The sequence below is a fragment of the Xiphophorus hellerii genome, chromosome 12 (assembly GCF_003331165.1).
Source record: "Xiphophorus hellerii strain 12219 chromosome 12, Xiphophorus_hellerii-4.1, whole genome shotgun sequence".
In the NCBI taxonomy this organism is placed as follows: domain Eukaryota; kingdom Metazoa; phylum Chordata; class Actinopteri; order Cyprinodontiformes; family Poeciliidae; genus Xiphophorus; species Xiphophorus hellerii.
This window is the reverse complement of record NC_045683.1, coordinates 22,225,850-22,343,309: the sequence shown is the minus strand read 5'-3', so window position 1 is coordinate 22,343,309 and position 117,460 is coordinate 22,225,850. Positions and strand designations below refer to the sequence as shown.

The window sequence follows — 117,460 nt, the reverse complement described above, 5'->3', positions numbered from 1 at the left end:
TACCTGAAAAGCCAATTTAAAAATAAAACACAACTGCAAGACAACAATACTTTTCCCACTGAGCCCAGTTAATCCAAAAACCATATAACTTTGAAGGAGCTACAGAGATCCACAGCTCAGGTGAAATAATTTGTAAACATTACACATATTCATCTGAATTCCTGGTGGCAAGAAGAGCAATGATTCAGAGTTCCTGTTTGCAGTGTGCCCAAAGCAATACTGGGCACACACTGCAAACATGGAAGAAAGTGCTCTGCTCAGATGAGACCAAGAATGAACATTTACAGAACTCAAAGATGGTGGTGACAGAATCATGCTGTGAGGATATTTCTTTTTCAGCAGGGACAGGAAGCTGATAACTTGATGTGATCATGAATTGAGCTCAATACAAGGGAATCCAGGAAGACTACCGAATGATCAGATAAGGAAGTAAATAAACTTAGCAGTTGTTGACAACTGGGGAGGAGTTTGAGGCTAATCAGTGGAATGTTGTGCCACTGAATGAGAAACTGAATGGAAGAGCTGCAGGAAAATGATAAACAAACAGAGACATTAACACAGAGAAAAAAGGATTTTACCAAGCCAAGAGTTAGACTAACACTAAAACAATATCCAAATAAGTACTACTAACTGTGTATTGGAAAAACCGGGAGTGAACAACAAAATGATCCTATACCCAAAAATGATCTCCAACAAATGCACAACTTAAGTGAAATACAAAGAACAAGAGCTCACCACCGACCCTAAACATGCAGACTGAGAAAGGGTTTAAAACATGGCACAGTCCTCACTTTTGGTGTTGGTCTGTCAAAAAATATCTAATCAAAATACATTGAAGCTTGTGGTTGTAATGTGACCGAATGTTAAAAAGTGCAAGACATAGAAATACTTTTACTAGGTGTTGTATTAGACAGCCTACATGATTATTGCTTCCATGGTAACAAGGTTAAGATAAGACCTTTGGTCAAAGACTGAAAGGATCTAAGCTCCTTAAATGTCTATATATTGATATCTGTGGGATTATTGGCATACTGAGGAATTAAGAGAACTCCCCTTTCCTGATAAAACTGAGACATTGGTTAGAGAGCAGCATTGGTGGTCTGTGGTCCAAACAGGTTGTGGTGTGTGGAAGAAAGGACATAGCTGTTGCATTTTGTTAAATTTGGTTCGCAAATGTTAAAAGAAACACAAATATTTGAATTAAGTCCAGATCCAGACATGCTACATGTACATCCTCCTTTTGTATATTTGCCCTTCCTTGCTCAGCAGAGCACAACCTGGATAAGGAACAGGATTCAGACTAAACGGACACTGGTGAATTTCCACCTAACATATCCAGAAAAAACATTTTAAGATAATTCAGGTTTCTGCTGACTGAAGCTGCCTCACATCAAAAGTTTATTTGATAAAGACAAATCTTACATATTATGTACTTTCATTCCACCAAGAAGTTTTTTTTTTCTCATACTAAATGAAGCAGGCATTTCTCAAAATAGTTTCAAGAATAGATTTGATCAACTTGTACATTTTAATGAAATAGAATGTTGAAGATTATTTATACTCTTCTAAATAATTAGTGGGAAATCCTTTCCATTCACTTCTTCCAAGCCTTTCTAGCAATTGCTAAACAGCTGCTTGCAAGTTTCCACTGTTATTTTTATAGAAACAATAATCTTACCTCCAGTCAGAGTAAACATGTTGGTCAAATAAAAGATCACTTTCAATCTAAATAGGAGAGAAGGATTAAAGCTATAGGTGATGATGTGTCGTGTCATTAGAGGCATTGCTGAAGTTTAAAGGTGTTGAGTCTGCACGTACAGTTTGTCAGTCTGAGGAAGGGACCAGGAACCTGAAACATTATTTTATTAACCCCTTAACTGTCACCCCAAAAACATTTAAAAGCAAGTCAATGGGACACTGGTGTCCTCATTGAAAGTGTAATGCAGGAGCTTCAATTAGTGTGGAAATCTACTTTCATGCTCTTTATGCACTCACTTTCTGTAAAGACGCAGTTTAACTCAAAATGCGAATAAATAAATAAAACAAACTTTGATCAGAATTTTTTATTCCGTCTGATAAAACGTGTAAAATCAAAATTATTACTTCAAAATTCTAATGAGAACCCTAAGGTAATATTTTTTACTACTACTACTACTATTACAACTATTACTACTACTATTACTACTACTGCTACTACTGCTACTACTACTACTACTACTACTACTAATAACAACAATAATAATAATAATAATACAGGAGGTATATTCAATTCATTGATCACTTCTCATGTTTTACTCCAAAATCCATCAAAATTTGGCACTACTGCGATCATGTGGCTGAAAAGTGACATGGCGCAGACTGACCTCAAAACGAAGAGGCTGTGTCAATATTTGACTCCATCAACAGATGGCAGTATTGATACATGCTGCCCATTTCAAAACTACCAACAGTTCAGCAGATCACACAACTCTTGCTAATTGAAAAGGTTTCCCAGCAAGTGCAGCTATATTCTTTGCGAGGCTAGTGTTTTTTTTTTTATTATTATTATTCTCAGAAATAAAATAATACTCATTGATCCCTTCGCCTCTCCCTGTGATACCTGTAACAGTGCTGCGCCTGAACATGTGCAGTGGCTTTAGAGAGGAGATAATGATCTAAATGTTAATTGGAGGTGTTTTACATCTCAGCTGGGTGCGGGGGACCTGTGGGTTGTTGTAATGAATATGTTTTAATTGTGGCAGGCTAGTTGACATTTGAAAAGTCCAATGATCCCTCTCATTCTTGACACCCATTTGCATTTCCATCTTTAAGGTCAAACGGGTATGAATAATACATTAAGGAGAGTCTTAAGCTCACAGCGAGCCATACCTGTCGTCACAAAGGCACCACCTGAGTCTTGCTAAGCTCGGTGAATGCTACAGAAACAATCAATTAATATCACTTTAGGAAACCGCATGTGACGCCAGCACCGCATCCTGTTATTAGTGGGACTATAAGGTCATGTAGTCGATAGCAGAATCGAGTCTTTCTGATTACACTTGTGGTTGCTGATCTGAACAGAGGCCTGCATTAATACAGCGCGACTTTCTATGAGCAGCTTCAGGACGTGTGAAATGAAATGGTTAGCCTGGAATAAATCCGAGATCAAAGCAAAACCTGGGGAAAAAAAAGAAGCAGTCCTGGCAAGAGATTGCAGGACTCTAATGAGCAAAAATTAACATGAATTAAATCTGACCTCGTGCTTACATGGCAGATGTTGAGAGGAGCGGCATCCAGACACATAAAAAAAAGATCAGCGCAAACCCTGCAGCTGATTTGAATCATCAAATCAAATCGATCATCATTTAGATGTTACAGGTTCCTTTTCGACATAGAGATCAGATACACGAAGAGGTCCTGCACATGGTGCCTCGCAGGGGTACTTATTACATTTTCAAACGTTGCAACCACAAACTTTAATGTATTTTACTGGATTTTTTTATGGGATATACCAACAACAAACTGGTGCATAATTGTGACATTGATGCAAGGATTTTTTTTAATCACAGCATCCATTTATATTCAGTTCCTTCTATTATGACACCATTAAATTAAATCACCTTTCAGATGTCTACAGTAAAAGGAGTCCATTTGTGTGTAATTCATTTTTTTTTTGTACAAATCCAGCTGATCTGCGAAGACCCAGCTGGATTGAAAGAGAACATTAAGGAACAAACAGCATCACAAAGACCAGCGAGCGCAGCAGACAGGCCTGGGTGGAAGTTATGGAGAAATTTAAAACATGGTAAGATTATGAAATGATATCCCCGGGTATGAAGTTTTCATGTTGAGTGAGTATGAGACGCTTACTAACTCATGGTTGTCCACCTGAACCAAGAGGGCAAGAAGATCATTAATCACAGAAAACAAACAAAAGGCTTGTGGAAACTCTGGAGGAGCTGCAGAGATGCACAACTCAGAGAGAAGGACAATTAAACAGAAAATCTAACAAAATAAACTTTTATGGAAAAGTGTCAAGAAGACATTCTAAGCAAAGAAGTTTTCCACCACATGGTTGGTCAGATGAAACCATTCTGAGTTTTTTTTTGTTTTTTTCACCACGATGTAATGTTGACTACAACAAGCTGTGAAAACTAACATTTCACAACACTCTGAGCACTTCATCCCCACAGTGAAACGTGGCATCATGCTGTACGGATCCAGCAGGGACTGGGAAGCTGGTCAGAGTTTCTAAGAGCATGAACAGAGCATGAACAGAGCATGAACAGAGAGGGCAATCCTGTAAGAAAAGCTGATACTGTGTGAGGGACCAAACATAGATAAAGACAAAAGGTGTTCAAAAACAAACAAGCCCCACACCCCCTCCAAATCAATAAAGTAAAAACATACGTAGTTAACAAGTGGTCAAACTCCAAAGCAAAACAAATCAAATGATAAATAACCCACATTTGGTCAGTTGGTGTTCAGGTTTTTCCCCATTTTTGAAGCCATTTTGTCCAACTCTGTGTGTGGTTCCTCACAGATTGCAAAAGCCTTAAAACTGTGGTGGAGGTTTTATTTTTCCACAACTGTGAACATACAGAAAAAACTTCAGAAAAAGTTTAGGTTAATGCAACTGTTAGAATGATCTAGTCAAACACCAGATCCATATCTAATTAAGAATTTGCCACATAACTTGAAATTTCTGTCTACAGACATTCTTCAGTCTGATAGTTCAAATAAAAATGTTCACCAATTATTTTAACTGTTTTTTTAATTTATTTTTTACAGGTTTTTTTATGCGTGGCCAGCTGTTAACAATATAACCCAAACAACGTCCCGCTGTGACTACACTAAAGGTGGTTCTGCAAAGACGAGGGGCGCCGGACAGAACGCAACACTTTTCAAACTTTCCCTTCACAGGTACGTTTTTCATCGTACATAACAACAGTGCACTATTTTGAGTCTGACCGTCGTCTAAAAGTCTGCAACGTGACAAATGATGAAAAGTCAAAAGGAAGCGTTACGTAAATAATTTCATGTATGTTTACATAAATACTCAATCCCTATGTAAAGTGTATATATGGAGTAAGAGTTGAAAAAACTAAAGGAACAATCCTGGATGTATGAGGCGGCAGATTTGCTGGCTTTTTTGACACCTTATTACCTGTAATCTTATTGATGGACTGGTGAAGTGGCTCACAGCAGGCAGCCATGATTTGGGGCTGGAATGATGTAAGGCAGAACGGGGAAAACAAGTAAAGACTTATTATAGCTAATGATTGTTTAAAGCAGAGCAGGACACGGCTGACAGTTTGGTGTCACCATAGGGGGCTCTAAAGCAGCAACACATCCTCAGTCTGCCAGTCAACTGGGTGTTTCAGGAGGAGAAGGAGTTAAAATTGTGACGGAGACCACTCTGCTGCAAAAAAACATAAATTCTTTTTGTAGCCATAAGTAACTTCTGTCATATTTTATATTCTTTCCTGAATATAAAATATTCAGCATTGTAAATGCTGCTTATCAATTACTGCATAGCATCAGACATTTATTTCGAAAACAAATGTAAAATCAAATTTCATCCAATGAAATGACTTTGGTCAGTCCAGTCATTTCTTTGTTTACTCTTATCTTTTACTCCCATGCCTTTGTAAATTACCTTCTTCAGCTTCATCTTTCTTGTGGAGTTTGTCCGTGAGCCAGTGACTGCTGGACAACTTTAATGTCAGCAGTCTTTCCCCATGACTGTGTAGGTCATTTCTGTTTTAATATTTCTTTAATGACCTAGTGCAATATTAAAATTTTGAAGAGAAACTGGATTCGGGGGTTTATTTAACTGTTCAAATGATCAAAATTAACATAAATAAACCCTCAAAGTAATTCACTGTGAAGTAGATCTGTGCATGAGTTAAATTTTTTGAACTGGATTATTGAAATAAGATCATTTTTAAATGGTGTTATTTTGGATTGAAATGCATCTACATATGAAAAGTAATCTTCTGTTTAACAAAAGTACAAAACTGAGTGTTAAAATTGATATTTAGCACATTTTTGATATCTTTCTGTGGACTACATCTTGATTTAACTTTCAGTGAAGTGGGCGGTGGTAGTTGTCAGTGGGCTCGTCTGGGCCAGCTCCCCTTCTGCTCACACATAATTGGTCCAACCCTGGCACCAATCATCATCTCCAAAGCCACCAAAAACTGTAACCTACCTTGTGTATTTTTCACTAATTGAAATGCCTAATGAGGTCCCAGGAGTTCCATCCCATTACCTCCGAGTTAATTAAAGCCTCCGCAACGTGCCAAACGGTGAATAAAGATGTTGTAAAAGTGCAGGAAAGGGATCGAGAACCCGAGCAGGGTCTGCAGAGCCGGGGATGGGGCTGACCTGCTTTTTTGTCATTGTTATGGGATCTTATGCTCTAAGACGGAGCAGATGTCTATAATTCTTTTATTTGTATTTATTCTGGGCCTGAGATGTTAGTCACTCTGGGTTCTGGCTCTCATTTTCCAGTGCGGTTAGCCTAATTTTGCTTTATTAAACATTAAAACTCCTTGCCATCCTCGGCAAGGTTTTTATAAGGGAGGTTCTGTTTAGGAGCAAAATGACAGGTGTGAGTGCTTGTGGAGATTTTTCAACTTACGGCTGTGATAAAATCTAACTGCTCATTAACGCTGCAACTACAGTTTTTAGTTCATTATTATTAACGTTGGTCAATAATATGGCAAAATAAATGCAAGCTGCATTCCCAAGTTTAAGAAACCTTCTTAAAAATAAATGTTTCAGGCTGAGGCGGACTAAGATTTTATATGTTTCTGGGAAAAACTGTATTTTATTCCCCATTTTTAAAGAAAAACATTGGATTTTTTTTTTTTAAGCAAGGTTTAAATATTTAATCTATGTCAGCAACAGTGTCCTTACTTGTCAATCTATTTTTTATAAAAGTGAACAGAATAAGTGTTGAAAGGCTTACAGCTACTTCCATTTTAGATGATTTTAGCAATTTAGGACTCAAACTTAAAATGTTTTTACCTGTTAAAATGTTTTTAACAGATATTTACGAGAAGTTTCATCTGTATCCAGCCACCTCAACAACTATCAGTCCGCTTTGAGTACGGCAAGAGTGGAGTAGGTTTCTGGATTTTCTGACAGGCGGCATCAAAACCGCTTTCCTTGTAGACTTTCAGGTCTCAGAGTTTGGAAAAAGTGAGACTGAACAACGCGGAGTCAGGAACAACACGGACGTTGTTCAACTGAGATTTATTGTAAAGTGTCTATAAAAAACTATAAATGTTTAATGTAGAATTGTGCCCTACTAATATAAACACTTTCAGTTTGAATTGCTTTAAATTACAATAAAGCTGGAATGTGCCTGACTACCTGTTAGCCTTTCGCCAAACCTTTCTACAAACTCCCTGCCGAATCACATCTTTTGGCTTCAGGTAAGGAAACTTTTACTAATAATAACTCAACAACTCAAAATAAATCAGTCTAGTCCATTCTTTAATTCATTTCCATTCTAAATAAAATAAATGTTTATAGACTCTCAATTAATTTGGGAAACTTGAACACGGGATCTCAACCTGTGATTATGGTTCCTGCCTTTGGGACAAATTTTCCAAAAAACTGAGTAAGGATGAGTTTGGACACTTAATCTAATTAATTTCTTTTACGTTAGTTGGTTTAGGCATCTCTCTCTTTGTCTTCTTTAGCTGTTGATGTGATGGTGACCTGAATTTCAACAGTGCATCACTGCATTGTCCTTTATGTAGTTTTTTTCCAAAAATCATTAAACGTTTTGATCTGTTTTTGCTGATGTGAGATAAAAATTCAATTATACTTCCAATTTTATCTGTGCATTTATTTAACTTAACCTATAAATTTAGACTTTTCTTATATTTGATGGATTAAATTGTTATTTTTTTACTCTTAATATGTGATTTATCTTATTGTAGTTAACATCATCTCATCTATGAGGAGTAACGTGCTCTTGGGGGCCCCCTACTGGCTGTGGATCCTGCACAGCAGCTCACTTTGCTTGTGCCTTGGGCTAGCTGTGGTAAAAAGGCAAACAGAGACATTTTCTTTAAGAAACCATTTCAAATGTTTATTTAACATGTCAAAGAAGGGGAACACACTCGTAAATTGAAAAAAAAAAGGGCTTGCAATTATTGGCCAGGACTAAAACTGAAAACTTCATACTAACATTAATTAGGTTTTGGCTAAAAAGAAAATGTTTTTGTCTCCTTTTTGCTTTTATAAAGAAACTTTATGTACATTGGTTCTTTTATACAAGAGGTTCATTGGATAAATGCATCAAAGAAAACAAAACAAAACAAACAAACAAACAAACAAACAAAAAAAAGAACCCAGTTCTGCAGTAAACTTTACAAAAAATACATTTTGTTTTCATTGAGAGATGTAGAAAAGGAGGCGGTCAAATATTGACCAATAATATTTCTTCCTTTTCGTCATTTAGAAAAAAAGTTGTTCTAATACCTATTCTTAAAGGAAAGCAATATACAGCACAAGTAATTAAAAGAAAAGAAAACACATTTTGCAAATTCATTCGGTTGGTTTGGTGACCAGGGAGAGCGGCTGCGACTGGAACAGGGAATGATGGGAGTGAAGGGCCGCCTGATGGAAGGGGGACGGCGGGGAGAGCATGGAGGGGTGCAGGGAGGTGAAGGGGATTGGCCGGGTGAGGATGGGTGTGCTCGACTGGCTTCCCAAAGTACCAACGGGGATGGCGATGGAAGGCTGGGAGGAGGAGGAGGAAGAGGAGGAAGAAGAGGAGGACGAGGAGGATGCAGAGCCAGAGGCCTTCCCGGGTACAGAGAAGTGGTGGTGGTGCATTCGTCCCTCCGGTTTGGTGGTGAGCGACAGCGGCTGAGCCTGTTCGGAGTGAGTGGGAGCCGGGGCAGCGGGGGAGGCGAGGGCGGCGGAGGGCGTGGCCGGCGAGTCCAGCATGCTCCCGTGAGACGACGCCGGGCTGTCGCACATCTTTTCTGAGGGCAAGTACTGCACGCACTGTTTCTTGCTCCTTATTGAGAAGTCTGCGATGCGAGGAAACAAAGCAGATTAAGAGAGAGCCAAATTATCAACCCGCTCATTTCGCGTGCCACAAGGCCGCGGCCGACTGAAGCAAATGAGTAATTGTTTTAAAAAGCAAAAACAAAAACACAAACAAGATGTGAAAGTTTTGAAACGTGACATTTCTCAAATCAACCGGTCACCACATCACAACGAGGCGAGCAAAAGAGGATGTTACGGCTCATTCAGATGATATGCTTGTATGATTTAAAAAAAGGAACATGACACAAAATGTAAGGGGAAAAAAATGTGCACTGAGGGGTGGAGGACTTATGCGTGTTATTTCTGGCCATTTACTGTTGCTGTGCTATAAAACATACCTGCCACTATTAGCACTGAACCTCATAAGCTGCTTGTCAAAGCATAAAAGCAGGAAAGACATTAGTAAGTGCAACGAAATAAACGAACATAATCGAAGAGATGTTCCGTTTCGGGTCAAACGTAAAGGTTGCTGCATTACAAATAAAGAACCAGATCCCCTCTCAATTGTTTGACAAGAAAAGAAAGAAAACAAACACAGGCAGTCAGGAAGAAGAAAGGCCTCTTACCCTCTGGTTTTGAGTCTGGCTTGTTCTCTCTCTTCCTCTTTTTCCGCTTTCCCTGCGCAGATACAACAATGCTGTTAAAAACTGTTTCTCACAGCGGAAGTAAAACCACCTCAACAACTCTGGTTCACGAGATCAAAAGTGCACACACTAAAATTAACCAATACAGTCATACCGGCCTGAAACCGGCAGGGCTTGCACTCATTTTGATACCTTCTCCTACTCAAGCGAGATCAGATGTGGGGAAATGCGTTACTCACGTAGTTGTCTCGTGCCGACCAGCCAGGATAGAGCTGAGAGTGCAGTTGCCTTTCCTTCCTGGCCAGCTCGTAGTATTTGGCCTGCTCCTCTCTGGACAGCGAGTGCCACTGCAGACACACACCCACACTTTCATAAGTAAGGTGGCGGGAGCGGGAGGAGGGGAAGGATCGAACGCATTGAGCGTTTTTATCGCAAAGTACTTCTAATTGGCCGTTTATAGACAAATTAGTACATTAGTTAAATTATGCGTAATAATTGATACAGGTGGCAACTATTGAATACGTAACGAAAAAGGAGCAAAAAAAAAGGCAAGAAATCCACAATAATTATAGTGAACCAAACTGGTGGCCTATTCAAAGGGTTTCTTATTGTCAATACATGACCATATGTAAAAGACTCTCAAGACTTCCTCAACCGTACTGTTAGAATACATGCTAAATCATTATATAGATAGAGATGAATCATTAACTTTCTGAGTGCCCTGGTGAACACTGTTTGCAGGATAATGTGGAAAGAATACATGCGAGACAGATACTTCTCACAATGTTTCTGATAGTTTATTTAAAAAATTTAAGAATTGTCCAAAAGCCAAGCAGAAGTCAAGGAAAGCTTCAGAACATCTGGAATAACCAGAAATATAGTAGGTCAAAAGAAAACACTCGTGGTTTTGGCCTCTATGTATGACCAGTGCACAAGACTCCACTGCTGAAGGTAAAACATTTTTTTAATAAGTAACTTTATTGGAAACTAACATAAGGTAATATAGTTACTATCTTCTAGCTAAATATATATGAAAAGCAATTTAAATACAGGTTAACTAGATGAGAAGGAGGAAAGAAAATTACAGAAAAGTCTAAATTTAACACCTCGTTAGCACATTAATTTCTTAACACTTTTCCTCCTCGGTCCTGACCCAACAAATTTAGAGGTTCAAACGGGGAGATCCCGCAGTTCAATTAATTATGAAAAGATGCTGAAGCTTGTGTAAAAGAACATTTGTACAACAAAATGTAGCACTGTAATTTATTTAATTAAATATAGCTGGAAAAGTCAAGTTTGGGGAAGAAAAGGCACAGCAGATAAACCTAAAAACGAGCGGTGTGACCGTCATGGTGTGACCGTCATGGTGTGGGCCTACTGTTCGACATGTGGTCCTGACAGACATTTTATGGATTTACTAGATCTAATCTATTCAGAAATGTGGATTACTTAGTTACTGTTTCAGGTGGGCGTTTCATGTAATTAGCCAACATTGAAACATATTTAGGGTGAAAAAAGTCAACAAGTTAGATGTGTTTTTCCCCACACTAGCCTCAAATCAACATTCATGTCGATGTCGGTGCTTCTTACCCGTCTCCCAAGGATCTGGTTAATCGCAGCGCTCTCTTTCAGAGTGCACTCTGCGACTACCTTGGCCCTCATTTCCTTCATGTACAGCATGAAAGCGTTGAGCGGCTTTTTGATGTGAGGCTTCTTGTCCTCCTCTTTCTTGGAAGGAACGGGAGACTTCCTGCTGGTCGAAAACAATACAAAGATTCTGTCGGTGATGTCTGAATGCCGGGGCGGTACTGCTTGCGATCAACGTTTATTTGCTCTTACGCATGCATGGAGGGGCTGATGTTGTCGCCGCTGGGTTCCTGCTTGATGGCTGGAGAGACGATGGCAGGATGGGGGATGCCGGTCTGGTGGAGCCCGTGCGGAGGAGGGGTCACCATGTGAGGGGAGAAACGGCTGGACACCAAGCTGGGAAGGCGAAAAGAGGCAACGTTTTAACAGCCGGGCTTTAACAGGGAGCCTCTGTCGACTTGACGAGAAAAGGTTCGGCTCGTTTGGCAGATTACAGCGCTGTCTTGCCCTCTGGGTAAATTTACGGAGCCCGCTGCCTCTGTCTAGACTAAATTCACACACACAAAGAGTACCTTACTTTCTCTCTCTTTCTCGTTTTTTTTTTTTTTTGTTCAAATAAAGACTTCTTCAAAAGCCCTTTTATTCACCAACGGCTGAAGGAAAGTGGAGTGTGGTGTTACCATAGTGACGGCATGGCCGTGACACCTGAAACCTTTCTCCTCACCACCTTCCAGACCACGGAGAGTGTTCAGAAAGCCTTCTGCACACAACTCCTTTACAAAGTGGCCCTCTCCATTTCCAGTTGTTAGTGCAAAGGAGCATTGCGTTTGAGAAAGGGCAACATTCAGCTCCATGAGCCTGGATCATAGCCACACAAATTTAAGTAGACGTCTTGATGCCATTTAGTGAGTCAATGGGGTGAGCAACAAATAAGCTCCTCCTCCAATTTAATTAGAACAAGACTGATTTTTATTTGTTTGTTCCAATGGCGAAGAAAATATGTCGTGACATTGAAAGGTCAACACCGTGGCTAGATCTGTTAAAAAAAAAAAAGAGATGAACCGAGAAATCGGAGCATTTTCTGCTTGCGCAGTGTCAGCTTCACCAACTAAAAACCATGACAAAATATTCTGTCAACTTTCTATTTTCACGTTGAAAAACTAGTTAATTGGGGGAATATTATATCAGTGTCAATAAAAAAAAAATCACGGAAAAATGACTCAACAAAAATGTAGATAGTCAAAATGACTGAAATGACTTCAGATGACTAAAATGCGATTAAAAGTAGCTAATATTATAACCAAAAAATCAAAATGTGCTGTCATACTGAGTATGACAAGTCAAAAAAATGACCAGTCAGTCAGAAAATTAAAGTGCAATTAGTGAGTAAATTATACCTATTCTAACAGGTTAGGCTAACATCATTTGCTATTCAGTGTGGAAGAAAGCTGAGTATAGAAAACTCGGAGCAAGGTATCATCAGTATCAGTGGTGTGTGTAAAAATAAAATCAGATGAAACAGAAAAAAATAGGCTATTTAAAAGGAAACAGAGAAGCTGAGCATAAAATGGCTCTTTTTTTACTCTCTTGAGCTTTCTAACCTCTTTTCATGAAAATGACGGATTTGAATATGTTAGTCTTGTGGAAATCCCAGAGTTAAGGGACGGAAACGTTCTCAAACAAAACAGCCGTTTTTAGTCACAAAAGCTAAACAAATTGACCACTAAAAAAATCTGTAAAAGAGCTTAAAATGACTGAAGCAAAGCAGTAGTGAGTTCATTTATGGTTTCTGCTCCTAAAATCTATAGTAAATGATGGTTCACAGCAAAAAAGGCTTGAAAAAAAATGTTCTGAAATGAGAAAACATGAAAGTTGACTGAATCTGCTGAAATCTCTATCAGCACATTGAAGCCTTTTAAAACTGGAGGTACGGAAACCTGCCACAAAAGAGTGATCAATGCACCTCGAGGAAAAATCGAAGAAGAAGCCAAGAGCATTTATCGATACATCAGCCTGTCTGGTGTCTCTTGTTGCTGACACAAAAGGAAGTTCGCTGGTAGAAAGAAGTGAAAGCTTCAGGTTAGTCGAGTCAAACGCCAGATATAAGGCCTGCTGAGCTGCATTTTAAGAGGGATTTGATGCAGAAACACTCCCTACCAAACAAATTAGGGAATCACAAAAGAACAATGAAGATTGGTTTGTTGACGTCACTGTGTTTCAGGGCTGATGCAGCTGGATGCAAGTCAGTGATTTGAAACTAAACATTACGTACTTAGTTAGCATATTTTTATTTGAATGTGTCAGAAGAGCTTCAATTGGTTCATTGTTCAAATGAACAATCTGGGTTGGGTGACTAAAAAAAACGTATAAATGCTAATTTTTTATGTCATGATCATCTTATGTCAAACTTAAATGAGTAGAACTGAAAGAAAATTGGTGCTTTATTTATACTAAATAATGCTCCATTTTATACTTAAGTATCAAAGAACAAACCCAATCAATTGTTAAATCAGCAGAGAAAAGTTGCGTTTTTTTTATTCTAGCAATATAAACTGTATCAACAAGCGGGTGTTGACCTCCTTGTGAGAATGGACCCATCAAATCATACTAAAGTTTGTAAAGCCCCTTTTAGATTTCAAAGCCACTACCAATTTCTTCTTTCCCCACTACAACTTCTCTATGACCTGCTGCTCCAGCAGTTTAAAGTCATTTTAATGAGTTGCCAGAGAACGTCCATGCATTGCCTCAACCGGCTGCTGCACACTGCCAGACAGCTGGCTGTAAAAAGGCCTGCAAGGCATGCACGTATCTTATTTCTCCATAACTTACGACAGAGGCAAATTTGGCTGCTTGAAAATATTTCTGGTCACGTAAAACCTGGATGGCGGAAACTATAGCAACGCCACCCATCTCTCTTTCTGAGAGATGGTGTTTTAAGACGGGGGAAGACAGATATTTGAAGCAGAGATGCTGTCTGTAGAAGAGAAGGAAGTCTGACCTATTACCCAGCTAACACAGGCTGTTTGTAACTTTTACTCTACAAAGATCAGAGGGGCGAAACGGCACAATGTTCTGCGGAATAGGCACTTTTACTCGTAAACTATTACCATTTCTCAGTTAAGTGTGTGCATCCAAATTAAAGGAACCACAAATAGCAGCAGCAATGATGTCTTTTTTTTTTCTTTTTTAGATAACAGCAAGACCTCCTCATACAGTTTTTGGAGGAATACTGCGATACGTTGGCTTTTTTACACCAGATTTCAGTTAGAATTTTTACAAATATATTCCGAAACATCTTTGAAATACTATACAAATAAAAAAAATTATAAAACAATAGGAACCTGTTTTCCTAATAAAATTCATAAATAAATAAATTCCGACAACTTTTCACGACATTTAATTTATTTCCAAGTTTTAGCTATGCTACATCGATGTGTGAGGCAGCAGTAGAAAAGGTAAACCTAAAGCATTTGTCACTCTCATGACATGTCGTGAATGTTGTGAGTATATATCTGGATAGAGATGCACAAGCTATTGATCACAGAGAGCCCACTGAATATTTCATCTCATACTAACACCGGAAGCCTCGTAACAAATCTTTCCAATTTTGACAGAGAGCCTGAGAGTTTAGTCTGATGGGACATGTGGGTTCAGATAAGCTTTGATTTGTCCTAATCGATTCCCAGCCCTTTCATCTCTGCTTTACTAGTGTGTATGTGGGGCTGCGCAGGAGTGTGTGTGAGTGTGTGTGAAGTGGCTCAGAACACCGGCCTGACCACAGAAGTTTAGCTCAGAAAAAGAAGACAGGAGAGGAGCGCTGAATGCCAATAATGTGCTCACTCTGTTTAAGAAGCTGAGCCTGACTCTCAGAGTTATAGCTCTCATCCCTCTGTGGACCCGACACCCGAGCCTGCTCCTGATCTGACGTCTTATCCAAGTAGAAGAATGTTATTTAGTGTTGCTTTAGATCCCAAATGTATGCGGCTAACAGTCATCGAGTCGCTTCTCTTCTAAATAGCACGTTCTCCAACAATCTTGCGGCGTGAACAGTGCGACTTTAGGACTACACTCCAGTCGTTTCTTTTGTTACAGTCTGGCAAAGAGAGCATGGGGAAATGTGATTACAGCACGTCACAGAAGCAGCACGTATTAAATGTCCCCCGCCCCTCGGGAAGGTGGTCGTGTTGCCGAACATGATCCACTCACCTGGACATGGACGCATTCATGGCCAACGCCGGATAAGGGTGACGGAATCCCCCTGGAGGGATGGAGTACATGGGCTGGCCCTGCCTGCAAGACAAGAATCAGGGAGAGAGTGAGTGAAAAATAAAAAAGCTCCGGTATGAGGTGGATCAAACACAGCTGACAGCTAACCCAGCAGCACTAATCCTGCTCTCATCAACTCAAATCCCCTGCTCGCGGAGCGGGACCGTTGCAATCGATTAGCAGAACCGTAGAAAAACCCGTAAATGTCGAGAGATTCCGCCAGATATTTTCATTATCATATAGTGCAACTGGACTTGAGCGATGTCACATTAAATTTGGCTGCACAGCACTGATTGAACTGTTGCAAGTTATGAAGCAGTGCACAGTTATAAAGAAAATTCCAAAAAAGAGACACAATACTTTGTCAAAATGTTTCATGCTAGTATAATTTTTAAGTAGCCTGATAAACAAAATGTTTAGAAGGTCTTCTAATGAAAAAAACGAGAAACATCGAGGCAGAGCAGATGACTGAAATTGGTCAGTTTACAGCTTGATTCCCCTAAACGACTGGAACCTCAAAAATATAACAAAGTGCTACCAGGTCACCATGGGAACAACATCCTTTGGTGTGGACACTTTTACTGAGTGAGAAAAATTCAAAGCCACTTATTTCCAGCCAAAGCGATGTGTTTAAATAAAATCAGAGGAAGCACACAAAGGCAAGAAGCTATTTAAAAGGATAAATTATGTAGGTTGCAAGAGAGAACAAGGATAACAGGAAGGCTCCACAATGTCCAAGAAATGTGCTCTTTTATACGTCTGATCATCCAACCTCTCTGTCATGAAATATTCTGTATTTCAAAATATTTACAGCCTTTTGGAAATGTATATTCTCAGAAAAAAACACAATAGTGCTATTCATGCTAATTGCTAATATCGCTCAACTCCATGGCAAAGATGGTTTGAATTATAATCACTTTATCTTTGGTTTGATAGGACTGCTCTCTCACACACGTGTCATAATGTCATCTCTGCAAATACAGATGTTTACTGGCTACTCAGGACATGAAGGTATCAAAGCAGATCTTAAAGAGAAGTAGAGGATCAGCCAAATCTGCATCTTTGTGTTTCTAGTATGCATCCAAATATATGTGTTATATTTTATAATATAGGACACTCACTGTTGCATGAACCAGCTGAGAGGATGTGCAATCGAGCCGACAGCACCAGGAGACAGAGGGTAGTACGGAGAGAGTTCTGATGGATGAGGTGTTCGAGGAATACCTGCAGGGACAAAATAAAAAAAGAAATTATTTTAAAAAACAGAGCACATGTACCTATTTCTATTTTGGTAATATCTGACATTTCATATTCAGTCAATACATCTGCTATATCACATAAAGTTCACAGATATGTTCGCAGCACAAATATATGCTGCTTTTAGTCAATAAAAGTTTAACACAATGGTTATATTTTCATGTTCAGCACATGAAAATATGCTGAACATGTGCATATGTTGCACATGTCTGCTGTGCAGACCGTCAGCAGACACTACTGACGAGTCTGCAAATATAGAAGACTTTTATAATATTGTCCACAAGAGGTGAATGAAGTGAGTTTCATTCATGTTCTTGTTTTCAAGATGGTGCACAGGCTGAGTGATAAGTCCCACCCGAGTCAAGTCCGCATACATTGTGGTTTTCCCACAGCTTTGGAAGGGTGTTTTTCTAATTTACCCATATCCACCCAGCACTGTTTCCCATCCTTACCAAACCTGTGGGAACAAACCCTAAACAAGCAACCGTGTTCTTAAAGAAAAAGATGTCCTGAGTCGTTAATAAATGGACCTAAAAAAACTCTGCATTGTGAAGCTGCACAGTGAGTAGGCAGATGCAGTGGAAACTCTGAGAGGATATAATAGTGGGATTAAGATGTATACATGTCTAAATAATGGGAATAAGATCAGCCCACTCAACAGCGCCTAATTCGATCATTGCTTACTCTGATTATCCAACCTTATTTCATGCTCAAAATGGCAGAACCTTCATTGGGTTAATACTGGAATATCGCTGTAACTGTAGCAAGTATCTGCTTCTAAAACCACGACAACATGAAGCTTTACTGAACGGCTCAGTAAAGACATCCGTTCAATAAACACAACATTACAGCTTTGATTGGCATTTTTACTTAAGCAGGAACTTAAAAATCTGGGATTTTTTATTTAAGGTTCTGGTGAAAAGTTACAAATAGTTGAGATACTACCAGCAGTGGATAACTCTCATAGTAGATACGTCTCTAATCTTAATGTAAATGAAGGTACTTGGTGCTGGAGGTTAAAGATAAGGGCTAATCTAAATGAAACCAAAACAAAAATGGACTTGTATTATCGTAAAAGAAAACATTTGATCTTGTGAGAACTGTCATAACACTTATTGCAAACACTTTTTATGAACCTTTAAACCCATGGAGAATTATTTTCACTAAAACCAATGCTTATTTATACAGGAAATTGAGGTAGGAGGTGGTGCACCAACAATGACCTTCCTGTCTGAAACACGTACTGCTAATGGAACACAGTAAAAGTTTTGGGTCAGAGTTGCACTCAGATTAGCCATTAGCTTCAGCTTCAGCTTCCAGCACCACTTATACTCAGTTTATATACGAAATGATAACGCTATAAATGTTACGTAAAGCAGGTTACATCATGAGCAGTTCTCCTGGCGCATAACTTTGAAAACAAAGCTCCCTTTAAAATACATGAACTTGAAGTCTAGAGCACGAGGCGATTATCTTACCTGTCTTTGGATCGAGGATCTCAGGTGAGAGGTGTGATGGAGGCGTGCCGGGAGAGAAGTGTTCATTGCTGTAGGTGATGAGGGGCGTCAGCGGGTGGACGTGGTGGGCATGCTGTACCACGGGAACTTTATTGGACTGAAACAGGAGACGCAAAGAAAGAAAAGTAAGCAACAAACATCTCACCAGGCAAAAGCCAGTACCCAAGGTATGCTAAAGTTTTGAAAGAAAAGTTCCTTCCTATTATTTCTATGGCTTGAAATGCTTTCAAGGAGATGCCAGGAAAGACACAGGAGGTTTCTTTGACTGCATGGAGCACATAAGTGTAGAAAAGCCCTTTAATGCCTGTCTCCAACTGTTGCATTTCAGCTGGCTTAAAAACAGCTACAACACTTTTTCCCTTAATTCTTCCTCAGGGAAAATAGATTGAAACATTTTCAGTTCCAGAAACATTTTATTTAATTTGTGGGACAATATTCAGAAGCGCCTTTGATCGCTTTTATTAAGCTACTGTTTTAAAACTGCGAGCAGCGGTGCACACCGGCCACCTGGGCAAGCAGCACAATTAATTTACCGGTTAATATGAACATGCCATGCTTGAACTGTTTTCTTAAAAAGCAAGAAAGATAAAAGGGTTTTATATTCTGTATAGCTGAGTGGAGCATAGAGCAACAAAGTGCTGCCCTTCCCCCACCTGTTGCTGTACACTGCATACTAGCTGGCTGAAGAAAACTCCAACATGGCAAACAGAAGCGGGTTAAAACTTGTGTTACTAAAGAAGTGTATGAAAGGCTGTTTAATATTGTTTTTGTTGTTTAATATTACTGTGCAATATTAAACACCTGAAACTAACCTACACTTTTGCTTTAATCCAGTGCTTCTCAATTCCAGTCCTCAGGCTCCCCTGCTCTGCATGTTTTAGATGTGCCTCTATTCCAGAGCAGCTGATTCAAATGATTGCATGACCATCAAGTGCTGCAGAAACCTGTTGACCACCCATGGATTCAATCCAGGTGTGTAGCAGAAGGGAAACACCTAAAACATGCAGGGCAGGGAGGCCTGAGGACCAGAATTGAGAAACGCTGCTTTAAACTATGTTACAAAATCAAAATAATATTCAATTCAAATGCATTTCCATAACAATATTAAAACACAAAAGTAACTCAAAGAAGATAAAAAGCATCATATAAAATATTCCAATTAAAAATATTAGATAAGCTATGAGTAAATAACATAAAACATTTGTTACACAGTTGATAGGGCAGAAGTTGTTAATCAAAGATAATTAGATCATGTAATACAATTTTGATTGAGTTACTTATAACCATGATACTGTGAAGCTGGGGCATTTCAACTTAACAATGTCAGACCATAAGGATCTCATGGCTGCTTCTCACATGCAACATTCAGGTGCAACCTTCGCACAGAAAGACACATTTGACTTTAATTTGAGCCCCCTTTTGTTTTGCTGTTTTATATGTGAAAAAAGGATAGCATGCCTGTAACTGTAACAAACAAAAGAAATGCGCAGATTGAATGGGACATCGCTTTTAAATGCCTCCCTTGGTAAACATCACAGTTTATGCGTGTGACTGGCCCTGTGATGCAATCTGGCCCGGCACCAAGGAGCATTAAAAAGCCTCGCAGACACATGCCAGGATCATTACGATCATTTAGTTGAGGAGAGAACTGTTTGTTCAGTCCAAAAAGGAAAAACAACAGTGCCACCGAGTCAGAAAAGTTGCGCCAGCCAACCACAAACAAACACAATCACGATAAGGTAAACTGGATCCCTATAAACATTGCCGAGACATCATCTCCCGCAGTGTCTGAATGCAATCCGCTACCAGGAGGGGGTTATAAACGTTACTAATGGTGGAAATCCACTTAAAATTCTGTATAGCCTCAGATATTTGCTGAGGTTTAATGATGAAACCTGCTTTTGCTTGCAGCGAGTGTCTTTTCGAAGGAAGTACAGCTCCCCGCCGAGATCTGATCGGCATTACGGCTACGACGGGAACGATGAAGACAATAATAATAACAAGCGTCTCTGCTTTCATTAGGCAGAGCTCGGCCCAGCAGCCATTTCCCCTGGCTGCCCGGCTGAATAGACCACTTGTTGGCTCAACTTGTCACATGGGAGGGTCAAGGGGTGGGAGGGGAGAAAGGAGTCTTGTTCCTCCAGGCTAACCTTTCTTCAATATCCTTCCCCACCCCCTTCTCAACCTCTGTCTCTCCCCAACGTGGTCTGCTGGGGAACAAGGTTTGCATTGAGGCTTCTGTACTCTCTTTTACTTCATGCTGCTCAGGATTGTTCCAAATCTTTAATTTTATATTATTGCATTCTTTGGAGGTCCAACTTTTTGCTCCTGTTAGATCTTTTTTAAAGTTGGATTGTTGGAAACATTTGCTGCTGTTTAAACATGGCTGTGAATAAGTACATTTTCTGTTTTTGCTGTTTTGATGACAGACCATCAAACTCTTTTCAATATCAAACATTGCCTTACTTGAATCAGAAATGATCTCTGAACCTCATTTGTTGGTTATGCGCAAGAAATGGGCTTGAAAATCCTCAAAAGATAATGCATGACACCCTGATCTAAAAAATTAAGAATGCCAAAGGAGAATGGACAGGGTCACATTAGCACCCAGAGCAACAACTAAAGCTCTCCAAGCCTCGCTTGTCTTTGGTGGGACATTGTAGAAAGAATGCGGCACATTTCCTATAAACTTACACATTATTTCAGAAAAAGTACCTGTAACATGGTGGTAGTGTGATACTGCGGATGACCTGACCAAATATTCTGCTCTCTAGCAGGATATCCTGAAGACGAATATATCCGACCCTCAGTCCATGACCTTGAGCTCACACTCACCTGGGCTATGCAGCAGGACAATGCAGCAAGTCAATCTCTGAATGGCTCAAAAAAACAATGTTGCGGTTCTGGAGAGGTCTAGTTAAAGTTTGAACTTAAATCCTATCAGATTCTTTTGGAGTGAGCCTAAACAAAAACCGTTCAAGACCCCAAAATTTGTGTGACTGAAGTGAAATGATACTGTGAAGACGATGGGGTCAAAGTTATTAACAGAGAAAATGCAAAAGATTCACAAGACTTTGGGCTTAAGGGGCAATTACCTTTCCACATTGGTGTGGATTGTTTGTTTTGTTTTTTTTTTCACTTAATAAATTAAATCAGTGTTCGAAAACTGCACTTTGCATTCACGCAGGTTATATAAAGTTTGTTTCAAAGTCTGAAAATGTGACAAAAAACTTTAAGAAGAAGGAATTTGAGGACAAAACAGCTTTTAATGGCACTTACAGTATATTAAGATGACTTGGATCTGGAATTTTATGGACTTTGTGGACTTTAAGGCTATAAAATAAAAATAACTTGCTCAGGGCACATTTGATAAGAAGATCAGAGACAGACTTGATAAAAGTCAATTTCAGAAAATGCAGCTAACTTACTGGGTTAAAATCCCCGCTCCCACACGTCATGTATATTTAAGTTGTGCTTTGTTGTTCCACTTCATGTACAATACGCCTGGATTTTCCCTGTGTTGCAAAGGGTTGTCTGAGACCTCCAGACCTAGGTGCCAACACATTTTGGGAAGCAGTTCAGTGAGAATTTCAAATGATCCCCATTAATAATTCATATCCTGGAATACATGATTCGTTGCGCTCTAAACACAAGTTTTCAAGGCACCAGTTTCAACTCGGTGCTGACTTTTGGTTCAGCAGTCCCAGGCAACCTGTTCGAAGGCTTACCCCCGACTGACGATTTCTCAATAAAGGTGGCATCTAAACCCTTCATGAGAAGAATTTGATGTAAATCAATCAATGTTGACTAATTAAGCTAATTAAACTAATTAAGCTTTCTAACACTCTCAAATCATGAATTATGGCTCGCTGCTATTGAAAAACTGTCCTAATTATTCAAACTGAAATGCATCAATGCCTTCTTTGACTCAGTGCAAGTACCGAGGTTATATTCCTTTAGCCCATGACAGATTCATATGTCTGGTTTCACAATCCTCATGGAAAGCGTAATCTAAAAACCACAAGGAACATAAACTATGTTTTAAACGTAAACATCGACATGATAGAGCGGATACTAGACAGTATCAGCACTGGCAGATGGAAATCACGCTCTTTACACAGGCGTGCTTGTTGAAGGACATAAATCTCAAGTTAGAGACGCAGAAACACTCAGACCAGCTCTTAGGGAGTGACCTCACATAGACACAGGAAGGTTTAAAGGGGAAAAACACAGCAGATAGCAGCTGAAGAAGTGTATGGAGAGACGCTTGTCTCTTCTGAGGGCTTAAAGCTAAAAAAGGCAGAGGTGGCAGTACCTTGCCTGGCTGTCCAACTTGGACCAGAGCTAAGAAAAGCACAGTCCTTGGTCAAAAGTGGGTGGAGGGGTGGATTTCATTCAAGCAAACATGTTTTTGGATCCTGAACATCTGAATTGAATTACTAGGCAAACAGCCGACGGGGGAAGAGAGCTTAGAACAAACTGAATAACCCCGCAGCTTTGTGTGTCTTTATGCTCGGCGATTCTGGGTGGGAGGCTCAGAGGCCTTTCAAAACTCCAGGAAAGACAGGGTGAAAAGAATGCCTGGCATGCTGAGAAATCCAAGCCCTGTTTGTCAACGCCAACAGGAAGCGGACGTGAGGGGAGACTGACCGTGTCATATGTCTTTAAAATCAACCACTCCAAAAAACTCTGCTATTCAACACGGGCGATGTGCGCTTTACGCGCCGGTCATCGCCTCTGAAAAGGTCAGCGGCATTATAATTCTAGGTTAGAATAATACAGCACAAAGCAGCGTCAGGTTACTGGAGTGAAAATCCCCAAGAGGTTATGAAATAATTTAGAAAAGGCACCAAAAGTGAGACCGTTATTATGTGGAGGAAAAAAACGCAGAGGGATTGTAAATATTTGAAAATAGTAGGTATATAATGAGATTATGTTTCATTGACGCACCAAGGGGTCTGTATGTGATTCTCAAGCATGATAATCCTGAGTAAGAAATACCACGGCATCAGTGTATTATGGTATTTATATAAACATTTTAAAGCATGATGTATAAGATGATTTACACTTACATTTCTTTTGAATTATTCTAACTGTAAATAAAACAATATATTGCAATATATTGCCTTTATTGCATAAAAAATTTTGCCAAATGGAGTTGTTATTTTCTTTATCTTTAGAGACTGTTAAAAATCTCTCTCTCTCCCTCTGTATATATATATATATATATATATATATATATATATATATATATATATATATATATATATATACATATATAATTCAATGAATTCTCATTGAATTCAATGAGAAAGTATGTCCAAACTTTTGGTCTGTACTGTATATATATATATATATATATATATATATATATATATATATATATATATATATATATATATATATATATATATATATATATATATATATATATATATATATATACCCTATATATACATATATATATGTATATATATATATACATATATATATACATATATATATATATATATTTTTTTTTGCGAACCATATAATTTCTTGCTGCATAATATTTTGGTCTATAAGCTCAGGACGATCCTGCAGTGGCCTTCACAACAAACGTGCCACTTGCCATTTTTAGTATTTCGTGACAGGAGGTGTTCCAAAATATCCCAAACATGTTTTCTTGCGAGTGAAATGTGCATTAATCCTCAAAATATGACCTCTACGTCTACGTTATAACTGTAAACCCCAGATATTTAAATGAGATATTCAAGGGATTGTATCCTGTTGTTTCTTTGCTTGATACTCTTATTTTGAAGACAGAGAGGAAGTAGTTAAGAAGTTGTCCTCTGGAGTTGACAGAAATAGCTGATAAGTTATGGAAACATTCAAGAAGCCACCATCATCTTTTAATTTTTAGATTCCAGACAGAAAAGAAAGGTACAGTAAGAGAGTGATGGATGAGATACAAATGATTTGTGAAGTCTTGTATTTCTGCGACTGGTTCACTGTTACTCAACCAAACATTGGCTGCTAAAGTAAAGATGCTAACAGTTAACGCCCGGTGTTTTCGATAAAGTTCTACTGAATTTGATTGTCTACATTTTGAATAATGAAACGAGGCAAAAAAGAAAGACGTTTTAAATGGACAGAATTAGAAAAGCATAAAAATAACAAAATATGGACAAGTTTGTCCTGGACAGGAATAATGTCCATACTGATTACAGATTCTGTGAAATACACTTAGTCTCCTTGTTAAACTAACAAAAAACAAAATCTAATTTTGTCTAGTTCTGGTGAAACCAATATCTACAAAACCAATATTTCCCATCAAGCTAATCCTACAATGTAAAATGCCTCCATCGAGTTTTAAGCTGTATGTTGCGTAGAGTAACACAGTGCTGACCCTCCCCCACGTGTTGTTGAATACTGGCAGTCAGCTGGCTGAAAGGAGAGAACTATGCTCTTCTGCTGGTTACAAGACGAAATAATTTGGCTGTTTGGAGACATTTCCAGTAGCAAAAAAACTGCAGTCATGTTTGGAAACTAATGGAGCACCACCCGCTATTATTATTAAGCTGTTGCTCTCTTAAAAGGGAATCAGTGTGGCTGTTCTTTACAAAAAAAAATAAATGTGACAGTGAGAGAGATAGTAGGTTATTTGATTTAAATTTTTATCAAATATAGTGATACTGTATGCTGCAATATTTCCAGAATCTCACCATACGTTGGTATTTTCTTGTAAACCCACCTCTTATAAAAAAAGTATCTTGTATAATCTGAGTCTGCTGCCCCAGTGAAACTGACAGGAATCAAAGCGCCTGTTCCCTAACACACTTCTGCAGAGGATCTTGTCTCTGCAGCAGCCCAGCAGGACCGCAGACCTCAGATCAGTATTCAGTTCAGCCCTCCTGAAGTCTTTGATTTCATGATGGATCCCGGGTGTTCACTGGCTAATGCAAAATAAGAAATATTCTCACTGGACCCCCCTCTTCCCAAGTCAAAGGTTCTGTTAGGGCAAAAATTGGGTTGAAAGTGAGCACATTTTCATTATTTAATTTAATCTGGCTCGGCTAATTCTAAGGGATTAAATAAAAGCTTTATTTGAAATCTCTGCTTAAAAATGTCACTCGGTCCCGAGAGCCTGAGACTGAGGAGAGGCACACACACACACACAAAAAAGAAAGTATCTCTGGAATGCTGCTCTGAACCTTGGCTCCTGAGTTCATTTAAACATTTCTGCGACTAAGTGACACGGTGCGCTGACAGGACGCGGCTCCTCCGCGCCCCGATGGCTCCAGACGCTGGGACAATATTAAAAAAGCAAAGAGGGGGATTCTTCTGCCCCTGTCAGGTGTCGATCAGACCTTATCCGAGCAGCATGTCAGACACTCTGGTCTTCTATCTCATTAGAGACTCACAGCTTCCTTTAATCCACAATAACAGCATAAGGCGGTGTAGTCCATAATGAGACACGGAGTAGATCTTGCGGACAAATTGGCAGCGAGTGACCTCAGAAAGCAAAGTATGCGGCCCTGACATCGTCATCGCCACTGCTGTGATAATGACTGGAGCTGTACTTTAAGGAAGATGAGTATTACACTACATCTTCACCTCTTTTTTTCACTCTATCTTTACTCCTCAGTCCAGCATGGTCACTACTGGTGGGCTGACAAGTTCTCCCCTCCACCCCATACACACACACACGCACAAAATTCATTCTGCATCACCTGGCCCTGGAGCGGCTTTGATAGATTATTCATGGAAACACACCGGACCCGGCAGAAGATACGGGTCTAGGTCCTGGGTGTCTGTGCGAATACGAGGACAAAACAAGTTCCCGTATGCATGGCAGGACGAGGCGCGCTCACGGAAAAGCTCATTCCTGTCCTCCCAGTCCTACCAGCTCACCTTCACCACTGGCAAAAGCAATACCAACTGCATGCTAAACAAACCTGTCTGTTGAATAATTGAAGAACTCGGGCCGGGCTCAGGCTCGGATTAGCATACAGGCCTTATGGGCCCAATCTGCACAGCGACAAGGCGGCGTGGCGTGGCGTGGCGTGTCCGTGGACGTTTTGTGTCCGCTGAGTGTTTAGTTCTTTTTCTCACAGCGTTTCTTTTTTTTTAACCCATTTATTAATCTAATTAACTTCCTGTATCACTCTGCCATTTAAAAATAAAAACAACCCACATGGGTAGCCTGCTATAAGAATGGCTGACATGTCGATAGGCAGTGAGATACGCTCACTCCTGCATGCAGGTCTCTGCAGATAAACCAAACCTCGCCCGGCCACTGTGACATAAAAAAAAATAATAATTCAACAATAGTAGATTTTACACACGCTCGACTGCAGGGGAGCAGGTCAGATTCAGGAGTCCCTGCTCCCTTCTCCGTGGCTCCTCCTGGCCCTGGGCATTAATCCCTGGCCCCCTGTGTGTACCCATCCATTCCCCCTGCTCTCATTAGTGCAGTGTTGGGGGCCTGGGGAGTCTGCAGGCCTGGGGAGGCAGCCTGCTGCTCTCCTCCCATCCCCCCCGTCTCTCCCTCTTTCCCTCTCTATCTCTTCCTCTCTGTGGCTGGAGTAATGAGCACATAATCATCCTGGCTCCCTGACAGCAGCAGCACACCAGCGGGGCATGTGGGCACCTAGCCCAGAGATGGAAGGCGGGGTAAAGGACACTGGGGGTGTCATACTCTCCAATCTCTGTGGCCAGTGTACACTACAACCAGAATTAGAGCTTTTTATCCCGCATTAGACGAAGTCTCCCAATCACCGGTCACTGAACACTGCAGAGAAATTTTCTATTTTAATTCACCAGATTAAAACGGTTAGCTTCCCTACTTTTTTAACGCCTCGGTATGAGAAAAGTGTCACATGACAACTGAGACGATTGTGTTATCTCACAGTCCTCTGCACATTTGCATGACAAGACTTTATCTCCACTTCAACAAGTTCTACTTTTCCAGAAGACTCTTCCATTAATTTCTGACTGGAAAACATTCATCTAGTTAAGTAATAGGCTGCACAGTGGCGCAGTTGGTAGCACTGTTGCCTTGCAGCAAGAAGGTCCTGGGTTTGATTCCCGGCCCGAGGTCTTTCTGCATGGAGTTTGCATGTTCTCCCTGTGCATGCGTGGGTTCTCTCCAGGTACTCCGGCTTCCTCCCACGGTCCAAAAACATGACTGTTAGGTTAATTGGTCTCTCTAAATTCTCCCTAGGTGTGAGTGTGTGTGTGCATGGTTGTTTGTCCTGTCTCTCCTGCCCTGCGACAGACTGGCGACCTGTCCAGGGTGACCCCGTCTCTCACCCGGAACGTTAGCTGGAGATAGGCACCAGCACCCCTCCTGACCCCACTAGGGACAAGGGTGCTAGAAAATGGATGGATGGGATGGATAGTTAAGTAATATATTTATAACATCAACACTGTGATATTTTGTCATTAGCTAAAATAACAGTGAAGCCCCGTTTTACAGTAAATGCTCTAACACACAGCAGAGTGACATCATACTTTTTTATGCCATTCTGAAATCTTTTTATATTACCGTTCTCAAAGGAAATGGATATGAGCTAAATTCAATTTCGACCAGTCGACAAGTGAATTGGCCACACAATTCAGATTGTGCCAACTCTAATTATAATAAATATTATACTTTTTTCTTTTTTTCTTTTACTTTTCTAAAAGTAAACCCCAGACTTTCTTAGAGTTTTTCAGGACTGGATGGAGCCCATGTGTTCCCGAGCGGTTTGGATAAAAAAAGATACTTTTGAGTTGCAACTTACTTCCACAAAATTCCCCACTGGTGATGAAATGGCTAAAGAGCAAAATGCCTCTTCAAATGGCATGCAGAATCCTGACAGCTTTGGAAAAACATTCCTACAATAAAACAGTTTGGTTCCTTTCATTCTCGTTCTTCTACACTGCTGCCCTTCTGTACTGAATTTTCTGGTTAGAAGACACCGAGGATATTAAAGTAGCAGCGAGGGATTTAAAAAGAAGTAAGCTGTAGCTGAGATTTAAACCAGTTTATGTTTTGGATTCTGATCTAATTGTTGTTTTTCAATCATTTTTTCTGTTCTGTTTTGTTTTCCTATAACTTGGATGTACATATTTCATTATATGTCGACTAAATGCTCAAAAAAATCAAAAAATAAAACAAAGACCATGCAACAATTACAACAGGGTCACCACCAGGTCAGTGTTTATTCCAATAAAATATCCTAATTGGTTTGCATTGAGATATAAATCATTGCTGGGTTCCCATGTCCCACTCACAATTTCCCATTGACGGGTCTCAATGAAGACTTTGTAATATTCATCTCTGCAATCAAGAGAATAAACCGCAAACTCAGCAAGCACAAGTAGTGAGAACATGGAGGGCTAAAGGGCTGACTCACAGTCGCTCTCTCTCTCTCTCTCCTTCTTTCTCTTTTTTTATGAAAGAGACATAGAGTGAATTTGCATTAAAATAACTTCCCGGAGTAGAAAAGCAGCCTGATATAATCGCACAGGTGAGATGTCAGCTAGATGTTCTCTAGGCTCAATGTTATCGCGCATTTCCAATCCAAAAACACACGTCCCTCAGCGAACGCCACAAACCAAACAGGTCTGCTGAGGCCCCGCATTGTCTAACTGGAGCGAGACAGCGTGATGACTCGCTCACACCTGTGTGGGAAAGTTCAAGAATGGCAAGGCGCATCAGGCTCTGGAGATTTATGGGGGAGGCTGAGTTATTGCGGTGAAGACAGACAGTCTTCCCAGCAGCTGGCCTGCGGGCGCAGTAACGGGCGGCGCTGGGAAGCTCGGAAGAATTGGGGAACACTGGGCCATAACTTCATTACTGTACATAACCATATTACGGTTATAGTTTGATTAAAGCATTTTGTATCCCCCCCCCCTCTCCACAGTAAACGGATTTCCCCAATAAGTTTACATGATTTGTTCGATAATTGGGTTAATGTTCTGAGCAGTGTTGGCTGCAGGAAGAGTCTTGTCAGAGCCGTAAATATGAGAAGCTGAATGGTGGCAGAAGTTAGCTGGTGTATGAAGTTCCACCATGCTGCTGCTGCTGCTTTATTTTTTTTATCCTCTATGATGCCAAATTACAACTCATTTCAGAACCAAACCCTTGGAGAATGTATTTGTGCCTGAGGTGCACGTTGAAGTCTTCATGAGTAACTCAAAATGTTTTGTTAATGTTTTGGGTTTGTTTTCCTTTTCGGTTTCCTGTTTGGATTAGTCGTACTTGTTAAAGTCTGTACTTACTAAATGCCCTGGTGTCGGAGAACGAGAATCTTTTATTCCTGCAGAGCCGGGAACGTCCAAGAGAGGCCATTTCATCTGCAGGTACTGTCGGGAAGAGAAAGGAGGTCGAATTTAACAGAAAAGCCATAAACGCATTAATTGAATTACATCCACAACTATAAAATCGTTAAAAAAAACTAATAAAAAACCTGGCTAAACAGATTCAAATAAAGGCAGGAAGCAGAGACTTCAAGTGGATACTCATTCACTAACAATGTATTTATTTGGAATTTTAAGAGATAGAAAACACAAAGTAGTGGATAACAGGGAAGTGGAAAGACAACGGTTTCTGAAATCTCACAAAAAAAAGTTGACTTTATAGTATTTTCAGCATTCATTCAGACCGTCCAAGATTCCTTGTCTCCACTGAAGAAAATAATCATCAAAACATTATGCTGCCATGCTTGATGGCATTGTTAGTTTTCCTCAACAGATAGCATTTTGCATGTAGACCAAACAGTTGTATATGACTTGTGGCGAACTAGACTTCTTCTATCCTTCTGTCAACAGTAGCTTTCTTCCTGCCAATCTTCCATTAAGGACGTATTTAAGGAGGGGACAACTAATGGTTGTCCTGTCAACAGATTGTCCCATCTGAGCTGAGGATCTCCACAGATCCTCCAGAATTACCAAGGGCCTTATGGCTGCTCCCTGATTAATGCTCTCTTTGTCTGTCTTGTTAGTTTAGGTGGACCACCACAGATCAGCGCCCCCTGAGATGTTCAGCACCTGGGATATTGTTTTACCACCTAACTTTTGCTCTAACGTTCTCTATTCCAGTCCTGCCTGCTGAGTTCTTGGACTTTATGATGCTGATTGTTCACTAATGTTCTCCACCAAACCTTTAAGGTCTTCACAGAAGGATTTAACCAACAGATTGCATTATATTTATTTAGGGGTATCAGAGCAAAGGATAGATGGAGGGCTAAATGTAAATGTATGCCACACGTTCGTGATTTTACTAAAAAATTTTCTAAATCTTTCTAAAAAATTATTAAAATATGCATTGTTTTCCTTCAACTTCACAATAACGCGCTATTGTGTCCGAATCTGTCACCTAAAACCAAAACAGAAAACACAAACTACATCAAGAGGAATGAATAGTTATGGAAGGCTATGTGATTCTGAGTCAAAATGTCTCTAAAAATTGCTCATCTACGAATTTGTGCCTCATCTCCTCCATGAGAAATGACAAGAATGGTGTCAAACCCCCAGAGGCCTCCGGCAAACACCTGTACAAGACCAACATGGCTGCTGGAGTCAAGACAGAGAGTTTCTGGCACGGGGGAGAGCAGGAAGACTGATGTGAACGCGGCGGACTGGTGAACGACTGTGAAATTGCAGTTTGTCAAGGAAAAACAAGAGGCCAGCTGTGGGCGCCCATTGCTGCCGGGGTGGGAAGAGACAGCTGGAAGGAAGCCCCATCTACAGATCTACGAGACGCTGAGCTGTTCGCTCCCCGACTGTCCGGCTGTCCGATTCATTTGGCCCTTTGACCCGAACGCAGCCCCTCCTCCTTCCCCCATTATCGTCATAATTCACACATGTGTGAAAGCCATCATAAAGAGCTGTCTGTCTGCTGCTTCTCCCTCATTTTGTCACTTGTCACAAAAAGTTTTACAACTGCCGGTCCAATCAGGAGAGTTGGGCCTTAAAGTCCGTAGTCGCTGTGCGACCAAGGTAAAACTCTGAACGAGAAAGAAAATGTTTTTTTGTTGTTTTTATTGCTTTGTGGAACAAGTTGAGCTTTGTTCGCTTTCATCTGTTGTGTCCTTTAGCAGTGACGATAGCCTGAATCCATAACTCCAAAAGCACAGCAAACATCTGGTTTATGAATCAGTTCACACACCGGATAGAGCAGATTGTAGGCATGCGGATTCTCTCTCTGGTACAATTTCAAATTAATTAAAAAACGATATTTGACATGACGTGTTAGTATAATACTGGGAAAGAAGGAAGAAAGAAAAGAAAAGAAAACAATGAGAGAAGTAGAGAACGAAGGAAGGAAAGAGAGAGATATGGGTTAATTGATGAAAACAGGGTCCATCTTTTTAAATAAAAGATGGATGCACATCTTTTATATCAAATAATTATGAATTGCTGTCTTATTGGAGCAACTTTACAAATGCAGATATTTACCAGGTGGACAATTAGATGGCGTCTTCAGAGGAAAAAAACATTTTAAAATCATATTTTTTTGTTTCTATACTTGTCAAGATCTGATAAATATTTTTATGCATTTCAAGCATGTAGGAAACCTCATTATGGAGTCTTGTCGTTGCAGTTTATGCAGGATTGTACATGTGAATTCCTCTGCATAGACAGTTTGACCCCCACCCTTTGCGAACATCTGATAAATGATAACAGAAAATACACAGCATTCGACTCTTGGAAGAAAAAAAAATTGAAAGGCAAATCTCGCTTAAGAATCTATGTGTAGCTTTGTCTTCTTTTCACAGGCGTGAAGGATAAATGACGACAAACAAGCAAACTGGAGGAGTCGTGCATTCAGGTTTTGATTTTCAGAACTCCATTCGTCACTCCGGGTTTGTAAAGAGGAAGGAAGGTTGGGTGACTGCGGGTTAAAAATGGAAAAGACATTATAGTAAGCGGGGGAAAACGGAGAGGAGAGGGGAGGGAAGACAGAGAAAAAAAACATTTTCAGGAATGAGTTTGTCGGAGCAGGCAGAGGGTATTGTTTCCTGACAGCTGGGGTCCAACAGAGCACCAAAGCAGGGGGAAGGGGCTCCCTTTTTCCCCTTCGAAAAAGGAGGGGAATTCTTGGAGTTGACATCAGCCCTCTTCATTTTCACTATACTGCTCAAGGCTGAATCGTGGGCTCCAACTAATGGGCCCGAGTCCATACAACTGTCAGGAGGCAGTCGCTTTTAAAGGCTGCTAGCTCCCCATTGAAACTTTGCTCTGCTCTGTGCATGGCGCCTAATGAATGCAACTCTCTGGAGAGAGAAATTCAAAACAATGCCGTTTTCACTGTCTAATCTATGTCAATCACAAACCCTTCCACGAACGAAACAAGCGCCACTGCAAGCGTTTCGGGTTTGGACCGCCCGTGCCCACCCCGGCTCTCCCACCCGATCCCATCCCTTTTTTGACAGCTTCTGCCAGGGCTGAGGAACATGCCCCTGGGCGCTTTTTTTTCCCTGAGCACCTACTTTTGCTTCTAATTGCCAGTGTGCCCCCGTGCAGCGACTGTTCACACACACAGCTCCCTGAAACATCCTGCAAGGTAGCAACCAGACGCACACTGTCACATTAGCTGCTGTCCGGACTCCACTCGCTGGGACATGAGAGGCAGAGAGGGACGGGGAGGGTGCTTGAGTTGTTTCAGGAAACAAAGGGCGAGGAATTGTGGGCTATACCACGCAAAAAAAAAAAACTTTCTCAGCATTTTAGTGGCGAAAAGTGTCAGAAAAAAGTTAGAACAATAAAAACTGGATTTTTCAAATGGCTATGCCAAGGCTCGAGTGATATTAGATGTTTGCGAAAGATTGAAACTTAGATAAAGTAATATCAGCCCAACTGCGGGGCATTCAGTTAATGCTTTACACATGGCCTTGTTTTATTAGAAGTAAATACAGACATATGGTGAGGGCCCATAGCTATGCTTGTTGCAGCATGGGACCTGGAAACTCTTGTAAATGCGCTCGGATGGAGAACTGAAAGAAAGCAGTGTCTGAAGAGAAGTTTTAGCTGGTCCATTTTCATCGCTCTCTAATTGTCTTCCAGCTTTCCCTGCTGCCTCCATCGCTCAGAATAGACATCAGTAGAATGTGCTAGTTTTATAAGAGGCCCAGATGCGACAAAGGTGGCAGTGATGCCATCGAAACTTTTCCAACGAGCCACACTGGAGCCCTTTTTGGTTTTTTGAACAGAGAGAATGCAACATATGCTCTGGGGCATGTGGCCTGCCAGAGATGGGTTCTAATTGTTACATTGCTCTCACAGAGCGGGAGGGAAAAAACACGGCCAAGTGTCTTTGTCATCTCTGAAGTGTTTGCGGTGCCATACTGCGGGCCGACATCAGAGCACGGAGAGGAGACAGATGTCCTGGACATTTGCTGTCAAACTAAGTCAGACGCTCTGCCAAGGAGACAGAAAGAGGATCCCAAACTTTGCTAGAAACTATCTGTCGACTTAAGGGGCCACGCTGAGAATGTGATGAAAAGTTTGGTGGCAAGAAAAGAAAAGTTTTTAGTACATAAATATGATAAGAGTTTAGTAAAAAGCAGATAGAGTGAACACTTTTTGAGAGGTAAACACTCAGATTTCCAATTTCTGAGATTCTAAGTCCTTCTACCCTATTTGTAAAGTATAAATGGATGGATGGATGGATGGATGGATGGACAGACGGACGGACGGATCTGCAAAACACTTTTTGTCACTTTTCCAGAGTGCAAAGAAACCCTGCTATTATTATCCCAGTTCGTTTGCATGATTGACCAAAATGGATTAAGTCAATCAATTAGGAGCAAGAAAGCAAATAAAGGGAGTAAATAAAAAAACCAAAGCGTCTGCCCAGAGCCAACATTACACTTGTGAAATGCCTTTGCCCAGCTCATGGTAAACAGCAGAGCTGCAGGAATGCCTGCGGGGATCGCTCCAGCAGATAATGTCACTCACCTACTGTGTGAAGAGCCCCTCCCCATTGTTTTCTTTTACCCCCCAACAGAAAACAAATGAGGCCACACAGCTTGCTGTTTGGCTGAGGTGTTAATTACCGTCCCCTGCAACTTCAGACAATAACCCTGTCGGGCACCCTGCGCCGCCGGCTCCTCCCAGGTTTGCTCTGCTGAGATCACCTGCTCTCGCCGGGGCCATTGACACTTCGACCTGATGTATGCGCGGAAACACAATTAAAAGATTACAGCACAAACACAATGTGATAAGTAGAGGCCCCGCCTCGTCTCAGGGCTCGCATTGAGACCCATTGTTTGCCAACGTTAGAAGCAATTACACTAACAATTCTTAAGCAAACTTTGGCAGTCTTTGTGCTAATTAGTGTGTAATCGATGGGGAGATGACAAGCAGCTCAGCTGGTCAGATCAGGACTGAACAACAGGGCCGCTGGAAACTTCTCAGATAAGGTACATCTACCAGCCAGAGGGGGGAAGTTATTGATTAAAACTAGATTAAAGCAAAAGTTTAAACCCTAAGTTACACTTTAGAGGAAGAGTGGACGTATTGTTGTCTACAACCGAAAATACGACATGGATTTTCTTCCGTTTAATGAAATCAGCGCAGATGACTTTCATCTGACTGAGTTTATCTGTGGTCTAATCAATCACTCATGAAAAACATACGATTAACCACCCCCCTCTGTGTCTGCTTATCACTCAAATTTCATTTAAAGCCTCTTCTCTCGGTCTTACATCGTATTAACCCGTGATGCCGCGGTGGAAATTTAGCACGCCGCTTATGGCGAAGCACGTCTGAAGTGTCCATTAGCCCGTAGAGAAATGAAGTTAAGTGACTATGACAGGAGCACTCCCTCGTTCTGTCAGGGCCTCCATTGTGACCCGTTTGGTTTGTCCCCGCGCTCTTATTCACGGGCTGCAGAAAAAACTGGGTCAAAGGTCAGACATCCAGAGTGCTGTGGTTTCTATGGCGACGTGGCCCTATTAAGGCCAGGCTCATTGGCCTCTTAACATGCTCTTGTACACAAAAGAACTATTAGCGCAAAGAGGGACAGAGGGCAGCGGAGAGGGGCGGCAGCGCAGGGGAGGTCCGAACAAGACGGCAGCGAGGCTTCCTGCTAGTTTTCTAGGATGCCTTAACACGTCCGCATTTCAGGACAGGAGTTTATCTAAAAAAATGCAATAATGTAGGGCAGGGATTCTAAAATGTCACGTTGAAGGTCCGAAATCGATTTCAAAATAACCCCGGACAACTAGAAATGAGCAAAGCTCGTTTAATAAATTTACTTTGTGTCTGCAACTGCTTGTTTAGGCGCTAAAGAGCGGTAAAACCTCCAAATCTGTAAGATTTGGACCTGCTCTACTTCATTACTCTTTCTTTCTCCACAAACAAAGAGCCTTTACACTTTAAAATCAAAACAGCGGGAGTAAAACTTAGGCCTAGAAATAGTTATAACACACATCACTTCAGAGTAGAAAAACTGCACGTATTGTCTGCCTTCAATCGGTCGCCTGAACCTAAGGTCCGACTGGAATCCGTTTCATTTGTTTTTCCATATTCAAATTCACATATTTCTGTTTTTTTCCCCTCAAAATTATGTTATTTTACTTTTTTCAAACACAATTAGATGATACATTGAAGCCATAAAAGAGACTACCTATAAAATAAAACGAAATGATAAAAATACTTCAAAAGTCATCAAAATGTCCTTTTATGGAGTAACCATGTTCACTGACCTAGAATCATAATATCTAAAACTTCAGCAGTAAAATAATCCTACAACTAATTGGGAATAATTTAAAAATCAACCTGTCAGCTAACTTTAAAGTATTCAAAAATTACCACATACTTTACACTACTTAAAGTGTCTCTTTGTAAAATCACAGCTGTCTTGATGTGAATTTGTCGTTCACAATGCATTTCATAAAGTATCATTCTGAAATTACAAGGTCTTACAATGCTGCGAGGGAGGCTGATCAAACAGCGCATTGCTGTCGCCGTCCCTCTCCGTTTTGATATGCCTTGTTGGTGATTCAGCTCAGAACACGTTTTATTTGTGGCTCCAACTAAACTTGTGCGGACAGAAAATACAAAACGCTTTTCTTTAAAGGCTAAATAATTTAGTGACTGGTGTTACGGCAGCTTATTAAAAACTTGGCTGAGCGAGGCCTAAATGCAGTTCAGTCCAGACCGAGATCGGAGTTTGAAAATCACTATATAAACTGCACAACGTGAAAACGTGTGTATTCAGCGCAAGGCAAAACTACGCAGCAGCCCAGGTTTATTTGAAAAGTCCTTGCCCTAAATTTAGTGCTGTTTCAGTAATAAAACCACATCACCAGAACACAAGGCCGTGATAAACTCTCCTCGTAGAACTTCTTTAACATCCTAACCTGGTGAGCGAGCGGCGGCTTCAGCAGGCGTTGACATTTCTGCAACTCGAGCAATTTTTTTGTTTTGTTTCAGAGTTTATTTTATTTTTCCTCAAAAAAAAAAAAAAAGTTATAGGTTCTCTCCACAGTTTATACCCACTCTGTCTCCTTGACTCTCAGGTAATTTCAATCAAACGGTTAAAGGAGGCCAAGGCTACAGTTAGGAATAAGTGAGTAATTTCGTAAAGCAGAGCACAACAGCAGGTCACATAAAAAACTCGCTGCATAATTAGACGCAGGAGAAAATAATTATACATCTGGTAAGAGTAGGGCTATCTCATAAAGACAGAGAGGAAAGCAAGAAGCTATTCCAGTCAATTAGGTAAAGTCAGTAATGTGGTTTTCCATACCTGCCTCCCTCCCACCCCCGCTGCCAATAATGTCACTGCGATCTGGTGTCAGGATGAGCTACACCTCTGAATGTCAAAGACATTGTCCCCTATCCCATGTCCTGTGGTATTGTTTAGCCCGTCGCGCAGGAACACAACTTCTCCTTTTATTGTTAAGGGAGTAGCCTCATTTTATTGAAACTCCCAGCTGTAAACGTCTGTATAATTGACTCCAGAGCTGGAGGTGGTTACCAGCACTCGGCGGGATGTTTACAGTAAAGCTCAACTTAGAAATCAAATGCGTGTGTCAAAGACTGCGCCAGTGACACACGGGTGAGACCTGGACTTTTCATTTATGGCCGAACACAAAACTGGCCGAAGACGGCGCGAGTTGCCAGCATAAGAGACAGCGCCTTCCTGCCAAGGTGTGTGAAGTGGGCGTAATGAGTCGGGAACGCCGAACGGAGGGCTCGGTCACCCCAAATGTGCAGCGAAAATATAAAAACAGCTCTTGTCGTTTTTTTTTTTTTCTAAAAGTACCACACAAATATTTACCTCCACCCTCAAAGAGTAGACTTAAGTAGGGTTGCTGTCTTTTTTTTCTGACTGGGCACAGAAGGCGATTGTTTCTTTTCCTCTTTTTGGCTCCTATAAAAAACATATATATATATATATATATATATATATGTATATATATATATACATATATATATATATATGTAAAAAAAAAAAAACTTCTAAAAGGCAGGAGAGGTAATGAAGCAACTTGGAGGAGAGAAGTCAGTTTTGAAAAACTGAGGTGGGCATAAGTGGGTGTAGCAGAGAAGGCAAGTAAAAAAAAAAAGAAAAGAAAAAAAAAGGAGCCTAAATTAAACACATTTGTTTCTGCTCTCACATACCACAAGTCTTATGAAAACAGAGGGCTGATTGTGTTCACTCTGCAAGTCCAATCTTCCCCACCACCACCTCCTCCACCCCCTGCCCTCCCCTCTGTCTCTCTCTCTGCAACACCACCCAGCTCCGCTGCCCTCAACCCCCCGTCCCAAGCAGCAGCAACAGCAGCAGCAGCCCCCCAACACACACACACACACACACAGCTGGCTGCAGATGCCTCCTGTGTTTGCTCTCTGAGTGCAAAGGCACAAATCTCCAGGCCCCTCAGACTCCTGGGCCCTGCCTCATCTCAGTTTTTACTACCTGACATTGCTATCACCCCATTGCTAACCTCATTCCCTCCACCCTCCATCTCCTCCACCTCTGCTCTATGCAAACATACACACAGAACTGCCACAGGTATGGTAGGTTCATTGGTCGGCCCTGTCACACAGGCACCTAGAGAGATCGGTAGAAATAGTAGACCGGAAGCGAGAAATAGCTGGAATTTGACTTCTTTTTTTTTTACACTTTGAATGGCTCTTAAAGGTGACCAAGAGTTAAGGAACATAATAAATATAACTTTATACGCACATTTACTTCTATATTTAAAGAAATTCAGGTCTTTAGGCTTTAGATTATGACTGGAGATGCATGGAAAATTTTATAAGGCTGGAAACTCACAAATTTGATATTTCTTCAATCAGTGAAAGCTCCAAAAGAAAGCTTTCGCAGGTCACGCAAAGAAAAAAAAGAGACTAATGATTAACTATTTTTAATATAAATGAAGGGAGAAAAAATTCTACAAACGGTGCTCTAAAAGGTGCTACTATCTCAAGAAATACGGATTTTCTAGAGAAATCCAAACATGTCTATAATTCATTTAGGCTGAGAAACAGTGAGAGAGAGCAATACTTTGAGCAAATAACAGGAAGGTCCAACAAACGTACAATGCCATTTGGCAATCCCAGAATCAGGGAAATATCTACATTTGCTAGAAAATGAACTTGGAGCACACTGTTGCTAGTCATATTAGACATAATGGAAGATGCTAAAGTCGTCTTAAAATGTGAACCCTGAAATTAATTTATCTTCGAAAGTAATTGTAAAATCTTGTTTTACAACTGATCCCCCTCACTCCCATTGGGACGTCGCCTCGTCCTGTGAATGATTTGTGATCGCTGACAGGAAAAAGGTTAGAAATAAACATTTGGAACTGTCTCCAGTGTTGGCAGATCAAAACGATACAGTTCTGATTGGTGCATAGAACCAACATGCATAATACACACGCGGGTCGAGAGACTTTCAAGCGTTCTCGACATAACGGCAAAACAAAACTTAGCAAAAGGTGAGCCATTCCTGGATTACCCGAAGACAACACTAGCCACAAAATTGTTTATTTAAAAGTTTAGGAACAAAACAAATTCCCAGTTTGCATGTGATTAGAACATATTTTTTAAAGCACTTTAAGCCTTCCACAATGTGTGACACAGCACAAAATCACCATGACATTCCCCGGGATTAGTTATGCGTATTGTCAGTCCACTGCAGGGAGGTCTGGAAGGTTGCCAGCACATTTTTCTTTTCTTTCTTTTTTTTTTTTTACCTGAAACCTTCATAAAAGTCATTTCCTCACAGTCTACAGACTTCGTTTTCCTTAAGCTGCACACATGCACACGCGCACGCACACACAACTCTCAGATACTCGCTTCTAAATCACGACCTGGTGATGCACTCGGCTATAAATTCATTGCATGTTCACATGCAGTGCTCCCCTTTAAGTGTCTGAAATTCTGTAAAGAATAAATCTTTCTGACAAAACAAAGGTCTTGAGGCTGGGAGGCCAAGTTGGGATGAGGTTAGCTCGGAGCTTCTGAGGGCTTCAGAAAGCAAAACAGTCGTTTAGAAACAAAAGCAAGACGCGGAAACTTGATCGAAATCATACTGTTCTGCACAATCTGATATATGAAAAGTGTTTTAAAGACCTCATTTTGATTTATTTGGAATTACCTAAGAAAGAAGGAAAAAGAAAAAGTGTCCATGACATTCACCAGGCCGCTGGGACCTCAAGAGTGAACATAAGAATGGATACAGCTGCTGCTATCTTTCATTCTCAATACAATCTAATGAGAACGGTGAGGTGATTACAATCAGGGGCTGCTGTAAATATCAGATTCCCAGGGACAGAGTTGAGGAGAGGCCCCTCTCAATTACACAGTATTCAGGAATGCCGAGCATGAACCACAGGAACACGGAGCTGAAGACATTACGCTCCCATCCTATTTTGCAAAACTTTACTCACACCATGTGGCAGAAAAATAGTTTTAGGACACCGTTCAAAAGTTAGCGTTTAACTTAACATGAAAAAAAAAAATAATAAGAAACTGCTGCTGCTGCAATCTCAGGTTGTACCCCCACAAAGCAACGAACTTCTGCTCACTCCAAACTGCACACACTTCTGCAAACAATTAAATGTTAACCCAAGGACTGTAAGCTGCTCAGAGAGAAGGAGAGACAGAGCACGGTGGTGGAGGGGGGTTGGGGGGTTAGTGACGGGAGAAAGAGAGGGGGAGAGAGAGGGGTGCTTGTGCACAATTACAGCAGGGATTTATGGCCTGAGAAACAATTTATAAATCACAGCGCCTGAGCTAATGTGCTCCAGATTGTTCTCCATGCAGCTGCAATTTTGGTCTGCGTGAAACGGCATAATAAACCTGGCTGGAGGACATGTTTGGGTGGTGGCTGTGGGGCGGAGAGAGAAGTTGGGAATTTTTTTGGGGGGTGGAGGAGGGTGGGGGGTTAAAGGTTTTAGGTGTTCTGCCATTTTTTTGTTTGATTTTAGCAGAGGACATGACATTTGAGTTAACAAAAATGTTCGCGATATGAGGTCTCAAATTATGCAGATAATACAAATGAAAACACGTAGAGTCTTAGTAGGAGAGAGAGGAAGAAAACAATTAGACGTTTCAGCTTGGAATCAATTAAACTTCCAAACCGGTTTCATGGTTTTACTGTGAAAATCTGAACTTTCCCCTTACAATTACACTCTTGACATAAATCCAGAAAACTTTTCAGTTATGATAAGAAAAGACAAATGTTGCAAGCTGATCCCCTCATTGTGGCTGCTGGCCGGTGTGGACGAAGGGATCGGATGTGCAGAGGGGAAGCCTTAGCCTTTGTGGCCACTCAGCCAACTGGCCCTGAACCTTGGCCTCCGACCCTTCACCCGGGAAAAGGGAGGGAGGGGGTAAAACAAAGCTCTGAGTGACATCTGAAACCAGAAACTCTGTGGGGAGAGAGTGTCTGGACAGGACTCAAGTAACCCCATTAACTGCGCAGAAAAGATTTATGGCTATTTATTTTCCGCGTCCTACAAATTTCGAAAGCTGACTGATCCGTCAAAAATAATCAAGCGGTTGAGAGGTGCACGTCGAGCTTCATCTCCTTCACTTGCCAACATCTCAGCTGGACAAAGGTTCTCCATTATTAACAACTCTGAGAGAAGTGCCAAGAGCTCATCTACAGCAAAATAACTTCTGCTTAATATGAACAACATGAGCCTGTCTCCAGAGTGGTTTAAGAGACTCGCTGATGCATATTGACCAGCCCCACTGATGGGTTTTGTACAATGGGGTTACGTAAAGGAGCGGGATTAGTTCACTGTAAACAATAACAGAGAAACGGTGGTCGATTGACGGTGAATGCGAGCCTCAGTCACCAGAATGCTGAAAGCCACTGTAGTATTTAAATCGGGCAAGGAGGGAGGAAGACTGGGCCAAGCATTCTGTAGCTCAGCTGTGAGGCTCTAAGCCGTTGCCCTAGGGTCTTTGTCCTGCCTTTCAGGGCAAGTCTGAGGTAGTCAAAGACCCTATTCATGACCGGCGCTCCCCCTGCCAACACACCCATACAGCCCCAGTCAAGTCAGCCGAGAGCTATAGAGCCTGCCCATTTCACACGAGAATCAGACCTGCCCCTAAAGCCTGCTTCAGGGATTTCCAATAGCCAGCCCCTCCAGCCCAGGCACAAACCAAACAAAAAGGACTCCTCGGCCTTCTCCATGCCGTATAGCCTTAATTAGACCTTTTTTCCCCCTTAATGTAGCTTTTCTACATTTAAAGAAAGTAAATCAGCAGATTTCCATTCCTTTACGGGCAAGATTGTACCTGTAAAGGTGCAACACTTTGAATATCTGACACAAAATTCACCTCAAGACTGTATCCTGAAAAGCTCAACCTGAGAGCATCACATGACAACATCTCAGAACAAAGAAACCTAATCATGCTGATTATCTGGGGGGCAGGCACCAGGGGAATCCCGCTATCACTGAAGACTGTCTTATGTCTGCCGAGCACAAGGCCCTCAATCACAGCCATTACTCATAACTAATTAAGAACATTACCTCATCATTTCAAATTAAGCAAATAAGGTCAGGAAAAGCGCGATATCCGAAAGAAAAACCTCAGTCCGTCACAGGCTTCTGCTGCTTCGGCTGCTTTGTCTAACAGGATCCACAAGTTGGTTCCGAAATAAGGAGCCTACACATTTTAGATGACTCACGCCTTTGCTCGGCTTTAATCGAATTTGATAGTCTGCAGAACATTGTGACTTCTTAACTCGTACAATTGGTTTATGAGGCTAATGGGACAGAGGAAGGGGCACCAGAAGATGGATTCTTTCACCATCATCAGGCCTGATTTCATGGGAAAACCTCATGTGTGTTTTAAACAAGCTTTTCTAGCACATATTGCAAGCACGAGATCTTGCAATATTAAAAACGTCACAACACCTATGTATTGCAAAGCTCTACTAAGATTCTGTCAGTAAGTCACTCTGTCTGATTAAGTAAGTGCAAACTAACGTGAGTGGAGATGCACCAATCAATAGACCAAAGATCCAAATCAGCCAACTTTCCCTTGATCTCCTCTGACTGGGGATCGACAGGTAAGATACTGAAAAATCTGTATTCCCCCCCTCCCCCCCCCAAGTTCATTAATTGCATCAAAACTAAGATCTCTGGGCATTTTTGTTCCAATAACACATTAATCAAGTACTTTCATGCAGTTCTTTGAGCTTACTAATAATCTGACAGAAGTAAAAACACCAGTTTTTCTTTACACATGCAAACATTTCAGTAAATAATTCCTTTTGTGTTTGTTTAAAACCTATCTCTGGTACTTTGTAATTTTATTTGAATGACTTGTTGAGCAGGGGACAGACAATTAGTTGACTAGATAGCTGTTAGCTGCTAATGACACTCATGCTGTCATCTCCTCCATATCTTCCTATCCGCACGAAGGTTACTTCACTTTATTTTAATGAGATGCATTTGATAACAATTAAAATGCTTATTGCTCTGTAAAAGTACCTTTACTGGTGAACTGTTTCAGGCTAATGGTGATAAAAATCTATCGGTAATGAAAACCGATGGATTCTTTTAAGCAGATTTCTAATGTTAGTCTATATTAGTCTGGACTTTTTCTGCTCACTTCCAACTTGCAGAATAATTCCTATATAACATGAGGCACAAAAATGTTGCAAGGCTACAATGACTGGCTAATCATTAGCCACTGATGACATAGCCTGTAAAGTTATCGGCGCTAAGCTATATGTAATCCGGTAAACATTTGATCTCTAATACGACTCCACAATATTGCGATGGCAATATTGTTGAATATTATTAAATTAATTTAAACTGCCAAAAACGTTTTCTTTATTTTTCTCTCTTTTATTTTAATTAACACAATAATCCTAACACTTTTCAAGATCTTTTGCATCACATAATGTGTGAGCAACAAGGGTAGCGAGGACGCAAATAAGAAAATCCATTCTAGCTCTGTAGAGTATTGTATCAAGAAAACCTAAAATATAAGAACCAAATAAATTTGTATCCAAATAGTTATGGTTTTTGCAAAAAATGCATTGATATTGTGGTGATTACTGCAATTCAATCCTTTGTGCAGCTTAATCTCTAATTAATAATCTAAAATAATGTATGTGGTCAAAACTGAATAAGATTATTCTTCAGTTGACATATTGTTCAAAACACATCTTAAGGTTTATTAAATATCCATTCCATCCTTTTAAACATTGAAAGCCTCGTATTTTCACATCTTTTTTGGCCTTAGGGCAACCCAAGAATTAAGAAGCCAGAAAATATTGATAAAATCATTTGTTGTCTTCACATGGTATTGTAAGCTAAGTGTCTTGCTAAATCTCAACTGATTAAGTTCATGACAAAATATTAATTTTGTTGACGAGCCAAAGCGGCACATTCAAAGCACCTGAATTATTTATAACCAATCAGTTATGTAGCATAGTTGATAAATCTTTTAAGCTCATCTTTCTCCAACTCGTACTTTTCTGTTATATTCAACACCAACTTCAACATCAAAGCAAGCACAGAGTAACATGTGTCCTACTTATATGAATGTATTAAACATGGAAAATTCCCCTTGGCTGCCTTCGAGATTTATGCAGTCAGACATAAGATCTGTTACATGCACTGCATGTGTTTTTAGACTCAGAGAATAGATATTGCAGATGGTGAGTGAGTCTCATCCGCTACTTGAAGTTCTAATAGTTGTGGAGCAAAAACACACAAAAAAAGAAAAAACAAATCCAGCAACTGAAAACATGTAAAAAATATATATATATATATAACCTGCTTAACCAAAGCCTAGCACAATTTAAGCATTCAAGAAAATATGTATTTTTTAAATCCATTTTGCATGTGGAGGTCTAATTGTCGTGACAGGCATGTAAGGGAGACAGGGGCCTCAAAAATGTTGTTCCATCACAAGAACAAATTGAGAGAAAAGTAACAAAGCTGATTTATAACTTCAACAAGAAGAACAGCTGCCCTGCTCGCTGTCAGCTAACCTCATCCTGGACAGATATCCATCCACTTCTTAATTTAGTATCTCCACTGCAGCCTCCCTGATACGACTCACGTACTGTTCTACATGGCCTTTAGCAGACCGCTTGCCCCAAGCGTGACCTGAAGAGGAGCCTGATGTAAATCTTAGAGGACTGCTGATGCTACATGGGCACGATCAGATATCCTGCTGCCATCTCTAGATTGGACTCTTACTGTAAGGGTGACGGCGAGGCATTGTGGTCTACAGAGGAGAAACTGTGCTCTGTGGGAGACAGAAATCCCTCTGATAAGTGAATGCCTCAAGGTCTGGAAGCAGGCCCACCTTGGGATAGCAAGGGGGAACGAATAGCAGCACCCGTATCTGCCCTAGTTTATGCTCCCACCACCACATCTCATCAACAATCTCTCCTCCTGCTTTCTCCTTTCTCGCTCTTTCTCTCTCTCTTCCTCTCCTGCTGCCTGCAGAGCTTAAACTGAAAACAGCTGGTTGGAATACCAGACTGATGAAACCCTGTTAAAGAGTTTTTCTGTGAGTTTTCTTCCCGAACATTTTAATAGAACGAAGCTTAAAAACCTATGGTACAATTATGGGAGAAAACATTTAATTCAGTGAGGTGTACATTATGGTTTACTGGTATGAATCAAGCGCACAGTCACTTTATAAAACAAATAACAAATCTAAGGAGGCACTTTGCATAAGAACTTTGTTCAAAATTTCTAAGACAGTTTTATTCAGATTAACGTCTTACTTTATCTCCGAAAGTGTCATCATTTTGTATAAATACATGTTAGTTGTTCTTCAATGATAAAGATAGTGTTTTTAAAATGATCAAAATTGCAAAATTTGACTTTACTATCAAATTCTTTCTAACCTGAAACGCTTTACATATTCTATTATCGGCATGTGGTGGACACAACTTTCATTTTCTCTGCAACTAATAAACCATCTAATATAAACAAGACAATGATTGAATAGCATTTCCATAAACTGGTAAGATATATTTGAGACCAGAAGGTTTTTTTAAGACAGTAAAAGTTTGCTTTGATTACACATTTGTCAAAATGAGGTCAGATTTTAGCTTTAGCCTTTGGGAGTAGGCTAGCTGTTAGTGTGCTCAGAGTTAGCTGTAACCTTAAGGTTATTTTTTACAAAATAAGAGACAACCAGAGAGTTACCCAAAGCAAGTAAGATGTTACCTACTGAGAAACGTTTTACACGAACGCTGCTTCAAAAGTTCTTAATTTTCCTTTTTTAACTTTATTGATGGAGCTAAACATAGAATTAAACTATGTTGTTTTGTTCTCTATCATTTCTTTTAAAAGGTCTTAACCTACTGACATGTTTTCTTCATACTGACTTTGTGAAGCGCTTTGGTCACCAACTCTGTGGTTGTGTAAAGCGTAACCGAAATAAATGACTGATTGATTGATTTATTATCTCTTGTTTCTACTTTATAACATTTTACAGCTCTCCAAACTCAACCTTTTACTGACTTTTTTCAGTTTACCTACATTGCAGTGAGACTTATTCGAATGTATGACATGAGCGTTAAAGACATTCAATTCAAAATAGGTTGTCATTTTTAAAATTATTCATCAATTTGTACATTTTGTGTTAAAGGAGTTTTCTGGGGTATTAGCTACAACTAGAAACCCTGGCTTTTTTTGAGTGTGGTTACACATCTGATTGAGTCTGACTATTCCAACCATTCCAGGGGCTCTGTCCTCACCATTTGCACCAGGACTCTGGGTTAATACCACAGCACAGACAGGACTATACTGGTATTCACAAAATGCGCCATACATGAATCCATCCCCAACCTCTTACAGCGATGAAACTCCCCATGAAAGTTTCTTTTTATAGATTGGCATCTGTCGAGCATAAGAGAGCAAGCTTTAGTTTCTATGAATTAATCCATTGGTGTCTTTAAGTGCAACCAAACCTGCAGTGATTGTTATCCTCTGCAGATTGTAAGTGCTGCGTAGCAGTCAGAACATGTGTGGGCATGACCAACAGTTTCCTCGATAAACAGCTACAAGTTCTGAGTTCACTGCAACACTCAGATCTTTAACTTTGCAACAGGAGTTTTTTGGGTTTTTTGTTGTTGTTGTTAGGCCGCAGAAACGAGGTCAATAACATATCTCGAATCTGTTTTGGGACTGTAAAACTTCAGACTCTGGAGTGAGTTCAGGTGCGTTGGAGGTGTTCACCTTCACCCGCCAAGTCTTTGAACTCAAACATAAGTTTGCCCGAGTGTTCGAGGGGAAAAGCAATGCACCAAAGCCAGCAGCAGCCCGGGCCAAACATAGCAAATCCGAAAAAACACATAAATTGATTTTTAAAAAAGAAGGGAAAAAAAAAAAACATTTGCACACATATATTCATCTTGGCACATCAAAGGGATTCATTGATGTCACTGAACATGGGGAGTCTGCGGCTAGAGAGGGGAGATGTTGGTTATCCTTTCCTCAAAGGGTGCAGAGATGCTCCTGATGGGCCCAGCGCTCGAGAAGCCAGAGAGCGCTATAAACAGAATTTCTAATGCCAAGCGGGCGAGTGGGTGGGTTAGGTAGCGAGCTAGCAGGCTATGGCGTAGCAGGGAGGAATTGACGCCAGCTAAAGCCTTCCACAGAGACCAGAGAGGGAAGGATGCAGACCAGGACTGACACCATTTCACACAGATCTGTGTAAGCGAGGTTAGGAAGTGAGCATGGGCATCTGTGATGAAAAGGAAATGCAAATGGGAGATGCATGTTCGCGTAACAGCCAAAATGAAAGGCTTGCAGGAGAGGCTAAAAGCAGCTTTGGTTTGTGTTCGCACTAATTACATCTGATCTCAATTGCCCACGAGCATATAAAAAGTGGTGGAGCTATGTAACTATTTAGACTGTAATCACCTGTTTCTCTTTACTTTCCAAGCCTGAGCATAAAAGATCATTATCGAAATTAATCACTGCAGGCCGAGACCTCTCGGCGTTTCTGCTTCTAATTGAACAGAGCCACCAGACTGCTGTGGAAGTGTTTGCCTTTGAAGGAAAACTCCTTTCAAAACTAAAAACCTAGTCAGAAACGCTAGCTCTGTTGACATAGCGCTTGGCTGAAAAAATATTTGAGATTCAGGAATACAACACAGACGGTTGTCAGAACGTGAGCGGCGCACACTGTCCCCTCTGTTGCAAAATGTCCACACAGCCTCACCTGAACGCACACCCCTCCTCCTCCTCCCTCATACTCCGGCACTTACAGACAAACATACAGCACGCATGGCTGCATGTTTGCTCATTCTTGAACTCACACACACACACACACATACACAGCAAGGTGAGTGAAATGCCAAGTGAGCCACCTGATGAAAAGACACCTCCACACAACCAGGCTTTGCTTATGCAAGGAGAGGCCCTTTTCTTCGGCTGGACAATGTCTGTGTTGACTTTTCTTTGTCTGCTCGTTTTAAGCACCAAAAGCAGCAGAAAGAATGGAAAGACGAAGGGAAAAAAAAGTCAAGAGAGGCATGCAATCGCAGCCACTGACAAGTTCAGACTTATACAAGCCTTTCCTATTCATATCCCCAATCTCAAACAGTTTCCTATTCAACAATCATGCTCGGGAGTTTGAGCGTCCCACCGCGTTATTTGATGAAGATATGTTTGAGCGGCGCGCCTCGCTCTTGCCCACTTGCCACCTCTCGCACACAAGAGGTATTTCGCTCTCGAGTGGCGGCGATGATGACGACAGCGTGGCCGGCGGAGTTATCGAAAAGTGACGCCGGAGGTGGCGAGAGGTGGCGTCCGACGGGGGTGCGAGTTCACCAATTAAATCTGGCACTAGCCCGTTTACTGCTGGAACAATGAGCTGGATTTATCGAGCTGAGTTTGTAGAAGGGGGGAAGGAGGGGAGGAGAAGAAGAAAAAAAAAAGCTGCACAGCAGGCAGGAGTCTGGTGGAACATCTCTGCAAACATAAAACCTCCTCCTCAGCTCTCGGTGGATTACAGCGGAATGTCAGCTCTGAGCAGGCTTTAAATCAGTTATGCTTGGCCCTCGGGGGAACTCTGTGCTGATCCCATGTAGGCCTTTCTCTCATTACTCGTGATGGGGTTGCCACATCCAGATTTTTTCATCAAGTTGGGGACTTTAAATCCTTTATCGTGTAGCGCATTCTTGAGTGAAATTACTGCGTGACGACTCTTGAGCAACAGCTCGAGTTTGTTGTGTTTGCTGCATGCATGGCATATATGCGACGATACCAGAAAACCCGTAAGAGAGGACGAGATGCGAGCACATACATGCAGAATATATATATGAAAACAAATGGAGTCATGCAATTCGACATTATTTACTCAAAGCTGTAAAAAAAAGTATCAGTCTCCACCTTGAATAAAAAAATTAGAAAAAAACTTGGGATTTTGCTCCCTGCTATAAATCATACAGTCTGGTTGACAGACGCAACTTTTAATGCATCTCACGCAGTACAAGTACAACCGCATACCACCCGAAGCCTATAAAACAAACCTCTCTGTCCCAGCAGGGTTTTCCAAGCCATGCAATACCATAAAGTGTTTGCCAAGCGCCAGGATTGTTTGCACCCATCTCTCCAGCTAATCTCCGCATTTTTCACAAACAAGAGTGGTGATGCGGCGATACGTTTAAGCGTGGAGCTCAGCAGGCTTAAGTGAGCCACCGGACGGACGTGCTGGTGCAGGACAACTTGTAAAATATCAGCAGCCGGATCGGACTGCGACGAAGACGACGGAGATCCGCAGGTCTGAACATCCCCCGGCGCCCAGAATGCGAGTCTAAAAAGGTTCCAACATGAGCCTCTCATCAATCACACTCACTGCATTGCATTCACACTAAGCCATGAGGGCAGGGCAATATGGAGACCTCAAGACGACCGCTAAGTATGCCAGCCATTGTCTGCCTGCTTGTTTTCTGCCACAGCGATGATTGACACAGTCAGCGCATTCTGTCCCATTGACCTCATTTTCTTTCTCTTTTTTTAAATATGGAGGATTATATGTCTAGAAAAGACTCTAATTATTCACTGCGTTGCCTGAAGCTACAAAGATGGCTGTTTTAATTTAAACTTTGCTTTAGCCAACGCAAACACGAGGAAGTGAGAGGCTTACACACACACACACACACACACACACACAAAAAAAAACAAAGAGATAGACTGAGATAAGGATAGATTAGTAACATTTCTCCATCAGTTTGTGATAGAGTTGTTTCTCCCTGTTTTAGACCCAAACACTGTAATCAAACAAGGTTTCCTTAGAAGCAATCCACAAAAAGAGCAAAATATTGTCGTGATGCTCATTTTGCCCCTTCCCTATTTCACACTTGTGTCGTTTCGGTCATTTTTATAACCAACTGTCTAACTGCGGGGTCAGGAAATGATTTATCACTTTTCTACGCTGTAAATATAGTTTATGACAAGAAAATGTGGCTATGTGCCTCCTATAAATACTGGATTTATGGAAGTTTGTTGAATGCAACTATTGTTGAAAAGTTTGCGCACTTTCATGAATTAAATGATTTTCAAAGAAACAACCCAGATAAGTTAACTTTAGAACTTAATTAAAAAGTAATATGTGATGTAAAGCAAGACCAAAAAATCCGGTTTCAGACACCAAACTTACAACAAATGCAACAAAGCAATCCCTTCATTGCATTTCTCAGTGAATAACAACATTGATGCAGTATGAAAAACCATGGAAGATGCAAGAAATAACTACAAATATAATACGCTCCTAAATGATCACTTGGAGGTATTTTGGAAAACCTAGCATATTAAGATACATTTTAAGGCCTAAAATTCGTCATGTTTATTGGAAAACCTGGTTCCGAAAGGATGAATGACTGCCTCGACCTTGCAAATTTGTCAAATAACACCAGATTTTCCGATGCTAACGTAGAAAAAAAAGTAAGACATTAATGCCTTACTGTATTTCTATCTAAATAATTATATACCATAAAAAGAAGTGACAGACGGACCTATAAATGATTAAAAGAACAAAATTTTGTTGTGTCATAAGACATTTTACAGAATATATTGCATATGTGAGACTTTCTAAGGCTTGAAATTGATACTTTTGGATGCAAGACTCGAGGGTTCGGCTGTCTACTAGGCTTTGTTGATTCGCCAAAGCAGAAAATAACACCCGATTTTCTCAAACATAAATAAATGCATGAACTGCATTTCTCGGCAAATAAATAAAAACATGTCATATTCACAATACGAGACTTTTTATGGCGCTTTAACACACTGCTGAGACCTTGTAAACAATATCCACCAAGAGCAGCTTTTGTTGACTTGATCAGAGGTTATAATATGTCAGATTCCACAGCAAATCTTCAGTCAAGAAATCAATAGAAACAGATGCTGGTGCGTGTCAACCCTTCATCATTTCATAGTTTTAGTCTTTTCAAACACGAGTAGAGGATGCTCGCCATGGAGATTTCATATCAATCATGTGTAAATTCATACTTTGACAACCATTCATTCATTTATTTTATATTCTATACAATCTGCTTTAGGGAAGCCTGGTTACATGTCTCCAATAAATATTAGCTCCCAGCACAAGACGGTTTATAGTTATTTTAATTTGACCAGGAGCTCTCAAGATGTTTTAAATCGTAAATCATCTCGTCCAAAAAGGAATAGGCCCCAAAATAAATGGAAATAAGGTGAGAAGTAAAGCTTTCAGAAAATAACACACAACAGATCTAGATTAAGAGTAAGATTTGAGCACTTATCTCTATAATTTATGATAACCACAGATCAAACCACAGCCATCATCACCATATTAAAGCCTGTAATACTGCAGCTGCAAAAAAAGAAAAAAACTGCTTGGCTGCAATATTTGAGAGCCTTTTATAATTCAGATGATGTGTATTGATGTTCTGTCTGAAAAAAATATATATCTGCCCACTTGGATGGATGGATTTTAGCTGCCCTACAAGATGTGATCCAGAGTTTAATGACCAAAAGGCTGAACTTCTCAAAAAAAAAAAAAAAAAAAAAAGGTGGTGGGAACATAGTACAGGGGGAGAAAAAAAATATTGTTCAGCTCTTAATCGGAGCTGTTTGCTGGTATTCCTCTAAAACTCTAAAACCAACAACACAGAGACAACTACGCGTCACATGGTCCGAGCAGAGGCAGCCATTTAGTTAATGAGCCCCAATGGAGACCTCCAATGAAGCCATCAAGGCCGCTCAGAATAACAATGGTCAACTAACGCCTTTCTAATTGAATGGAAGGTGAGGGGAGGCGATGTGAGTGGGCCTGAAACAGTGAAAAGGGAGACAGAGGGGTGGGGATGGGGCTGGCGGGGTGTCTCTTCAGTCAGATGCCTGCCAGGCTTTAACGAAAGTACTCGTTTTTTTTGGGGAGGGGATGTGACAAGGTTGGTGGAGGAACGAGGAGGGATTGGGGGGGGGGGAGTCGGACAAGCTCAGAGGAACACAGGGATTATCCCAAGGAAGTTTGCACAGCTCCAAGTTAGAATTTGTCTAATAAACCCCAAATGTTTGGAGGTAGCAGTCCTTCCAAACTTGCTGCATGTCCAGTCACTTAAAAAAAAAAAAAACTACACATCAAGCACAAATGCTGCAGACAAACTAATGCAATAATCGGTTTAAAACCTCTTCAAACAAACAGCGCGACACCATCATGCAACAAGTAAACGCAGCTCAGCAAACCCTGCGTCAATAACACTTTGCTCGAGACTCTCAGCCTTATCTGGACACCGAAAGTCTCTGGAAAACGTCTTGCACCGGGCGCTGCAGCCCGGGACTGCGAGATTTTATGCTGCTGCCACTGCAGGACACAGGTACAAGAACAACTGTTTTTACTTCTGTACAAAGGGCTTTTCTGAGTTGTCAAGGATTTCTGCAATAGAAATCGAAAGGAGATCATCTCTAATCTGAAATGTGAGAAAAAATTAAAACTTACATATTAAGGCAAGGCTGTTAGGAAAATAAATGGGTTTTTTTGGGGGGGGGATTTTTTTATTATTATTTTTTTCAAAATAAAAAAATAAAATAAATAAATCTGAGCTCCATACATAACAAGAAGTTCAAATGCAAGGCTTTGCAAAGAGTGGGTGGCAGGGAGAAATTTATACCCCCTAAAAGAACAAAGAGGTAGTTAGTACTGCTCCTTGAGAGGCCACTTGGAGGGAATATGGCGGTCTGGCAGTGCACAAGGAACTTTCACGCACGGCCAAAGTTGTTTTTCCTCTTTTTTTCTCTCTCTTTTTTTTTGTAGAGAATGACAGAATTGAGAGAATGCATGAGCACAGAGAGCACAATATCCCATGGGGGGAAACTTACCGTTCTTGCACTGGGAGACAGCGAACTATTGGACAGGTATGGATTGGTGAGGTCAGGAAACATAAGAAACTGGTAGCCCGGATAGTGAGGGCTCTTAAAAAAGCCACCATCTTGCTGTCTTCTTAGTGCTGCAGAGGAGAAGGAAAAAAACTTAAGGGTTTGCTGAGGCAAAAGCGACACATTTTCTCACTTTTTTCATAACTTAAAAAGACAAATAAAGGGAATCTTGAATGTTTTTTTTTTACCTTCACCGAAGTAATCTCTTGTTTTCTCATAACTTTCTGAGTCGGGTCTGGTTTGGGGGCGCCTCTCTGCCTGCTGCAGAAAGGGAGGACATGCATGCATATGGATTAAAACTCCCCCCATTCCTGTTGGCAAGCCACTTTCTTTTCAATTTTGCAAACGTTTTTTCTTCGTTGTTTACCTCCGAGTCTGACGAGCTGCTGTTGTTTTCCGACTCGTTCACTAAAGAGGACTTCACGTCATCCAGGTCCCTCTCCGCGGAGACGTTTTCGGAGATCTTCTCCTCCTGCTCCCCTTCGTCTTTGAACGAGATCATTTCATCGTTGGCCCCCAGATCGTCCCCGCCGCCTCCGTTCAGCTGTGGCATTTTGGCACCCGAGTGGAAAGGATCGAAAAGGAAGGAAGGAGAAAAACACACACACACTCACAAAAAGCAGTTTTTCTTGTCTCAGCGTACAGTCCAAAACGTGCCACTGGTGGAGTCAGCTAACTACAATAGTTCATGTTTCACAACTCCCATTTCATCCTCTGAACTTGGTTCCGTGATCCATGACCAGGCTTGTGATGATAATCCACAGTTAAAAAGAGAAAAAAAAAGTTGGAAAAAAAATATCGATAAATGTTTGGCTTCTGCGGCCGGATGCGCAGCAACTTGGCAAAGTTTCGCCTCTTTCGCAGCTTGCGGACAAACTTGTGGTCCCTGTACGTGTTTTTTTTTTTTTTTTTTAGCTCTTGTGCTCCTGAGGAATAGGAATATTGCTCTCCTCCTTACAGAGTTAGCAGTAACTACAACCCTACCGAAGAGAAAACAGCACGTCCGACTTTATCTCCTTAATATCCATGCGTGAGAAACAATGGCTCAAGTAAAAAAAAAAAACACACAGCAGGAAAAAAAAAAAAGAAAACACGCGTCGCAGAGCTGCTTTCCTTCCCTTTATTGAACAGTGTTGCGCTGTGTTCCCTCTCCACGACCAAAAATAAAATAAAAAAAAACAAAAAAAAACACGCAAAGTTCAAAACTAGAGGAGGGGGTGGGGGGGAAGAAAAAAAGGAGAACTCAAAAAGAAGTGGGAGTGGGGAAAAGAAAAACTGCTCAACTGTTCGCCCCTTCCCTCCACATTGCTGCCGGAGAGTGCGCTCCGAAAAACTACTTGGGTTGTTCGAGTGGAAGGAAAGCAGCAGCCCCGTCCGTAGAGGAGGAGTTTAGAGCGCTGAAAACCGACACTTCATTCAGCAGCATGCAGATCAGCTATTCTTAACCCTCAACCCACCTACTACCCCCACCCACTCCCGCCCCCTAACACACACACACACACTTGCAAAAGCACAGTGGCTACAACTACATAATAATAATGATGATAATAATAATAATGCTTATTTGGTGGTTCCTCTTATTATTCATTAACAGGGCGGCTCAAGATTTTAAAGGGGCCCTGAGAAGAATTTCATTTGCTCTTAAAGAGATATCTCATATTTTGTGAAGTGGTGTTCTTTAAAGTGACTGTCAGAAGTACCTGTAGGAAAAAAAAAATCTAAAGTCAAATGTGTGCACTACTATATACTAGTGTGTATATGTATATATATATATATATATATATATATGTATATATATATATATATATATATATATATATATATATATATATATATATATATATATATATATATATATATGTATACAGTACAGACCAAAAGTTTGGACACACCTTCTCATTGAATTCAATGAGAAAGTGTGTCCAAACTTTTGGTCCCACTTCATCCTCTGAACTTGGTTCTGTGATCCATGACCATATATATATATATATATATATATATATATATACTAACCTGTGAATTTGCAGAAAAGCTAATAAATTCTCAGATCCATGGAAGGCTAGCAGTTAGTCAGACTGGTGGCGACGTTTTAGCAGATTTTAGCTATTTAAAATCACAACATTTTCATGAGAGACTGCTCTTAAGTTGGTTTGTTTTCAAATGAACAACTTCCATGTTAAGTTAACTTTTTGCTGACAGCAAAAGGTTTTTTTTGCGATTATTGAGAAATTTCTTGAAAGCATGCCACCTTGTTGGGAACCTGTATGAGTAGGGCACCTAAACTGTCTCCAGCCCAGGGTTTAGCATCTCCCTAAATCCAGCCATGTGGAGCAAATATTTCTAATTGTAGCAGGCTATTATTTGTGCAAAGGCCTCAAATGTTCCTGTGATTTTTCACTTCACGTTGTTGTTTAAATATTTTTTGATTTAAACGTTTAGAATAGAATATGTGTTTGATTTTATAAACTGTAGCGTTTGAATATTGCACATTTAATAGTCTAGATTCATAGTTTATCGTACAATGTGTTTTTGCTTAAGCTCTGCATTATTCATTTTGCATTGCTTATTAGATTTTTAGCCGTAAATAGTGTTTTGCAACCATATTACATATGAACTCATACTGTGATAACCATAAGGAAAGTCCTGTGCACACTGACTCCCCATTGTCAGTCCTTTTCTAATGTTAAATCACTTAAAGGAATCAAAACTATTTATTTATATCATTTTTACTCACAACCTCTGCTTAACACTGCTACACTCCAACTTTATTGGTTAAATTCAGCTAAACACAGTTTGTTTCATCAGTGTTGGCCCGGGTTTTTAGTGATAAAACTCAAAATTACACACTACTGTGCAAATTGCATGTCTGTGTTGCATGGGGAAAGACACTATGCCCTAACACCTGGGTTAAGCCCTTCCCATTATGGCCCAGAGATAAAACAGGGAAGAAAATCACTGCAAACGTTGTGTGGGAGAAGATGCCTGACTCTGATCCAGTTTGAGCGAGTCTTTTATTGGGTCCAAAGCAGAATCTGAATTGGGCCCCAGAGCTATAACCTGACTAACAAGCCCTTTTTAAACTATTATAATTTTCCTCTGTACGTTTTTGTACGAATTGTACTTTATCAATTCTTTAATATCTTCAAAAATACAATTTTGAAGAATTAAAATGTTTTTTAAATACCTGTTAGTCATGAAAAGGCATGCACGCTTTGAGATTCTTATGGTTTAATAACCGTCAATAAGACACTTTTTGTTTGTTTGTGTCATGGGATTTACACAAAAATGTAAACAAAAACATGATTTAGTAGCTTTTGTTTGAACAGTATTCTTTATTAATAATATAATTATAGACAGAGTAATGTTACATTGAGTGTAACATTTATTTGTTATTTTAGTTTTGATACATGGAAAAAATAGCAAAAATGGAATAATTAGCAGCTAGGTTTCAAGCAGTTGTGCATAATATTTATTGTATCCATTCTCTGCTAAAACAAGCTGGCATTAGCTGTGTAATAACTCAGCCAGCACTTGGAGGAAAAACAGCACTGCATAAAAAAACTCCAGTCATTTCATTAAAAGCATTTCACACCTCGGAAATAGTAAAATGGAAAGTTTCTCGCAGCTTCTGCCATTTTTGCCGACCAATGCCTGTTCATAAACCTTGAGAGCAAATTTATTAGCAGTCTCACAGTATGTTCTGGGTGAGAGGTTTTTGGCTGCCCCCTGCTGGCCTGGAGGCCCTAAGCAGCAGCCAGGGTTTCTCATGCCTCAGGCCGGCTGCGCTCTGATCCTCCTGTCCGTCTCTCATAGACAGACGTTGACGTTTGAGGAACAGGATTGTGGGCTTGGTGTTGCAAGCACTCTTGGAAGGACAGGGGGAAGTAGTAGTTACAACACTTTTTTTCCTCTCTCTCTCTCTTTGTTTTGTTCCTGTGGTGTAACCTGCACATAAATCTTAATCATAACAATGGGTCAGAGATGTACTTTAAAGCTCTAAAAAAAGAATTATGTGCAATCCCGAAGCGCTGCAACTTTTCCCAAGGTTTACCACAAGCAAGTTAGCAGTTTTCTGATTATTCTTAGAATATTGCCTCATTACGCCTTCACCTATTTCAGCCCAACGCCAGTGGACCCGGTACTTTTCTTTATTGCTGATGCCATCTGACAGGCTGCTCTTGTTTAAGAAAAGAAGCCACTGATGTTGTTGACTGCGTGTCAGCAAGCTGAAGGTTGACTGACAATTCAGCAGTGTCTCCACGGGCCTCATTAGATCCCCAGATTCCTTCTGGGTGTTGGCGTGTGTGCGTGCGTGTGTGTGTGTGTGTGTGTGTGATGCTCTGTGTGTCTATTTGTATTCAGTTAAAAGCAACATATAGTGTGCAGCTTCTATAAATTTTAGTAATAGGGGGGTTAGCTTGTGCACCGAAATACACATTGTTGCGCTTGCATGTGTGCGCGCAGGTGAATATTTGGCCTTGGGGCAACACATCAGTGTCTTTTTAGGGGGTCCGCAGTATGCATGGAACATAACAAGCGCATTATTCAAATGTTTTCATCACCCACTTCTATAGTGCAACCCCTTTAACTGAAACTCACCCACAGCCTTGCGTTCATATGTTCCAGAATGTAAGAAAATGCATATATATTTTTATTAAGTACATCAAGTGTCTGAACTGAAATTCACTACTTATGTCCCTGCAGGTGTAATTACATTTATTCTGTGCTCATGCACCGTGCCCTCATAAATGATTGATAAAATCAAGCATTAAAATGAGTGAACACAGAAAAATAAGAACATGTTGCAGTAGCTGCTCAACAGGAATATATCTACAATAATGACCCCTCTCTGCCTCTTTCTCTCTCTCACACACACACACCCCAACACACACACGCCGACACACGCACACGTGTTCAAGCACCGAGCCACTAAGCTCCACTGCTGTAAGGAGACTGTTGTTCTCTGTCAACTGTAACAGTACAGTGAGAAATAATCCAGGTTGTGTGTAATGTTTTATTCCTGTGAAAGAACATCTCACCACATGAACTCGCTGCTTTTGTTCAAATGACACGTTTAAACATATTAAAGGCTTCTGGAGCATCTTAGAAGTCCACATCTCCCATATTGCGTATTCTCAAAATACATTTTTAGTTCTATCTGAAATTTGTACATTTGGTCGGATTCAAAATGCACACATTTCCTCTTCTCAAAGTGGCTTACTGTCATGAAAAAGTCACAAAGTCTTTGATTTAGTCCATAAATTCAGCAGGAAAGTCATTTGTTTTCATTTAGAGTGCTGTGAAAAAGTGTTAAAAGTGCCACTTACATATTTTTATCCTGCTTTTTCTTTTTTGTCACACATAAATGTGTCAGATGTTCAAATTAGTTTTAATATTGGATCAAAATAAGCTGATTAAAAATAAGGAGCAGTTTTCAAATTGTGGTTTTATTCATTAAGGTGAAAAAAGCTATCCAAACCAACCCTATGTGAAAAACTAATCCCCCCTAAACCTAGTAACACAACAGACATCAGGGGATGAAATATTTTAAATCAGCCACGTTGGATGGATTTAGGTATTAATAGCACTGGATCCAGACTTTGACTAGGCCACTCCAAAACTTAATTTTGTTTTATTTTTTAGGTATTCAGAGGCAGGCATGCTACTGAGCTTTAGATGTCTGTCCTGCTGCAGAACCAAAGTGTGATTGGACTTAAGGCTCTGTGCAGATCAGCAGATGGCTGGACTTTCTCCTACAGGATTTCGTGCAAGATATCAAAATTCCTGATCCCATCAGTTATGGTGAGTTATCCTGGTATTGAAGAAGTAAAAGTAGCCCTAAACCGTAATATTTCCACTTCTCTGTTTGACTCTCACTTTGATGGTGAGTTGCTTAAATGCTGTACTCATTTTAAATTAGAACAGGACAAAAACCTTCCAAAAAACTTTTCTCTCTATGGAACATTTTCTCAAAAGTTTTCTTCTTGTACATATGAGACTGAGCTTTGTGCTTTTGGGAGAGTTTAAGTTTGGCCTTAAACTCTCCCATGGAAGCCATTTTTTCCCAGTCTCCTTTGATTGCTTTATCCAGTACTCTGATCTTAACTTCAGCAAGAGAGCTTTGGAGGTTGTTCTTGTGTTGCGACCGCCTAGTTGATTTGGTCGATGTGCTCCTGGGGTCATTTTGGTGGACCCGTCATTTTTAGGAAGGTTCAACACAGCTGCATGTTATCTCCAGTTGTGTAATATAAACTCTTATTTTGGTTTACTGACATCCCGAAGTTTTACAAATGGCTTTGGAACAATTACCAGACTGGTCAGATGTCAGTGACTTTGCTTTTCTATTGTATTTGAAGTTCAAATTTGTTTTCTGTATTACATTACAATTTTGTAATGATCTGAAACATCCAAGTGTGGACAAAAGCAAAAACAGAAGGAATTTGTATGCAGACCTTTTGTTTACATTGGGAACACACTGAGCTAGCCTACTTGAGTATATAGTTGATGTGTGTTAACATAAAGCCTCTCACACTGATTTGCTCATCAAATCAACCAAATCTGACCTCTTTCCCAAAACTAACACAGTTTGGGGGAAAAATTGATTTGACAAAATATCTTCCTTAGTTTTCTTTCCATATCTGCCTCCGCATCCCAACAATCCGCTGTAAGACAGCCGTGTTAGGAGGGAGATAGCATGTAACAGTGAGCTGATGAGGGGTCAGGAGGGAGATGCGAACAGCCACAATCTTAGCCTGGGGGCAGATCGACTGGTGGCCAGAAAATTTATTCAGAGGGTGCTGTCCCTGCATCTGCCTTACTTTGAAGTTGCTCTCACAACTCTGGCATGTCGTACGTGACTGTGTGTGGATTTTTTTTTTCTCACTTAAAAAAAAGAAAGTGTGAAAAAAGCAGAGATGGAGCCGTGTTTGTGCCAGCACACATGTATGTGGGTTTTTTTTTTCCCTTTTTTCTATGTGAAATGTGTTCCTATCGCAGAGTGCTTGTATGTAAGTGCATGTGTGTGTGGGCGTGCGTGGGGGTGGGTGTGTGTGTGTTACTGTTTGGTAGATGGTAAGAGTGTAAGACAGAATGTGGCAGAGAGAGAAGGAAAGAGAGAGAGAGAGAGGCCATGTGCCAATCCATGTGCGCCTTTGAGAATTCAAGGTCATCCTTTCATGTTTTGCCAACAGTCGGTCAATCAGTTTCCAATCAAAGTGGTGCTTAATTCAGCACTAATTCCCATCTTCTCCCCTCACTATTTCAGTGGGGTTGAAGAGATTCCCCGTCTTCCCTCAGATCTGTGGCAGACTGTCCAGCTTGTTCTGTCTGGCCAAACCCGGCCCGTCAAATTACCTAATGATGCATAGGAAATGTTCTGGTGTTGGACTTAAATTTCTGCTCAAGATATTTAGATCTCCCTTCAAGCAAGTCGAAGTCATGTTCTTTTATTAAACCAGCAGGCAAGTCAGAATATTTCCCCCCTAATTTATCTCTTCTACTTTGAAAATTAAAGAATAAATGAGGAAAGAATATTCATAAAATTTCAACATTAAGAGTCTGGCTCCCAAAGAAGTTAAAGATGCAATTCAGTAGAATATGTTTTCCTTCACCAGTGAACACTGACAATACAAAAACAGATTGATTAGGAAGTATGGGCTGCCATTTATAGGATTTGACACAATTCAAAGTAAATATATATATATATATATATATATATATATATATATATATATATATATATATATATTGAAGTAAAAAAAAAATCTGTTCTCCTTAATTCTCCCAGATTATAGGTTTGTTTGCTTATTAATACTTTCTGGCTAAAATAGCAGCAGTTGTGGAAGCAATATTGAGACCTGAAATTATTTTAATAAAAAACATCCATTTTCAAATGTTTCCCTATTTCTACAATAAGTAGTAACATGATTTAAATCAGTTTAAATTAATTTAAATAAAAATCTAAGGGAGTTTTTTTTTTCCTCTCTACCTCTCTTCCTCTCACTCAAAATATTTATAACCTAGCAAAAGACATAAGGGTACAAAATGTTTTGTTTACTAGAAAAAACATCCGGGTATGAAATGGCAGCTCACACCGGCCGAAGGGGCAAACTGACCTGAAGTCCTTTCCTGAGGACATAAATGTGTTTATTTCCATGTATTGTACACCATGCTGTCATTCATGGCCCCCCAAATTCTTTAGTTTGTTTGATTGTGAGTGTTGTGAACTATTCAAGGAATACTAGGTTACTTTAAAAGTCGAATATGGTAACCTCTCTTTTTTATTTTTAACTGACAAAGTAAATTCAAAGTCAAGGGGGAATTATTTTATAGAAGCTTTCTTCTTTAGGCAGAACACCATCGGTCACCTGTTTTAAACAAGACAGGGTTTGGGCCGCAGGTATCTGCCACCGTTTCATATCCACTGCAGCAGCAACAGATTTGTAACACATGAAACTTTAAATTTGTTTATTCAGTCGAAGGGCAGCAGCTATTTTCTGAACTTACACAACGCCTTTTGCATCAACACCACACCATATTAGCTCACCTCCTCAGTCATCACACTAAGTCTTGGTGGGAGTGCCTCATGCAATCATGGATCTCACAAAAATAACCTCATATCCGTTTTAATCCACTGAAAGGTCCCCTTTCCAGGCTGGTATGGGCGTATATGGCATTTTAGGCTGCACGAGGATATGATTAGATGACAGTTTTTACTGCCTAAAGGGTGTAGCTGAAACACTAAACTGTGCAAGGAAGGGAAAATAAAAGGCCGTGATGCAAAGTTTTATCCTTGCCCTTCTCCTCTGCGGTGGTGTTTTGTTGCATTTGCAGTATCTCCCTCCAAGTTTCACCAGAAAAGAAACGCGCTCTTCTGCCACACGGAAAAAGACAAAAGAAAAGAAAAACTATGGAACATTTCTGAATGATCACATTATGGGATTACGAGATTGCCGAGTCTCCTTTTGGAAAGATGACTAAATAATGAGTGAATGATGATAATGAGCCTTCATAAAAGCAATCAATACTCTTCATAGGACGGGTGCAACAGCGTCATAACAAGAAAGAGAAGAAAGAAAAAGAAAAAAACACATTAAGCCCAAGTCCTCTAGTGGGGATTTACATGGCTCCTAAGAAGTGCTCACTCACACCTCTTGTCTGAAATACACGTTCGTGTTTCTCTGTGTTGTGGAGGATGCTTTTAAGCAGCATTATTTCCGAGAACTTCAAAGCCTGCCAAAAGCACTCTCCTTTTGGAGTGTGCAGCAGCTTGAAAATGTACTTATATTTTCCAAATGGACAGGAAGAGGCCCTCACTGGTATTGAGGTGATGCTAATGCAGAGTGGCGCTGTTTTTTTCTTTATTTTTTGCTTAGGTTTTTTTTGTTTTTTTTTGAGAGCAACTAAGTTTACAGCTCAGAAATACAGCCTGCGTTAAAAAGTAATAGTCTTTTACAGCCTCAATTTTATTTTCTCTTTAATTCCCCATCATTTTAAACACTGGAAGGGAAATGTAATTTTCATTTTCCTGTGTCCGTATGGAAATCTGGCTTTTATAGTTAAAGGGGAAAAAAACAATCGGAGCCAACAATGCCAACAGGTCCTTGTGGACACTGTTTACTGTGTTCAGCCAAACAATGTAAACTAGCATAATTATCCAGGAGACCTGAGTCAGACTCTTTCCACATGCTGCATCCAGGTTTTCCAGTATTCCCTGGATTTTATTGATCCAGCTTTTGCCCCAGCGAGGTCCGAATTTTCAGCTGTCTGTGTTTTCTCAGCTGAAGAAGAACAGAGTTCCTCCTCAGAGGACTAGAGATTAATTCCTGCAATATAAACCCTTCCCAAGTCAGAGGGTGTTGAAATTTTTTTTTCTCTCTCTCTCTATTTTTTTATATGTCCGGCGTTTACTTTATGAGTGTTACGTAAATGAAATAGTTTGCATTTATGTGCGAACCATACGTTTTGGAGAGGCATGCATGGCAGCAGACAGCTGGAAGTAACTTGAGCCCATCGGTCACTTATCAGCACTGGCATCCATGCCATTTCCCATAGCCATCTTCGAGCCCGAAGAATCCAGTCTTTGTGTTCATCTCTGTGGGCCCTGTGTTAACTCAGCAGCCCCGCGCTGATTGTTGCAGAGATATTAAAGAAAATGGTTGATTTGTCTTTGTCCATTTAACCCTCGTCTTGTGACATCCAAGCTTTGTGGGGGTATGTGTGCGTGTGTGTGTGTGTGTTTGTGTGTGTATGCTGGTTGAAGGTGGAGGGGTGGGGGGTTCTAGTTGATGCAGATATGGACTGGGGGCAAAAGGGGGGCGGCTGCACCTGCCCTGTATGTCAACATCGCGGCCCGGAGCAGACACTCAAGAAGAGAGGTGGGTTTAACGCAGCTGACCTCACTGGAGCTGTTTAATTTTTCAATGCAACAATGGCAAATCTGCAGGATCCCTGTAGGACCGGAGGCCCTCGCTGTGTGGCCTTGAGATTATCTACCGGCTGAGCCCTCCTCGTTCGAGCTTATTGAACTTCCTCACATCCCCTTGTTTTTGTGGCTCTGAACTTTCCAGGACACTTTCTGAATGTCTGTTTTACGCATAGAGACAGGATCCCCCAAGGGGTTGTTAGGAGGTTACAGGGGGTTGGTGAGGAGGTCAGGGAGAAACTGTCAGTCTATTTCCTTTCTCCGGCCTTGGGAAACTGCACCACAAGTCTTTTTTGCATATTTTTAGTGTTCTTGCTGGTTTTTGTCTTTGAGTATCCACAGGAGGAGACAAACCTATTCCCAGTCCGCAAGAGCAGCTTAGTTTTTCTCATGGATAGCTTATTATTAGTGTTGATGTTTTAAAACATCTTCTTTACAACCTATAGACGATGGCGTCCAGCAAGGAATGCACAAACGGAGCCTGGAAAGCGTCATATATTTGCGGTGGACTCATGACATTGATTTGTATTGGCTGTGTCAGTATACTACTTTTCAATTGCATAAGTATTCATCTCACTTAAATCTCACATTTTTATAGATTACAAACTTAAACTCCAAATAAAAAGAAAACTGCTTTCTTTTTTTTTTTACCGAAAAATCTGAGAAGTGTGGAGTGCATTTTTCTTCACCCCACTTAGCTTCAACCCTTCAACTGTCACCCTCTGGATGTTTACATGTTCAAGTCAATGGGTTCATGAAGAGTCATCATGACAGTCAAAGGGTTTAATGCCCCTAAATAAAATACTGTCCAACCACTTTCCTTCAGAAGTGATGTAATTACTCCATTTCTGCATAATTTAGTCTCAAACCAGACAATCATTTAAAAACTCATCACTCCCCCCTAGCCTTGGGGTACTAAAAAGTTTCGCTTGGCTTTTATTTGCTTTACTATCTTCTATTCTCTGCTTTATTCTGTATTTGATTGTATTGTTTAGTTGGGGGTTTTTTTGTGAAACTGTGAAGCATGTCGGTCTGCTTTTGTTGTTTGTAAATGTGCTATACACTGCAAATACATTTAACTTTGATATTGACAGAACATTGGTGAATAAAAAACATTGCAAAGACCAATGTTATATGATTCTACAAAGGATTGTCTAGAATTGGGGTCGAGTCTTACCTCTCCATTCACTGTAGGTTCAAGCTGTCCTTTAAATATTACCCGTTAATTCATTGAAAGGTTTGCAATAATTTGGGACTGAAGGTATCGAAAACATCACTTTCGTGTCTTTTCAGCGTAGCTCACTCACTCACAATGAGTCAAAATGGCGCAAGAGCAGTGGTGTCATTCAAACAAAGCGCACAGTCCGACTTGTTTTCTCTGTCAGAGTTTGCTGCAAGGTCACGGCAGGTGTGGAGAGATCACATTAAGCTGAGCAAGACAGCCGTCATAAACCTGCTGGGCAGTCACGCTCATTTACATTCAGATGGCATTTGTTGAGAATCAGCCCAGCAGCCCAGATAATATTGCTCTCTGACATGTCTTACCTGCCGCACCACATTTCTTCCCGGCGTTATCTCCGAGCACATCGACACCTCTCCTCCTGCGGTGCGAGTTGGCTGCCACTCATGTGTTACTGTTAAAATAGCTTCAGTGTGTTGCTTGAATCATCTTAGTTTAGGTAAACAGTGATAAATGTTGGTCTGGGGAGCTTACTTCATCTGCAAACTTTGCTCTTGTGTCCAAGGGGTCTGCTTTGTAACACGGTGTGTGCTGATGCATTGTGTCATATGAGGAGGGAGAACCTTATCTTGACAAAAGGCAATGAGCACCGCTTTTTGGAGCTGCTACACTTAAAGCACCTTTTAAGCGTGTGACACTAATCCTAGCTTGTGTTGCTCTTTTCTAATTTCACAATACAATTATTGCTAAGTGAATGGGAAAGCGCATGCCAACAAAAATACGTCCTTGCTGTTTTGATTTGGCCCACCTCTCTGCAGCTGCTCTGAGCGCCGTGGAAAACAAACAGTGCAATGCAGCTGGGCTCCTCGAGAAAGCGAATGGGGAATTTTAATCCCGTTTTTTTTTCTCTCTCTCTCTCTCTCTCTCCTTTAGCACCAGTCAGATTTATTTGGTCATAAAGAGAGGAAAAGCACCCCGCCATCTGAGAGGGATTGGGAAGTGAGAGTGTGAATTATGCCAGAACCCCTGTTGCATACTTAGGAACACAACAGGCCAGGAAATGAATCCCCGATAGGTCAAAGTGCTCAAAACACAGAGGAGGCCAATTAGCTGGGACAGTCACACACTACCGAGATACCTGCGCAGCTCGGATCCGTCTGTCACACTTTAACGCCGAGCACTTAGAACTTGCTAATAGTGCTGCAGTGCAGGCCTTAAACAGTGATCAAATTCACAGTAACACTTTTATTGCCTTGAGGCGCATAAGCATTGCAGCCACGGGCCAACTTACGCATGTCTTTCATCCAGTCCCGCAGCGTGCTCTGAAAACAAACTATCCAGAGATCCTCAAACCATTTCCAGCTGTCACATCCCTGCGCCGGTCTAACTCCTAACCCGATCTGACAGGGCAAGGCAAGGTGAGGGTCGGGCCTCGAGGAAGATTCATAACATGTAACCTAAACTTGAAGCATTATTTTCATAATTGCCTGTGGTTGAAAAATGAAGATCCCAGTGTGCTGCGTCTTTTGTCTCTCTTGTTACCTTTAACACTTTCTCATCTTACAGTGGACTCTAAAAGTCTTTATTCCAGCAATAATAGGGCTATGAATACTGCAATGCTACAATTCCATGAAGACGGACTACTACAACTACTGATTGTCCTTGAATTATCTACTCAAGTACTTTAAAGTATTTCTGTTGCACACTTGCAACTTATTTTGGTATAAGCATAAACCCAGAACAGTATCTATGCATCGTTGGTTCTCCCTAGTTCTAAAGGAACATAAAGTGGCAGAGCCTTTTCACTGTTTTGCTAATTTAACCCCCAGAAAGAGCTTTTGAGTCAGGCGAGGCGGGATATTTAGTGACACAGTCCGCCTGGCAAATAGGCTCCAGTTGGCGATGGGTCGAGATAATGCATATCAGTGACATTAGCGTACCATCTGGATTTAGTTCTGCTGTAAACCTGTTTTATTTCAGTGCTTGCTTACACTTAGGTAATAAAACTACTTGTGTGTTTTTTTTTTGGACAAAACCTCTAGTTAAATTAGGTGCTTTCAAAATGCAAACGTCATGCTGGAGAAACTTCCTGGCAGGAAGCCCTGAAGGCAAACCTCTCTGATGTGCAACACGTCCTCTCAGAGCGCTCCTGTTGTCAAAGGTAATGCCCAAAACACAAATTCTGTGGGTGAATCTGCACAGTCGGCTGGCAAGGGACAAGGGCTTTTGACACTGAAAGCTTCCTGGTTTGTGTTTGCAGAAAAAGCTGAGGAAAACATCTAGACTTTATTAATAACAAAAGGAATTTTTTTTTCTGACTGTAATTTAATATTTAGAAACCATTTTTCATATGTGTTGTTCAGACAATTACCTACACACAAGACAAGAAACCTTGGCCTCAGTTATCCTTCATCCGGTTATCAGCTGGCTGCACAAGAATCTCTGTAATATTGACCTTTGAGAAATACCTAACTAAAAACTAACTAACTTTGTTACTTACTTGTTTACTCATAGACTTCATGGCTTACTGAAAAACCTAATTTTTACTTTATAACTGTATTACTCATGTATTGTATTGCTTACCCATTAAGCTGGTAACTGAATTACTAAATTGCAGGCTTATATACTGTCTCACTTACAAACTTACTTTTTCTTCACCTGCAAAGTTAGAGTCACTAGCAAAATGGCTGACATATCTTTGAACAACCTGCTCCCTTACTTGCCACCTTGGTTTCTTATATTCATTGTCACTTAATTACTACCTTAATTAACAAGTCAGTAAATCACAAACTTCCTCTTTTTTTTGACTAACAAACTTTCAGACTCACTAAGTTTATTTGTACTTTCATTTTCTGTTATATACTAGCCTATTTTTCTCTAAGTAATTAACCAACTTATTTCAAGCTTACTTTGTGCTAACCTACTTGGTTACTAGGCAGATTAACTAACTAACTAACTAACTAACTAACTAACTAACTAACTAACTAACTAACTAACTAACTAACAGTATTTCTTTCTGTGTCACTAAGATTCTTGCAACATATTTTCAACTTCATAACTTAATTTCTGCTTTCTAAAATCCTAGTTGGGTGACGTGTCAAAGAGTTACACCACATTCTGGGAAGGCTGCTACAGGGCTTACTGCTGGTTATAAATCTTGTATCTGTTGATCGTCGACAAAATTGCAAAGAATTGCAAAAGAATTAATAAAACGCTTTAAAATGCCTCCAGAACCTGAATTATTGTTGCTTTGAAAGAACAAAGGGTTGCTGAATGGATTCAAATCAATGTTACGGGCCAATGAAATAAACATGTCTGATTGATGGTCTAGTTTGGTGCAAACATATATTTGATTCTTTTTGCAAATGCAAATAAAGATTTATTACATTTTTAAATGATGTCGTTCATGCGCTTTCTCTAAAAGGCCAACTTAAGTTTCACTTATGCATTTCCTGGAAAAAGAAAACAAAAGAAAAACGTTACCTGATGTAAAATACATAAAATCAGACAAAAAAGTACAAACATGACCAAGAAGAGCATTGTTGCTGAGATGATGTAGTTTGTAAGATATGGCAAAAATAAGTACCAAAACTGCAATGCAAGACTCATCTGGATTTCTACTGAAAGCTCCGCTTTGCTCTGTTAAACAGATAAATGTCTTTGATTATCCAGGGAATACAGGAATCTACTCATCCTGTTCTTTCTGCACAATAAGACATGGGACAATTTAAACCTTCTACTAAAGCTCCTCAACAACCTTTCCATGTCATATAAATAATACATTTTCAAATCCACCTGTGGTTAAAAGCACATTACAGTATGTGTGCAATTTCACCACTTCGGCTCTTAGATAAGATTTGCTTGCTTTCTGCAGGAAAGCATGCAGGCCATCCTGCGAAGATATTCAGAGAACGCAAATAAGGAGCAGAGCTCCAAACATGAACTGAGGAATGTCAGGATGTTTAGTATGAAACAGTCAGTCGGAGCTTTGTTCTCATTCATTTCCTGAAAATCTTGATAATGACTTGGACTTGTAATGAAAGGTGATGTGACAAGATGCTGTTTCAGCGTTTTGATTTAATTGGCGCTTGTGAGTGTGCATATATGCGCAAATGTGCGCGTGGGTGTGTGTGTTAGTGTGTGGCCTCGTTTTTGCTACAGTCTAAGGATCATTTTTCCAACAAATACTACATTGTGAGGACCGACTGCTCCTTATGGGGCCTAAAGCCCGGGCCCCAAAAGGAGAGGTGCTGTTTTTTGGTTAAGGGTTAAGTTTAGGACTAAAGTGTGAATTGAGTCTAGGTTAGTTTTAGGGCATGTCTTATAGAAATGAATGAAAAATGAATGGAAGTCAATGCAAAATCCCAGTAAAGATAGAGAAACATACTATGCGTGTGTGAGTGTGTCATTCTTTATCAGACCTCACTATCCAACCTCTTACCTCCCCTTTTGGGCCTTTAGGAGCATCCTGTGACCTCTGACCTCTTGGACAATAGAGGCCAGGACGTTTCCCAGTGAGCGCTGATGGAGCCAACAACAGGAACATGAGGGGTGCTCCTGGGAAACAAACTGTTTATTGTGCAGCAGGATGGACAGCCCCTCCTGCCCCCCATGCCCCAGTCACTTACTTTCTCACACAATCAGAGACACTAACCACACACCTCTCCACAGTAAAATCCTGTCAAACGACAGGTGGCAGCTCTAAAACCTGAACTCTGTTGCAGCAGACGTGCTTAAATGTCTCATATTTTCTTATGGAAGTAAGTGCATGTGTGAGGGCTTGTTTCTGGCTGTAACACAAGTACTTGCAGAAAGATAACAAGGATATTCTGCTTTCACCTAACACCCACACTGACACTTTTTTGCATCATTTAGCTTTGAGTTGTACTCTTTCTATCGCTGCGTACATGCTGTCCCAGCTATCGCACGCTTCTTCCTTTTTTTAAAAAACATTTTGTTTGGAGTAAATCATGAACTGAAAATTAGTAAAAACCTTAAATTTAAAAAAAAAAAAGAAAAAAGGCTTTACCCAGTCATTTGTTGGTGCTGCCACTGCCTGTCTGTTTCAGAGGAAATCCCTCCTTTGTCTCCCAAGGAAGCTCGGCAAACTAGGAAAACCTGAATTTATCATCAGAGCACAAACAGCTGGAAAACATTTCATTAGGGAGAGTCACCGCAAAATGTATTAGTCAACATTTCACACTAGTTATTACCTACGCTCTGGAGACTGCTCAGTGCAAGAACAGCACAGTAAAACAGTTTCCAGAGCTGTCAATCACCTTGCCAGAAGTGTGGTGCAACCCAGAGACACAGAGGGCCCCAGGGATTTCTCTATAAGTGCTTAACCCCAGATGGATTACTGCTGCTTTCTGACTCTATGTGTGGTTATGCCTGTGCTCCACATGATGTACATCTGATGAGGGTGGATCTGATGGGATTGGAGCAAGGAGGCTGGATCTGATTTCAGACTCTTTTTTTTATTATTTATTCAGCCTTCATGAAATAAAATAATCAATCATTAATAAAAGAAAATTTAATTAAGAGAAAGAATCCATAACCGAGACTTACTGACTCTCAAGAGTGACAGGAAGACGACGTTCTTATGGAAAAAGCAAGTACATTAGTTACACTCAACAGTTTATGTACAAGGATGCAACTATGCAGCTTTTACCAAAACGTTTTGACTCGAGATTTTAAAATAACATGTATTTAGTTAATAAAAGAAATGCATGTTTAAAAAAATTATTACTAAACAAAATACTGTTTTTTCTAACCATCAAATAAATTCAAATAACAATAAATTCAAATAACAATAATTCAAATATGAGAATATCGTGACACGTAGCAATCTACAGCTTCCTGATACTCTGGGATTCAAATATGAAGTGTCCGTTTCTCTTAGCCACTCTTGTAAGAAAATATCTACTCTAGAAAATAGCCACTAACCAAACTCGTAAATATCTTTAGACAAAAATTTGAAGTTTAAATCAACCGGAGCAGTGAGAAACTAGGCTGGACAACATGGAGCCATGCATGGGCAATATGGAGGAGAACAGTAAGGGAAGTAAAAAATAAAAATGAAACAAACCAGGCTCACAGTTAGAGAATTGCAGAAAAATACATTATGTTATCATTTTTATTTTGTTTTTTGTTTTTGCACACAAACGTGGAAGTCAGATTGAATGGAGAGAGTCTGTAAAACTAATTTGCTTAAGTCTTGACAAAAACTTTGGGCCATTCTAACATCAATGGGGTTAAATTCAAACGGTTCCACTTTTGAATTGTGGAATTTAACGGGTGTGTATTTAACTCCTTAACTCCTTGCTACCTTAATTTCCTGCATTACATGAAATGTATAAATTATTTTTGTTTTTGCCTCCAAACAGATTGTTAACTTTCAGAGTCCTCTCAGCATGACCCTGTCACCACCATGTTTCATAGTAGGTGTATTGTGTTTAGACCAATGTGCATTTTCCAAACCCGCATAGAATTTGCATATACATCATATTTTTTGCATTTGTAAAACATTCAGTAAAAAAACACACTTCTTTGAAATATTCAAAAGATTAAAAAAAATCTACTTTATGTTTTTTAAGTGACAAATTGTGAAAAATTCTATCTATCTATCTATCTATCTATCTATCTATCTATCTATCTATCTATCTATCTATCGGTCTGTCTAGCAAGCTAAGATGTTGCAAAATGTTGCTTAAAGGCTTGTCTTAGTGTGAGAACCTTTTCTTGTAATTAAAACTAAATCCCTTGCATGCTTGTTAAAACCGTTTAATAAGCACATCCTTGAATCTATAAATGTTTATATGATTACATCACACTGGCCCTGCAAGCCAAAAAAACTATAACAAAATAAGAAAAGCTCTCACTCGTGTGCTGACTTGTCTAGATGCCTTAGAGAAAGCCACAGACGTATGGAAAAACTCTCTAGTATTTGCTTTTAATATTTGATTTGACTTTTAAACTTACCTGCAACGAAAGTTACGAAAGCACAGATAAACACTTGAGGGAAAACAAAAACTCAGAAACTTTCCAGGTCAGAGGCCACCTTAACACTGACAAGCAAAATCAAATCACAGCTAAGGAAATGAGCCATGAACTTCTGATTGCTCCATACATAATGACCCTTTTTTCCAGTTGCTCAGCTCAAGAATTATTTGATTGTGCAGAGTGCTGACTTCACTGCAAACATGAGCACTGCTTGCACATATTGCCTGTGTGTATAATCAAATCAAGACCACTGATACAAGGAGTGAACAAATATCTCTTAGTACGCCGGAACAATGGATCTTTGTTCCATAAGAGAGCCCTCAGAAAGCTAATAGACTGACCGAAGGTAGGACACCTCGGGGGGACTGTGAGCCAGGCTTTTGCATGCCATTAATTGGTAGTGCTTTTATTGGATAATTTAGACATTAGCAGGAGCCATTTAAGTTAATTTTGAAAATGACAGCAAGCATATGTGCTTTGTCATGGCAACTATGGAAAAATAGAAAAAAAAGAAGTGCTATTAAAGTGAATGTGCAGAGGCGCAGACACAGTGTTAGCATGATTTCCACAGTGAGTGGAACGTTTACAGTTGAACTTTCATGTGACCAAAAGGACAGATCACGGGAATCTGCTGAGTCTGTGCTTTCAGATAATACTACACCACTATAATCCTTAGAAAACATCTAACCTCACATAGTCGCTCTTTCTGACACATTTAATCCTCGGATAATACGAGATTTTGCGACTAAAACTAAAACCAACTAGGCAACGGTGGGAAATCCCGCTCTATTTCAGAGATGTTTAGTCATAAAGACACAAACAATATTACACATTTCCTTGAAATGTTACAAGGCAGCATTTTAATCTCCACTGCTGTTTCCCTGCTGTTTCTGGCAGCTACAAGCCCTGCTGGTTTAAAACAAGCAATGGAAAGCAAAGAGCCATAATTTGGGATTGCAGAGGGAGCTACAGTAGGGCAACCCTGGGAGGCTTTGTGTACTGAGGCTTAAAGACAACAACGCGTGGGCTTGACTTTGTCTGAAAACCGCATGCTGATAAATGGCCTCTCCAAGTAGACAAACTGAGAACACAAGGCCCCTGCTGCACAAGACCAAAACTGCTACCTCTGCTGCTCACTGAATCTGATTACTGGCAGGCCCCGAGGACAGGCAGGTCATTGAGAGCACTGAGATGAGCAAACAATAAGATATTATCTGAAGGAATCTTCAGTTTTCCAAAGGAAAATGGTCCCTCTCAGTGTCACATTGACGATAGGATCGTCAACCTGACACTGAATCAGCCATTTAAGAAGAATGAACACTACGTCCCATTCATGCACACTCTCTAAAATAATGAGAGGTCTTTTTTCACCCTTGTTTAAGACATATAAAGGGGAGCTCATGCGGTTCTGTGAGACAAGGCCGTGCAGAAACCGGAGCATGCAGCTGACTCAGATGAATATGCCTTTACAGTGATTGGGTGTTGAATGAACAATTCCAAAGACTTCCCCCGCCCCCTGTTTTCTTTATATACATGAAAATAATATACCCGTTTGACTTTCATTGCCTCTGATCCATTGTTATGCACATCTCCACTTAAAAAAAAAAGATTATCTGAAAACACAAATTTTCCCACTAATGAGACGAGGAGTTTTCAGTTTAAAAGTAAAATAAAAATAAACTTTGCAAAAATATTTTTAAGTGAAAGCTTCATGATACTTCAAGCTTGTTGAGTGATTTCTGTACTTTTGTTCTTTTCAAATAGTGACATCTTGTGGACACCTGGAGTCACCGAATACATAATGTCTTAAGCAAACGAAAAATGAAAAGTATTGTCTGAAAGAACAGCTAAATTATTTTTAAATTATACATGTGCTTACATGAAACAATGCGAGAGCCACACAGTTTTAAAAGTTTAAATTATGCAGTAATAAATATTATCAAATCAACACTGAAACCTTGATTTTTCTTTTTTAACCAAAAAGAAAAGGGAATAGTTTTGAATCTTGTTTAGCTATTGCCATGAAACATTTATCAAATCACTTAATCAGTTCTAGACTACTACAGACCCGAGAAAACGCTCAGCTGTACCAGCAAAGTTTTTCTGACATTTCCTAACAAGTTTTCCCTTTTTTACCCCCACACATAAATTATTGAGATCAAATAACAAGTTTTAATATTGGACAAATTAGATAACCTGACTAATTAAAAAGTCTGTTTTATTTTATTTATTTAAATATTTAATTATTTTTTTCAGATGTGACCTTCAAACATCTTACAGCTGAAAATGAGGAGTGGTGTAAAAATTTGAACATTTTGCAAAATTGAAGGAAACGCAACACAGACAATGGTCAGGCAAGCTTTCCAGACACAAGCAGATACACTGAAGGAACATTTCCAAGGTGGACTTGTTTTGGTTTACATGTGGCAACAATCTGTTTCTCTTTACCTGGTCTTTAGAGGAGGGTTTAGAGAAAGAAGCCTTTTCTACCAAAGGATAAACAAAAAACATGTATTGCTAGAATCTCCTAAACAATTTGTGAGCGAATGTGTTATGGTCTGCCATAGTGGACCAACCTGAACTGGAACTTTTGGGCCATAATCACAAACTTTTGTCAAGGTGGGTGAAATTATGACCGCCTCCAAATGCCAATCACTTTTAGTCACTTTTTTAGAATAGCTTGAGCACAGCAAAGTAAGATTTTGAATTGGCGTACCCTTAATTCGAAACTAAATATTGCAGAATATTTGTGGGGTCACCTGAGGTTGGTTGTAAACAAGAGACGTCCTTACAGTAAGATAGACCTTTTACAAGGTGAAGTAGGCAAACACTGCCAAGTCAAGATATTGAATGCTAATAGAGTTCTAAGAAGACTGAATGTTGAAATGGATGTGCACACTCAGCTTTTTTTTCACTTCTTCAATCTTCAATCTTTTTTATTTAAAGAATTAGCTTATTGCTTTATTATTATTGTTGTTGTTGTTATACATTACACCCTAACAGTTGTAGGATATATACAGTACAGACCAAAAGTTTGGACACACCTTTTAATTCAATGAGTTTCCTTTATTTTCATGACTATTGACATTGTAGATTCACACTGAAGGCATCAAAACTATGAATAACACATGTGGAAATATGCACTAAACAAAAAAGTGTAAAACAACTGAAAATACCCCTTATATTCTAGTTTCTTCAAAGTAGCAACGTTTTGCTGTGATTACTGCTTTGCAAACACTCGGCATTTTCTTGATGAGCTTCAAGAGGTAGTCACCTGAAATGGTTTTCACTTCATAGGTGTGCCCTGTCCGGTTAATAAGTGGGATTTCTTGCCTTATAAATAGTCATGAAAATAAAGAAAACCCATTGAATTAGAAAGGTGTGTCCAAACTTTTGGTCTGTACTGTATATCCTACAACTGTATATATCAGACATCTCAGACGTGATCTATATATATATATATATATACTGTATATAAACTGCTTTGAACCGTTGTTACATAGGTCTCGCGATATCAACTGTTCGCTTAGCACGAAGAGGAGTCAGACACACACAGCTAAAATATCTCCGGATGTTTTGTTGCTGTCTTAAGTAAGAGCGACAAAAAAGACACACGGTTTATCGCACTAGTTGTGCTCTAGCCCAAACGAACATACTTCCCGCATCTCAGACGTGATTTGTTGACTGAAGGCAGAGCTGAATTCATCAGTACGCGGCCACAGAATCCTAATTGTATGTCTGAGGTGCTAACTGTTAGCTGACAGGCTACCTAGCATAGCCAGCCACTGGAGCAATGGCGTTGAAAAGAATTCAGAAGGTGAGTGTATATTTTCTTGCTTTCGTAACCGGTCAAACATTGTCGTGGATGTTTCTCTTTTAAAAATGGCTCGCTGTTTAAAGATGGTGTCTTGGTGTTACATTTCTACGGTTAAATTTGGCCTCAATGCTGTGTTTCTTTGGGCTGTTTTTCAAAAATAATTCAAAGACAAAGGCGAGTTGACCACCGCCGGCCCAGTTGGTGCATTGCTACAGTGATGTTGGCCCACAATAATCCGTGAACCGCTTTTTAAATATTGTAGCTTATTTGTGTGAAATGTTATCTTTTCTTCGTTTTTAAAAAAAACAAACTTTGTAATGTGTCCTGTCCTTCTGTTGGAATAAAAGTAGTTCAGAAGTCAGTTCACAGATTAACGTTTGGCTAGCTTTTATCGGTACGTTTATAAAGTGGGGACGTTGGATTGACTGGTTGCCATGGCAAAGATTTCCGGATAATTTCCTCGCTTTTCAGTCGTCAGAATCCTGTTAGTTTCTCTGTAACGCTGTAGCGGATGGTGTATTTACACGCTGAATGACAGCTGCACGGTGGTTGCCAAATTTGAACCCTACAGTCAGTGTTGCCATATATGGAATGGCAAATGGGCCACTGGAGCAGGCTATGGTGTGTATTTTTATAATAGGCTTCCTTTCAAGTGACGTTAAATAACAGGATTGATTTCTACTTAAGAGTCTAGTGTTTTGCTGTCTGTGTTGATTGTGTTAATATGTTTATTTGTTGGGTTGGATTTGTGGTTAATAGTTTTATTTCTCTACTGATAGGAGATTTTATTTTATTTTTTTTAAAACGTTTTTGATTAAGTTTTGTATTACTTATATTTGAGACACATTGGATAATTTGAACTACTTACAAACAACACTTTTAGGTGTTAAACTGATTGCCATGTTTCATAAGGAAGATGTTGCATAAGTTTGACTTCTATATCAAAACCAAAAAAATGGGTTTTGCCTTTTTTTTAAAAAACAATTGGAATAAGTATTAGGGAATTGACTTGTAATAACCTAAGCCAGAAGGTCACATTTTACTGTTAAATATACTAATGTGCTTATTAACAAATTCCTTCCAGGTTCTGTGGCGTAGATAAAAAAAAAAACAACAACAAAAAACTATAGTTTTAAGCTGTATTAGGAAACAAATTTGAACAATTCTAAAACTCACTTTGGTCTTTGTTGTAGTTGTTTTAAAATTAATACATTTTAATTTATTAATTAGACATTGGATGTCTAATTCAGTGTTGGTGTTGCGCTGTAACAACTGTCTTGCATAATATTTCAGTATTAAACATTTTTACAAATATTTTTATGCTGCATTCATATTGAGATTGTCCAGCTGCAACTTCTTTTGCCACTTATGCTACAGAGAAGTTCTGAAGCTCTGAAGTTCAGTTAGTCAAATTACTTAAAAAGTACTTCAGTTTGAACCTTCAGTCATGGAGATAAGTTGGGGATATCTGCAAGTTTGCACTCATAGTAAAAACTGTTCCTATGTAGTGTGAGCTTAAAACATGGACTGGTTTAAAATAAACAGAAAATACTGTTGTTTTTTTATTGTACATTTATGTTACGGTAATAATAGTTGAATCATTAGCTGTAAAAGGTTGTTTAATAAAACTGCAAGTTTGTTTGTGAAGCCTGTATAAAATGCATTTAAATGGTTTCACACATTCAAGGCTAAATAGATGTGTGACTGTCTTTCTTCAAGGAACTGTCCGACCTGCAGAGGGACCCTCCTGCCCAGTGTTCTGCTGGACCGGTCGGTGATGACTGTAAGTATTGTGTTATGGACGTATGGGTAAGCGTAATAATACCAATACCAGGACTCCCTGGCTAAAAAGATATTGTCTCAATTACATATTCCTTGTTGCACAAAATAAATGTTTTCTGTTGTGTATTTTTAATTTTATATCACTATATCTAATTTATATCATTTTTTTTCTAAATAGTGTTTCATTGGCAGGCAACAATAATGGGTCCAGTAAGTACCTCTGTTTCCAACTTTCAGCTAAAATATGAAGTGCTATTATTGACTTTGTTTCTGTTTCTATGCCACCAGAGTGACAGTCCATACCAGAGTGGAGTCTTTTTCCTCACCATTCACTTTCCAACAGATTATCCCTTCAAACCACCAAAAGTAAGAGTTGTTTCATAGGTCTTACACTTCAGTTTGGCACGATTAACTCATTAATACTAGTAGAACGCAGATGGTTATTGACTGCTTTCATATCTCATGTTTTGACACAGGTTGCGTTCACAACAAAAATATACCACCCTAATATCAACAGCAATGGAAGTATTTGTCTGGACATCCTGAGGTCACAGTGGTCACCTGCACTCACAGTCTCGAAAGGTAACTACCGGTTAATTGCTAAAGGAATCACTAGCACTGATAAAAGTAGCAGTGGGTGATATAGTAATTGAAAATATTGATGAGATTGATGCATTTTCTCTGACGTTTTGTAGCAAATAGGATATTTAAACCAACAAAGACCACCAAGTATTATATGTAGCAAGCTAATAAAAAAATTCTATATTTTTTATTTTCTCCCTGCAAATATAACTTTGACTTTTTACAGTCACAGAATGTGATTGTATAGGTTTTTGCAAGGTGTTTTGTATTTCTACTTTTCACAAGCCAAATTTCTAACCTGTTCTATTGAGGACGTAGAATATTACAAAGTCACTCCTATATTTGACAATATATTGACGAAGAGGATATTTGATGCAGAAAAGTTTGACCACCTTTTTTTCTAGCTTTTTGCTGGACAAAATAGAAATTTTAAATTGGCTGAAGTGTACAGATTATGGATTTTTGGTCAAATTATTGCTTCAAACGTAGGATTCAAAATGCATTTAACTTTGTAGATATTTCTGACATCTTCATTTTGCTAAAAGAAATTCCATTAAATTTGGACTGGAGGTCTATGTGTCTCTTTAGTTACTGTAATGTGCAGTGATGTGTGTGAGAGAGGATAGTAGCAGTCTGGGCCTCATACTATTACTGTTGAACAGCTTCAACACATGAGTTTTCTTTCAGAGATGCTTTTCCAATCTCTGTAGAGATCTTAATCTCTGTAAAGTGCAGGCACCAGGACCAAACTAGTCCAAATTATCACAATATTCACCAAAATTATCTCGTATATTATCTTTGTCTAAGGTCATGTTGCCCTTAATGACATTTAAAACATTAATGCAGTCAGCTGTCAAAACAGAAATGGTTATTAATGAAGTGTAGAGGGTACTAGAAGTATTTCTGGAGCAGGACAAACGAATGCTCTCATCGAAGCCATATTTTCAACAGTTCGAACTGTTAATGTTATATTTTAATTTTATGATATACCCAAAGTACTGTATATTAACATAATAAAACTATCACAACCCCAAGGATTATGTCTTATTAGCTGAATTTGCTGCTGCATGTCTGGCTGGTTAATGCTCCTCTGAGACTCAGAGACACCACTCAGCCTTTAGTCTTTGTAAAATCGGTGATTACAAAGCTCCTCCGGTGGTTTTAATTTAGTTTTAGAATGCAGCCGATGTGAAATAATCACAAGTAATGGCTGTGAAAGTTATGGCTGTTGTCAAAACTGCCATGAACAGTCTGGTGTTATTGCTGCATTGTTCTGATTTCACAGTTTTTAATCGTATTCTGTAGTTTGCCGTTTTGCCGGCTGCGACCTGTGCCCTCAGTTCACAGAAGCTAAAGCAGCTACAGTCCTGGCGGAGGAGGAACCTTTTGATGTCAGTGAATGTAATTTATGCAAAAACCTCGTTTGTGGACTTCACAGCGAAAACAGCTGACTAATGGTGTAAAGTAGAAGATTATGGGAAAATAATTTCGAGGTGGAAATTTACATTAAAGGTTGTGCTTGATAGGTTTATTTTGTCACAACCTGCAAAGAACCAGCCAGAGACAGAGATTAGGTTTCTTTTGATTTCTTTTCTGCAGAATAGGAGAATTGAGAACAGACGCGACGAATCGCTGTCAAACACTGTCCGGACTCAATTCTACCAGTTCTTTCTTTGCATTTCTCTTTATTGTATAGAAAAAGGAGGTTGGGCTTCTCTTCACACAGTCACACAGAGAATTGACCAACCGTCTTTACATTCTGGAACCTCTCATGGACATGCCCTTATAAGGGCATGTGGCTGACCACAACTAATCAGTTACATATGGAACTAATAACACATGAATGTTTAACGTTTTTAGCTTCTAAGCAAACATCCTAAACAAAGTTAATAACATACTACAAAAGAAAGAGAAGTTAAGTAAATATAAAAAGAAGAATAATATGAGAGTAATAATATAAAAGAATAATATGAAAAGAATAATATGAAAACATAACTTGTAAAATAAACTCATGAGTAAATGAACAGGAGGATAACTTTCCTAACATTTCCCACCTGTTTTTCATATTAAGCATGAAAAGTCTAACACAGACATCAGGAATACATCACTTGCTGGCACATTTTCAATGCATCCATCATAACGTTAGACATCAGGGTGCCCCTCAGTGATAGAGGCAACAAGTTGATATTGATATAGAACATGTCCAACAGTTTTGGCTATCAGAGATTTTAGACATGGGATTATGCAGGCAGTAAAAATACAAAACAAGAAAAGAATAATAAGAAGAGGCATCATTAATTTCAACAGCAGGTGCCACCATGGTCCAGATATGAACCAAGAAAGGAAATCTCCTTGTGAGGGAACAGCATCCTGTAACATGGCTTGTTGCAGATTCTTTAAGGCAGACATGGCTTCAGCAATATGAGTTTCATTAGCATCAGAAATATAAGTACAACAAGATGTTCCTATCATTACACACACACCACCCTGACTAGCTGTAAGTATGTCTAACACCATCCTGTTTTGGAGAACCATCAGTCGCATTTCACTAAGTTGTTGATTCTGTCCTCTCTCAATGTCCATGGTAATATTTACCAGGGTCTTCATCCTGTAATCCAAAGTTTCAATCATCAGCATAGATTTTGCTACTCCAACCCATGGAAAAATTGACAGTCCCCATTTCCCAGCAGTACTCCAATGTTTGTGTTCTTTGGGAACATTTGAACCCCAGATAGGATCATGTGGCTGGAAAACAATTTCTGAATTTCTCCGCCGTCGCAGGTGATGAGAGTGTACTGCTGCAGTAGATACAATGATGGTATGATCAGAGACAAACACAGGAGCACAAGTACCTGACCAGTTCATGGGACTGACATACAGAGTAGGTTTTCTGGTAGACTTTGGCATCACCGAGCAGACGTAGCAGTTGGTCATATTCCGTTCTTTGGCCAACATCTCCACATAAGTCTGCCATATGTTGTCATGGTGATGGTCTGGAAGGTGTCCTAGCCAGATCTTCATAGCAGTGGTATGGACAAATCTTCTCCCCAGATGGATTAGTGAGGTTGGACTGAAAAAACAGGACACGCACACAGCAGCCACAGCACAAAAGAGGCCCCATCTCCATGAGGACCCCATCTTTGCTCAGTTACAGAGATGTTAGAGTTTACCTAGGACTCTATGGAACAGGGATGTGATGAGTTCTTCTGCTGACGTTGAGATGTGTGACCCTATATAGCCACGCCCCTTTGTAGTCAGATCTTCCCCACTGCCCCCACCTAGGTCTCCAACACTCTCTGCAACTTACAGTGGCTGAGGTGAATCCAGGATGGTCTCTCAGCGATCTTTACTGCAGTGGGAGTGGTCAAAAGCACTTGAAACGGTCCCTCCCACCGTGGGCAGGCCCAGTTCTGTCTCTTAATGGCCTTGATGAAAACCCAATCGCCTGGTTTCACCACCTGGAGGTCCTGTGAAGACAAAGGTTCTTCTGGCAGTGAATTTGCATTTGACACTTCTTTAGACTGTAACATTTCTTTCATGTAATCAGCTAAAGTTTTTTCACTGTCATCTGGTGGTGGTGTGGTGTCTTTAAATAACGGAAGCTTAAAAGCTCTGCCGTGTACTATTTCAAAAGGAGTTAAACCATTCCCAGTGGGCACAATTCTCATGTACATTTTCACTAAATCCAGACACTCTGGCCATGGCCTTTTGGTTTCTTCCATACATTTTTTAAGTCTGGATTTAACAGTAGAATTTGCTCTTTCAATTAACCCAGCGCTTTGGGGATGGTATGAACAGTGATTTTTTAATGTTATCTGCAATCTGTCTGCCATTAACCGAATGACTTGATTCACAAAATGTGGACCATTGTCACTGTAGATTTTCTGTGGGATGCCATGAGTTGGAATGATAGTTCTGCATATTGCTTTAGCTACAGTTAGTGCATCCGCATATTTTGCCGGGACAATTTCAACCCATTTAGAAAAAGCATCAATCATCACTAAGCAATATTTATAGGGACCACTTTGAGAAAGTTCAATGAAATCCATATGCATAGTCTCAAATGGGTATTGTGGCTTAGGAAATTGACCCCTCTTTGGTCGAACATTTCCTTGTGGATTATGTCTTACACAGATTGTACATGCTCTACAGAAAGTTTTAGCATATACATTAAACCCAAACACTGAAAAATGCTGCTGAATTATGTGAACCATCCCACCTGTGGACACATGGCAACAACTATGAGTCAGAATTGCTGCAGCATTAAAAAGACTTTTAGGAAGAATAGGTTTATTGTTAAGCATATAAAGGCCTGTTGTGTTCTTAACAGCACCCTTACTGAACCATGAGCGTTGTTCAGCACGGTGAGCAGCTTGTTGGTGTGACAGGAGAATTTCTAGATCAATAAGAAGTTCCTGTGATGTCGCATGATATATTTCTGACACACCAAAAGCGCCTGTAGCAGCTAGCTTAGCCGTGTTATCTGCATAACGATTACCAGTTGACACAAAATCAGTCCCTTTAGTGTGAGCAACACATTTGAGAAGGGCCAACTTAGATGGTAAGAGTATGGCCTGAAGCAGCGATAACAGAAGCTTAGCATGTGTAACAGATTTGCCAGTACTAGTAGTCATACCCCTGCGTTCCCATTGTTTAGCAAAAAAGAAAACTGTAGAAAATGCATATTGACTATCAGTATAAATAGTGACATCTTGACCTTTAGCCAACTCACAAGCCCTGGTCAAAGCAATTAGTTCAGCAGCCTGGGCTGAATGATGAGCTTTGATCTGTTTGGCTTCAACTACTTCACCAGCAGAGGTCACCACTGCGTAACCTGTTTGAGTCTCCCCTTTGTAATTTTTGGAACAAGATCCATCCACAAACCATACATTGCCAGTTTTTAATGGCACATCAGACAAATCTGGACGAGGTAATTGTAATTTTTCAGTTTCAAACACACAGTCATGTGGAACACCATCTGTAGCAGTTGGAACAAGAGTAGCAGGATTAAGAACAGTACATCTCTGAATTGTTAAATGAGGCTGAGAAAGCAAAAGTGCTGTGTAGGAGAGCTGTCGAGCAGGTGACAGAAAAGACATTTTTGCCTGCAACAACAGCACATCTACAGCATGAGGAACTAATAAATTTAGTGGGTGATATAAGACCACTTCTGCTGAACTTTCTACCGCTAGAGCAGCTGAGCATACAGCTTGTAGACATAAAGGAAGTGCAGATGCGACTGAGTCTAGCCGTTTGGAATAATATGCGATAGGTTTTAATTTTCCTCCATGAGACTGTAACAGGACTGAACACATAAACCCATTTTTACAATCAACAGTTTGAACGAATGGCTTCCTGTAATCAGGTAGCGCAAGAACTGTGGATGAGATAAGCTCTGTTTTCAAATCTGTGAACTGTTTTTCAGCTTCAGGTGTCCATGTTATCACCTCAGACATGGCCATAGGAGTCTCATAAATGAGATTAAGTAGCAGTTGTGTTTTTTCTGCAAACTGTGGGATCCAGGCTCTGCAATAATTACAGAGGCCTAGAAAAGCCATCATCTGTTTTTTTGTTACAGGTTTTGGAGCATTCGCTATTGCAGATTTACGCTCATCATGTATTTCCTTCCCATTTTCAGAAATCTGATGTCCCAAATAGCGAACTTGTTGTTGAACCCACTGTAATTTTGATTTGCTAACTTTATTTCCAGTAGATGCAAGGTGATGTAAAAGTTGCAGAGAATCTGCTTTACATGCTGCTTTACTTTTAGATGCTATGAGAAGATCATCTACATATACCAGGATTTGACTACCATTTTGCGGAGTAAAACTTTCCAGACAAGTCATAACTGCTTGTGTGAAAATAGTTGGACTATCAGCAAAACCCTGTGGCAAACGCGTATAAGTATACTTTTTTCCTTCAAAAGTGAAAGCAAACCAGTATTGTGAGTCAGGATGTACTGGTATTGAGAAAAAAGCATTACTTAAATCGATCACGGTGAAAAATTTGCTTTCTGGGTCTAGGGAATTAAGCAACGTGTGTGGATCTGGAACGTTTGGGGCTCGAGTTTGGACTGCTGCATTTACAGCTCGGAGATCTTGGATCATCCGCCAATTTTTTCCATCAGCCTTTTGTACTGGAAAAATTGGAGTGTTACATGGTGAATCAAAACATGGTCTAATTATTCCAGCATCCAAAAGGTCCTGTACAACAGGTTTTATTCCTTCCTGTGCATCCGGTTTTAACGGGTATTGTTTTATTCTGGGCCTACACTGTGATTTTGGAGTAATAGTGACTGGTTCCACTATAGTAATTAATCCTACATCTGTTGGACCTGTGGACCATAATGAAGCAGGCAAAGTCTGTAGGTCATCCTCATCAGACTGCGATAGTAGGACTGTAGAATCTAGATTAAGTCAAGGAGAATCTGTAACTTTTGGTTCTGTATCGAAGAGAACTCTGTACGACATTCTCCAAAGCTGTGTACTCGGACTGTACATCCAGCCTAATTTTTGAGAACAAGGCAGAAAATCAGATGCCATTTCTGCTGCTTTTAAACGGGGACCTGTGTCTCTGCTTTGTGTGTCATCAGCTTTAAACAAAGACAGATGTGGGACCCCTGGTAGGCAATAAAGAGATAGCTGTTGTGTGGGCAGAAGCACAGAAGCTGCTGCAAATGAGTTTCCGTCAGTATATAAATACTGAGTAGTCACCAACATTGGTTCCTGCTTTAAGAATTTTTTTGCATATCTGTCATCTGTTGTTAAACACACATTCATGATAACTTCTAGTTCTGCTAACGGTGTTTCATCAACAGGGACAGACAGAGACTCTTTTGCTTTGATTAAGAGTTCACTTTTTTCACTTATCTGTTTAAGAAATGGCAGCTGCAGAGCATAATACATTGGTTTTTCAGTTACTGTGGCCATAACGTTTTCAACTCTTACAGCTTTCATTCCTCCCTTTGTAGGGAAAATTGCAATGCCTAATTTTCCCATCAAATCGCGCCCTAAGAGATTAATTGGGCAGCTAGGTGAAATTACAACAGGGGCGTGCAGCCTTTTTCCTGTCTGTGGATCACAGATGTCAGTACAGCGTGACATCCACTCCTGTGAAGTTTGACCATTTGCTGATTTTACAAATATAGGAGTATTGGAGGATTTGAGTCCTACACTGTCTTTAACGCAAGTTTTACAAGCTCCAGAGTCACATAAGAAAGTCACAGGCTGACCATGGACAGTCAGAACAATATACGGCTTTTCTTTTAATGCATTTAATAGTTCCATTGTCCCATACACATTAACAACGTGAGTCTGAACTTCGTTTTTAACAGTTGATTCATCTAGTCACGCCTGATAAGGTCGTGAATTGCCCCTGCGACCTCTCCTCCTCCCCCTTTGGTGTGGCGCCTGTCTCTGATTAGGACATTCTTTTGACCAGTGATCTAGTGACCCACAAATCCAACACCCCTCCTCTGTTTGTGGTATTCTATTTCTTAACTGAGACAACCCCCTAGACCGAGGGCCACCTCTATTTCCTTGAAAACCACCTCTATTTCCTTGAGGGGGTCGGGTGCTTTGAAATGAAAACACTTCCTCTGGGTCAGAGGTGGAATCTGCCCAGAAGATTTGTGCATCTCCCTTTGTTTTTGCATGTTTCTCTGCATGCCGTGCATACTCCATTAACTCATGAACGGTGGAGGTGTTAAATGCTACCAGATGTTTTCTAATCCATAAGAATTATAAATCCCTTCCATATCCATGATCCATTTATCAAGATCTTCTTTTGGAGAAGTTACACCTTCTACAGCTTTTCTGGCTTCTTCAAGAGACCACGGACGGAAAACTAGTATTGTAGGTTGTTTATTTTCCTCTCCCGGATTAGGATTTGCAACCTGAACCATCGGATATAACTCTTCTGATGGCTCAGACAGTGAAGGGTACAACTTTTGATATGAGCTAGAAGAACCCGGAGTTTTAGAAGAATTATATGGAGGAGGATTTTCCATTTGTACATGGATTTTAGCAGTTATTGGGGTTGTTTTACTACGAGTAGATTGAGAGGGACCCAAAGTTTCCTCTTTTTTTCCTAGTTTTTCAGGCTGGCCTGTTGAAACCCCCCTTAATGCCTCTGGAGCGTCCTCCTTTGGGTCAAAGGCTGGGGGTGGGGTTTTTTGTGCACATACTTGAGCTCGAGGTTGAGTTTCATTATCTTCTGGTCTAACAAACAAAGCTTCGGTTTTTCGGCCTAATTTATTTTTAGCACGCGCATTATGTCTATTTTGTGCCTGGGTTAACCACTTACGTGCAACTACAAGTTCCTTTAATTTTTTCTGTTGTCTGGTACCAGTTTTTGAACTAACACTTGTTTCTAATTTACACACCACGTCCTTCCATTGTTCCACTTTCAATACACCATTTACTCCGTACTTTTTTTTCCATTTAGCGAGGTATTTTAAGTTACCTGGCTCCATCTCACACATAAACTTTTCATCCCCTTTAAGACTTTTCACCTTCCCATGTGAAGAACCCATTTTTTACAGTGTTTTCGTCCCGTTCTTTATGACACCTAGGGTGGACGCTACAGAACGGGGGTTGGAAGTGGGGTGGTGGTTAAATTCTTGTCGTGGTAATCCTCGCTTCGACTCAACTCAATAAATGATTTGAGTGGAGGATTCTTGCTACACATCCCCAACAAGGCCCACCACTTGCTTTCCCACTGTGTTTTTAAAGGTTTCACAGGTTTCTTTCCCTTCGTGTGTGTTTAATACTTTCCCTTATTTATTTTACATCAAACGGGGGACTGAAAACCACCCGGATACCACATTATTTACTTACTTGGCTGATTCCTGCTCTGTCTCGGTCCTGAGTCCCGTCAATCCGCCGTTGGCCGAAAGAGGTTGACCTAAGACACTGGCCCAGCGGGGAATTTACCCCCCGGGACTTTCAGGTTAAAGAACCTGACTGCCGGCAGTTTTCAGCGCGTCTGTCCTCCGTCTGTCAGCGGCGGGTATGTTGGGAATCCCGGACGAGCCCCCAAAAATGATAGGTTTATTTTGTCACAACCTGCAAAGAACCAGCCAGAGACAGAGATTAGGTTTCTTTTGATTTCTTTTCTGCAGAATAGGAGAATTGAGAACAGACGCGACGAATCGCTGTCAAACACTGTCCGGACTCAATTCTACCAGTTCTTTCTTTGCATTTCTCTTTATTGTATAGAAAAAGGAGGTTGGGCTTCTCTTCACACAGTCACACAGAGAATTGACCAACCGTCTTTACATTCTGGAACCTCTCATGGACATGCCCTTATAAGGGCATGTGGCTGACCACAACTAATCAGTTACATATGGAACTAATAACACATGAATGTTTAACGTTTTTAGCTTCTAAGCAAACATCCTAAACAAAGTTAATAACATACTACAAAAGAAAGAGAAGTTAAGTAAATATAAAAAGAAGAATAATATGAGAGTAATAATATAAAAGAATAATATGAAAAGAATAATATGAAAACATAACTTGTAAAATAAACTCATGAGTAAATGAACAGGAGGATAACTTTCCTAACAGTGCTTAATTAGTACTAGGAAGATCTCATCTCAGAAGATCAACCTAGGGAGGTCGACTCTGGTCATCTGCATACTTATCTAAAAATTTATAGCAATTTGAGTTAAAGCAGCAACCACAATGGAGAGGCTGGAAGAAAGCTAGCATCAACATCATGTCTGCATGTAGACTGCTAACACCTAAAATCTGATTAGACTTCTGTACGTTGTGATTTTTGGAATAGATGTGTTTTTTAAATATTGACTTTTTTCGCAGGTTGACAGTCATTAAACTCATTGTCTAACTTTTAAGCTTTTCATTTATTTCTCCACAGTGTTATTGTCTATCTGCTCCCTTCTTTGTGATCCAAATCCAGACGACCCTCTGGTTCCAGAGATTGCTCATACATACAAAGCTGACAGGGAAAAGTGAGTGCATTCTGATTTATTGATTTTTTTGTTTTTGTTTTTAGAGAAATAAACTTTAAATCAGCTGTGTCCAAAGTATGTCCTAAGGGTCATTTAATGCCCTTGAAATAATTTTATGAGGCTTTTGACCACTTGGACACATTCTCATTTAATATGTTCAATAACTACTTAGCTGGTTTTACTTAAATGACGCCTTTGGTGCACCCAGGGATTAAACTTGGCTAAATGCAGCTAGTGTTTGCAAAGAGTGTGACCTGCTTTCTGTTCTTGTTGTTGAGAACTGTTTAGAAATAAATTCTAGATCAGATCTATTCATCTAAGAAATTTTCTAAAAAAAAAAAAAGTAATTAATTAATTAATTAGGCAAATATAAGATACCTATTTTATGCTTTGCCTCCACAATGTATCCATTGCTTTCAATAGTCTACTTTGAACATTTCAACAAAATATGGCATTTCCAGTTTATTGTTGGAACAATTAAAAATTTCACGGTAAAATCATTTCCCGATTTTTAAAAAAAATAAAATTTAATGACATTATTGGGACCTGCAAGTGCTTTTAACTTGAGGTTTTTGGACACCACTGGTTTAAAGAGTACAGTATCCAACTTGAAACCAATCTAAACTGTTGCTTGCTTTTCCAGATACAACAAACTAGCAAGAGAATGGACACAGAAGTATGCTATGTGAGAACACCAGGGAGATCAAAATACAAATGAGAACAAAAGAACCCACAAAGGATTTGTTACTTGATACAAATGAACAACGGAGATGAGGGAAACGAAAAGTTAAAAACAAAACAGCCCACATTTTGAGAAGGAAGCGATACAATGTGGTACGGTGCCTCTTGGCTTTTGGTGTGCTGAGCTGCTACAATGTGCTGTCCTTCATTACTGGTATAGATCTGCACAGCAGGACCCGGCGGCCTACTTAAAGCACTCCCATATGGAATACTGGAATTTCTTTACAGTCCCTGACGCCACACTCTGACTGTACCCTGGTAGTCATTCTGTTATGATTATCACCGTTGTTATTCAAACGCTTCATTCTCCTTGTCATGCTATTGTTCGGCAGAGATGCAAACTCTTCGATCTAGGAGAGTGGCTTTTCCTTCATTTCAGAGGTACTTCATGCACCCTACTGGATTTCTTCTTTTTTCTGTACTTTCATGTATTTAGTGGCCTTTCTGTGTTAGACTGTTTAGTAGATGTGCAATTGAGACAGAATGCTTCTTGGTGAACACAAAAGGGCACAGCAGATTGATTATCTGTTGGCAGTAACTGTCTCTACCCCAAAATAATGTGAAATCAAAAAAAAAAAACAATTGTCTCAGTTGTCCTCAGTAATTGAAACTCAAAAATAATTTTACAGATTTTTAAGACACTGGAGAGCTACTGTTTTACAGTCAGTGTTCTGGGACCCCATGGGCTAGATTTCCATTCCCCTCCTTTCACACACATTGTCATTGCACTTGTATACTATAGAAATAACCACCGGTCACTGATCTTTTCATTGTGCAAAAACAATACTACTGTCATTTGTGTTATGTAGCTACAAACACGGCTAGTCCTCCACTTAATGCTTCTCTGTGCTCCACCCCGTTGGTACAGTTACTCAGGTATCTAACCAAGTTATCAGACTTGACGAGCATCGACCCATTATATTATCTTCCCTTTATGTACAGTGCTCATCTCTATTCACCTTAAAAAAAAAAAAAAAGAAGAAGCCAATTTTTCATGAAGAGGCAATGTGTTGCACACAAATAAATGCTGTGTAAGAAGTACTGTCATCCTCGCTATCCCTCTGCAGGACTTTTGATATTCATCAAAGAACACCAGGATTTCATGAGCTTTCAGATGTCATAATGAGACTTACACGCTACTGTTTTACTGTAATAAAAGGGCCCTCTAGTTTATGGTGGTGTCCCTTGTTGGAGAGGAGTCTGTGCAAAACTTTGCCATTATAAGTCGTGAGCATTTAGTTGACACGTTAAATATGATGACACTATAAATTGCTTTAAACAGATAATATGAAGCTTTTTTTTTTTTTCTTTGTCATGTTCATGAGGGGTCCTCAAAGGTTTATTTTGGAATTAACTGACAGTAGTTACACATTTTGTCTGGGTTATACATATGTGACTGTATTTTTGAAAGCTTTTAGTTTTAGGCTTTTTTTTTTTTTTCTTTATGTCACAAAAACTGAACGTGATTGTGAAGTGTCATGATGTCATATTTTTAATATACTCCACTGCTGGACAAGGCAGATAAGAAAAGTTGTGATTGTGTCTCATTATGCTGGTGCTGCCAATATAAAGGGAAATGGTTTTTTTCTGCTATTGAGGCATTATTGAATAGGTTTAACACAAGGAAGGTGCATAGTTAAGCATGACTGATTGTAGAAGCTTTGTAGAATTAACACTGAATTAGACACATAACATAGGTTTTTATTAGCTATTGTTATAGAAGCCAGTTTAAAAACAAGTCCTAGAAAAACAATGCATTCTAAAGTGTTAAAAGTATATTCTCTATATGCAGTGAAAGGCTTAGCTGCATGATCCAGTTGCTCTATAAATTCAGTTCAAGTGCAGTCATCTATTTACATGTTCCAGCTGTGCAGCTCAATTCGCCCTCAAGTATAAATACGAGCGATGCCACATTTAATTTCTCTGTCCAGCGTGCACCGTAGAATTTTTATAGGCAGCTTTGGCATGCTTTGCACTCTGGAGAACCTTCTCACAGCCATTTGCCAGATATCAGGGATTTTGTTACATTTCATCTGCCTAACACCTCAAACTAAAACATTTTTTAGCCTTAACCCTCATTTTTATATAACGGGAGGATGTGTCGTTAACTGTAAATTAGCTGTCAAGACTTTAGCCCCAAATTGGGTCGCTCGTCCCGTTAAAAGACACGGGAACCTGCTTGAACAGTACTAATGTCATGGCTTTGTCGGAATGCAGAACCTGCCTTCACGCATCTGAAAATTTGGAGTAAATTATACTTCAACTGCCACCGTGAACCTACATGTCTTCACAGATAGAAACAAGATAACTAATGACATTGTTATAACATGAAAATAAAGTCCATCTTGGTTTACTACTGTCTGTTTTGGTGTTTGTGTGTTTATATGATGAGCTTTACCGGGCCAATGATGGTGTCAAAAGAGGCATAAATATTTCAGATTAAAAACATTTCACATAGATTGAAGGTGTTAAGGAAACTTGAGAGCTTTAGTCATGCGTGCACAAATGTGGCCTGTATGAAACTGTTGTGATGAAAAAGTCCTGTGTGCAATTTGCTAAAACCCAGAGAGGGAAAGTCAGACATGTGAAAGAAGACCCAAGTTGTTTTGTTTGACCTACATGCAAAACACTTTGGGTGACAGAACATCAACACCTTGGTGACACACGGTGGTGGCAACATGATGCAAGCTAAATGAAGCGCAGTCCTGGAAGGAATACTGTTAGCGCCTGCAAAATACTTGGGACTGGTGCAGAATTTCACCTCTCTGTGGGAGGATGACACTAAACATGCAATAATTTCCTTGTGCACTTCAGTGATGACGTCTAAATAAAATCTTCAACTCAAGGTTCTCCACCGAAGTTCCCGATAACTTTGGCTAATATGGAACTGAAATTATTTAAATATTTTGTTTCTTCTTTTTTTTTTTTTTTTTTGCTCAACAAAGTGTACTTCTCATTTTAAATGTTTGCTTTGCTACCGAATAAAAGAAATGCCGTTGTGGTTCTTAAGCTTTACCATAAAGTAAAGATTATCATCCCCTGGCCAGATCAAGGCATATTTATATGTCAGAAGGGCCTAATCAAAGTCCTCACTGAAATCCAGTTGAGAACCAATGGCGAGACCTCAGCCAGTCTGAGCTCTATTTTGAAACACAAATTTCTCCAAGGAAAATTGGTAAAACTCCTAATTACAATATAGGTCATTTTACACACATTGACTTATGGAGCTGACTATATTTTTTATGTTTTTATTTGTGCAGTTGTGCTGCTTGTGTTGTTTTAACGCATAAAACCCATTGAAGTTTGTAGTTGGAAAAAAATATGGTGAATACTTTTGCAGATCTCGCACGAATCTTTATTTGAAGTGTCTTGTAGTTTTTGTAACTCGGGGGGCCTTTAAAACGCTTCTTGCCCAGGGGGCATCTGTTTCTACAGGGCCACTGGCTACCTTTTACCGACGCACACTGGGGTACATTTGATTAACAAATTCGCATGCGCGGCTTTTACGGGGGCAGAACTACACATTAGTTTAAAAAAGGAGAAATATTCGTCTATAAACCAAATCTCTTGAAAAACAAAGCGATGCTTCTTAGAAATGATTCGGACAGGACATAAAATTACAGTCATATATTATCAAGCGTAAACTTGTTGAAGAGCCCCGCCAATCGGGGAGTCGCGGCGCATAATATGGAGCACACCCTGGGCGAATGTAGCTGAAAGCCAGCACCGCTGCCACTCCTCCTGTAGGAAGGGCGCAGCCCGCAGAGAGCTAGCTGTACTCGGCAAAAACGATGGCTGTTAACCTCAGTAAAAATGGCCCTGCGTTAACAGCTGCCTACAAAGAAGTGGTGGATGAAAAATCCGACACGAACTGGTAAGGGGCACCACCTTTAAAGCGGCGCTGGGGCCTCACAAGAGGGCGGGTTAGCTTACAATGTTTGCTAGCTTTGAGCGTGTCGTCAAATAAGTTGCATTGAATTTGATTAACTTCCATGGTAACTTGATTTCTGTTAGTATTTGTCTGCTGGAATTTATGATGATGATAATAATAACCTCAATATAAATTAGAGTTCTTCTCCTGGGAAGAATAATCATGCTGATAACTGATTGGCAGTAATGTTTAAGGTTTGGAATATGCTAACCTAAAACCTGGTAATCGGGGATGTATGTAATTTTGGTGAGATGTTATTTCATGTATATTTACACCACTTGTTAAATGATCTAACGAAGTATATGAGGTAAGACTTTCACCTATTTCACCCACTTCCTGGCGAGATAGACGCTAAACATGACTGAATAAGTGAGAGGCAGATTCAGAGACTTCCTCTTTCAGATAACAACCCTCACAGCGCTGACTCTGCCTCCAGATAGAAACCTGTTGATGACCGCTGCAGTGTTTAACACCGACCTGAATTACTTAATCCAAAGGGGAAATTGCTCAAGGAATCCTTTATAGCTCTGTCCTCCCTCTAAATATATGTTCTGAATGTTTCCTTGTGTTCATTTTTTTCTATCTCTTTGCAGCCCCCTTTCACTTATTCAGTAACTAGTTGTTTTTTTCTTCCCGTGATGTTTTGCAGACTGTGTAAAATAAAAGGAGAATAGGGATCTGACTTTCGGAGAGAGCTGGTTTCTGATTCTAAGAAGAAGTATCTTGCACTTTGCGAATAGGAAGGAAGTTTATTTTCAGTGTTTGTCTTTGGTTAAAACTAGAAACGTCACTGATCTGGCTTCCCCTGTCCGATACCGATTTCTGATTTTCTTTGACCCTTCCACTTTTTTCCCCCACTTATGAACTATGTCACTTAAAAAAGAAAAGTGTGACCCATTTGCTTTGATACAAATTTTAAATCTTTATAAGATTATTCCATTCTAATAGCTACTTAGTTTATACTTTAGTATAGTACCAAACTGTTGGTTGATGCACATATACATTTAGTGGAAGATTTTAGTGTTGATTCATATTTATGAAAAGTAGTTAAACTGATATTGTTTGAATACTTTCAGTGACCCAATCTGTGTCATTGATGCATCTCTAGTTAAAACCTGGCAGATACTTCTATCATCTGCTTTTCATTTTTCTGCAACATATAAAACACGCAAAGAGCTCAAGAATGGTTAGATTCGCCAAGCAAATAAAATGATATGAAACCTTTAATTAAGACAAAGGCCAGCAGCCTAGACAGATTACTAACATGTCTGTTTCTAAAGAGGATTAAAACTGCAGCAGCCGTATTTACAGAACTCTACTTCCCTAAAAGATCTTGTGTGAAGAGGGGCTTAAGTGTCATGAATGCTTAAAATGGGTTAATGAGTGATAAAACACTGTACGTCCTTGTGTTTTCCACAGGGCCTTGTTCACGTACGAGGGAAACAGCAATGACATTCGCCTGGTAGAAAAAGGAGGTAAGTTACCCAGTTGTTGTTGTTGTTGTTATCAAATGCATGCAGGAATGTCTCTGTCAGCATGCAGTTGTGGTGCTTGAATCTGAGCACAAAAGAACTGCTGGTCTTTGCTTTCTAAAGCCCAACATTTCCAAGAGGGAGGAAAATATGTCCACCGTTGCACAACAAACCACAAGAAGCCATTGAATTTTTCCACAATGTTTGTGTATCAGATGGAGGCCTGGAGGAGCTGGTTGAGGAGCTCAACAGTGGAAAAGTGATGTACGCTTTCTGCCGGGTCCAGGATCCCAATTCCGGTCTGCCTAAATATGTCCTCATCAACTGGGTCAGTGCTGCATGGTTCCGTCCTGCATTTAATGACACGCGACGTATTGAAGCGTTGTTAAACGCTTCAATAATGGTTTACGTTTCAGACTGGAGAGGGTGTAAAAGATGCCAGGAAGGGAATATGTGCAAACCACGTCAGCTCTGTGGCCAATTTCCTTAAGGTAATCGTGAATGTTTGAGGCTACGTGAAATATGCATCTTTTTCTGTTTTTTTTTTTTTTTTTACTGCAAAATGTCAGCAAAGGCATCTAGTTTTATCCTGAATCATTTCCTGTCAGCACAGTTGATGAGAAAATTGCCATCACAGGATTGGCAAAATCTCTTTTGAATCTTAATTGTTTATTGAAAGTTCTTAACATCTGGGTATTTAGTAATCACATGTCTCTAGCTGTGTAAAACTGTAGTCGACCTGAAATTATGATTATGATTCTACCTAATGACACTAAATAAAAAGAGCAACATTGTCCTCCTTCTTATCACTGCAGACAGTTCTTATGGTAGAAGTGAGTTAGCCTCAAGGTTATGCAATATTAGCGCTATTTAATTTGTAGTTCTGCTGCTGGAAGTTGTAGTTTCTGAAAAGATTATGGTAGTAAACAATTTGGGGCTTTGGAAAAGCCCTAGAACATTTCCACAGTAACCTAACTATAAACCTTAATATACTTTAAGCAGTAGATCAATACAAAGTAACACACACTTTCTGAAGTTCAAGAAAATGATTCATGGTTTTCAAAATATTTTTGCAAATCTTTTGAGGTACGTCTTGGCTATTTTGCCTCTGGAGACAGAAATGTTTGCCTGTTTTTCTATACAAAATACTAGAGATGTACTGATGAATCGGTTCTGAAAATCGGTATTGGTCAAAATTGAAATTGGTCAGGCTTTTTAATGATCAGTGATCGGCCAGAAAGCTGCAATCGGTGCACCCCAACCTAATACCTCAATCTCATCATCATGTCTTGCCACAGATTCTCAGTTGGATTGAACTGGTTAGCCTTGGTCTTTCTGGAAGTGACTACTTTCTGTTTGACTCACCTGGTGGCTGTTTGTAGCAACATTTTCAGTGGGTGGTACATTTAAAATGTGGTTGTGTGCTGAAAGAGAATTATCTTTTTCTTTCCTGCGGTTTCAGGGGGCCCATGTCACCATCAATGCCAGAGCAGATGAGGATGTGGAGCCTGAGGCGATCATGCAGAAGGTGGCCAAAGCTTCAGGAGCCAACTACAGCTTCCACAAAGAAGCCTCCAACCGCTTCCAGGACAGCGGCCCTCAGGGGCCCGTGGTATGCTCCCTCCCCAACAGTCTCTGTCTTACAGAGATCTTAACACTTGGACATTTTTATCATTACGTGTTGTAGACATAGACATAGTTCTTACGGTAAACTACACCTGTATATTTTACTTTAAAGTTGCAGTATGTAAATTTTATAAAATATGTTTTTTTTTTTACATATCTAAGAAAACTGTTACTATGTCGTGAAAGTATACGATGAGACAGATAATCTGTGACAAAATCAGCAGAAATACAGATCGGTCAGAAACAATCAGAGCCAGGAGGGTCTCAGTGCTGTCAGTCATACTTGTGTACGCACTGCTCACACCCTCTGTTTGCTCTCTGTCCATAATGGAGCCTGTCACGAATGCTCAGGCTAGTTAGCATAGCCACCGATGACGGCAGATGAGCAGTTCTTCTGGAACGGTAAATTGTGCACATTTAGCAGCGCGTACACAAAAGTGACAGACGGCACTAATGCATTCCTCCTGGCTCTGATTGATTGTCTTTGGCACTAAGAGGATTTGGAGGAGCTTGATATTTGTATTTATTTTTTCACATATTATCTTCCTCATACTGTCATAAAATAGTGACAGTTTTAACAAATATGTCAAAAAACATGCTTTTATAAAAGTTACATACTGCGGCTTTAATGGATCTAAAAGAGCTAAAACAGAGAGGTAAGGTGCTTTGGTGTCTGGTTTAACTAACACTTTGCATCACTATGGATTTTATGTATCCGTTTTATGCTTACACAGTTTTTGTGCATGCTTTTGTCTCCCCTCAGGGTTCAGTGTACCAGAAAACCAATGCCATGTCAGAAATAAGGAAGACCAATAAAGACAACTTCTGGGCACAGGCAGAGGTACAACAGTTTCCATGGAGATCTGTGGAGGTTCACTCTGACCTCAGATGGTGATGTCATCAACTGAACATCAGTCTTGTGCAGATTCTGCTTGCACACTGAATCTGCTTGGTTGGCACCATTTAAAAATTTTGTGTAGAGAAAAAAAGAAAAGTCTAAGTTCCTATATTGGGTTAAAAGGAAGTGCTAAATATTTTAACTATATTGAAACTTCTATAGGTTTTTGAGGTTGAAGTTATTTATGGTAGGGCGTGCTGTGGTGGCGTAGAGCGACCCACGTTTGGAGGCCTTGAGTCCTTGACGCGGCCGTCGCGGGTTCGATTCCCGGACCCGGCGATATTTGCCGCATGTCTTCCCCCCTCTCCTTCCCCCTTTCCTGTCAGCCTACTTTCATATAAGGGACACTAGAGCCCACAAAAGACCCCCTGGAGGGGAGAGAAAAAAAAAGTTGTTTATGGTAGTGATAAGACTCTCTTTCTGGTTTTAATGATGTAAAATTTCAAACAAATTCTGATCTGTTGGCTTTTTAGAAAGAAGAGGAGAAACGTCGCCAGGAGGACCGTCGTAAGGCTGAGGAGGAGCGTCAAAAGCTGGAGAGGGAGAGGAAAGACCGAGAGACCAAAGAGGCAGTGCAGAGGGATAAAAGGGACAAGGAGAGATCTTCTCAAATCGATCAACAAAAGTAGGTAGCGTGTGCTCTGGTTCTGACTTGTTCATAACAGCATCTTTTAACAGGATCCTCCTCTTTTTTTTTTCATGGCAGGAAGTATCAGCAGCAGCTGGAAGCCGAGAGCAAAGAGCAGGAAAAGCAACGCTGGGTGAGTGTCTGACTCTGACAGCCAACCAAATGTTTTTCAGCTCTTCAGTCTGCTGACTGGGATGAACAACAGATTCTTATTTAAGTGGAGATGGTTTACTATAAAACACTGTTTTGGTAGCTGAAGAGTGCTGGGCATTTTCCTGCTTCGCCATTTCATACCTGTGTTGTTTTGGTTTGGGTTGTTCAGTAAAAAATAGCACCGCCTCCTGCAGGATGTTTTGGACATTGACAGTGGAAATTTTTGCCCTTTGACAATAAATCATTTAGTAATGAAAGTAAACTTTCTTTAAAAAGGGACTATATGCAGCTCAAACATAAATGTCACCATTTGATGGATTATGGCATAAGCTAATTGTCATCTACAGTCTCTTGGCAGGTTGCAAAAAATGGATATGCAATAAAAGAAAAGAAAATATAACTACAAGTGACTTCTAGTCACACTGCACAGACAAACACATACAGACTTGATCGCTGACACACACTTTTAGTCAATGATTTACATAGCCGAGCAGTTTCCGATTAAAACAATTTACGATGTTTTACTGGTAATCTGCTATCAAACATGTGTTTGCGTGACTCCAATAAATAGGGATCAAAGCCAAAAGTAGTGGAGAAGCTGTGTGATACCAAGTTTTCTGAAAATTATCTTAATTTTTTTTTTTAACCTTTTTTTGTTTTATTTTTTTATTAAAAATTAGAACTGGTTTGAACCATTTGACGTACTCTGTTGATTTTTAGGTTAATCTTTTAAAAAACTACAATTTGTTAAATGCATCAAAACATTTTTTTAGCTTAATAAAAACCCAGTGAAAACTTTGATCCATAGACGGGAATAATCTCGGCATTGCCTCGTGCAGCAACCTCTGTCACAAACCCCAGCTTTCTTCAGAACATCTGTATCGCCCAAGAAATTTCTGATCCATGCTTCACCAATTATCATATTTATTTATTTCTACAAAAAGGAAAACTGGTACCATTTTAAGCGTGTGGATTGCTAAATAATCAATGGATGCGAAAAGGTAATTGTGGGTAAAATGTGGTGGTGTGATTTGGCGAAGGGGCGGAATGACCCAGAGATATAGTGCGCACATCTTGTGAAAGTCGTGCCAAATTTAATATCGACACCATCAGGAGGAGGAGCAGCAGCAGCAGAACGATGCAGCTCAAAGGAAAGCAGTCAGGAGAGGTGACTCTGTGGAGAAAGCCAACGTGAGTTTTCCTTCCCAAAAAAAAACCCTTCTCTCCTGAAGCACCTTTTCCCTCCGATCCTACTCTCTTTAAGCTTCACATCTTTAAAGCTCTTTCCTTTTTCCAGTTTAGATCTGCAGCACAAATTCCTAAAAAAAAAATCTTTACTAATAACCTTTTCTTTATTGCCTACAGATGAATCTTTATTTTAGTTGTTTTGTCGTATGCTTCTTTTTTTTTTCCCCTCTATAGGAGGCGGCTTCTCTGATCTCTCAGCGTGCCGTGAACCCCAGGGAAATGTTCAAGCAGCGGGAGCGAGGAATGACTCCCAGCGACTCAGACGCTCCCTCTGCTGCCCCTGACAGCCCTCAGCCAGGTATTGCCCCAGCAGAAGCAGTAACGGCTTGCTTTATTTGCCCCAGCCAACCTTGCATCAGCGTAACACTTTCTTGACTTGCTGTCGGGGAGTGGTGGGTGCGACTGTAATCGCCGCCTCTATACATACTCAAAGGTTTTCATCAGAGTGTCTAGTTGCCTCATGATCATACTTAACTCTGTCTCCTTAACCGTGTCTCTTCTTCCGCTGAGTCTGCCTCCTCTTTGTCTTCTCTCTCATCCATTTGTGGACCCGTGTTTGGGGGGGTGTTTGTTTCGTCTGCTCAGGGCGACTTCGAAGCCCTTTTCTGTCTAAGCAAGCGTACGAATCTGAGCGAGCCTGCTCACCTCCGCGCCAACCTTCTCCTTCTCCTGTGCCAGCTGCTGTTGTCCGTGCCACAGGTCTGAGCTTAACACACACACACACACACACCCCAACATGCACATATTGGCAGGAAGACTGAAACACACCAGTATCAAAACCCAAGTCATATCAAAAATAATTGTAGCAAAACAAAAAGTTATAGGAAGTCTGAGATGTTACTCACACCCACCACTTCTGTTTGATTTATTACTTAGAATCAACTTCCTGAGTAAAATATTTCCAATAAATGCCTTTCATCAAAAATAACACTTGGCTGATTCACACATAAAAATGTGAAAGTGTGGGATTTGTATTCAGCCCCCTTTATTCTGATGACACAAAATAACATCCAGGGCAACCAGTAAATTCATAAGTCACCATATTAGTAAAGGCAGTTCACCTACAGTCCAGAGATGTGGGGAAATTTAACGGTGTAAATCAATACATGTTAGAGCTTTGTTCAGTCCATCTTCTGAAAATGCAAACGGACGTGGCTCTCAACCTAAGCTGACAGGTGAGGCAAGGACGACATTATTCAGAGAAGCAGTCAGGATTTCCATGGCAACTCTGGTGTAAAAGGCCCAGGCGCCAATCTACAGCAAGACTGCTCTCCATTCAGTCTGTCAGAACTTGAGATTTCTGCAAAGAATGAGAAGAAATATTTCCACCAGATGTGCAAATCTATTAGACATACTCTGAGAGCTGTTATTACAGTGAAATGCGATTCTGCAAAATATTGAGTCAGATGGGCTGAATACAGCAGCACACCACACCTTTCAGATTTTTTCAAAGATTCTTCTTGATATGAGAATGTGCAGCTTTGACACGTCAGTGTTGGAAATAAGACAGTGTAACAGCTTAAAGTAGCAAATGACTGGTTTTAACGCATGTTCTGGCTTTTATAGACAAAACGCTCTGTGTTTCATTCGTCATATTTGTCATCTTCTCCACATTTCTCATGATGGTAATTTTCATTCTTCGTCATGCTTTACGCTCAGCTCAGCCTGTGGACTCCCTATGTCTTTTTTTTTGTTTCTTTTGTTAACTAATTGTCTTTTCACAACAAAAAACGTAAAGAACGCTCTAAGTGGGTCCGGTGGCGGCGTTGAACCTGTGTGGACTTGTGAATGTGCTCCATTGTCTACATGCATGTCTGTGCTTGTGTTTTGGGTGCTAAAGAGCCGGATTTGAATGATGAGCAAGCCACATTTGAGAAAGATGAGCATGAGCAGGAGACGCCTCCCCAGGAACAGAGGAAAGGTGGGGTTCATTTCATTTCCCATCACCTTAAGCCATCATTGATCAGTTTTACCAGCCCTGCCATTTATTTAAACGAGCAAAAAAAAAAGCTTTCTTTGTTTATTTTGAGCAGCTTTTTTTTTTCTGTTTGGTTGTTTGTGCTGCCACCTGCTGGCAGGTGACAGTCCCTAATCGTACAGTCATACTCACAGTACCTCATTTATATGTTTTTGTATATTTTTCCAGAGGAGGCACCAGCTGCTAACTCGTATGTTGAAGAAACACCTTATGAAGAGCCTGCCCAGGTTGGTGTTCTCATCTCTGTAGAAAGACACTTCTACCATAAGACATACCTGAATCTGCTCCATGAGTTAATGTCGTTTCTCTTGCAGGTGGATGAGAGTAACTCTTATGAAATGACTGTAGAGGAAACGTCAGACAAAGGAATCTGTGCCAGAGCATTATATGATTATCAGGCTGGTGAGTTGTCACAATGCAATATAAAAGGATGGATTATGTCTGTGCTGGGTCACTAGTGACTGTGGACTGTCATTTAAACAGCCTGTTAGGGTGGAAATAAAAGAGCAACTTTCACAACATTTTTTAAGTACCATGATCTAAGATATTTACAAAAAAAAGTAAAAGCAAATGCTCTCATTTAAAACAGAAAAGCAACATTAGCTAGCTAGCTAGCACTGTTCTGTTCAGCTTATGGTCTTCACATCATTGCAGACAATGGTTGTAGTTTACTAAGTTGACATTTAAAATGGCGTTTCCTTAGTAATGTTTAATGATGCCTTTGTAGTTTAGTTAAATATAAAATAATCTTTAATTTTCTCTCTCAACCTAAATATATCAGCAGTTTTAGTAAACCGCATTTAAAGATTTTTAGCCACAAGCCTATTGTTGCATCAGCTTGCTACCGTTTGCACCACACTCAAATGTAATTTAATACAAACATAGACGAGATGCAAGGATAAGTCCTCCAAGTTAAAACAAGTACTGCTGGGGTGCTGGGCATACATGCAGAAAAACTACAGTGTCATCTTAGTCACTTCTAATTTGCCTATTAATGTTCTCCTTTTAGCAGCTACAGTGTTGTTTATAAGCTGGTGGTTATTTAGGTTGGGGAACTATTACTCTGATCTCCACTCTCAGGTCAAGCTGCAGAAGTCGTGCAACAAACTCAGAAATGCCACTGGGCTAGTTTTTCTTGCCAACTAATGCGTTTGTTCATATTTCTAAGGCCAGCGATTTTAAAAGAGCTTAAAAATATTTAGAAATTTTGGTTCCAGCCAATCTTTAAAGAACTGTGACACTCATAGCAATAATTGTATATCTTTTGCATTTACATATAAAAGGAATATGCAGAACTAAACCTAAAAAAAAGAAAAGAAAGAAATGATACTCATAGTGGTTTAACCACAGAAATTCAGTTCTAAAACGTCAGACCCTTTCCCAAAAAGGATGTTTCCACTGACTTTATATGAAGCTCTTTGTATCAAGTCTTTACCACACTCTGCTGCTCTATTTTAAGACTCCTTTACCAATTAATGGCTGTGAAAAAAGCTAGGTAATAGTCGTGTGATATTATGAAGCTGTGCATATATACTTCATGCAAACTGCAAAAGTATAACTTAGGCCGGTTGTGTTCGAACTCTGCCAAGTGGAGTAAAATCCCAAAGCTTAGACACTTGTTGATAAATGCTGCTGAATGCTGAGCTGCGCCCGTTCTCAAAAAGAGAAACATGGTAGCGTTTACTGTATGTAGAAAGAACTAAATTATCGTGACAATGATTAACAATAACATGAAAATGCTTACATTTGCAAACCTCCACATAGTGTGACGGAGATTGTTACTTTTGCTGTTTGAAGCATCGTTTCAACTAGTCTTTGAGGTCTTCAGTACGTGCTGCCTTTGTGCTTCAAAATGTGATTGAAAACCATTAATGTAAGCGCACAGTAGCACGGCTTAAAGAAAAAAGGTGTGGGGAAATAACCTGGCCAATTATGTGTTTTAAGACCAAGTACCATTTAGAATAAATAAATGTGATTTATTTGTGGCTGGTTATCAGTGATAGGGCTGGTAAACCAGAGGAGAACTGATAACTATTTAAATGCTGTCAGATGTTAGAAAATGAATGTGCGTCACAAATGGTTATTGAGTGCATGGTGACTAACAGGCTCTCTATTTACCCAGAACTTCATTCTCTCACCACAGCTTAAGAATCAACAATTTATGTGCCAATTTATTTATTTAAATTGCATTTTGCGGTTGACATTTGTTGGGAACGGAGAACATAAATTACAGACCAAGTCTTTGGTATGAATTTCTCTGATTCATTTCACAATTTTATCTTGAGCGCCCTCCTAAGGTTTCCATTCAGCCTCTGCATTAGTGTGTGTGATTCTCAATCTGAGGATAATCTTGAGGGGAAAAACAACAAGTTCAGTTTTAAATGGCATTCAGAGCACAAAAAAAAAAGGAAAGAAAAAGGTAGAAGATTATCTAATCTCTTTAACGTAAAAGAAGAAATCATCCTCAGTGCTGCTAAACTGACTTAATTCCAGAAAAAAAAAAAAAATTTTCTACAATGTTTGCTTGTAATTAATGGACTGTTACTGTATAGGATGCTTAACACAGCCAGGAAAAAAACTCTGGTCTCTACTGTACTTCACAATATTACCTTAAAAGTCTACCAACCATTTTTTTTCCTGTCCGATTTTTAGAGTACGATATTTACCAGTGACTCCATTATGTTTTACTGCTTCATCTTTTGCAAACAGAGGCTGATGTGGGAAACTGCTGGGAAGGACAGCAGCTTTTATTACAAACACATTTAGCTGTTTTTAATGTAAACGTGTTTCTGAGAAGTGAAGGTCACGTTCATATTCTCAAAGACTGGGTGACCACGCCGTTTCATCACTTCTTCTTTCAGTTGCATGTTCTAGGTATCTGGGAGGTGAAGAGACAATAGCTGCATGTTATTAGAGGGCTAAAAACAAGTTGATTTTTTTCCTTTTTCTTTTAGTTGGCAATGTTGTTGAGCAGCATATTTTGCACCAACCCCCATAGTTATTGTCCAGCACGAATGCAGCTTGTAATGTGGGTGCTGGTGACTCATACCATGTGCTTACTAATGTCCCCCATATCGTCAGAGGCGCTGCTCTCTGATCTCTGCTGATTACACGCAGCACATGAGGCCTGTAAAACCACAGCTTTACGTCTTCTCATGCTGACGTGCCGTTCCTCTGCTCTTTCAGCCGACGACACCGAGATCTCGTTCGACCCGGACGAAATCATCACCGGCATCGAAATGATCGACGAGGGCTGGTGGCGGGGATACGGTCCGGACGGCCACTTCGGGATGTTCCCGGCCAATTACGTGGAGCTCATGTAGCCCGGCGGATCGCCGGCGTCGGTCTCTTCTGAGGACTTTTGCAGTTTAAAAAGGACAAAACAAAACAAAAAAAAAAAAAACACGTCATACGGTAAAGTCAGTCCTCACACACTCTAGATCAGGCTGAAAACGAACAAAGCGAGTCTCCGCATCCCCGGACCAATGAGCATGGTAACTGTGGGCCAGTTTTTTTTTTTTTGTTTGCTTTTTCTTTTTATCTTAGAGCGCAGTTCCATTTAAATTGGTGATACTGTAAGCAGCTGATGGCGTAGTTTATGGATTTGTGAAGACCCATAGACCCAACCCGATGCCTCCTCGTCCCTTCTCTGCCCCCTGAGAAAAGAAGTGTATTTATTTATCAGTGTGATGCAGTACATGAGTCTTAATTTTAGCTGTGAGCATCAATAACACCACTTCCAGTTCACATTCCTTAAAAAGTGGCTTCGTTTTGATTTCAGGTATATTTGAAGTATTTGTAGCAAATGTTCCTTCCCATTTCAGGAGAAAAGATGACGGTACCACAAACGGCCTAATTATTTTCGCCTTGTGTTTTGCCTTCTTATACCGGCAGACTGAATTATATCCTTGTCTTTTTTCTTTTTTTTTTTTTTTACGTGATTGAACCTCTATCCTGTGTTTTTTGGGGGGTTAATTGTTATTCTAACAGTGGTGGAAGTGAATATTTAAACCAACAGGTGATTCTTGCTGTGCTTTGGGTTGTTTTCATTTGGGGCTGTGCATAAAACGGTCAGCTTCCTGACTTTAAACTGTGAGTAAACGGCAGTTTTCATTTCAAGTCCTTCCTCATTTTTGGCCGCATTAATTTCAGCATGTGTAATTTTTCAGGGAAAAGCTGGAGAAGAACATAAAAGTCAGCGTTTATTTTTGTTTTAATGGATCCTCAACGGGCTGAAGATGAATTTGAGTGCACAACAGATAGTAGTGTGCCATAATAAAGGGTTGAAAGTGCAATGGTTGGCGTCCTTCTAATCATTTCATCGGGCTTTACAGCAGACTTTATGCAAATTCATTTTGTTATTAATCATTCCAAAAAAAAAAATCAATCGATCATACATAGAAAAGGGCATTGTGTTGATGCTTTATTCATGGTTTTTTTTTTCCACTGTCTACTGTAATGCAGAGATTCTTGATAATAAAAGAAGTAACCAAATTCTGCTACTTTTGTTTGTTTGTATTTATACAATCTAGATCAGATTTTTAAAAAAAGGGTGGGGGGTTGAAATATAGAAAGCTAAAGGGATTTTCAGAGGTTTAACAGGAACTCAGATGTATGCACAGTCTGAGTATTTTTTCTGCCGTCCGTTTCCTGGAATGAGGTAACACTTGGGGAATTCACCTCTAAACGCTTAGGTTTCAATTTCACGTGAAAATAAGATTCTACCTATCTGCTTTTGCATCTGCCAGTTAAATAGTGCAGATAAGGAAATCAAATATACAGCTAAGGAGCAACAATTTGCCATGTTGTGTCCACCAAGACGGCTCCCGCTCACGTCCCGCTTCTCTTCTTTTTGTTTTCCGTCCGTGACCCTTGAAGGTCGTCGTTAATCTCAAGCTTCCAGCTTGAATCTTTTCCGCCAGTGTATTTCTGTTGGCCCGAAATAAATCGGCTTGGTGTAGTTTCAGAATAAAATTCCACTCAAGAGCGCACCTACACGATTTAGAAACGAACAAACAACAGAAACATCACCTCCCACTGCTGTGTTCTTGTCTGCGTTAAATTATCCACAGATGCCAAATTCTGAAGATGTAATCTTTTAACCCTGTTCACGACCCAAGACTGGAAGACTCATGTCCTAGTTAAAACCCTCTTCTTTTTTTTTTTTTGCAGGCCGTTCCCAGTAAACTGAGTCAACTTCAGGTTGGAAACATGCTGTGCATCTTTAAAATCACAATATTCAGTCCTCATGCTCTCATTTAGAGCTCTCTGTCCTCGCCTCAACCTCATATGTTTTATGCTACTGAAAGTCTGAAATGAATGGCCTGGGGATTTTCTCAGTCTTGCAGCCTCTGTTTTGCTCATCAGCTTAACATTTGTTGTCGGCTGAAGAACAGCGAGAGAGAGAGAAAGAATTTCTCACGAGTTCTTCAAAAACATTGACACAATTACAAGGAATTAAGTTTTTGAACGGCTCGCATGTGACTTAAGGGAAAAAATAATCACAGCTAAATCATAGGTTGTATTTTTAGGTAACGGCCTACTTAATGACTCCAAGTTGTTTTGAACTTGAGTGCATTTAGATTATGTTTATTTTATTTATTTTTTTAATCTATCAACTGATCTCGGGTGGTTTTAAGCTGATCTAGTGGAGCTTTTGTATCAGCAGAAGAACAATTTGCAATCAAAATCATTTTTTTTCTTGCGTGAAAACATTTCCCCCCCCCCTCTGCTCTGAGCATTAGAACATTTGCGGATCATTTTGCTTATTTTGACATTTTAGATGTTAATTTTTTTTTTTCGAAATGTCAATCTCTATCCGCAGCAGATGGAAGAGCAGGGCATCCCCCTTTTCGAAGAGATCAAAAACATGCGGAGGAAACGTGGATGGAGCCGGGTGTTGTCTTGTCGACGCTTCTCAATCAAAAGATCTGCAGAGTTGGAGGCGGCCAGAGGGAAAATACAACTATATAGAAAAAAAATATTTAATTCTTTTTAAAATGTTTGTCCAACGCCTGTCCTCTGCTTGGAAGCATCATCTTTGCATTTTAACGTTATGCTTTCCATCAGCTTGAACTCTGAAGACAACTCCCTGTTTATATATATTTGGCAGCACTTAAAAACATTTTCTGCTCATCTCGTGGAAAAAAAAAAAAAAAAGCTGCTTCTGCATTATCTTGGCATTTTATTTTTAACCAATATCAACGGGCAACAATCAGTAGAAAGTGTTTTGAAGAAGTAGAAACATCTCTCTTCCTTAAAAATGTGAAGACTTCAATGCATGCAGCCTCTGCTCAGCAAGTCTCACAACTTTTATTATCCTGCATGTTGGGTGTAACGACTGAGAAACTCCATGCTTGCACCTAAAGCATAAGATCCACATGCTTGCATTTCCTATGTCGTCAGAAAAGGTGAGCTAAGTTCAAACAGAATTTGACCGTTTTATTGGCTACTAAGGAAGCAGGATGTACATTTCACCCCGTTTTATTCCTCATATTCGACCTAGAGTGAAAGCATGAACCTTTGCCTTCCTGCACTTTATTTAACATTAAACTCAGCCCATGTGTGATTATTTGCTGCGACAGAAACTGCGTTACGCCCCGTCTTCCTTTATTTGAAGAATAAATGTAGAAATAGATGCTTGTTTTAATAGATATCCAGGAAATGTAACACTGACATTCAGAAGTCTGCAGACCTTTATTTGGACATCGGTTGAGTGGCGCTTTCACTTCCTCAAATTCAGACAATTTTGCTGAATTTGAGTCAGGGCTGTGTGTGCTTATAATAATAGGTCTGGTTTTGCTTCAATTGAGAAGAATCAGTTTCAAGATAACCATGCGGTTGTTTGGCTTTTTATGGCAGGTTTGCAAACTTCTGTTCTTTTTGATGTGAAAGAAATCTTCTAAATTACTCGTTTACATTTGTTAAAACTGTAATGTATAATAATGTGCGTGTCATGATCACCCTATTGTCTTACACCCTTGTCCCTAGTGGGGTCAGGAGGGGGTGCTGGTGCCTATCTCCACCTAACGTTTCGGGCGAGAGGGGGGTTCACCCTGGACAGGCCAACACAGAGACAGACAGGACAAACAACCATGTACACACACACTATTTATTAATAATTAATAACCTGACAAAGCCAGAGTACCCAGAGAGAACATGCAAACTCCGTGCAGAAAGACCCCAGGCTGGGAATCGAACCCAGGACCTTCTTGCTGCAAGGTAACAGTGCTACCGACTGCGCCACTGTGCAGCCTCATGATCACCCCCAAAGACACAAATTAATAGTTTGACATCCCTTCAAAAGCTGAAAAAACACAATTGCTTTCATAACATTTCATGCCATTTAATAGTTCAAATCTGACACTAATCTGCTGTTTAATAATTTAATACAGCAGCTCTTTTTTTTTTTTTTTTTCCCAATCTGAATATCAGACGATGACACACATGGTGAGAACTAATACTGTGAGACCTGGCATGAAAAAAGAAAAGAAAACGAAAAAAAAAAACTCCGTTTCCCAGCCTCATTCGCTGTCATGGCATCATCAGTCAACCAATGAAACTGGCCCGCAGAGACATCTTCCTATTTCGTGGTGTGAAGTTGAAGAGGCTGTCGCATGAATTACTGTCACAAAACACAGCGAGTCAAAGAGTTGAGGACGGCTTCTGGAAATGGGTGAGTAGTGACTTGATTATTATTTACTTTACAGCACGCACGTCATTTGTATTTGTAAATCATTTTAAATGTTAGATAGAGGTAGATTAGTACAGTAGTGTGTGATAGCAAATTTAATAACTAGTACAAGTATTGTGTATGTATATGTGTGTGTGTGTGTGTGTGGGTGTGTGTGTGTGTGTGTGTGTGTATGCAAACTGAACAATATATAAAAAAAGACATACATAGAGCTGATTTTATACTTTCACACTTCACTCATTTTCTATAATGTTGACTTAAAAAAAAAATTATAAATTCCCTATTTATGATAACGTGAATATAAAATGTAAAAGCTGTCTGATTACAATGATTCAAACCAGTAAAAAGTCAGACTTCAAGTTAATCATTTAATTCGGCGAGTTGTGAAATGTTGAATTAAGAATATTTCTTCATCACCTAAAATGGAGAAGTAAGAGGCTACTGAAAGCAGAATTAAAGGTTTAAGCCACAAGCACAGGAAACAAGTGATCTCAAAAGAGAAGCATATTGGTTTTGCCTTGAAGAAAAAAAAACAAAAATGATATCACTGTGGGTGAAGGGCTCACAGGGTGTCGAGGTGATGGCTGGTGAAGAATGGCATCTCTTTCTCAGAACTGTGTCTCACTCCCAGGCTTTTGATTTCTCCTCTTTAAGAGTTTGTGTTTCATTTCCCCCCCAAAAAAATGTTAGCGACGCTGGATTCTTCCGACGGGAGCAAGCGCATTCTCAAAGACAAGGATTTTAACTTTGGGACAATAAAATAGTTTTATATCACAGATAACTTACCACATTGTTCATGTCTCTTCTCTTGGGACCAAAATAGAGCCCATAGGCTGAAGATAATGACCAAACATTAATGTATTTTTGGATTTCTCCATTTCCAGATTGCTATTGTTCTTAGTTACAATACCATACAGTGCAGCATTGAAGCGGTGGTGTTCTTGAGCAGGAAGTGGTTTTGCAACCTGTGGTTTTATATCACACTCTGTCAACAATATGCTCTACAGATTACTTCTTGTGTATGCGTATGTGGATCAGTCACCTGACCATTGACGCGCACACAATGCTCACGTTGATTTTGCATCTTTTCTTAATTAGAAACCTTCTCGAAATGAAGAAGTGCTCGCTTCTTTGAATTCAGATTCACACAGTTAGGTGACTTCTCCTTCCTTTGTGTTTGTGTGTGTGTGTGTGTATGTAGCAGAAGAGGACCAGAGCGAGGCATCACAACAAACAGCTGGGAGCGATGAAGACAAGGCGAGAGCGAAACAGGTACCAGAAATAAAATTCAAAAAAAGAAAAAAAAAAAAAAAAAGCCCCTGTCAGTTGGTCCTCTGGGCAGTTTCCTGCAGTTACAGTTAATTTGTCACTACAGACATGACTGCTCCGAATCTGTTATCTGTTGTGTTTTCATTTCCCCTTTTTGCTCGATTTAAGTAGCAGTTTGATGGACTGATTGTGTGTGTGTACAGTTGTTTCATGTTTTTTTTTTTTTGTTGACTGATTGTGAAATGAGTACAAGGAACATGCTTCTGCTTTGTATTCTAAGAAGAATCAACAAAAAAGAAAGCGAGGGAGAGAGACAGAAAGAGAGAGGGAGAGAGAGAAAAAAAAAACACACACACTTGCAATATTTTATTGCGCATAAAGAAACTCAACGCCGCTGTTCTGGTAACTGAAGTGAGAGGTACAATATGAGAAGCATAAATTAGCTCATCAAATTTCCAAGGCCAAGTCGAGTTGAAAGCCCGGCGGTTTCTGTGGTGACTTCTGCCCTCCAGATAGCATCGATCCAGAGCGCCGATCACAGTCATCGTGAGAATCGCAAACACAACTCACTGACATCATCACCCACACAGTTTTCCAAAAAAAAAAATTTCGGCAGTGAAAATCAAACGAGCGTTTCACAATGATATTCTTTCTCTGCGGTGTGGACCGAGAGCTGCAAGAAGAACAGAAGAAGACGAGAAAAAAAAAAAAAAAAGGTGGGGGGGCCACACAGTATGTGGCTCCTAGAGCAGACATTTCCTGTAGGCAACCGTCGATGCATAAACCCGAAACTTTTGTGAATCAGATCGAGAAAACAATGGTTGAAAGTAAAGCAGGCCCCTTTGTGAGTATAGGTGAATTTCATGCAGGTTTCTAATCAGATTTTTTGTTTGTGCCGGAAAAAAGTATTCTCTTTTCTTTTTTTTTTTAACTCTCAGGAATCAGTGTCCTGAAAGCTTTAGCTAAACCCTAAGGTGGTTTGTAAAGTCTCCTCTTTCTGTTTTCACAACCGGTATGGAGTGAAATCTGATCACAAACCTTTTCACAACAACAGTGGAAAAGTCAGAGCTGCTCCCCGTCTGGCTGGGAACACCAAACGACGTCGGCGCTGTGACTCAGTCGGGACTGTCTTAGTTAGAGCTCTGCACCTTCACTATTACTCATTCTAGAGGTTTGCTTCTCGGAACCAGGAACCACATAGAGGAACTTGATTCAATATGAAACCGCCTCTCGCTGTTTTGTTGTACAATGAGCGCCGCAGAAATAGCAGCTTCTGGGCCCTGATGAGTCAAACGTAAAATATTGACAATCCAATCTGGCGAAATTTGATCGGGGAGGCGGCGATGTGAGAGTTTACATTTGAATGTGAAGCGTGAATTTTTCAAATCTTTTGATTTCACTTCAGGGACAGTATTTTGTGGATGCGGGGCAAGCAGAAGTCATCGAATCTGTTTTATGTGCCGAGAGTGAGAAGACGGTGGAAATATCTCAGCGGGTTTATTTGTAGCTGGTGGATTCTGGTGTGGGGTTATAATTTCAAAATTGCAAAAAATAAATAAATAAATAAAATAAAATAACTCTCCAGAGTCCTGCTGATTGTTTGAGTCAGGTGTGTTGAAGAAAAGACATCTCAAAGAGTTGCAGGACACCAGAACTGGAGAATTGTAGCGTCTCCCATGACCCCTATTTGTTACTACCTGACCAAAAGAAAACAGAAACATTATTTCCCAAACTTACAATCCACCACGAATTCTTCCTTTTAGAAATATCTTAGGTTGAGAAAACGACAAACGGTGATGGCATGAAACCAAACAAACCTCAGTCTTCCTGCTGCATATTTGCCTCGAGTTTCGGTGTCGTAGGAAGACACGCCGCCTTCCTGTGCTATTAACGCCGAAGCACTCAACATTTGGCCAGCCATTCCAAGTTGTCACTTACGTTTTGGGCACGTCGAAGCGTCCTGCAGCATGTCCGCCAATGTTACAGCAATTTCCCACAACCGTTACTAAAATACCGCATATAGCCTACAAGATTAAGCTTAATCTCATCCAACACTAACTAAAGTGTCCAGTTGTAGATGTGGAAAGAGACTTGATGCGCTCTCACAGCACACATGTGGTCCTGCTGCAGCAGAACACTGTAGGATGTTGCTTTTCCAGCAGTAGAAACAGCTGCTGTTTTTCTTTTTTATTATTGTTGTTTAATGCAAAGCAATTAGATCATGTCACATATTTTTGTTGTAAACTGAAACAATACTGTGAAACTGCTGTTTTTTTTTTTCTTTTAACAAGGTGGTGACCAAAAAAAAAAACAACACAAACTGATTATGAAGTGGTTCCGCCCGTACTGCTAAAGCTCTTGAATCACGTTTCGCACAGTGTTGTTCTTCGTTAGATACTCTCCAATATCTAATTTAAAAAGTGATTGTTTTTCAAAATGTCACCAATGAGGCAAATCATGCGTCTTCACCTAAAGAGGCTTAGAGAAAAACATGCAAGGCTGTGTGGAGAAATCTCTCAAGAGTGGGTGGCTTGGTGGTTGCTGACAAGAAACTAAACCTCAAAAGGAGAAGAGCCAAACCAATCAAGCTGACTTTACCGTACGCAGGAGCAGAATTTAGAGAGTCCGTTGGAATTTTTTGCAATCGAGTTTGCTCTAATTATTGTTTCATGTCAGCGGCTGCTCGCCCTGGCGCTTCTCTCACAGCAGGTATGTGATTAGACACGTAAACCAAAATGTTAGTCATACGTGGTTGGAATTTCTTTTTAAAAAAAAGTGTTTTGATCTTCTATATCATGGTGTAATATCTTTATCATGCTAAGAAACACAAAGAGCATTTATAAAAAAAAATGGATTCAACTTTCAGAAAAAAGACTGCAGAGCAATGAACTTCTTATAAGTCCTCAAATTTTTAAACTAACAAAATCTGTTTCTACAGTTAATTGTTAAAATAGCATGAAGGTATATATATCTATCTCTCTCTCTCTCTCTCTCTCTCTCTCTATATATATATATATATATATATATATTTAAATATATATATATAAAAATATTTAAAATTTTGTGTTTGTCAATTGTATATTTTAAGAAAAAATGTTTGGTGGCTTACAGTTGTCATAACAATACCCCAACTAAAAGAAAGCATAACTAAACACAACAAGCCCAAATGTGATTGATGTGACAAAACCTCATTCAGTCTTTGTTTAACATCTGGCCTACAATAAGTAAAGTTTATTTTCCACCACTTATAGTCTTTTGGCAACAGCTTGTTTTTCAAAGTGCCATCCGTGTTACCGTTGACTGACAACTCTAGACCAAAAACCCCACAAGTCTGCAGCTTTCTCTCCAGACAGGATGTGTAGCGGTTATCTATTGAAAGTAGCGGTAAAACCCTACTCTCTGATTTTGATGTTTCATTTCAACATTTGTGTGTTTTGAGATGACTACTCTTTCTCATCTATAATATGATGCATTCAACTGTAAATTAAGGTCCTACACAATGCACCGCGCAGTCTTGGCTGCCAAGCTCTATAAACTTATGATTTTTGTTTGCCCCCCCCATCAGGCTTCTCCCTGCGTTATTGAAATTCACGACTCTACGACTGAATGCGAGGAAGAAACGGGGCCCAGTAAGGTGCCGATGGAGGAGAAAGCATTTGTAGCAAGTTTGCACTGTTTTATGAAAGATAAGGGCACACCCATAGAAAGGATTCCCCATCTTGGCTTTAAACAGAGTAAGCAGATCTTAATTATCAAGATCCATTATTCACATGAAGTTTGCATTAAAATATGTTGGTTCTGATTCTTTTTTTTAATTTCATTTTTAGTTGATCTCTGGATGATCTACAAAGCTGTTGAGAAACTCGGGGGATATGAATCAGTGAGTAATATGTTACTTATTTGTTTTGTAGGGGCTCAGTGTTCACTGGTTTGTGTTGGAAAACACCTAATTGGTTAAGCTACGATGCTAAAACATGGTCACGAAGGTGCCACAATGGGGGGCTGGGACAATATATGTGTCTAAGCTCTCAGAATATTATGTTCTTTTTGGTGTCGCCGCATTCGGGTGAATACCGAGAGTGAAACTTGCATGTACGTGGAACCAAACTGGGCTAAAGTTGACCACCGACGCTTTGCTCCAGGGGTGTAAACACAACAACGGAGGCCACTCACATTTGCTCTATCTGAAAAAATAAAAGTGTTCTTTCAGGAAAGTGAGCCAACTGACGTGGCTTTTGAAGAATGGCCAGCCACCACCTTCCTGTCAGACGTTTTTAAAATAGCTCTGAAAGCAAGCACATATACCAACGCTCAAACACAGGATGCACGATTGAATTACTACGTTAAGAAATGCCGGTACAGTTGGAAATGATCGCAAACTTAAAATTTGATGGCAAGGCTATTGTTTGCTCTAAATGAATGCATCTCTTTTAATGATATAGTTCAGGATTCCGATAAAAGAGTTAGAAAGCGGTTATCATCTTACCTGGACTCTATAACTTCCCTGGCGTGTTCATGGACAGAAATCCAGATTAGATTGTCCCAGCAGGCTGAAGCTTAAAGCCGTTCCAAGAGTAATTGAGACGAAAGCAAATTTCTGCCATCTTAAAACAGCTCTCTTCATAAAAAGGTACTTCTTTGGTGTTATGATTATAACACAAGAAATAATAGAAGAAGATTGTACAGAACAGGTTTATATAGAGTAATTGTCCGAAATAAAGTGGTGTATATTTTTGCACTTCAGGTTAACATTGGTATTTTTTTTCATATACTGCCTTACTTTTCATTAAGCTGATCAGAACTTTTAGCTGTACCGCTCCCAGTAAGTGTTTCAGACGGGAATATGAGCTACGGTGCACCGCCTCCTACCGCCGAGCAAAATGATGCTTTAAAAACCCTTAAAATAGAGCTAGCATCAATAAATGTTAGACTTTTGAGACCACATGCATAAATTAAGAATGTGTTTATGTTCATAAAAACTCACAATGATGTCTATGATCAAAGACTTCATCTTCCCCGTTGTGCTGATCAACAGGTGACAACTGGACGCCTTTGGAAGAAAGTCTACGATGAGCTTGGAGGAAGCCCAGGTAGCACCAGTGCTGCTACTTGCACTCGGAGACACTACGAGAGGTGAGGAGGATTCATGTAGGTGGTCAATAAATTACAAAATTAATAATACAAAAAAGACCTTTGTAAACCTGACATCTGATGTCCGTACGACAGGTTGGTGCTGCCGTTTGAGAGACACATAAAAGGGGAGGACGACAAACCTCTACCTCCGAGCAAACCACGGAAGCCATACAAGAGGAACCAGGAGAGTAAAGTGAACAAGATTGACGGAAAGAGGAAGAGGAGTAGTTCTGAGAGAGAAATGGATTCTGAGGTAACAGCGGACAGCGTTGTTTAAAATCTAAAAATAAAAAAGTTCACATCTACATGTGAGTAACAAAATGTTCCCTACCTTATTTTGAAGTTACCCCAAAGAAGCCAAGATGTGGTGCGCCAAGGTGAATCAATGATGAGTCCTCACTTCGCCCTCTGGCCTTCCAGCTCTGACAGACGCCACCCGGAGCGATCTCAACCTAGCAGAACCGCTGAAGATTTCTGCCCCCCTGTAAACGGCCACATCCTGCAGGCTCCTAACAACTGGATTCCTCATCTTCCCTCTGTAACTGGAGAGGTCATCTCTCCTCTGGAGAAGAAGAAGCGAATGGCTCAGGCCAGCCTCAGTGTGCCGCTGAGCTCCCAGAGAGAGGATAAGGAGAGGCCTTCGGTCATCCACTGCTCCCAGTCTCCAGCCAGGGCTTCTTCCAGCAGGAACTGCAATTCCTCTGAAGGCTCTCCGTTGCCCTTATCCTCCTCCTCTTCGCGCAGTTCTTCCCCCCTTTCCGTTTCTTCAGAAGAATCTCCAGCAGGGAGTGGGGACAAACCCAGACCCAGTTCAACGTCGGCCGAGAACTGTTCGATGGCGGCCAAATTGCAAGAGGACAACAAACCCGTGAGCTGTGGTCAGACGCCTACAAGCACGTCAGCGCAGAAGAAAGACACGCCTCTTGTCAGCTCCCAAATGCTGACTACTGACTCTGTAAAAAGCCAAAGAAAAGACTCAGCCTGCAACCTTTACCACAAAGTACCCAGCAAATATTTTGTAAACCCTTTCCACTCATCGCCTTCCTTCTCGCATCCTACCTCTAGCTTCACCAAAGTCACTCCCAAGTCCGTGCAGCTGGTGCGGCCTTCTCCCGTTCGGCCAGGTTACAAACTTCTCCACAGCAGGTTCCTCCAGACGGACAACTCTCTGCCTTTCCCCAAGAAGCTGGGTGGCGTGACCCCGTGGTGCTCGACAGAGAAGAGGGACAGGTCAAGAATGATGCAGCAGAAAGGTCCTCCTAGTCAGCAGGGTTTGTCGCAGTCCGCCACCCCCCTGCCGGCGTCGTGCGTCCTGTCCAATTACGACAAATCGGCGAGAGACTCCCGGCAACCTCAGCCGTTACACCCGGCACTCCTTCCCCACAGAATGAGATTCCCTCACTCCCAGCTAATGTACCATTCTATGCCAGTCGGTCCAAGTCACTCGGCTCTCATTGGTCCGGCCGTTTACCCGTTCCCTTACTCCATTCCTCTGCTAAGTCCACAAGTCGGATACCCGCTACCTGCCATGAGTTCAGTTTATCCTCACAAGCTTTGAGGAGGACAATTGAACATGTTAGAATAGCTTTCAAACTAGAGGAAATCAGGGCAGTATTATTAGTCAAACAAAACCACTAGAAATACAACAATTCTCCACAGCTGCTAAGACTGAGGCCAGTTGAATCTGGATCATGTAAATGTTGAAAATGCGTTATTTTCATCCTGTCTTTGTGTTCACAAAGTTCCACTTTAAAATAAAAGTCAGGTTTTTCAGCCAATTCACGCATCCGGAAAGGTTTAGAATTTAAAGGAGTTAGTTTTTCCACAACCTCAGCCTTACCTCATTAACGTTTGATTGCACTGTTTCAGTTCTTGATCTTAAATTTTAAAAAAAGCAACTCCGCTGTTGTTTTTAGTACTGTATTGTAAAGTCAGAACAGCAAACAATGTGGTCGCTCTCTTTGTTATTGCTGTTTTTTTACCTTTTATCAGTGTTAAATATTTTGTTAAAAAAAAAGGTCTTTGCCAGAATTTGCCGTTGTTAATATGTATTTAAAAAGACAATGAAAAGAAAGAAATAAACAAAGATCTATAGAAAAACTGTTTTCTTCTCTTTTTTGGGGGAAAATTATTTGTTGATTTATGGTAAAAAAAAATTTAACAGGGCCGATTTATTTGTTGTTGCTGTTATAGATTTAGTCTCTGCTAACACATTTTTACTCTGAGTTTTGAACTCTGTCTGTTGAACAAAGAAGCCCTGCAGTGCAGAGCTTACGACGCGCCGCTGTGGTCTGTGATGCTGAGCGTCACTGCTGTGGCATGGGCAGGGTGGAAGTAAGTTCGTCGGTGGTGAAAATAACAAAGAATTCTTAGGCAAGAGCAATGAGGAGGAAATAGAAAGAGGAAATCACACAAATGAGATTATGCTGCAAGCCACAATGTGGTCTAAAACAGCTGGAAGTAGTGGAGCGGATAACAGAAATTCTTGTAAATGTAAAGTAAAACTGCGAAGAAGAAAAAAAAAAACAACGTCATGTTTAGGCCCAGGAAGTATTTGCGGAAATGTAATATTTTCGCACTGAGGATTCAAATTCATTTTCAGTTCGAGTGACTGCGTTGCAGGGGGTTCAGAATGCTAGAAAATGAGTGAAATGTGATGTCATAGTTAAATATTGTCATGAAATATGACCAATAGGGAGAAAAAATACCATAGTTTTGCCTTTCCTTTCTATCTCTAAGACTCTTGTCTATTTACTTCTGCCTTTACTGTCGAATATGGGTGTGATAATCAAGGGCAGTAACTTTAGGAGTCC

The 117,460-nt window shown here is 40.1% G+C and overlaps 4 protein-coding genes and 1 long non-coding RNA gene across 18 annotated transcripts; 3 read left to right on the top strand and 2 right to left on the bottom strand.

Moving 5' to 3' along the window:
- Positions 1-8,062: 8,062 nt before the first annotated feature.
- On the bottom strand, positions 8,063-54,526 carry tcf7l1b (transcription factor 7 like 1b). Of its 5 annotated transcripts, XM_032578518.1 has the most exons (13): positions 53,486-54,526; positions 53,307-53,379; positions 53,062-53,189; positions 29,519-29,602; positions 18,230-18,365; positions 16,616-16,718; positions 15,435-15,518; positions 11,481-11,624; positions 11,232-11,394; positions 9,881-9,988; positions 9,624-9,675; positions 9,396-9,424; positions 8,903-9,038 (listed from the first exon to the last, which is right to left on the bottom strand). In XM_032578518.1, the coding sequence occupies exons 1-12, from the start codon at positions 53,669-53,671 to the stop codon at positions 9,405-9,407; spliced, it is 1,281 nt and encodes a 426-aa protein (XP_032434409.1). In that variant the 5' UTR covers positions 53,672-54,526; the 3' UTR covers positions 8,903-9,038; positions 9,396-9,404. The 5 variants fall into 5 exon arrangements, with proteins under 5 accessions (XP_032434406.1, XP_032434407.1, XP_032434408.1 ...); XM_032578515.1 differs by lacking the exon at positions 9,396-9,424 and having other exon boundaries at positions 8,063-9,038; positions 53,486-54,523; XM_032578516.1 differs by lacking the exon at positions 9,396-9,424 and having other exon boundaries at positions 8,063-9,038; positions 11,232-11,391; positions 53,486-54,521.
- A 3,997-nt stretch (positions 54,527-58,523) lies between these two features.
- Positions 58,524-90,979, top strand: ube2d4 (ubiquitin conjugating enzyme E2 D4). Of its 3 annotated transcripts, none has more exons than XM_032578335.1 (7): positions 58,524-58,920; positions 77,260-77,323; positions 77,501-77,532; positions 77,611-77,688; positions 77,799-77,904; positions 87,784-87,877; positions 88,521-90,979. In XM_032578335.1, the coding sequence occupies exons 1-7, from the start codon at positions 58,795-58,797 to the stop codon at positions 88,564-88,566; spliced, it is 546 nt and encodes a 181-aa protein (XP_032434226.1). In that variant the 5' UTR covers positions 58,524-58,794; the 3' UTR covers positions 88,567-90,979. The 3 variants fall into 3 exon arrangements, with proteins under 3 accessions (XP_032434226.1, XP_032434227.1, XP_032434228.1); XM_032578336.1 differs by lacking the exon at positions 58,524-58,920 and adding an exon at positions 75,231-75,540; XM_032578337.1 differs by lacking the exon at positions 58,524-58,920 and adding an exon at positions 75,924-76,161.
- Positions 64,176-70,441, bottom strand: LOC116729661 (uncharacterized). Its single transcript, XR_004341187.1, has 2 exons — positions 69,751-70,441; positions 64,176-69,278 (listed from the first exon to the last, which is right to left on the bottom strand). It is a non-coding gene; the product is annotated as an uncharacterized LOC116729661 (long non-coding RNA).
- Positions 90,980-92,325: 1,346 nt separating the features above from the next.
- On the top strand, positions 92,326-105,046 carry dbnlb (drebrin-like b). Of its 7 annotated transcripts, XM_032578520.1 has the most exons (15): positions 92,327-92,492; positions 93,969-94,024; positions 94,237-94,349; positions 94,438-94,512; positions 95,484-95,633; positions 96,411-96,488; positions 97,019-97,170; positions 97,252-97,306; positions 98,440-98,517; positions 98,749-98,872; positions 99,160-99,273; positions 100,415-100,495; positions 100,721-100,779; positions 100,867-100,954; positions 103,739-105,046. In XM_032578520.1, the coding sequence occupies exons 1-15, from the start codon at positions 92,410-92,412 to the stop codon at positions 103,873-103,875; spliced, it is 1,443 nt and encodes a 480-aa protein (XP_032434411.1). In that variant the 5' UTR covers positions 92,327-92,409; the 3' UTR covers positions 103,876-105,046. The 7 variants fall into 7 exon arrangements, with proteins under 7 accessions (XP_032434412.1, XP_032434411.1, XP_032434413.1 ...); XM_032578521.1 differs by lacking the exon at positions 98,440-98,517 and having other exon boundaries at positions 92,326-92,492; XM_032578522.1 differs by lacking the exon at positions 100,415-100,495.
- A 2,952-nt stretch (positions 105,047-107,998) lies between these two features.
- On the top strand, positions 107,999-116,708 carry arid5a (AT-rich interactive domain 5A). Of its 2 annotated transcripts, none has more exons than XM_032579540.1 (7): positions 107,999-108,227; positions 109,450-109,517; positions 113,080-113,248; positions 113,342-113,394; positions 114,550-114,647; positions 114,741-114,900; positions 114,991-116,708. In XM_032579540.1, the coding sequence occupies exons 1-7, from the start codon at positions 108,224-108,226 to the stop codon at positions 116,203-116,205; spliced, it is 1,767 nt and encodes a 588-aa protein (XP_032435431.1). In that variant the 5' UTR covers positions 107,999-108,223; the 3' UTR covers positions 116,206-116,708. The 2 variants fall into 2 exon arrangements, with proteins under 2 accessions (XP_032435431.1, XP_032435430.1); XM_032579539.1 differs by having other exon boundaries at positions 109,447-109,517.
- The last annotated feature ends 752 nt before the right edge of the window (positions 116,709-117,460 follow it).

Bases quoted from the DNA above. Each gene is read 5' to 3' on its own strand.
- tcf7l1b (XM_032578515.1), bottom strand. From the start codon at position 53,671: ATGCCACAGCTGAACGGAGGCGGCGGGGACGATCTGGGGGCCAACGAT. The intron at 15,519-16,615 runs GTGAGTGTCCTA...CTTGTCTTGCAG, and splicing joins CTCAGCTGGTTCATGCAACA to GCAGGGCCAGCCCATGTACT. The intron at 9,039-9,623 runs GTAAGAGGCCTT...CTCGCATCGCAG, and splicing joins GCCAGACTCAAAACCAGAGG to ACTTCTCAATAAGGAGCAAG.
- ube2d4 (XM_032578335.1), top strand. From the start codon at position 58,795: ATGTCTGTCCTGCTGCAGAACCAAAGTGTGATTGGACTTAAGGCTCTG. The intron at 58,921-77,259 runs GTGAGTTATCCT...TCTTTCTTCAAG, and splicing joins TCCTGATCCCATCAGTTATG to GAACTGTCCGACCTGCAGAG. The intron at 77,905-87,783 runs GTAACTACCGGT...ATTTCTCCACAG, and splicing joins TGCACTCACAGTCTCGAAAG to TGTTATTGTCTATCTGCTCC.
- dbnlb (XM_032578520.1), top strand. From the start codon at position 92,410: ATGGCTGTTAACCTCAGTAAAAATGGCCCTGCGTTAACAGCTGCCTAC. The intron at 99,274-100,414 runs GTCTGAGCTTAA...TGGGTGCTAAAG, and splicing joins TGCTGTTGTCCGTGCCACAG to AGCCGGATTTGAATGATGAG. The intron at 100,496-100,720 runs GTGGGGTTCATT...ATATTTTTCCAG, and splicing joins TCCCCAGGAACAGAGGAAAG to AGGAGGCACCAGCTGCTAAC.
- arid5a (XM_032579539.1), top strand. The intron at 109,518-113,079 runs GTACCAGAAATA...CCCCCCCATCAG, and splicing joins ACAAGGCGAGAGCGAAACAG to GCTTCTCCCTGCGTTATTGA. The intron at 114,901-114,990 runs GTAACAGCGGAC...CTTATTTTGAAG, and splicing joins AGAGAGAAATGGATTCTGAG to TTACCCCAAAGAAGCCAAGA.